At 35.7% G+C, this 109,331-nt stretch overlaps 1 protein-coding gene and 2 long non-coding RNA genes across 4 annotated transcripts; 2 read left to right on the forward strand and 1 right to left on the reverse strand.

The window, feature by feature from the left end:
- Nucleotides 1-7,214: 7,214 nt before the first annotated feature.
- LOC111049810 lies at nucleotides 7,215-88,393 on the reverse strand. Of its 2 annotated transcripts, XM_022335982.2 has the most exons (4): nucleotides 88,077-88,388; nucleotides 82,538-82,635; nucleotides 25,301-25,443; nucleotides 7,215-9,185 (listed from the first exon to the last, which is right to left on the reverse strand). In XM_022335982.2, exons 1-4 carry the CDS (start codon nucleotides 88,210-88,212, stop codon nucleotides 9,134-9,136), a joined length of 429 nt encoding a protein of 142 aa, XP_022191674.1. In that variant the 5' UTR covers nucleotides 88,213-88,388; the 3' UTR covers nucleotides 7,215-9,133. The 2 variants fall into 2 exon arrangements, with proteins under 2 accessions (XP_022191674.1, XP_039299058.1); XM_039443124.1 differs by lacking the exons at nucleotides 7,215-9,185; nucleotides 25,301-25,443 and adding an exon at nucleotides 75,913-77,168 and having other exon boundaries at nucleotides 88,077-88,393.
- Nucleotides 38,443-51,598, forward strand: LOC120354946. Its single transcript, XR_005573326.1, has 3 exons — nucleotides 38,443-42,218; nucleotides 48,998-49,000; nucleotides 51,588-51,598. It is a non-coding gene; the product is annotated as an uncharacterized LOC120354946 (long non-coding RNA).
- Nucleotides 88,394-93,919: 5,526 nt separating the features above from the next.
- Nucleotides 93,920-99,869, forward strand: LOC111049808. Its single transcript, XR_002606015.2, has 3 exons — nucleotides 93,920-94,273; nucleotides 94,974-95,048; nucleotides 97,834-99,869. It is a non-coding gene; the product is annotated as an uncharacterized LOC111049808 (long non-coding RNA).
- The last annotated feature ends 9,462 nt before the right edge of the window (nucleotides 99,870-109,331 follow it).

Raw genomic sequence — 109,331 nt, forward strand, 5'->3', positions numbered from 1 at the left:
TTGAAAAAGAATACGAGAAAATACAATTATTAATATTACTGATAAAATTAATTTGAATACTACACCTAACCTAAACCTATCAAGAATTGAATATCATAGAATTAACCTAGCATATCACTTAAAACTAGTTAAAAAAATATAAATTACATTGACATTGATACATTCAAGTATTAATATTACTGATAAAATTAATTTGATTACACAGGTTATAATAAATTCACTTTTTTGAATACAACACATAATCTAAACCTATCATTATTATAATACAGCAAGTTATATTCAGATATGGTGTATGTTAATTAGTGAAAAATTCAATATTCTAGCAGCATTAAACCAATATTATCTACATAGCACTACATTTTATCACACAGTAAACAACAGTCAATTAAACATTATTTTGTGTTTTATTATACATGACATTTCGTCACCTCAACTACCTAATTCAAAAATTGTTGTTTTTACTTTCCTTGCCCTATTACCATAGGCAAGGAAAGTATTGCTTTCAAAAAAAAAAATTAATTTACTTTCCTTGCCCTATTATACCATAGGTAAGGTTTACTTTCATTACCCTATTGCCATAGGTAAGGAAAGTATTGCTATCAAAAAAAATTAAGGTACCCTAATTTCAAGTTTTCTATACGTTTCAAGGTCCTCTGAGTCCAAAAACATGATTTTTGGGTGTTGGTCTGTGTGTGTGTATGTATGTATGTCTGTTAACACGATAACTCCATTCCTAATTAATCGATTGACTTGAAATTTCAAACATAAGATCCTTATACCATGAGGATCCGACCATAAGAAATACAATAAAATTCAATTCAAGATGGCGGATAATGACTAAGAAAACCACGTTTTTCACGGTTTTATCGAAAACGGCTCTAACGATTTCCTTCAAATTTATACCCTGGATAGCTATTTATAAGCCCTATCAACTTACATGAGTCTCATTTCTGGGAAAATTGCAGGAGCTCCGTAATATTCTTGAGAAAAATTGATTTTGTTAAATTAAATCACGATTTTCTCAAAAATGACGACCGATTTTTTTCAAATTCATAACCTGTATAGTTATTTATCAACTCTATAGACTGGCATGAGTCTCCTTCCTGGGAAACTAACAGGGGGTCCACCCCATCCTTCAGAAATGGACTTTGTAACCTCCTTCTCGTGCATGAGGTAGGTAGGTAGAGCAGTTTATTCAAAAGAGCACAAAGTCGAGATATTTCATGTTTAGAACAGCTGTTTTAACGACTTTAAAAAAATCATTGAATTTCACAATAATTTACACAAAGGAAAGTTTACTCTGAAAACAGTTCAATAGTATTGATTGTAGTGTTAAATATGTCATTGTAGCTGCCAATCGTCATTATATTTCCCTAAATTATTCTCATTTAAATAAGAGGCTTACAGTTCAATGTGCAAGGAAAGTTGTGTGAGTGTACCACACCAGATTCTTAAGTTATGTATACCGGAATACTTCCTCTTCATGGTGCAACAACTAGATATCTCATTTATTGAAGAGACTTGAAATGTCAAAAAATCCACTTTATTTTAATAAAAATTATCATTTCACAGGACCATGCATCGTTTATTTATATAACTCTATACATTTATCTCATTTATGCTTTGTTTGATTGACCGAACGTAGTGAGGTATATGTTTCAACTCGATTTACTTTTGTCTGTCTATATGTAACGCGATTACGGCCAAACGCGTTGATAGAATTTGATGAGATTTGGCAGGAATATTCCTTTTTCAACTGCACGTCGATGTACACACAAGGTTTTTTGAAGTTTTGCATTTTAAGGATGATATGAAAGGAAAAGGAATTCCTCTATACTCCGATATCACTATATATATATATATATATATAATATATATATATATATATATATATATATATATATATATATATATATATATATACAGGGTGATTCATAATTATGGTAAAATAATTTAATACGTGATATTAGAGGTAAAAATAAGAAAAAAGTTCTTATAAACATATATCCATAAACGCTTAATTAGCGAGCTATACAGAGTGAAAGATTTCGCCCGGAATTCAGTTCCTCTGGTGAAATACACCGATGCTGAATTGTTTGGGGACTAGTTTTTGGAAAACTTATGCTGGATTCATATGGAAAAATATCTGAAAAACTGAAAACTGAATAAAACTAGTCTGGAAGCTGTAGTGTGAGTAGTTTTTGAGAAAAAAGTTGAAATATGCAAAAAATTCAAGTAGAAAAACACAGACTTCTACGTTTGATGCCCAATAACTTTCTTTAATTACCAGTAAACAAATAATTTTTGACAATAAAAATTGTAGAGAATTTAATTCTGAAAAGAATTATGTAAGCTGTATAAACTAAATTTGAATAAAAGTTGGATGAAATGTATTCTTATGTAGTACATTACACCACAAAAATTTGCTGTTTTATGAGGAGAGAACTAATAACTGATAAGTTGTAGCTGATTGCAAATAAAATATTCGGTTTTTTATGAAAAGTTTTTTTTTATATGAAAGTAGCATATCTAAATGACATTAAACTTATACCAAAAGACTAGTAGATTATGCCATTAAGCCTGGGAGGAAGCTCGAACAGAAGTAGATGATCTTCTATGATTCCTGCCCACTGAAAACTGATGTTGTGGAAGATTGGAATTGATGCCATGAGGATTCTCAGCTGCCCAAATATGTTAGTTGTGGACGTTAACGATAGCTGTTCTTGTAAAGTGTGCCTCATCGGTAAATAAAACGGTTGTTAAAAAGTTTGGGTAAACAAGTTTCACTAAAAACCATCGGCAAATACCAGCACGGGGAATACAGTCTCGTGGCAATAGAGTATGAACTTTCTGGAGGTGGAGTGGATGTAATTGTTGCTCTTTTAGTATCCTCCAAATAATAGATTGATTGACATTAAACAACACTGACAATTTTCTTGTGTTCTTCTCGGGTTGTTCATAAATCTCATTAAGAATTTGTTCTTCTAACTCAACAGTCTTAGTAGATCGGGGTCTGCCTGCATGAATGTGCTCTTTGGATATCAAAGAATCTGTCTCAGACAGACGTTGATGAATAGTGGCAAAAAACCTTCAACTTGGACATACTCGGTTAGGAAAGTTCTCTTGATACAAACGTCTTGCTTCAGTACTATTACAGTAGTGTCCCATTCCATACATTAAATGCATGTCAGCTAATTCGGAGTATGAATAATGTCTAAAATTACCTGCCATTTTTTAAAAAGTTAACACTTAACACAAAAGCAAAGTGAAATGGTTATAAATAACTGGTTAATAGGTTAAACAAAAAACGTAGCGCGGCTACAGTAGGCCTAACTTACAGTTTGTTTTTTTGTTCAACAGTGAGCTAAAATATTTCTGAAAATAATTTTCAGCTGATAATTTTTTTTTTAAATATTTTTCCATTTAAAACAAAATAAATCAGCTGTTTTGGAACAGCTGTTCTTAAAATCAATGTTCTATTTGCAATCAGCTACAGCCTATGAGTTATTAGTTCTCTCCTCATAAAACAGCAAATTTTGTGGTGTAATGTACTACATAAGAATACATTTTATCCAACTTTTATTTAAATTTAGTTTACACAGCTTACATCATTTTTTTCAGAATTAAATTCTCTACAATTTTTATTGCGAAAAATTATTTGTTTACTGGTCATTAAAGAAAGTTATTAGGCATCAAACTCACACAAGTCTGTGTTTTTCTACTTAGATTTTTTTGCATATTTCAACTTTTTTCTCAAAAACTACTCACACTACAGATTCCAGACTAGTTTTATTCAATTTTTCAGATATTTTTCCATATGAATCCAGCATAAGTTTTTCAAAAACTAGTCCCCAAACAATTCAGCATTGGTGTATTTCACCAGAGGAACTGAATTCCGGGCGAAATCTTTCACCCTGTATAGCTCGCTAATGAAGCGTCTATGGATATATGTTTATAGGAACATTTTTTCTTATTTTTACCTCTAATATCACGTATTGAATTATTTTACCATAATTATGAATCACCCTATATATATATATATATATATATATATATATATATATATATATATATATATATATATATAATCTACTCTGAAGATAGGATTAATCAGCCTATAGATATTATTCATAATCAATCAGCCGACAAGTGGATTACACAGATGGCTGGAGTGACACATGAGAAATGTACCGTTTAACGGTGCATGCGCTTTGTATTCAATCATACTTCATAACCGCTCTTTCATGAGCTGTCATATATATACAGCGCGAATTCGAGCTTGTATAGGGCATTCCTATTGCTTTCTCTCTTGAATAAATGAGTCTTTCTCAATTTGAATAGGCTAATAATAATTATTGTACCTGATAAACTGAAAATTCAGTTAAAAAATAACTGAAAAAATAACTAAAAAAGTAACTGATAATTTTGAATAAAAGAAATTGGAGATTAAAGAAAATATTTATGGTGTTAAATATTGTCTACAACTAAGATAGTTGTTTATTTATAAGTTGATTAATTTTTATGATGATAAATATTGTCCATAGAAATAATTAAATGAAAATTAAAAATAAAAATTAAATAAATTAATTAAAAAGAATTGAATGAACTGAATTATAATATTTTTGACCAAAAAAATTATCAAATATTTGAGGAATATTTTCATCAGATGGAAAGATTATCAAGGAATGGATGAATACAAAAATTCAAAAGTGAACTGAGTTTGTTAACATTTCAAACAGGTGACATTAGATACTTGTGGATGAGAAAACTGCGTGAGGTCTACTGTTCACAGAACTACTAGTAAATAAATGAGTGATGATTTTGTAGATAATTTGTGAAGCATAATCTCATTGAGGGCTACAACTAGGTATATCATCTTATCTAGTTGTTACATATGTTAGTATAATTATTGCATGCTACTGCTAAAACTGTGCATCTCAAGTTTTAGTTCCAGATTCCTCCCTATCTAAGTCTGTCATAACTGTATAATTTGAGTTAGTTACTTGAAGTACTCATCATTTTGCGCGTGAATTCCTCCCTATTTAAGGCTGTCATAACTGCACAATTTGAGTTAGTTACTTTAAGTACTCATCATTTTGCGCGTAAACACATCAGTTCAACAAGAATGTTGATTTATCAATTTATATTAACTCTTTTGTTTAATGACTTATACACAAATTGAAAATCCTATTATATTTCGCTGGAAAAGCGAGAAATTTCTATATATATTTTTAAATCTGGTTATGTGGTTATTTTTATATCTGGTTAATATTTGGACTGAATATGGATCTCGAAAACGGCTCTAACGATTTTCACGAAATTTGGAACATAGTAGGTTTATGATATGAAAATTCGATTGCACTAGGTCTCATCCCTGGGAAAACTCGCTGAAGGACATGAAAAGGATAATTCATCCTTGGAAAAACAGATGATAATTTCATCGTCGATAACAGAAGATGCGTGTGCCTGTGTGGGAGATCACCTGTATAATCAATCAGCTTACCGTGTCTCACGAGAAATATGATCTAGAAATTTTAATAGACTTGATAAAAATAATCTGATTGGTAAATAAATTAGAGTATATCATAATTTTCAAAGTTAATTATTATATGTTAATTTTCAAAGTTAATCTAATATGGTAGATAAATTAGAGTATATCATAATTTTCAAAGTTAATCATTATTTTACAGTTTTAAGTGTTTAGTAAGTGTTATTTTATTATTCAATTTGGTTTGCAAACAATATAAATTAGAACTTTTCTGTTTTCAAAAATGTTTTGACTGAAAATTTGACCTGAATTCAAGTATGGAACATAACCTACTTTTTGGAATATTTATAGTGTATAAATCAAAATTTGGGGAAGAATCAGTTTTGGACTGTGCCTGTTAGTCCTTCCCGAATCATTTTAAAGAATTGAGTCCTGTTTATCAATAAATAAATAACCGAGCGAAGTTCAGTGCCCCGATATTATTTTATAATGCATAGCAGTAAACATTGCTCTCCAAAACAGCTTGAAGGTATAGGTTATCATTTTATCAGGTTGAAACTTCTTGGTCATTTTTATGATGTTCATAAACAATAATCTCCACCTAGGGAGTATAATGCCTTGTCATTGGTGGTGGAGCTTGCGTCTCCCAATGACCCAAAGAGATATGCCGGCCGTAGTATAACTACCGGTAGGGTCATCCTAGCCGGATAGGTCGATGAATAGGTGCCAGAGGAAAAAGTACAGCTACCAATACAGCTACCTAGGCCTATCAGGACTAGCAAGTCGGTAGGGGAGATAGAAATCGCTTTCAAAACTAATAACAAGCCTCGGAGCCGGACTGGATTAGCGGATAGGAATATTGGTAACGCCAAACAAAAGAATGGATTACGGAATACTTTGAACGACTTGAGAATAGGAACACTGAATATTCTTTCATTGAGAGGTAAACTGGAGGAGCTGAAAGATATGATGAAAGAGTGAAGGCTAGGCAGTGCTGGGATTGAGCGAGACAAAGGGCCATATGAATAAAGTTGAGCATTCGCTTATACTTCTAAAATATGGAGCATATGCTCCATTTTCTATGAATAAACGTGAGCAAAGCCTTTTGCTCATGCTCATCAAAAAAATAGTTTGAGCATTGTCTCAAAAGTAAAAGCTTTTGCTCAAAATAGTATGAATAAACTAGAGCATTTGCTCAACTTTTGAAGCAAATGCTTCAAAAAAGGTGAGTCTACTCTGGAGCAGCTTTTCACCTTTTGCTCATAGTAAAATGGCTCAACTAATTCGTGTAAGTAAGAGGAAACTATACCAGATACGATCACAACCAATAGTTGAAAACTATAAAACTCTTTTTAGATTCAACCATGATATATATCAACATTATTCCTATAAAATAATAAGTACAAAAGATACCTATCCGATATAAAGATAGCCATCACATAATAGGAAATAGGCATTCAAGAAAATGAGAATGTAGACGATTATAAGAAAGCTATTGAGATTATAAGATTATGCTGCAAATTATTATAGAGATGACATTTTTTCACTCAATTATTTAAAATTCATAACTCAACTAACCTAAAACTCAATTCAAGGATAGAGCAGAGCAGACGACGCAAACACAAGCGGTGTCTATACTTGCATATTTAGCGCTTACGTGAGCTATAAAAACAAAGTAAGGCCACAAAGACGAATCAGCTTACGAAAAATCTTTAAAATACGTGAGCGTTTGCTCCAGAGTTCAGGAGCATAAGGTAAGAGTATAAGGTGAAGCTTATTCATATAAAAATGTGCAAATGCTTATGCTTCTACCTAATGCTCATGAGAAAAACCTTATGCTCCATGCTCATGTGCATATGCTTTGGTTTTATTCGTGTGGCCCATTGTTCATACCGAGACCCGGCACTAGCTGGAACGGGACACGGATATATATCAGCAAAAAATATCAGCAATTTCACGACAAACTCAGATGTTCACCATCATAATACTAGACATAGAGACAATATAAGTGTTCTCTTTATGAGAAAAAACCTAGTTATATAGATGCCAAATTTTAAAATAGACTGCCAACTTATTTAAATTATAGGTCAGCTACATTTAAAACAGATCAATACCGGTTTTTTATTAGTAAGACTTACTATAGTATAGAAGAATTTCTCAATGACAATTAGCGTAATTTTATAAGTATGTATTTTATTCTCGTCTTTTTAGATCAATGATTAAATGTCAAGTTTTAAAAGTTGATTCTTATACAGTAGTATATTCTTAGATTGATATAATGTTATGACAGTGATGATTGTAATGACTACCAATTTGACGTTGTTCAACTGTATGGATGAATCTGTATTGTTGTTGAACTAATTAAATATTTTATTCTAAATATTCTATTATATTCTACTACCAAGAGTGTTTCTAGTTTTTCATTTCTCTCAGGGATATTGTATTGAATTAATAGTTGAGGTGAGAAATATTTTCAAGTTTGGTCTCATTCATCTATATATTTCCATTTTATCATTAATATTTTCAAATGCTTTTTTATAATCAAAATGTTTGGGTCATTTTTATAACAGTTTTACAACATGCAAGAACCAGCCTTCTCAGCAAAAACAAAACAAAACATTTTTAGCCCTCTCAAATGTATTATATGCATGAGAGTTGTTTTTAAGTAGTTCTACTCAAGCTTTCAAAGCACATTGCTCCTGCTGGTAAAAGGGGAAGTAGAGCAGTAACTGTGGCTTGCTCAATGAGCACAGGCAATTTTGCTATGAAGAAGCTTGACCATTTACGAATAAATGATGGCCAAGTTGGCTGTGTCCAATTTAGGCATATGAACAGCCAAACTTTTAAAAAATACTTGGAGGGTCTTGGACCCCATCAGCAGAGACTCCAATAACATAAACACAATAACGTATATTACATGTTTAGCTGAAAGCAATTAATTAAAAGATAAAAATATTGAAATACATCCTAACAGCAGCCACCGCACTCAGCCAATCAAGAAAGAAGGCTTTGCAATGTTTGGCATTTACCCATTTGCTTCCTTTCAGTGTCACAGATAAAAAATAAAATGATAACACTGATCGAAATTATAATGATCTTCATTTTATTATCTGGGAGGAACAGAAAGAGGTGATTAGCAAGCAAGCAAAGAAAATAATGAAGAAGGTGGAGAAAATGAAATAATAGGAGAAAAAGTGGAGAGAGCACAAAAATGTATTGATATAGCAAATTAAATGAATGGTGAAGATGAAACAGGCGAAGAAAGTGATAGAGCTAACAGCCTTCCTCCTGCTGTGATTACCCCTGCAGACATTCCAGTGTCGACAATTTTAGAGAAAAGGAAGCGGTCTATAAGAGGTTTGAAATCAACTATTCTAATGCCAGCGCCACACTCTTGCAGAGTGCGTACGAATGACGACGAGCGCGAAAGAGTAGATGGCTATCATTACATGCCACCGTTCACCTTCACTGGCTCAAAATTACCAAATTGCATGTAGCATACAATGTTTGATACAAAAATATAGTAACCTATTTCACTAATTAAAAATAACACGGAAAAGTTCTAATAAGTCGTTTTTTGGTGCACCGCACAATATTACCTATCAGTCGTTAGAATGTTTTCGCAGCTGTTGAACTTGTTTATAATCATTTGTTGAGACAGTCAAGGCACGTCAAACATTCACTATTCCCACAAAACCTGGAATGAAATAAAAATTTAGAGAATGCCAATCATATACTTATAAAGGATATGTTTCTATAAATCAATAACTTTTATTAATTTCACATATAAAAAACTAAACGTTTTTTAATCTTTTTCAACCACATTTATATGATACAGGTAAATCTGTTTTTTTATCGGCACTTTTTTCATTTACTGATTTAATATTTTGAGGTACAGGAAGAGAATCAACTGAATTCGAAATAATCATCTAACTTACTCACAAGTTCTTCTGTCTTCAAGATTTTAGGTAGATCATCTATCAGATTCTCACGAATTTCATTCGGTATTCTTCGTCTAATCTATCTTTTCTTTTCTTTATTCTAAAAATAAATAAACAATCAAATACATCCCAAAAAGCAAATACAATATTGTTTCCTAATTTCTAATATGTGTTCCCTATAAGCTACCCTGTGTGGGGACACTTGAATATATATAATAAAATATTAATATACAAATTAAAAGATTATATCATGAAAAACATAATAATTGAATATGATATTATAATGAAATGAATCAATAGTTAAAGCATATTCGACAAAGACTTGGATATTATCGAAAAACAAATGTAATGACACAATTTTGCTTTTAAAAAACGTTTGAAGTAAAATGAACCTTTTGCTAAATAAAGATGAAACGAAATTTGTACATTTCACCTTTAGAAATCTCAATAGAAAAAGTACAGTCAACCTAAATAACCTAGAGAACATACAATTTTTAGGTCTAGATCTAGATATAACAAACTCAATTGGGAAGAGCATGTATCAAGAGTATGTAAAAAAGTAAGTACAGGAATATTTGCACTAAGAAGGCTGGCACCCATTTGTAATTTATTAACTTTGAGATCCGTGTGACAAACATTCCAAACATGCCACTGTCCACTCTCATATTTCATATGTCATTGAGATTTATGGTGGGACTAGTGCATTTAACTTGTACAGGATATTAAAAAATCCAAAAAGAAGCAGTAAGAAAAATATTTAATTTAAATAGACAAGAGTCGTGCAGGACATTTTTTTAAAAGTTAGAATTAATGACGGTGTATGGACTTTATATTTACAAAACAATACTACACGTATAAAATAATGAAGACAAATCCCCAGGCAATCTAGTGTGCGTGTGCATGACTATAATACAAGAAATAGGAACAACTTTATTATCAAAGAACATAGTAGAGAGAAGTACAAATAGTCCAGTCAATATAGACATGAAATAGGGGGTGTGCTTGCAATTTATATTGTAGTTCTGATTTGTTAATATATTATTTGGGTACATAAGAGAAGTCCAGAACCAATTTCTTCATGCAAAATTTCATTGTGCTAGATACAGAGTGGCCGAAAAACCTTGTATTTTCGGCTCATTTTCCAGTTTTCAGCTATTTCTGCCAAATCTCGTGATCGGACAGAAAAATTTGCTCTTGCCTTTTTTCTAGAATATGGAATTCTGAATAATTCATTCGGAGCTCTCTATCTCTAATGAGTACTGAGTTATGATTTTTCAAAAATGAGTGAAATTTAAAGAAAAAATCAATTTTGATGAATTTTAGTTTTTGATCAACAATATCTTCCGATTGTTACCATTTAGATGTATAATTTAAAATCCCTCTGGGCGTATTTTTGTGCTCTACAATCCGAGATCAGGTAGAGCGCTCTATCTCATATAGATTTCCAGGTACACCTGACAACAATGTTCCTTGTATTGTGGAAAATACCTAATTTTCAGCTTCAACCATCATCACCAACTACATAGTCTTCACATTGATATTTTGCACAATGACATAAGTTCATGAGATTATGTTCTATGAGAATCACCTGTTAGATCCATTTCATTTCAGTATTTCCTAGTGGAGAGGCCCCCTTAAGGACACCTGACTTGATTTCTTTTTTATCAGATCAAATGCATTATTTGTTGTCCTATAACCAAAAATGAATTTATGTTTTGTAAAGGTTTTTCTTATAGCTTCATTAAATATTGTATTATATGGAACACAAATATATTATTTATTTCCTACTCCTATTCCTATCCTAGGTAGCATCTTAACCAATCATTAGCAATTCCTCTTACTCCTGATAAATCAAGTTTTTTTAGAAGCATGTTTTTATCAATCTGATCAACTACAATTAACTCTTTCAGGCTTTCGTAGTCATTCACTTGTAATCCTATCCATTCACTAAAAAAGTTGTTGAGTTCAAAAGAAAAATCTCTCCACGTAGAAGAACTCTCTTTTCTTTGAAAATTTTAGTCGGAATTGCTCCGGACTAAGCTTAAATCGTTTGAGCAATAAACATTTTATATGATCATAGTCGTTTGCAAGTGGATCAGGCTCTCTTGTAATGATATTCACTATTTCTAGTGGCAAGAGTGCCCATTAGGTACGTGACCCAGTCCTCTTTGGTTATATTGTGTCTATTAATTTTTCTATCAAGTATTTGATTTGTCTATCCATGTTAAATCGAGTCATAAGTTTCAAAAAATCATAATTTCTACTTACTATTGAAATGTCCGCATTATTCCTTCCTGCTTCCAACTCTAATTTTTAAAGTTGTAAAGCAAATATTCTCTCTTCTCGTTCCTTTTGCTCACGTTCTCGTCTCTCTTCTTGTTCCTTTTCCTTATGTTCTCGTTCTCGTTTCTCATTATTTTCTCTATCTGTCTTTATTATCTCCAACAGATTCTTGATAAACTCTTCGTTGTCGCCTTCTGATTCCGTAATCAATCTACTTATTTGTACTATTCTCGGATTCGACTTCTTCGACCTTGCTAAATATGACATTTTCCACACAAAACTTCAGATCTATCCGGCGATCTATCCCATTCAATTTAATACAATCCCGGACGAGCCTCCAAAATATAGGATATTTTCTATAAATCAATATCCTGTTATAAATCAATAACTTTTATTAATTTCACACATTCACATTTTACATTTTCTTGATCTATACATTGAGCTTTTCTCGTAAAAACTAACTTGTTTATTTCTTTTTATTTTATTAACCCCCTGTGGGCTGGGGGAGCTTTGAGTCGAACATCAGACTCAAGAATCTGTTGAAGTCAGAATTTGCCCACAGTATCCCTGCTTGTCGTAGGAGGCGACTAAAAGGGGTCCCCTTTCCAAAGCCCTTCATCCAAAACCCTTCTTCTCCTTCTTAGTATGCTTTGGATCTGTTAATTTCTAGAATGACACTTTTTCCATTGACTTAGCTGTGTGCCATTCTTTCTTTCTTACCTTTTCCATCTGTCGGCCTTCCTTGGCCATTCACTCTTCTCTCTTTCTTTCTTTCTTCCTTTCCCTCTTTCTTGTTTCAGGCCAACCCAAGGTGTTATGTGGACCGTGCTGATGGGTGGATGGTACCAGGCCTTCTATACATGGTGCCACTAACGGTGCCTGCAGGATACCAGGCGCCCTCCTGCAGTACATAGCCTTGCTCTGTCCGGGTTGACCGTACTTCCCTAGCTGCTCGTGGGAATCACATGGACAAAGAAGAAACTTCAAAACCAAAACCAAACCCCGAGGCAACTCTGGAAGTTGCTTCGACCTCAAACCTATCGGGATCTGCCCCATCAGGGCAGATTCCTCAATCCGAAATGGTTGCTTCAGGTACACAGGAGGTACTGTTGCACTCTTACATAGAGGCTAACCTTGAGAAGGCTTCTACTGATCATGATATGGATGAGGTAAGCTCTATCACACTATCCCAATTGGAGGAGGAGGATGAGCTCCTCAAAAGTCCAGAAAAACAAGAACCCTCACAAATGCTCGAGGATGCAATACAGCAACTGAGCGGTTTGCGGGTGAAGAGATCAAATCTAACCAATGCTCAAAGAAGGGCGGCCATTCAGGCTAAACTTCATGAGAGGGGCGAGGCTTTTGACCCTGCATAGTTTCGCAGGGCAAAAAAGAAAAAACCCAAGAGACCAGAGCGGGGAGAAACTCCAGGCAAAAATGTGGGGCATGAAGCTGGGTCGAGGGCAGCCAAGTGCCCTAGAGGTGAATTGGCGACCCCTCCCGCAGCGGAAGGACCTACAAAATAGGTCAGGAGTGGAACTCAAGCATGTCACGAGGACCAAACCCTGAATCTAGAGACTTCCAATGGAGGAGCCTCTTACAGGGACACATCTGCCACCAAAATGGCTATTGTCTTGGAAGGCTATCCTGAGTCTAAGCTTTCAGCAGAGCAAGGAGAAGTCATTCAAGAAACCATCATAGATGAGCTCCTGCCCCTTGAGGATGGATGCATTCCATCGTTTGCAGGCACCTACATGGAGAAGGGTGCCTTGATCATATCCTGCATCAACGATGCTACTAAGCATTGGCTGGAGGCACTCATCCCCAGACTCAAACCGTTTGGGGAAACGAAACTCATTGTCGGTCTGAGAAAAGAAATCTTGAGTTCAGTGAGGGTGTTCTTTAGAGCTTGCTTCTGAAGAAAACTCCAGAAAAGATCATCGAGATGCTCGACAAGCAAAACCCCACTCTGAAGGTGAAGGAGTGGAATGTCCTGCCAGCCAAGCTGGCTGAAACCGAAAGGACCCAAAAGGTTATGGATTTGTCTGTTTCCTGGATGAGGCCTGCTGTAGTGTTGTCAGGTCAGCCAACTCTAGAGCCAATCTAGGACTCTGGCAGGTTTCAATTATCTCAACACCAGTTAAGGATAATGCCCAGGGTCCTTCAAATCAATCTCCACTACAGTAAAGCAGCATCTGCTGCTTTCCGCCAGTTCTTCCTCAGAGAGGGATTCGACCTGGCACTGATCCAAGAACCATGGCTTCACCGAGGAAGAGTTGCAGGCCTGGGTGATACCAAGGGTAGGTTGATATACTGTACCTCTCTCAAGAATGTCAGAATCTGCATACTTTTGAGAAAGGGTATGGACTGCCTAACTCTTAATGAATTCTGTTCCAGAGATCTTACTGTGATCTCATTAACCTGGAGCTATGAGGGCAGGAAATGGAGCACAACTGCATGCTCAGCCTACTTGCCCTACGACTCTGGAGATCTTCCTCCATCAAGAGAGATTGAACTCCTGGTGGAGTCATCTTGTGCTGGCGGTCGACAACTCCTTGTAGGTTGTGACGCCAATGCTCACCACACAACTGGATGGGGAAGCTCAGACACAAACCCACGAGGTGAGGCTCTTCTTCAGTTTCTCATATCCAAGAATCTTTATGTCTGTAATGTTGGAAACCATCCAACATTCGTTACACAGAACCGGAGTGAGGTTATTGACATTAGATTCTGCTCAGAAGGACTCCTAAGGGTCATTGATAACTGGCATGTAAGTCATGAGGCCTCTCTGTCTGATCACAGGTATGTCTGACATGCAAAGTGAGGGCAGATCTTCCTGCAATCGGGATCCGAGGATAACAGATTGGTCACTCTATAAGTCTGACCTTCTGTCTCAACTTAGGTCACTGGGCAGGAGGGTTACCTGTGTCACAAAGTAAAATTGTGACGAAAAAATAAATATTAATATTATTAAAAGACGCTTGGGTATCAGCAAGCTAGCTGACCATGGAGATAAGGAGGGTACCGATGGCACACCATCTTCCGCGCATTGGGAGGATTCTTACTGCCTCTAGTGGTGGCGCATCTCCATCCCCTCCACTTTGGGAGTGTATTTAAACACCTGACGAGCCCCAGACCACAGCATTCCGCTCCCAACCTTCCTCTCCTGTACAGCGGCTCGTTGGCTGCCGTACATCCCTGACCTCCTGTCCTTGTACAGTGGCCCATTGGCTGCTGTATGTCCCTAACCTTCCATCATCCCAGGGCACAGCGGCCCATTGCCTGCCGTCCCTAACCTTCCATCCTCCCAGGGCACAGTGGCCCATTGGCTGCCGTCCCTAACATTCTATCCTCCCAGGGCACAGGGGCCCGTTGGCTGCCGTCCCTAACCTTCCATCCCCCTAGGGCACAGCGGCCCGTTGGCTGCTGTCCCTAACCTTCCATCCTCCCAGGGCACAGCGGCCCATTGGCTGCCGTCCCTATCCTCTCACCCTCCCAGGGCACAGTGGCCTGTTGGCTGCCGTCCCTAACCTTCCATCCTCCCAGGGGACAGTGGCCCGTTGGCTGCCGTCCCTATCCTTCCATCTCCCCAGGGCACAGTGGCCCATTGGCTGCCGTCCCTAACCTTCCATTCTCCCAGGGCACAGTGTCCCGTTGACTGCCGTCCCTATCCTCCCATCCTCCCAGGGCACAGCGGCCCATTGGCTGCCGTCCCTATCCTTCCATCTCCCCAGGGCACAGTGGCCCATTGGCTGCCATCCCTAACCTTCCATTCTCCCAGGGCACAGTGGCCCATTGGCTGCCGTCCCTAACCTTCCATTCTCCCAGGGCACAGTGGCCCGTTGACTGCCGTCCCTATCCTCCCATCCTCCCAGGGCACAGCGGCCCATTGGCTGCCGTCCCTATCCTTCTATCCTCTCCGGGCACAGCGGCCCGTTGGCTGCCATCCCTCCTGTCTATCCTTCCTCTTCCTACTATACTGCAACAGAACCGAGGCCGTAAGGCCAATACAAAATTACCTCGAAGTGGTGTCATCAGAGAAGAGAGCGACCTTCACGCCGTCAGAAGCACCAGGAGGTGCTGACCACGCCAGCTGAGGCCCAAAGAAGGAAGAAGAGGAACTTCGACTTGCCTCCTTTCCCCGCCCACATTACAACTGAGCTAAGTCATCCAGGAGCAACACCTGGGTATCAATCAAAGGGAAGCAAAGGGATGGTGAATTGTTTGACGAATTTCTCGAAGATGTACTGACACTCATGAGGCGTCGAGGAGGTTTCACAGATGAAAATAAATTACAGAGAGTGTATAAGAATCTCCTCCCACGGTAAAAATTGTATATTCGGCAATCGGATGTTCATAGCATTGACGAGTTAGAAAAATTCGCAAAAGAGTATGAACAAATCAAAGCAGAGGAGAAACAGAATAGACAGAACTCGAGAGTACACAAAACTGAGGACACAAAAACGATTACAGGACCCATGGTCGGGACAGTGATAGCCCCTAGAAGTAACAGACCCTCTCTTAGTGAGTCTGAACCCATGTGTTGGCAATACAAGAAACAGGGGCACTGGAGATCACACTGTCCCGAAATCCTGCCATGTAAAAGATGCGGGAAGAGAGCACTCAAATGTGTCTGTGATATGAAAAAGTAGAATAAAACTCTGAACAAGACAGCAGTGATGCATATGGCACAGAGGATTCCTGTAATTGGAAAGTCATCAAGGGACAACAGACTATTTATTACTGTGACAATCGGCGGTAAAAAGTGTCAGGCATTGCTGGATACCGGCACCAAAGCTAATTATATGAGTAATGAGGTGTATGAAGTCCTCCAGAAAATAGGGATGATACGGAATGAAACTAAAGGGCACTGCGCAATATTAGCTGATGGATGATCTACCCCATTAAATGGGAAGGTGATGACTAATGTAGCTATAGAACAAATCACAGTTCCACTAGCGGTGTTTATAATGGAAGGACTTGGACAAGAGTTGCTATTGGGCATGGAATTAATGTGTGAAACAGGGTGAATATTCACACATTCACGAGAGAGGTAGAGTGGGATCCTCCCCAACTGAATCCTTCAAGTCAGCCTATTAAGTCGCAATCGTTCTTATTGGGGAATAGGACAACAACAGTCCCAACAATATCAGCCATAGATTCCAAATCTCAGGACCAAAAAAGACGCAACAGAAGGATGTTCAAGCAGGTTGGTTTGAATGGAGTCAGAGTCAATGCCTGGATTGATACCAGGGTGGAATTGTCCTACATTCCAGGACAAGCATCTTGGGATGACATAGTTGATCCCTGTGATGAGATGAGAAACTCTGAACAACAGGCCGCGATTCATGCTCCAACCACCAGAGCAACTACTTCAAACTCCGAGAAAGTTGTGGAGGTTAGGATGGAACAGAAACCAGCTCATGACGAGTGAGAATCTAGCCTGGCAGTCAACACAAAGAGGATAAACTATGGTGGGATATCATTGTCTAAAGACAATTCCACAATCCTGCCTCGCCCAACAAACAGAAAGGTGGTAAGGAAAGATGCAATGCCACCATTGACTGACATGGATGTGGAAAAGTCAACACACCCTTTGACTGTCAAAGAGATAGACCCACAGTCACAGGCTCCCAGACCAGGCCCCTCTTGAAATGAGGATCCAGTGCTGTGTCACAGCAACACAACACCAGGAAAGCACAGACGAGCAGGTCGACCATGAATGAAAGTCTGGTTACCAGATGGACAGTGTAAATATGTACCTGTGGACCAGGTATAGATGACGCTCATAGTGAGTGGCATACACCTCTAAAGGTGATGCTTGGGAGGTGTACAACTCTTAAGGTGATGCCTAGATGGCTCACGCCTTTTGAAGTGGTGCCATAGAGGGCTCCGATCCCCCCCCCCCCCAAGTAGGAGTGGGGTGTCACAAAGTAAAATTGTGAAGAGAAAATAAATATTAATATTATTAAAAGACGCTCGGCTATCAGAAAGCTTGCTGACCGTGGAGATAAGGAGGGTACTGATGGCACACCATCTTCTGCGCATCGGGAGGATTCTTACTGCCTCTAGTGGTGGCGCATCTACATCCCATCCACTATGGGAGAGTATTTAAACGCTGGACGAGCCCCAGGGCACATCGGCCCGTTGGCTGCTGTCCCTAACCTTCCATTCTCCCAGGGCACAGCAGCCCATTGGCTGCCATCCCTATTCTCCCATCCTCCCAGGGCACAGCGGCCTGTTGGCTGCCGTCCCTATCCTTCTATCCTCTCCGGGCACAGCAGCCCATTGGCTGCCATCCCTCCTGTCTATCCTTCCTCTTCCTACTATACTGCAGCGGAACCGAGGCTGTAAGGCCAATACAAAATTACCTCGAAGTGGTGTCATCAGAGAAGAGAGTGACCTTCACGCCGTCAGAAGCACCAGGAGGTGCTGTCCATGCCAGCTGAGGCACAAAGAAGGAAGATGAGGAACTTCGACTTGCCTCCTTTCCCCGCCCACATTATGGCTGAGCTAAGTCATCCAGGAGCAACACCTGGGTATCAATCACCCACCTCTGAAGCTCAGGGGTGTTACTCAGGGTGTATGTGATACCTGCTTTGCAGACATCGATCAGATTGCTTCTGACCTTCAGAATGCAATCATGAGCTGCTTTCAGGACATTTGCATTGCGGTGGGGAAACAGTCACACCAATTCTAAGTGGTGGACTGCTGACCTTGACCGCAAAAGTGAGGCTATAAGGAAGCTTCATAACCATTGCAAACAGAGCCGTATTTGGAAGCCATACCACAGGGCACTCACAGAATACAGCCTTGCAAGAGGTAAACAGTCTAAGCGCAGGAGCGAGACTGCAGTGTGTTTTAGCTTCAAGCCCAATTGGCCTCTTGGGAACTCTTAGGTCGCCAGGGGGACAATATACCACTGGAATTTATGGAAGTCTCAAATTTCTTCTTGATACTAACTTTCCAGACTGTACCTTCAAGAGTGATTGATCAGGCATGTCTGGCAACAGCAAAATGAGCTCATGGCCGAGAGCTGATTGTGGAAGCTGGACTTTAGCCAGGCGAATTGTCACACTCTCCAAAGTTAAATGGGCCATATCCAAGTTTGGCCCCTTCTAATCTCCTGAGGTGTGATATGCCCCATACTAAAAAAAGGTGATAAAATGAATTGTAATAATTACAGAGGTATTATGCTACTCTGCACATCATACAAACTTTTTTCCACCCTGGTGTTGAGGCAACTAGGAGTGTATGCTGAAGAAATAATTGGCAATCATCAGTGCGGCTTCAGGCAAGGGAGAGGTACAACAGATCAGATATTTACAATGAAGCAGATTATGGAGAAGTGTTTTGAGTTAAACACAGATCTGCATATGCTGTTTGTGGACTTTCACCAAGCTTTTGATAGTGTTAAGAGAGGCAGCATGATGAGAATCCTTCTTGAGTTTGGAATCCCTAGAAAGTTGATCAATCTCATAAACTTGACAATGGATGGCACAACAACTCAAGTTAAAATCGGTACCAAGATGAGTCGGACGTTTAATGTTACAACCGGTGTTAGACAAGGAGACGCACTTTCAGCTACACTCTTCAATCTGGTGTTGGAAACAGTAATTCGGAAGCTGGGACTATGTGGACGATGTTGTGTTAGTTACAAGAAATAAAGAGAATCTGAAAGAACTTTTCTGTACAGTGAGGGATGAGGCTGGAAGTGTGGGTCTGAAAATAAACATTGAAAAAACAAAGTACATGAGAATGTCAGCAAATGAGCAGAGGAGACAGGTAAATAACTTGAAAATATCACATGGTTGTGAAATAGAAGGCGTTAGTAAGTTCAAATACCTTGGGGTAATGCTAACTGGTGATAATAGAACAAGTCATGAAATATATGACAGGATCATGATGGGCAACCGTGCATATTATGCAAACCAAAAAATTTTCAAGAGCAGACTCATTTCGCGTGAAACAAAAGAAAAAATGTACAGGACATTAATAAAGCCGGTTGTGACATACGGATCGGAGACATGGACAATTTTGAGCAAGGATGAGAGAGCACTGAGCTCATTTGAAAGAAAAATGTTCAGAAGGATTTGGGGACCAAAATGGGATGATGGAAATTGGAGAGCCAGGCATAATAGTGAGATTGATGAAGCCATTGGGCAAGAAAACATTGTATGGTCCATAAAGGCAAAGCATATAGAATGGCTGGGTCATGTGGCAAGGATGGGTGAAGAGAGAGTCCCATTGAAGATGATGGATGAGATGATGATGGGGAAGGAGAACAGGAAGACCAAGGAGGAGATGGCTGAATGACGTCCTGGACGATCTTCGGGTGCTAGGAGTGGCAGACTGGCGACGAAGAGCCCAGGAGAGAGAAGTTTGGAGGCATTATGTAGAGGAGGCCAAAGTCCACCCAGGACTGTAGAGCCACAAAAAGTAAAGTATAAAGTGAGTAAGTAATCTCCTGAGGGGGATGGCATAATACCAGCTATGCTGCAACAAGGACCAGAATCTCTACTAGTTCTCTTGTGTGAACTTTTTAGAGCAAGTCTGGCCTATGGGTACATCCCTCAAGCCTGGTGCCTCAGTAGAGTGGTCTTCATTCCAAAGAGAGGAAGAGCAGTCAACTGCAAAATCATTTCGTCCCATCAATCTCACATCGTTTTTCTTGAAGACACTGGAGAGACTGGTGGAAAGACATCTAAGGAAGGGAGTGCTTTCAGACACTCCTCTCCACAGGAATCTCCATGCTTATCAGCCTGGCAAGTCCTGTGAAACAGCCCTGTATCAGCTTGTGAGCAGGGTGGAGGACAGCCCTGTGTGCCTTCATGGACATTGAGGGCGCATTGGACAATGTCACTTACAAGGCCATGGTCCGAGCGGTCCAGGGGCATGGTCTTGAGCCTGCCATATGTAGTTGGGTTGAGGCCATGCTCTGCTCAAGGCGGATCATGGCTGATCTTCAAGGTGAGTCAATGGTGATTGCGCCTGCAAGGGGCTGTCAGCAGGGAGGTGTGCTTTCACCTCTTCTGTGGAACCTTGTGGTCAATGGTCTCCTTAATGAACTCACAAGTAAAGGTGTCTTTGTACAGGGCTATGCTGATGACATAGTCCTCATGGTACAGGGAAAGTTCACCAACATTGTTGCTGACGTCATGAACGTCAACCTCAAAACTGTCAATGACTGGTGTCTTGGAGAGGGACTAAGTATAAATCCCTCGAAGACTGCAATCATTCCATTTACAAGGAAAAAGAACCTGGAGTCTCCATCCAGGTTGAAACTTGGATTTACATGGCTTGAAGTATCAAGTACAGTCAAATACCCAGGGCTGACCATTGACTCTAAGCTGACTGGGAAAAATCATTAAAATAATACACTGCACAAAGCAAAATGGGTGCTTATGACGTCCAGGAGATTTGCAGGCTCCATGTGGGGGATAAAGCCTCACATAGCTCTGTGGCTGTACAAGGCAGTAATAAGGCCTCAGGTAACTTATGGATCACTAGTCTGGTGGACAAAGGTGAACCAGGTCACAGCCACAGCCAAACTCACAAGTCTACAAAGGATGCAAACACTTCTAGTCACTGCAGCTTTCACTGCAACTCTTGAAGTTGCTCTTGGCTTACTGCCATTGAACATTTTTATTATGGCAGAGGCACAGAAATCACCCTATCGACTAAAAGTTACAGGCCAATGGAGAGAAGGCCTGTCTGGAACAGGCCACTGCACAATTGCCAAAGCTGTTGCTTACAGCCCTGTGCTTGAGATGATGTCAGATGTCATGAGCACGGAGTTGGTTTTTACTAAACCTTTCTCTGTTGAATTCTGCTCTAGAGAGGAGTGGAAGTCTGAGGAAGGGCCCCATCCCAAAAGAGGCAGCCTCGTCTGGTACACAGACGGTTCTCTCATTGAAGGGAAATCTGGCTACGGGGTGTACAGTGATTCACCTAGAACACAAGTCTATGCAAGTCTGGGACAACACTGCACCATCTTTCTGGCAGAGATTTGAGGCATCATGGCTTGTGCCAACATAGGCAATGCCAGGCGCTACTGCAATAAGCATATAGTAATCCTGTCAGACTGTCAGGCAGCCCTCAAGGCTCTTGACTCCAATGAAATCAAGTCCAAATTGGTGTGGGAGTGCTCAGCACTCAACAAAACGCTCAGCAGGCTTGCAATGCTTAACTCTGTGCATCTTGGTTGGGTACCTGGCCATGTAGGCATAGGAGGTAATGAGCGTGCAGATGAGCTTGCTAAGTGGGGTTCTAGTATGCCATTCCTTGGCCCAGAGTCGGGCTGTGGCATAAATAAAACAACTGCCTTCCACACAATAAATAAATGGTCCAGGGACTTACACCACCAGCAATGACAGAGTCACCCTGGTCAAGCACTTGGCAAAAGACTGCTGGCAGACACAAGCCCTCACTTCACCAGGTGGCTGGTGAGTCTGGGTAGAGGTCAGGTCAAGCAGGTAATTGCTCTGATAACTGGACATGGCCACTTCAGGAAACATCTCCACACAATTGGACTCAGAAATGAAAGCCAGATGTGTAGGCTTTGTAATCAGTCTGAAGAGACTGCTAAGCATATCATACTGGATTGCAGAAGTCTTGGAGCTAGAAGAAGGGCTCTGTTTGGCTGTAAGCAACAAGGTGAGGAATGGGATGTTGGTATAGGGAAGAAACTCCTGAATCTTGTAAAGGACATGGGAGTTGGTTTGCCTAACTAACATACTTTTGGGACACACAATAAGCTTTGGTTGACGTGTGAGGTTCCTTTGGATCTTGAATCCATCACTTCAAAACATAAACATATTTTATTAACGATGTTGCTTTTTGAATTAATCTAATGATTACTTTCATATGATGATAACATCATACATCAAAATAGAATTACCATTGCTACAATCTCATATCCTACACTTATATGCTCTGACAAAATCTGAAACACGTATTTAGTCTAGACACATTCATTTTTAATAAATATACATACCTAATGCCAATACACTATACATTGTCAATACTATACAGAAAAACATGTTTCTATAAGAATTTTTAAAATACAGTACATAACAACGTTTTGACTGCCGATATAAAACTGAATTAAGATAATATTGAAACATGCATTAGCCTTGAGATAATCACTTTAAAAACTGTAGTGAAGACAAGTTATCAGGCTAGCATCAATCCATTTGGTTTCCAAGCTCGGGATTTAGTCAAGTTCTAGACTGGAGTAAGAAAATTGGCTTCCTGGCATAGTCGGGACTTTCTTTCCTTGCCCTATTACCAAAGGTAAGGAAAGTATTGCTTTCCGAAAAAACTTAAGGTACCCCAATTTCTATATTTCTATATGTTTCATGGTCCCCTGAGTCCAAAAAAGTGGTTTTTGGGTATTGGTCTGTATGTGTGTGTGTGTGTATGTGTGTGTGTGTGTGTGTGTGTGTGTGTGTGTGTGTGTGTGTGTGTGTGTGTGTGTGTGTGTGTGTGTGTGTGTGTGTGTGTGTGTGTGTGTGTGTGTGTGTGTGTGTGGTGTGTGTGTGTGTGTGTGTGTGTGTGTGTGTGTGTGTGTGTGTGTGTGTGTGTGTGTGTGTGTGTGTGTGTGTGTGTGTGTGTGTGTGTGTGTGTGTGTGTGTGTGTGTGTGTGAGTGTATGTGCATCTGTGTACACAATATCTCATCTCCCAATAAACGGAATGACTTGAAATTGGGAACTTGAGGTCCTTACTATAAGGATCCGACACAAAAATTTTCGATCAAATGCAATTCAAGATGGCAGCTAAAATGGTGAATATGTTGTCAAAAACAGGGTTCTTCGCGATTTTCTAGAAAACGGCTCCAACGATTTTGATCAAATTCATACCTAGAAAAGACATTGATAAGCTCTATCAACTGCCACAAGTCTCATATCTCTAAATATTTCAGGAGCACTGCACCATTTATGCAATGTTTGGTTTTAGATTTCCAATTATCAGGCTTCAGATACAATTTAAACAAAAAAATTCAAGTGGAAAAGATTGTGCATAAGAATCTCTACAATTAATGTTCAGTAACATTTCCACCTGAAAATAAGCTCGAAATAAGATTATTCAATTGCGAACTGTTGATTCTGTTAAATCATTCACTATGAAGAGATAGCAGACTTCGTGTGTCTGCAGCGCTATTGTCCTGTCACCAGCTGGCAGATCTTAGGAAAGTAGACTTGAGATGCGCGGGAACACTAGCTTCAGTTGATAAATTTTCATAACGGCAAGGAAAGTTGTGTGAGTGCACCACACCAGATTTTTATAATTGGAAACGTTTTTCCTTGACGAAATGAAACATTCCTAAATAATTCAAAATAGCTGAAACTGTACACTATTTTCTCTTTATTTTATTTTGTGTTCAATTCTCTAGTTTTTCAAAATTGACTTAAAATGTTCACTATGACTACGCCCTGTTTTGGAAATCCAATTTTCTGACTCCAGCTGTATATAGTCTACAACTTAGCTGAATCCCGAGCTCAGAAACCGGCCCTTAAAGAATGTTATTCAAACAAACTAATATTTATATCAGTTGCTAAGGCAACCACATCAGAGGTAATCATTACATAACATCCTTCTTCCTCAAAAATGGAAAAACACTACCTATGTTTATTTATTTCTTCTTCTCCTTACCTTTCTTATCACTTGCAATAATTATTGTTCTACCTTCTTTCTCCTTTTTCCTCTTCGTAGACTGTTCATCATCACTTTCTACTTCTTTTCTTTTCAAGGAACTTTTTTTACCATTACAATCTATGGGTTGCCTTGAACAATTTGTTGATGGCTGCTAATGCTCTGTGCCTGCCTTACCTTCTGAATAGCTTTTGTCCAGAGTAGACTTGTCATCCATTTGTAACCTCTCTGTCTCTCTGACAAACCACTATTTGACATTCCAATAACTATCATATCTCTTATCAACTCATCACAAAAATTTGCCAACTTGCCTTTCATCATAATCAGTAGATTCTTCTTATAATCAAGATTAAATGATGATAAAATATCCTCACCTTCATATCCTAGAACGTTAATCAACATATTGACCAAAATTTCTCCAGATTTTTATTTCAAACCTGAAGCATTTCTGAATCTTTCAAAACGTCCATTCCACTTCAGCCAGTCTGCGGGACTACTAAAATCGAAGCTGAGAGTCGGTATTGAGCTTCTGACGCACCCACTTGGAAATCCACGCCATCTGCTTTTACCTTTCCCTATTCTATTTTCTTTCTACCATAACTTATTATATTTTAGCACACCATGTAGTGAAGACAAGTTGACGAGCCAACATCAATCTATTAAATGAATTCATTCATTTGTAGATACAAATAAATGTTGCATATGCATTTTTATACAAACTAATATATGTTGCTAAGGCAACCACATCAGAGGTAACCATTACATTACAAAAACTATTCAATCTCTTTAAATCTCCACGTTACAATATTGATAAACATGATGTTAATTTTTGAGCTATATTACAGATTTATTCAAGACTGTTAATGACAAAATGAATGGGTTTGAGTGGAAACACCAATAGCTTGAAAAGCAGAAAATAATAGTCCTACTCACGTTGGTATACAGCAGCTGTTACAGTAGAAGTTACCACAGGCTTCACAACTGACTAGACACAATGAGCAGATCCTGTTTTCACAGTAATAGCATTTTTCGAGCGCGATTTTCGAACACCTCCTACATCCATTTCCATGACTAGGCTGAAAGTAAATACAATGAAAATAATTATTGTTCTTCAGAGGAAAATATGATACTTGCACGAGAAAAAATTACAACTTAATGTGAAACTGGATTAAATGCAACTGTAACCGCCAGAAGTAGGCGAATTCCCTACTGAAGGAGTCATGAGACTTGATCAACAACATTTTTCTTTCTATTCATTTTCTTATTTATTGAGACAATTATTCTACTTGAAATTTGTTCAACAAAATAAGCTGTGATATTTTATCATAAAAAAGTTTTAATAAAAAAGAACGGCCAATAAGATTTTGCTAAATGTAATAATAATAATGATAAATTTAACTATTTCAGTGTGAAAATCCTTACATTTATCTTGTGTAAATGATTAATTTGATTAGAGACTTCATTTTCTCTATTCTTCATCAATAATAAACTCCATGTGAGTTGTCTATGTCTATTAAAATAATAATATGTTTGAAATACAATCAGTGTTCATCATACAATACTTGTTTTAAAGTCTATTGCCCAATTTGCACTTAAACCTTATTCTAATTCTGAATAAATAAATACAGAACGCTTAAACACACATTTAAGTGGTCATTTCTTTGAAAATTTTCAGGGGGAGAGCACCCGTTTTCTGGTTCCTCTGTAGGCTTCAAGCTTTTTAAAATTTAATAATTTCATATGGACGCCCATATTTCAAGTGGAGTTCTGAAGTAATATACAGAGTGTCATGTATATGTTTACAGTGTCAATATACATAGTCATATGTATGGGAACCCTTCAATAAGTTGAAGACTGTTGTAGATATGAACTTTCAGGATAAGTTATTGGTTGGATACTCTACCAAACCACCCTCATCCCCTTAGCACATGAGTTAGGAATGGGGAATTTTGATATATTCACCTCCTAGTATTCACTATATCCTATATTCACTAGTCTTAACAAAGCTGCTAAGTCAAAAATTGTGTTCAAAACATCCCCTCCAAATTTCTTTGCCAATTGGTCTATTATTGCAAGACTGAAGATTACACACTCAATACTAAAGCTGCTCCAACAGTTGTAGGAAAATTCGTAAAAGTGTGAAATTATTTATTTATTTACAAACAAAAGCTCACAGAATAAACCCATGAAGAGCCTTATTGACATCAACTAGCTTAGATACATAATATTTGATGCAAAATAAGAATGAAAAAATAAAATAAAATAGTAAACACAATTTTGAATACTAATAAGATAAGAAGAGGCGAAATGAGGCCAGATGAAAAAAATAATGGACTAATGATAATAGAAAAATGAAAAAATGATAAACTAATGATAATAGAAAAATATGGTGTGGTACACTCACATACAGTTGCAACATATTTGTAACTACAATCAGACTACTGTATATGTATATATATATAATTGTTTTCAGAGTACTTTTTCCTTTGAGTAAATTGTAAAATTCGATGATTTTTTTTAAAAGTAGTCAAAACAGCTGTTCTACAGATGAAATATCTTGACTATGACTGTGTTGTTTTTATAAACTGCTCTACCTACCTACCTCATGCACGAGGAGGTTACAAAGTCCATTTCTCAAGGATGGGGTGGACCCCCCATTAGTTTCCCAGAAAAAAGAATCATGCCAGTTCATAGAGCTGATAAATAACTAAACAGGGTATGAATTTGAAAAAAAATAGTTTGAGCCGTTTTCGAGAAAATCGTGAAAAACATGGTTTTTTAGTAACTGTCATTTTTCTCAAGAATATTATGGGTCCGTATCACAGAGACAAGTAGTGTTTTTGAACGATATTAGTGTCACAGAGACAAGTTTCATAGGAACAAGTAGTTTTATAAATGGCAGTCTCACAGGAACAAGTTCCCACAGAGACAAGTTGAGTCTCACAGAGACAAGGTGAGTCTCACAGAGACAAGGTGAGTCTCACAGAGACAAGGTCTGTTTCACTGGAACAAGTAGTGTCAGTGGAACAAGAAGAGGGGTAGAGTCCCATTCGAACAAGTGTAGTGTCACAGAGACAAGGTCAGTCTCACAGGAACAAGGTTGGTGTGGTGTGTTGCCTACACATGAAGATGAAGGCATTCCATTTGCTCTAATAAATGGGATGTCATCTGTTTTTTAATATATATACATATATATTATGGTGACATGAATAGAATAGAATGACTGCCTTTATTTTTCTTAGAAAGCGAAGTTAGGGCGCAGTCGACCCTCTCTTACACTCAACTCTCTATCAAGTATTATAACAATACGAAAAAAATAAATACAAATAATATGATTAAAAACAAACAATAGTTGAGTTATCTACTTATTTAAAATAATAACAAATTTTAAATTATTGAAAAGAAAGAGAAAAAAATGACATTGAAAATAATACATAACAATGCTGAATGATAGTATTTTCTGATACTTCATCACTTTAGTAAAAAATAAGACACTACAGAATACAATACAGTAGGCCTACATAGCAACTGAAGTGTTTGCTATACATTTCATTTCCTACTTATTATCACTATGTAAATCTCGAAGTGGATAAGTAAATATTACATTATGATTTATTTAAAAAGTAAAATAGAATCTTCCTTCAATCAACAAACAATGTCACAAACAACGCTCCTTCAATCCACGTGACATACATATATAAATATATAATTTACATATGTTAATAATGTGGTGACATCATTTGAAGCCAGCTTTAAACGTTTCTCCTGTGGAGAAAAAATGATGAATTTAGTAGACTTTTTAGTGGATCCTAGACATTCAGATTCAAATCTATACATAACAATTGATTCCCCTTTTCATCCAGGATATTTGTGGTTTCTTAAAATTTCGATTTATTGACCGAGCGAAATGAGTTCTAAGATTCAAGTCGACGGCTTTGCATTTCTCTTTATGTTTATATGTTCCGCAATTACGGTGAAACGCAGCAATAGATTACCATGAAATTTGACAGGTATATTTCTTTTTAAATTGTGCCTCGACGTATATACAAGGTTTTTTGAAAATTTTGCATTTTAAGGTTAATACAATAGGTAAAGTCTCCTTCGAACGCCAATATTACAGTAAAAATCAGAATAGAATCATCCATAATAATTCAGCTGTTGAGTGGATTTTTAATTGCATGCAATAACGCATGCAATTAATATATCAATGTAACTTGGTAAAAAATCAGCTGTCGTGTTGACTATTCATCGCATGCAATTAATAATGGAAAGAAAACATAGTATTTTCTCTCGACCTTTATCTGCTTTCAACTCGGTCTGACCTGTTGAAGGAGATTAGATTTTGATGTTAGCATATTTTTGATACACTAACCCCAACAGCCATTAGCCGTTTTCACACTGACATCTTGCCGACACAACATACAAACAGGATTTACTCTTATGGACAGTATGAGACGAGGCTGTGTTTTATAACTGCACGAGGTCTACTGTTCATATAACTACTAGTCCAGGATTAAAATGTTGTTTTACCAAAATCATCAAATATTTAATAATTCAATACAATGATACATGTACAAATGTGAAGCTGACTTGCACCGAGGTAGAATCAATTTAATTTTAAATAATTTGAAATATATTTAAAGTTGATAGGCTTCATTAATTCATTGAACACCTATTTTATCATTATGTGTTACCAGAACCTATTAGAATTATGTAGATTGCCTTTAATGAATAAATTGAGTTCCATGTAAATGTATTATTTCCACCAAACTCCAAAATAACTATTTCAATGTGACTTTTAATTGTTCAGTCAATATAAAATAATTTTGATTCTGCAGTAACTTATACATAAGTGATATCAATGTAAGAAATAACAGATTATATACTTCTACATGAATGTAACAATATTGGAAAGATGTTATCCAACGGTATTTGAATACACCCCTGACTGTTACTGTATGGGAGTACCACCAGTAATTTATAAGTTTTCAATTCGTCAAAAGAGTGGTTATAGATAAAATAGTGTACTCAACGGTTATAATCTTCTCCTATCTATATTTTTCTCCTTATTATTGTTCATCTTCTTCCTGCCGCCAAAGTGCAGTACTTTATACCTGGCAATAGAATTTTTAGAAATAGAAGCATTTGGTTAACTTTGGTTTTACGCTTCAGTGAACATAGTCTATGAGCAGGGTAGTTCTACCTGGACACCACCGATGACAAATTGACCGGGCTTTCCAGAAGTACCTAACGGGAAACATTTGCTTTGTTTCATGGAAGCAAGGCATTGTAATACTGAATGAGTATTTATAGTTCTATAAAGCAAGGCCTTTTGGTTCTAATACCCGAGACGTCAGTCTGCAGATTGTTGTTATGGAATGCAGAAAACTTCTTTCACCAACCTTAGACAATAAATGCTGTTTCAAAAGATTGAAAATATAGCATGCCGCTTCCAAAATCTATGGATATGGTTTATGTACTATATATATATATATATATCTGTGAGTGTAGCGTAAGGGACCACTACCTCCGTAAACACGAGGTAGTACGATGTTTACGGAGGTAGTGAAGGGACACACTATTATTCCTCACCCACCATATAGCATATAATATATCGAACTCTGTCACTCCCACTCAACCACATCACTCTTACACATACCCTTTCCTTCGGGCTCACTCTCTCTCACTCTCTCTCTCTCTCTCTCTCTCTCTCTCTCTCTCTCTCTCTCTCACATGATAATGAATTAAAACGCAGATTTCTGTCTTTGACACTAATATCATGCTTTAGTTAGATCAATAATGTTTCAATTGCCATCTAAATCTAGGTGAACTATTTGTAACACATAAACTAATAATTAAAACCACCCTAAATAAACCTTGATTAGTCCCAACCGATATGGTTTACAGTAACTTTAAGGACATGACAATAAGACAATAATTGTGGGTTGGAAACGTAATTTTGAATATTTATTATAATAAAATATAATCCCATTTTTCTGGTGCTCCAAACTCGTTATTTAATAATAAACCTACAGTTTAAGAGCCATCACTGATAAATATGTCACTTAGTATAAATACAGAAGAACAAAAATCATAAACCTTATTCCGGGACACTTTCTCATTAATTCTTAATTCTCGTATAGCCTATGTGTGTGATAAACGAAATTTGAATTTGAAATCACAACAATTTTTGAAAAACATACAGTTTTGAATTACGTGCTTATTCTACGAAAATTGAAACCCCTTTCTTAGCTGGCGTCTAGGAATAAGAAATATATTGACCGATAAATACAAACAATTTGGATGTAGATTAGGCGAATTGGCCTTGTCTAAAGGATTCATCTTATAGTCTGTTATACAATAAATGAGCAATTCAATTCATAACATCTAGTAGTCAGTCATCTTATGAATAGTGTTATCATTCATCAAATCAGTCTTATCAAGTCATAATTATCATCACCCAGTACAATTGAATAAATTAAGTCATACATTGACATAAACTATTTATAAACTCACAGCACTGAATATCATATTTTCAACAATTTGAAAATTAATTTACGGAACAATAAGCATTTTCATTCAGAATTACATTTAGTGCGTTTTTTAATTTATTCAGAGGCAAGTTTCTTCTAATATAAGATAAAGGCAGATTATTGAACATGGAGTACACTAGATAGGAATAAATTTCAAGCTCTTACTCAATCTGACATTAGGAGTTACAATACTCTAGTAGTCCAGATAACAGTAGACCTCACTGAACATCCTTTGCAATGTGGTAACGAGAATATTCAGCCATCTACTAGAAATGCTATCTACTAGGAATAAAGTCATTGTAATAATATCAGCGCTTTTATAAAATGTTTGCCAATGGCCCCACTAAGAAATCTGATCAGGCTGGTTGGAGACTTCCAATCAACCATACATTACATTACATTACATTACATTACCAGGGCTACCAGACATTGTTTTGCAGTAGTACTATATCATAATGGAAAAAGTAGAACTTTGATATGAAAGTAATGAACTCACTCCGCTACAAATAAAATCTATTGGTGTGCTAATCTAAATGTTGCACTACTTCAATCCTGTAAAAATGAATACCGGTATAATACTTATTCTGAATTGATGGAATCCCAAGTCCCATTGCGCTTATGATAATTTTAAATGTAACTCAGTAAGTTCAGAAAGTTATTGCTCAGTTGAATCAGAGCTACGATTAAAAAGATGATTTGGGAATTATCAAGTGGCACTTTTTGTTTTTCACTGGGATTTTCATTTTGTAACATGTAGAGACGCTTGTAGAAAAACAATCTGTTAAATTTATTATGGGAAAGATTTTATGAGGAAAATGAAGTTTTTCATTGACATTATCATCCGTAACTCGGAACGCCATGATAAATCTTGGCATCTAAAGCTGCGTTTACACCAAAGTTATTAACGAAATGTTAATAACTTAATCCTCACAGATTATTATAGATTGAACGGCACATGAAAAACACATATGTTCATCATGTGTATGATAAGTTATGTTCAATCTAATAGAATCTATAGAATCTATTGGTGTTGACGCAGCTTTACTCTGTGACTGTCTGGAGTTAATATTATATCAATTTGAATTTACAATTCGAGACCGCAGCTCGGAAAAAGAAGAGATGATTAGCTCATAATATTGGGGACCGAGCTTCGCTCAGGAGTACAAAAGCATAAACAATTTATTACGAAAGAAGGAATTATAATGAAAAACCATTTTGGCCATGTGGTTTTTAAGAAGTGGTGATGAATAGGTCAGTGGTAGGCTATTTGGCTTTTATATATTCCATTTCATATTCATATTGATTATTCTTTCGGGTTGAAGGTTATATGTATACGTATTAGATATATTGGAATAGTTATCTTGGAGTTTGGTAGAAATATATTACATTTGCATAGAACTCAATTTATTTATTTAAGTTATCTTCTATCTGATTCTAATAGGTTACCAACCCATCCCTATCTTATATGATAAACCTTCAATCATAATCATATACCTGCATGATTAAAAAACAGCAGACATTCAATTTACTAGAACAAATAATGAAGTGCCTTCAAGTTCAGATGTAGGCAACACGCCTAACTTCTTCCTACATTCGCTACCTTGTCTCTATGACACTGACATTGCTTCTGTGAAACACCTTGTTCCAGTGGGAACTTGCTTCTGTGAGACTGCCATTTATAGCGCTACTACTTTGGACGGAGACCTTGTCTCTATGAAACTGCTTGTCTCTGTGGGAACTTGTTCCTGTGAGACTGCCATTTATAGAAATACTTGCTCCTGTGAAACTTGTCTCTGTGACACTAATATCGTTCAAAATCACTACTTGTCTCTGTGAGAACTTGTCTCTGTGAAACATCCCCAATATTATGGAGCTCCTGCAATTTTTCCAGAAATGAGACTCATGTCAGTTGATAGGGCTTATAAATAGCTATCCAAAGTATACATTTGAAAAAATCGTTAGAGCCGTTTTCCAGAGAACCGTGAAAAACATGGTTTTCTAGTCATTAGTAGATATAAATTGGGGAGTCTGGGACAACATGTGCCAGACTTTTCCATAGGTCAAAGGTCAACCTAACCTAACAAAATTCAACCTAACCTAACCAAAGGTCAAGCTCAAAACTCTGAAGGGGAGAAAATATAAAAAAATTAGAAAAAAATAAAAATACTTCCCACCCACTCTGGAGTGTGTATATAGTGTGCACAACAGTGGGGGGACCATCAGTGTTCAGTCAAGAGCCATACAAGACACATCATCTCCCCCTGTTCAGTTCTAGAACCCAGTGTTTCAGCACACTGCAGCACACTGTGAAGAAGTATCCTAGGACACACCGCCACCATTTCGATCTTCAATTGTATAAAAAAGGTTTAGTACATAAGTGTTTTTTTATTATATGTTTTGAAAAGAGATAAAGATTTGTCTTATTCTACTCATAAAAATGGATATGTATTGATTAATTCATTATGTTCAGTGTTGCTACCTCATAATGTATTGCATAGTAGATTTTGTAAATAATAGTCTTCATACCTGTTGAGCTCTATAAACGAAATGTCAGCAGATTCATATAATTTTAATGATTTCTAGTATGTCACCTCATAATGTAATGCATAATATATTTTGTGAATAAGTATGTTTCTGCCTGTGGAGCTCTATGGACAATAAGTCAACAGATTGATATGATTGTAGACAATAAACTGTGGTTACTAGTAACTTCTTCCGACCTAACCTAACCTCAAAATATTAATTTGAAACATTGTTCTTTCTGAACATACTATCATCCTATGATTGGTTTTCAGTAGCATATATAGTAGTAATTGTGTGCTGAACATCTAGATTGAGTGCAAGACATTCAAGATGGTTGTGTCACTCTAGATTATTGCTGCCTACATTGCATCCTATTATTAATCTGCTTGTATGTATGTTACAGATGAACAAAGCTACCAGATGCCAGCAGACCAGCAGCTCGTCAGAAGAGTTTTGAACGTTGGAGGAGGCCTTCAACAACAACCTTCGGACACTCTTCTACATCAACAACTCTTCACCCAGCCCAGCAAAGGACTTCCACTCTCTACTAAACAGCCTGCAGACAAAGATCATTGATGTGATAGGTCAGGAGTTCCAGACACATGGGCCAATCAAGGTCAACCTAGTGTTGGAAGCTACATATCAACACAGCCACCTTGATGAGAAGAATATTGAGCAGGAAGAATTCCAGAATGTAGCCTTCAAGACTCCAAACTATTCCATATTCAATGTCAATGATCTTGCTGGAATTATCAGGGAGGTGTGCAAGAAGCTGTTGGAAGAAGAGGCCAAGTTCGAGGCAACTCTAGTGGATGGAGCCTTCTCATCATTGACGGTCTCCTCATACACATAAGCAAGCACAAACCACTTCAAGGATCTTCCTACATTGAACTGCCAGCCAAAATTGTGACAAGAAAAGCCATCATCAACCCATGGAGTAGTGATCAACAATGCTTCAAGTGGGCTATCCTCACCAAACATGTGCAAGGAGCACATCCTGAATGGATCAATGATAGGTATCATCAGCTTGTTGAAAAAAATTATTTCAATGGAATATCTTTCCCCACCATTGCAAAAGAAATGAAGGAGAATCATTTTGATTTACTACTTCTCCATGACAATGATGGTAGTGAAGCCACCACCACCACTCAGGACATCAGTGAGGTCACCACCACCACTCAGGATATCAGTGAAGCTACCACCAGCACTCATGAAAAAGAAGTAGAAGAGGAAGATATCAATAGTCACTACTGTTTCATAAAAAACTTCGAAAGACTTGTGAGATCTCAGATCACAAAACATAAAAGTGGGATAATCATTTGTCATAGATGCTTTACACACTACACCATCTACAATTATGGTGAGCAGAGGATGAAAAATCATGAGGAGTACTGTGCCAACAACCACACTGCTAGAGTCATCATGCCTCAACTCAAGGAAGATGGAAGCATACCATCAATGAAATTAGAGAAACATTTGAATAAATTTAGACTACCATTGGTGGCCATTGGGATGCAGATTTTAAATGTCTACTGGAGAAGCCTGAGGAAGAGCAGCAATGGATTGGGAAGTCAAACAGAGTGATCCAGCATCACACAGCAATGAGCTACTGCCTCTACTTTGTCAAGGATAAGAGAACCTATTACCATCATGGCTGACAATCACCAACCTCATCCCTAAGGAGCCAATTGTCTACAGAGGACCTGATGCAGCCAAACACTTCATCAAAACTCTGACCATGCATGCGAAAGATCTTGATGAAGCAATCAATCATCATCAAATAAAATTGCTTCCACTTACTGGGAGGGAGAAAGCCAGACACAATGCTGCCACCAACTGTGAAGGCTTCGAGAAACCATTCAATGGTGACAAGGTGTATGACCATTGTCATATAACAGGAGTCTACTGGAACACTCTGTGCAACAAGTGCAACCTTCAAAGATGTCAAACAACATTCATTCCCATTTTTCTCCACAACTCTTCCAATTATGACACCCACTTGATTATACCACACCTTGGAACTGATTAAGAGCAGCTGTTTGTCATCCCAAACACTTCAGAAAAGTACATATCATTCACCAAACGAATTTCTCAGCCACTGCACCTATGATTCATCGATACCTTCAGATTCACACCAGACAGCCTGGACAACCTAGTCACCAACCTTGTCAAGTCTACTGAAGAAGTGTCAACAGTGCTACCACATACTGCTAGAGAATTTGGGGACAAACTGGAATTGGTTTCCAGAAAGGGTGTGTTCCCCTACGAATTTTGTGACTTGTGGGAGAAAAAGAAGGAGACCTCACTACCACCAAAGGAAATGTTTTTCAGCAAGCTAACTCACAGCCACATCAGTGATGAGGCATATGAACATGCTCAACAAGTGTGGGAGAAATTTGACTGCAAGACCTTGGGAGAGTACAGTGATCTATACCTCAAAACAGATGTTCTCCTTCTGGTCAATGTCTTTGAAAGCTTCAGAGATATGTGCTTGGAAAACTATAACTTGGATTGTGCTCACTACTTCACATCACCAGGCTTCTCCTTTGATGTGATGCTGAAGTATACAAAAGTTGAACTAGAACTCCTGACCAACTACGACATGTATATGTTCATTGAACAAGGCATCAGAGGTGGAATAACAGCATGCATTCATCGACATGCCATTTCCAACAACACCTACACAGGAGTGCCTGTCGACCCCGAGAAGCCTACATCATATCTCCTGTACACAGATGTGAATAGCCTGTATGGCTGGGCGATGTGTCAACCACTCCCATGCTGGAAATTCCAGTGGATGGAGAAAGATGAGTTAGAGGGGGTGAGCAGAGGTATTGATGGTGTTGGAGATGTTCAAAAGATTGGCTACATCTTGGAGGTGGATGTTGAGTTACACGACCCCCCCAACAATTTTCCATTCCTAGCTGAGAACAAAAAAACACCAAAATCAGGATCATTGAGATTGATGACAACTCTAAACAACCATGAATGATATGTATGTCATTACCACACCCTCAAGCAAGCAGTACAACATGGATTGAAAATCATTAAAGATCATCAAGGAGTAAGGTTTGAGCAGGAGGACTTCCTAGCACCCTACATCATGCTAAGCACCAGACTTTGACAACAGTCAAGGAACAAATTTGAAAAAAAATTCTTCAAACTGATGAACAATGCAGTTTTTAGCAAGACTATGGAGAGTGTTTGGAAGCGTATGAACATGGAGCTTGTCAAAAATGAGAAACGTCTAAGGATACTGATTGCCCGACCAACCTACAAGGACCGCATCATCTTTGGAGAGAACATTTGTGCTGTGACACTGCACAAGGAGAAAATTGAGCTGAACAAACCTATCTACATTGGTTTGACAGTGTTGGACATCAGCAAGACCCTCATGTATCAATTCCACTATGATGTGATGAAACCTACATGAAAAAAGAACCTGCAACTGCTTTACCAGGATACTGACAGCTTATTCTACATTGTGAAAACTGAGAACCTCTACAATGACATCATCAACAACCAGCAACTGAAAGATGCCTTTGATACATCTGAGAATCCAACTGACCACCCATGCGATTCAGACACAAACAAGATGATACTTGGAAAGTTCAAGGATGAATATGCTGGCAGAGCTCCTCATGAATATGTAAGTCTACGATCAAAGCTGTATGCCTGCAGATGCTTCACCAAAGATCCAAGTCAATTAAAGAGTGGTTTGATGAAGAAAGCTAAAGGAGTGAGGCAACCAATACTTAGACAAGAACTGTTGAAATCCCACCCATATGCTGAATGATACATCACCTTTCAGGACTACCTCGACTTGATATATGTCTCTATGAGAGCAAAGACATCTCTAGGAAGCAGGTGATGTTTGGTACCAGGAAGCATCAAATCATGACACTAGTTCAGAAGAAAAAAGCACTAAGCAATGCTGATGAAAAGAGACATATATTGGATGATGGAGTTTATACTTTAGCATTTGGACATCATTTTCTTTATTTTAAAAGGAGCAATGATGATGATGATGATGATGAAGAATAAGTTGATGAACCATCTGCAAAAAGGCTATACCAGAGTGATAATGAGTAACAGCCATCATTAGAGAACTGAAAATTGTATAGATAAAATGAGCTTATACAAAATGTACTTTAGGATACTGATAAAAAATAATACATGGCACTTTGAGCGCCATGTACAAAAATAGTAGAAGATATGGGTAGGCCACACAATTTTTTTCAAATAAAAGTTATACTTACAGTCCCTGAAGTGTGATAAAATATTCATTACCTATTCCACTTGATTTTCAATTCAAAATGGCGTGTGTATCAAATTGATACATGCGGCCTTGATATGTCAATTATGTGTGTATCAGAATGATACATGCAGCCTCACGATGAAAATTTTTGTATAATTCATTGGGAAAGTAATATTGAAAAAACTTATGCTATTTGCAAAATGGCTATTTTATTCACAAATAAGTCATTCAAATTGAAATGAAAATGAAAATAAATGAAAATGAAAAATCAAGTTATTTACAGAGATAGCCTACAAAAACATGATGAATAAGTTATTCACAGAAATAGCCTAGAAAAACATGATGTCTCAATTTTTTTCATCAAATTATTTCTTTGCATCACAGTTGTGAATATTGAAAAAACATTCAAGGCACATGTATTTGTATTTCTCACATTGAGGACAAGATGTCTTCACTTGTTTACTCTTTTTTAGAGCTTCTTGCCGGCTGAAACGTGTAGTGAGTGACTCGTAACAAGCATTACATCTCCCTCTCTTCCCCATATTCTCAACAAGTTTGTGGTTGTGCCTCCGACTGCCTTGAGGAACAGCGACTTGTAGAACAGGAACTTGGTGTTTTTCCAGGATGGCTCGCACAATAGACTGTCTGAAATCCGTAATCGACATCTTTGGTTGTCCAGACATAATATAAAGTCGATGACTGTTGACTACTGTTGTGTTAGTCAAAAGTTCAAATGCTACTTTTCTAAACCATTTCAGCCCTCTGCGCAAAGAGTTTGAATATGCAGATGTTTGGTCCGACAGATCAACAAAACCTTTCGCTGCATTATATTCAACAATAGTTCGAGGGCTAAAAGTCATAGTAGCGTATCTACAAAAACCCAACTTTTCAGGAGAGCAAAAAACAACTATGAGTCCACACTATTTCTGAGGTCTGTATTAATTTCAACAACCTATAATTCACATATCAATGTTGTATGAATCTTATGCTTCTACCAGTGCGTTCATTTCGATGAATTATTGAAAATTCAATTAAATAAAATTGAAAATGAAATACCTTGTTCTAGTTACGCTATTGTGACCGTAATCAATTTCCAAAAATGTATCATTTTCTGGAGATAAGCTATTCTGAGAGTGATCAGTTATGAATAGTAACAATTTATTAAATTGTTCCATGTATTTTATAGATGTTTATTGACATTCAATAACAAAATATGAGAGATATATGATAATATATAAAAAGTATAGAAAATCACAGGTGCCTAATAAGTAGGTACAGCATTATTGAAGGACTGGAAAATTAAGTACTGAAATGAAATTATAATGCTCTAAGAATGATTGAGAATAACAAAATATGAAACAATAACATTAAAACTAAATTCAAAAATTCCAGTCTCTTCATATAACACTTGAATCAAACTTGAAAATGTTACTATCTTCAATGACTACAGCCTATAGATATTTATCACCAAAACTCATCATTTCTCAATGTCATTTTCTTTAAAGGACTGGAAAAGTAAATACTAAAATACAATAAAAATACTCTGAGAATGACTGAAAATCACATAATATTATGAAACAATTACACTAAAATTACATTGGAATCTCTCTCAATGACTCTCTTCAAATTATTCACTCTCTTCAATGAATATAATAGGCTATTTATCAACAAAGCTCATCATTTTATGCAGGTGGAAATACAGGTGGTCCATAACAATGCTCTCATAGACCATGGCAATTACAGACTGTATTGTAATAGGTCTATAGTTTTTTACATCACCTCGATCTCCAGATTTGTATATAGGTACCAAGAAACTGTTTTTGAAATCTCTGGGGAAGACACCAAGCTCCAGCAAGGCAGAGCCAGTATGGCCAGGTGAATGGCCACAACAGAAAAACCTAATTACAGGAAGGGATATTCCATCAGGCCCAGTTCCTCTGCCAACATTCAGAGCTTCCAATCTGCGTTGAATATTGATTGGAGTAATGCAGCAGGATGGAACTAGCTGGTTTCAACCAAAATCAAATGTCGGGACATTAACCGTGTCCTGCACAAAAATAGATGAAAAATAATCAGCGATGAGTTTACACTACTTATCAACAGGAGTTGCAGCACTTCTTGTGCCCAGTCTCATAAAAGTAGGTCTGGCTGAGCCTTTTCTCGAACCATCCACATGAGTCCAGAAAGATTTAGAATATTTTGTCTAAACAAATTCCTCTAATCCAAGTAAATAGTTATTGTATAACACCTTCTTGTCAAAACACGACATTGAACCCTCAAATTGCAAAAAACTTCATAGAGCTGAATACTACCAATTGCCTTATACTTTCTATGAGCAGTTTTCTTGGCTACAATCAATCTTCTTAATTCAATGGAACCACTTAGGGAAACTAGAGACATGAACCTTTTTCATGAGTGTGAACCTCTTGATGGTCAAGCTCATATACCTACAGAAATTACTGAAATGTTCCTCAGCTCTAATGTTATCATCAAAATTTGCAACTGGGTAATTCATATTCTGAAACTCTAAAAATATGGAAGCTAAATCGCACTTGTGAAAATCAGGTATTTGTTTTACATAGCAGGGTTGTGTCCACCTCCTGTTCCAGGAGTATGTGATGAGTGCCTTTGAGGATGCCTGCCAGGTCGATTGTCTTTATTTAGACCTCTCAAAGGCCCTCGACAGAGTTAACCACTCTCTCCTGGTTGCCAAACTGGATGATTATGAGGTGCATGTGTCATGCTCAAGTGGTTAAACAGCCATCTGAGGGACAGAACTCTGATTGTCAGAACTCTGAGGGTCATATGTCATCTCCTTTCCTGGCTCCCTCTGGAGTCCCTTAGGGATCCCATTTGGGCCCCTCCTCTTCAATTTGTTTATGAACGACATTAAAAGCTTCATATCATCCATGTTTCTAATGTATGCTGATGATGTCAAGTTATTCGAAAGGGTATTGCAAGACTTAGGACATGAATCTCTGCAGAATTCTCTCAACAACCTTGATTTGTGGTGCCTTGATAATGGTATGGCTCTGAATGTATCCAAGTGTGTTGTAATGTCTTTCAAGCGTGGAACAAGTATACATGATTCTCAATACTCCTTGAGATGCATTCCTTTGAAAAGAGTATGCAGCTTCAAGGACCTTGGAGTGACTATGACTCAGTCTCTTAGCCCACTGGATCACATAAGTGTGATCACTGGAGAGGCTAGATCTCTCCTTGGCTTTATATTTAGGTCTACCAGGGATTTCAGTTCTCCGAGAGTGTCTTGGTTTTGTTTAGGGCTCTTGTTCTTCCAGTGTTGGAATATGGCTCTATTATTATGAATATTATCCGTGCACCATTCAATCTATACCAGATTAACCTGGTGCAAAGTGTGGAGAGACGTTTTGTGAGGATGCTGAGCTGCAGGATGGGTTTCAAGTACTTTGAAGTTCCTGTGGAGGAGATTAAGGGACAGACCATCTCCTCCCTTCGGTTCTGAGGTGGGAACACAACGACCTGGTCCTTCTTTTCAAGACTGTCAATGGATATTTGGACTGCCCTGAACTTCTGGCTAGTATTAACATCTGTGTTCCAAGAGGAATGTGTTCAAGGTTCTATTTTCCGCAGATGCTCTCACACAACCTATGCCTATGATAGTGGGCTTTCTAGAATACTTCGCTCTGGTTGTGAGGCTGCTGCAGCTGATGTTGATTTCTTTGGGGTGTCCTTGGGCTTTCTCAGGAGAACTATGAAGAGATACCTGCATGTGTGATTTTGGTGTTCCCTTCCTTGTTTATACCCCTTGTGGTAAACTTCCATGGGCCTTTTCACTTATATGTAATATTGTATGTTAACTATGATTCATTCTGTATTCTAATTTTTGTCTTTCAAACTATCCACAGATGTTTTTTTATTGTTGTATATTATTATTTATCTATATATTCTTCGCTTGTATCTCTTTTTCTATGTTATTTTCATGTGTAATTCGTGTTCTACCGTTGGAAGTTGAATGAATGAATAAATAAATAAATAAACTTTCTTCCAACTTACAATCATCAGCTTCCTTCAAGCATTTCTTTGCCAACTCACACGAAAAAAACTCCTCTGTTTTTCGTGATCATTGATCAGAATAAAACACAAACAGGAAAAAATACAGAAGCTAGTCTGATTATCTTGTTGAATCAAGACTTATGGGCTATGAAAGTTATGTTGGCATTGATTTTGTGAGCTTTTACACGCTCAAAGTTACAGTCACACTAGCGTAAGTTGACACATAAGCTATTATGTAGGTCACTAACTGAAGCGTAACTGAAGATAAGCTTTTGTGTCATTCAGTTTTGTTCAAGTCAAAGAAGCGTAACAGAACATAAGCTTTTGTGTCATTTATTTCATCACCCGATTGTAGATACGATATCCACTCATCTTTCCAATGGCTAATGCAATGAGATAAGCGTGTGTGTCACTAAATAGACCACGAAAAGTTATTTAGATAGGTCAGATAAGCTAAAAAACGGAATTTTGTAGATACGCTACTATGACTCTAAACCCTCGAGTTGAAGGCTTCATCGATGTCCTTCCACCAATTGATGTTACCTCAACCATTTCGGGTATGGCTTTGGTTGTCAAAAATAAAACATTTCTCTTATCAAACCATTTACCAACAATAATGTTTCCAGTTTGTAGTGACTTCATTTCTCCTCTCCTCAATTTGGCCTTGGTGATTGCAGGTGGGTTCCCCTTCCTATTAACCCTAAGAGTCCCCACTAAGTGGGTCTTCTTCTCCAAAAGTTGTTCTGCAAGTTGAATGCTGCTGTAAAAATTGTCTGTGTACAACGTTTGCCCTTCATTCAATAATGGCCTCATGAGCTCAAGTACCACTTTTGTGGTTTTTGTTAGTTCACCAGGTGGCTCATAGTCCTCTCTCGGCATAAACTTTGCTATACCAAGTGTAACCACTTGCCAAACAAAGTTTGTAGACCTTGACACCATATCTATGGCGTTTGTTTGGAATATATTGTCGGAATCGTAGACGACCCCTAAATGGTATCATAGATTCATCAATAGTAACTTTTTATCCTGGATCATACATGATCATGAACTTCTCATTCAGAACATTTAACAAATGTTGAATTTTATGGAGTCGACTTCCAGGTGGGCATTCTGAATTATCTGCGAAATGTATGAACTTCAATAGTAATTCAAATCTGTTTCTAGATATAAATTTACTGACATCATTCCTGTACAGAATATCTGTTGACCAGTAGAGTCTCAACGAAGGTTTTTTATCCAGCCCCATCCATATGATCAGAGCTAGAAATAATCGCATCTCTTCAGAAGTGGTATCATACCATGAATTCAATCTGCTATGGGGTCCTATCTCTTCCAATACTATTTTTCTGATTATAAAATCATTTGCATATAAATTTGTATTTGATACAATAATGCCCATAATTTTGTCATCTATGAACAACTTAAAAAAATCGATTGGCTTACAATTTGTATTTTGAAGCAAATTTTGGCATTCTAGAGAAATTGAATTTCTTTTCTCACAATCAAAATGTAAAATATTGTCTCCTCTTGCAGCATTGTTTACATTACTCACGAATCCTTTGAAGTCACTGCTGTTGGAGTCACTTAGATCAGGACTAATTGGCTGTACATCATCTTCAATCCCTTCTTCCTCCGATTTGTTAATCATATCTTCTGTAACAATAAAATGAAACAAACTATTATAGTCTATGAACAAATGAATATGCTTCATCAAGTTTCAAATCAACATTGACAACTGAAAAGCTTGAAAGCAATGAAACACAACCTAATCTCAGACTACCAATAGAGTAGAATAACTAGTAAGTTAGAATATTTTACTATGAACAGTAGTCTGAGACATAATGTATTTTATAACCTAAAAACCAACAAAAATAATGTAATATGAAATTTTTGTAAACAAAATAAAATTAATTATCAAAGACACAAGATTAGAAAACATAACTGTAGCTTGAAAGCAATGAACTCTGTCATTATAACCTTGAATTGAACATGTAGGATAGTGTCGAATTTTTGTAATGAGTTAGGATGAATGACACAAACTTACCTCCACTTAAGAGATCCGATTCATTTTCAAGAAGTCTCCTCAATTCTTCGTCAGTATAAAAATTTTGTGACATAATTATCCAGGTTAGTATAATAGTGAAAATGACCATTACAACACTCTGAATAACTTTGTAAACAAAAACACAAGCCTACAACAGCTGAGAGTTTGGTCCTGTAGAAGTAAGTTTGAAGATATGTCTGTGCTGTACCCTGGTGAGCAAAAATTCGAAGGCCAAGAATGCAGTTGTACACTAGGAGGCCAGTACTAGCCTTCTAGCCATAGTATTAGAGTGTATGTTGTGTATTGAAAGTATACACAAGCATCAAACAAGACTGGGTACTGTGTATCAAAGTTATACACATGGCCTATGTGACCCCACTCAATGTGTATAGGATTGATACACATGGCGCTTAACATGTTAATAATAGACATTGATGTCAATGCTATTGAACTCATGAGAGTCAATGCTACTACATACATAGATTTGTGCAATATGCATTCTGCAGAATGATTCTAGACTGTGTCAGCAGGAAACCTTGTCACATGGACTTCTGCCCTAAATGGCATGAACAGGAAAAAGCGGAGGGGAATACCAAAAAAGATGAGTCATCTATTGTGCGGGAGGAGGTATAAAAGGAAAAAAGGTGCTATCAATCATCATTCTACAATCATGCTGCCTACAAGCATCTACCAAGCAACACTCTACCTTGTGCTAGCACTAAGTGTCAGCCCATTGGATCCAAAGTACAGGATGCAGGAATTTCTCACATCAAGGGAACATGGACTGGAAACGTCAAACATCCGTCATATGCAACAGTGCCTGCTAACATGTGGGATTCCTGCTCTATGGGGTAATCAGTCAGCAATTGATCAAATGAACATCAATGTCAGAGGCTGGTACATGAATATGGCTGGGGAATGAGCTGTGGAGGGGGCTCTCTGCAAATGAGTCCACTGCGCATACAACCTGTGCGCCTGTCTCCACCCAACATTCACATTGCTAGACTTTCTGGAAGCAGTTGTCGCAAGGTCAGTAAAGGTCTGTGCACCATGCTGTGAAGTAGGAGCATTCATTGTTAATACTACTCCAGTGAGTACTGAAACTGCTACAACAACTCTTGCTGCTAGCACCACAACTACTCCAGCTAGTACTACAACTTCTGCTGGCACTACAACTGCCACTAGTACTAAAACCTCAGATAGTACTACTCCAACTAGTACTGTAACTGCTACTCCTGCCACTGTGCCAGACCCAGTACCAACATCAGCCTGCAGTGGAGCAAGCAGACATGTGTGAGTGCAGAGACTGCCTACTAGTAACCAGCCACCAATGGATCATACAACCATTTCTGAACTTTGGGGATAAGGACCTGCCTGAACCGTTTGGAATGGCTCAAAACTTCTTGGAGACATTTACACACATCTTCCACAATGCTGAAGTGTCAAGCTGCACCGGTCTATGTGAGGGAGCAGTCATCTTGAAATTCGTGTTCAGCAGAGGATTTTGTGAAATAAGTGATCGACTAGGAGATTTGTATCACTGGATAGTTGTCAATATATTGGACTAAAATTATCTTTATGTGCTTTATATTTTTATACGTACAGTGTAAATAAACATCAAGTAATACCACAATTGTTGTACATTTTATTCCATACAACCTTCAACTTCTAGGGTAATCACAAGGTGTGAGATGAAGCTAGCTTCATATTACATCCTATACTGTTAGTCATTTAAGATAGATTCAATACAATAGGAAGCATTCTACTCTGATAAACTTATCTTTATGCAGGAAGTTGGATAATCATGACTTTCAAGATGGTTGAGGTCAACAACTTGCTATCATCATGCTCTGTTCAACTTGATGCCTATATAAATGCTAATTAACAAATTCATATCTCCAGTATGGATAAGACAGTGATAGCACGAGAGCTGCACAGAAAAGCTCGTCAGAATTTCACGACAAGGAAAGTTACAGTCAAAGGTCTTGATGACCTCTATCAGGCTGACCTTGTTGAGATGATACCATATGCTCGACAGACCAAAGGTTACAAGTACATTATTACAATCATAAATTGTCTCAGTAAGCTTGCATTTGCTATACCAATTGGGAATAAGTCAGCCAATGACATTGTTGGGGCTATGCATCCTATATTTGAAAAATATCCAATGAAAAATCTACAGACCAATGATGATAAAGAGTAGTTCAATACAAAATTTCAACAACTTGTGAAACTTTAAAATGTGAATCATTACTCAACTAGATCAGATAAGAAGGCATCTATAGTGGAATGCTTCAACAGAACACTTAAACAGTTAATGTGGATCAAGTTCACTGAGCGAGGAACCTATTATTAGACAGACATTCTAACCTCACTTCTCAGAGAGTATAATAGCAAGATTCATCAAACAATATGGTATGTGACCAGTAGATGTGCAGAAGAAGCATGAGAAAGTGCTACTCGACCATCTCAGTAAACAGCATCAAGCCTATTGAGAAGAGTTGCAGAAGAAGAATGCAGAGTGTAGAGGTAGGTTCTATCCAGGTCCTCATCAGGATATTGTGCCTGGTGACAAGGTTAGAATAAGCAAGTATAAAAAGACTTTTGGCAAGGGATATCTAGCCAATTGGACAAATGAGCTGTTCACAGTAACACGTGTACATCCCACAGTACTTGTAACATATGAATTGGAAGACAATAGAGGTGAGCCTATTCAAGGAGGGTTTTACTCTGAAGAAATTGTAAAGACAACAGTGCCAAGTGTCTTTGAGATTGAAAAGGTTTTGAGGAAAAGATGGGACAGGCTGCTAGTGCATTGGAAAGTATACAGTTTGAGTCATGACTTGTGGATTGACAAAAGTGACTTGATCTAGGATGAGAGAGGTTGTACAATGACAAAACTTGTTCAATGTTATCAATTTTGATCGTGTGGTAAAAGGTTGTGGTCTGGAAATGGACAATAAGAAGAAGTGGCATGGTCCTTTGTTCCCCAACCATATAAGATGCATTATATGTGGACCTTCAGGGTGTGGTAAGACAAATCTGTTGTTCAACATGCTTTTTGATCCAAAAGGAATACATTTTTCAAATATACACCTTTTTTCAAAGACAACATTTCAGTCCAAGTACAAGTTACTTAAAACCATCATGCAAGGATTAGGCGATGAGATAGAATATGTAGAGTGTGATACAAGTGAGGAAATACCTGAACTGCCGGCAAATTCAATAATTATCTTTGATAACATAATTTGTGAGCAACAGGATGCCATCAGGAAATACTTTAGTGCAGGCAGACACAGTGATGTTGATGTTTTTTATCTGGCACAGACCTATAGCTGCATTCCAAAACAGATGATTTATGACAATGCAAATTTTCTTAATCATGTTTGAACAGGATGAGCTGAACTCATCTGTATAGAGACCATGTCGGAGCCAATATGATCTTTGATCAGTTCAAGGATATGTGTAACAAGGTTTGGTCGACAGCTGCACATGCATTCCTCATCATTGATCACTCATCAGGAAAGAATGCTGGGTGCTACAGAAAGGATATCAACACCTATTTAGATGAGGTGTAAGCCTAGTAGAGAATCAGTCATCTGTTATTGTGAGGCAAGCAGGATGGTTTGACCTTGTCAGAAGACATTGGAGGAGGTAGCTCCTACCATCAAGAAGGTTGCAAAGCTAAGATGTAACATCAAGAGAAAGCATAAGGAGCTCACACTTGGAAGAGAATTGACAGAGGAGCAACATGCAAAACATTTCAAACCACTAACTGAACCACTGGAAAAAATTATCGAGACTCTTCAGATTCCTGCAGCCCAGCAGCAACCACCTCCAGCTCAGCAACAGCCACTGGCTCAACCATTAGCAGAGCAACATCGACTTATACCACTCACACCACCAACAACTCCAATCCGATCCCCGATGAGGAGGAGGAGGAGGAGGAGGAGGAGGAGGAGGATATTGAGGAAGAGTTGAATAACAGCAGTCCTAAGGAAGTGTACAACATTTATACTCAAAGTGAATTGAGTGGAACCAAAGTGGGTCCATATGTTTATAGAGCGATGTTGAATGATAGAAGTGCAGATACAACATTTAGACCAAGAATAGATAGAAACAAGTACTATTTGGGTAGTAGGCATCTAACCTTTGGAAGTTATGGCTCAAAGATTGAGCTGACTGACCCTGCAGATGAAGAACATAAAATGATTTTTGATGCAATACCTGGACTATGTGAGCAGATTTTTGAAAATAAGCCTAACAATCAACTTGTGACATCACCTGATTCAAATGCATACAAACACATTCTGTATTTGACCAATTTGTATAGAAAACCCAGTTGGACGTATTATATTTTCCAATGATGCCAAATACAAGAAGACAATTCTCCCACTGATAAGGAATGATAAGCATAGTGGGAGAGGACTGGTGACACCATTTAATATGGTTGCAAACGATGCTACTAAAATCAAATAAATCTAATATAATGATCCTAATGAACTTGTAGACAGGTTGAGACTGTTGGACCAATCTAGAACAGTTGGCAACACTGGACATGAGAATGAAATCAATTCCATTCTCGAAGAGTTGGTGGAAGGTGGTTACATAGTTGGCAAGCCTGCACACTAATTGCAATATAAGAGGAAGGCTGTTACTGCAACTTGACATACAGTTAAGAGTGTTTCTACCACACACTGCCTTCCATATACAATGGCTCCTATGGGTTGAAGAATTATACTTTGGGTAATATCAACACTCACCACAGGCGAGTGATTAATGTGGCAAATCCTCAAAATGATAGTGACACCATAAATCTGATCACATGCAAAGATCTCATTTGGTCATGGCTGCCAAAGTTCAAAAGTCTTGATGATACCCAATCATTTACAAGTCTAAATAACTCTATACTGACAGATATGTGAGATCCAATTGAAGACTTGGATGGGGTGAACAAGCGATATTTGGATAATGGATTCCGAGAGCTTATCATTGAAGTTGTTGAGAAATATATCAATGCTATATTCAGTATACCTGATTTACAAAACATGTTGAAGAGAGCAGGAAGATGGGATCACACTGGATTAAAAACTGAGATGATCAGACTTTTAGGTCTCACTTCATCAGAGTCACCTGAAGGTATAAAACCAATTGACAACCCGTCTGAGCAGCATTAGATGGCGATCCGCAGAGAGAGAAGGAGGTATCAAGGAAGAGGAGTTTTGTCAGCTATCAAGAACGTGACTGGTGCGATAGTTAATAAGGCAATCGACATTCTACCAGTTGAACTGCATATCCCCGGCTCTCAGTACTGCGGGCCAGGAACAAAACTTGCAAAGCAATTAGCAAGAGGTGATCCAGGAATCAACAAACTCAATCAAGCCTGCAAGGAGCACAATATTGCCTATTCCAAGAGTGGTGATATGGCAAGCAAAGCAGTAGTTAACAAAATCTTGGCAGAGTGAGCTTGGAGTGTAGCAACATCTTCAGTCTCAGGATTGGTGGAGAGGGCAGCAGCACTAGCAGTCACCAACATCATGAAGGCCAAGGCAAAGTTTGGTGGAGGAGCAAGAAGTTGTAAGAAGAATTCCATGAAAGATTCGAAATGTCATCACACATTGTCCAAGAAAGGTAAAGGACTTTATCTGTGACGTCAGCAGACATCATCAAAGAAAGGTAAATGTCTTTATCTGAGACGTCAACAGAGGACGGGAAATGGAGCACGCCACTGTTGTCAATGCAGAAGACAATGATTGCTCTGCCTGACCGGGCACTCACTGACACAGACCTCTATAAGTATGTGGGTTGTCTAAAGCTGTAACGATTCCGAGGTGTGTTTATGTGGGATGCTCTACCTGCTGCAGGACCATTGATACAAGAATGCAGTATCATCAATCTTGACAGCAGTACTGGCGCTGGCACTCGTTGGGTGTGCTATGTGAAGAATGATGATGTCATCCACTACTTTGATGGTTTTGGCAACCTGGGACCGCTGCAGGAGTTTATCGACTACATGCATCGAGGGTCAGCACCAGCAGCAAGGATCAAATATAACTATGAATGGAAGCAGGAAGATCTCTACTCACACATTTGTGTTTGAAGCTTTTGATTAATGAAAATAAATGATTATAATCCATAAAAACATGTATTATTATTTCCCATTGTCTTCCCATCTATATAAAAATACTGAGTAAGAACATATTGCAAATCATTGTGCAATAGTACACTGAGCAGTCAAGATCATGATGCTCTGCTTTGGAGGTAATACATCTGTATTGAAAGGTGACTTTTACCCACCTCTTGATACAAGCACAGGTGAATGGGAAGTTGGTCTCATCAGCTTCACCAGTTGTAATTCAATACCAAATGTTGAGACAATACACAACAATACACTGCACTACTATGCGCCAAAACTGTCAAATTATATTGTGAAGAAATCAGCGACAACTAACCTGGTACTGACACATCAGGAGTTAACATGTTGACAATTCAAATATGACAAATCATTGGTATGGTTATGTATGTAATGTTGGAACCAGAGGTAATAGAAGGAAGATTGGAGTGGAAGAAGAAGAGAAGAAAAAAGAGGATATTGCATCCAAGGTGATGCCGGATACGAGTGCTGAATTTGGGTCAGATCTCCAGCATATATCATTACCAGAGGGTAGTTTTGAATTTAAAACTATTGCCCCTCTGCTTAGAGCAAGGTTACATAACCGAGGCATACAGTTCTCATTGGCTGTCAATCCATCGACCTTGAAATGTTCAGTTCTGAGCAATGCCAAGTTAGATTTCAGTCCAGTCAATTCAATAGGACGTTTGTTGGGATTTAGTGATAAACGAGTAGTAGAAGCCAACAAGGAGGCTAAAGGCGATTTTACAGTACACATCAATAGACCTGATGTACTGCATATAAAGTGTAACATGGTGGGTGGATCCTATTCGAATGGGGTCAAGGATCACGTGATCTACGTGTTTAACCCAGATGTTGATCCAGGGTATAAAATGATTGTAACCATGCAGAATGTAATCTATTCACCTGTGGATGTCAAGCAGATTGGTAACATTATGTTGGAGATTGTTGATGAGAACAGACATCAGATAAATAATAGAGGTGAGGAGATTGATATTACTCTGCATTTGAGACAGCGTAAGTGAGATGGTGCTATTATTATCAAAGTGGAATCAGGGATTGGATGTGGAGGCGGCAATGTCTCCCATGGAGGGCGGTCCAGAACCTAGAAAAATAGATAAAAGGAGTGCAAATGCTAAATGTGTCATTCAACATTCAACCTCTGTGAGGTTATCATTGAGGAGCATTAACTATCTAAAGGAAAGAGGCTGTCAAGTGAGACAACATTAGCAATGGGAGTTTTGGATGTGACAAGGAATGGACCTTCATTGGACACCAGTATCATTGGCTATGAGTACCACTCTCATGCCCCCTATACCGCAAGCTTCAATGCCAATGATACCAATCCAGCAGCAGGACATTTACACAGTGCCATCTGAGAGCTATCTACATCTGGAGTATACAGTGCTTGGAGCTGCTGTGGCTGGAACACTGTGTGTGTCTGGATTCTTTGCCAATCTGTTTTCAGAGATACATTATGAAATCAATGGTGTGGAGGTGGACAGCATACGTAATCCGGGTATCACCAGTCTGGTGAAGAATGCTATGAAATTTGAGCAAGATGAAGGCAACAAGATGGAAGTGGCTGGCTACAAGTTAGTTCAACCACTGGTTTTGCCAATTTTGCTATGAATGATACAAAAATGGATGTACCTCTACGATACCTGCTGGGCTTTGCTGAAGACTATAGACAGATTCTGTTGAATGTAAAACAAGAGCTGGTGTTGAAATGTAGCCCTAATTTCAATGACTGTGTGAGTGTTACCAGTGCTAATGTTACAATCACAAAGCTTTTGTGGAGAATGTCATATTTAGAAGTGGCTGATGATGTAAGAATGTGTCTGCTACAGATTGTGCAGAATGACACACCAATCAGTATGCCATTTCGACATTGGGAATTGTATGAGTACCCAACCTTGCCGCAAACTACAAAACATACATGGACTGTCAAGTCAAAAACTCAGTATGAGAAGCCATGCTACATTGTAGTTGGCCTGCAGACTGCAAGACAAGGTGTAGCAGCAGCTAACAGTTCAAAATTTGACAAGTGTAATATGAAGGATATTTGAGTGTTTTTAAACAACAAATACTACCCATATGAGAGCATTGATGGCAATGATAATCATGTCTACAACATGTATGCAGCTTCCAATGGAGTCTACAATCATAATAATGCTCACTCAAGTAAACCTATGCTTGAGACAGGAGCTATAAGCACTGATAATATAATGTTGTTTGCTTTCAGTTGCTCCCACCAAAATGAATCACTCAAAACTGAAAGTGTCAATGTGAGGATTGAGTCTGAAGCTACTGCCAACATTGCAGCAAATACACGAGCCTACTGCCCAATGATTCATGGAATGATTAAAGAGTACCAACCATTGACTGGTCTAGTTCAGTCAGCATAGAGAGAATATAAATTACTTATGATCTGGATTGTGCGGTTCATTCTCATGTGGAGCATTGAGTGATACAGTCATGTTCAAGTTGGCTATTGTTTTTCCCTACTAACGAAGATGGAGAAATAAGTGAAGGAGAGGATGTGGTAGACAAACCATTGATGAAGGATGTTTCTACAAGTACTACCAACCTACATACTGCTTCTGATGATGATAGTGAGGTATTTGAAGACTGTAGTGGGGATGACAACTGTAGCAATTCTGGAGACAACAACTTTGCAACATTTACACCGAGAAGAGCTACTTTACCTGATAAACTTCCAAGGATTTGAAGGACTGGGCCATGATTTCATTGTAAAGGAGATGGCAGTACTAGAACATGATAATAATCACCATGTAACAACTCATCACTACTTTTCAAGCCACCCTACACAGATATGCTGTTGAAAGCTAGTGCAATGCTTGACAACAATTGTCTACATCAAGCTAAACATGGACTAAGATGGTCGGTCAAAGGAGCCTGTCAACAACATCTTCCCTACACAGCTCTGAAACCAATTGTTTGTAATTTGATTGGATGATGGCTGGCTGACAGCAACTTGGGACAGTCAATCAAGATCTTTGTCTATGGATATGATACCTGGATACCAAGCCTGGAGGAAATGATGAGGACCAGCACTGGACATGGAAGGTACTGCCTGGAGCATTACCTACTCAGCTATGTGGAGTCTGTGCGGAAGAAGCTGACTGGATCAAGGAAGGAGCCTATGGATGCACCACTACTCTGCGCACTCAATATTGTGAACTCAACCCATGATTGGATTATGAAGACAATGCTTGAAGATAGATATTTTTGTTGTAATCTTTTCATGTCAATAATTCAAATTCAAATTCTTTATTCAAAAAAAAATAAATAACAATCAAATACATTCCCAAAAGCAAATACAATATTTTTTTCTAATTCCTAATGTGTTCCCTATAGGCTACCCTGTGTGGGGACACTTGAATATAATAATAAAATATTAATATACAAATTTAAATATTATAATGTGAAGAACATAATAATTGAATATGATATTATATTGAAATAATCAATATATCAATTATAATCATTCTTGCACACATTCACATGCGCCACACACACACACACACACACACACACACACACACACACACACACACACACACCACACACACACACACACACAAAACTTAAAATTATGTATGGAGTGGTTGCTGTTTTTTTTTCATATTTAGTTCAATTTAATTCATAGTTGATGTTACATTTTTTTCCAAAGTGCTGATGTAATTAGATCATAAATGAATACACATTTTTGAAGAAAGAGACAGTGATTGAAATTTAATACTGTCTTACTGTTTATGCATACCGGATGGGATTTGTGAGCTCAATGATCTTTAATTGTTGTAATGTTCATGTCATGTAATGTGTAAATTATACTCAATTTATACCTATATTAATTAAGTAAAAGAATCATTCATGTTGTCTACTTGTAATATGAATTTCTTGATTTCTTTTCTAAATAACTGATGTGATGTTATTTTCCTTGTTGTTACTGGAAGTGAATTGAATATTTTTATAGCTATGTATTTGAAGTGTCATCTGGAATGTTCTAATCTTGGTTTTGGGAGGTTAATGTCCTGTGAATTCCTGAGGTTTATTCTTTCATTCATCTGTTGGATATCAAAATTATTTTCAGCTAAATCCAGCATTGCTTGAATAGAGAAGAATGTCTCACTGGTAATATTGATAGTTCTCTGAAGACCATCATTGAACTATATTGTTTAGGTTTATTACAAATTATTTTTAATATATGTTTCTGACCAGTAATCACAGGTTTAATATGAACATTGTATGCACTCCCATAGCATATAAAACCATAATTTATTCTAGAACCAATAATTGCATGGTATAATTGTAACAATACTTCTTTTGGACATAACTGTCTGAGGTAACAGAACTTCCTCATGTATACTAATAACTCATTTTTTATCTTCTGTACATGATCTGACCAAGTGAGCCTACTATCCAATATGAGGCCCAGATACTTAACTGTACATGCTTGTTTTATTGTTTCACAGTTACACAATATATTATTCGCCTGTTGGCAAAATCTAATTTATGGAAGTAAATACTAGTCAACTCCTGATCTGTGTTTTGAAGATTAGATTGTATTATATTAGATTTGTCTGTGTTGATAGTTAATTTATTTTTGCAAAACTACCACCTAAGGTGCTTAAGATCCATTTCTAATTTATTTTTAAGTTCTTGATTTGTTTTGGTCGAATAAAATATAAATGTATCATCTGCAAATGATATAATCTTTCCCAGTAAGTCACCATCCATCAAATTGTTAATAAAGACCAGGAATTTTGTTTTTCAATTTTCTTATTATACTTGCTACTTCCTCGGGATTTGTAGGGTGAAGAAAAATTGATTTAGTTGGAGTTTGTATGGAAACCTTATTTTTGATATTCTAGCAGTCTCTTCCCTGGTTTGCAATGTGCATTGTTTTAATTTATCATTCATTTTATTCACAACATTTAGAAAATGAAAATTAAACAAATCGGAAATACTATTACTATCATGTATGCTATTTCCCTGCTCATCAACATTTAGTTTTAGTGGTTCTTTATTTTCTTTCAATCCTATTAACGCATCAATTGTTTTCCATGTCTTTGTAATGTTTCCCTGGCTTTCTCTAAACAGTTTTGAATAATAATATTTCTCTCAGTTTATTACGTAAGTTATTTTTGAATGTATTGTATATTTGTTTTAAGTCGTCATTATTAGGTTGTTTGATTACATTCTTGTATAACTCATTTCTTAAGTTTATTTGTTTGATCAGATAACTATTTATCCATGGCGACCTAAATTTCTGTGTCGAGTTATTTTTACATGAAGATTTTCTTGTGAATCTTTGATAGCACTTGTTAAAATGTCAATAATGCCATCTTGTTAAATGCCATCCCAATCAATCAATGATAAAATATTATATAACTTTCCATAATTGATTAGGTATACTTTATTATTATCTTTATCTGCTTCTTCGTTGGATCTCTTCAATCCTTCAACTTGAAGTATGATTGTACTGTGATCAGTTATATCTAAATGTAGTATTTCTGGAATTAGATTAATTTCATTCAGTTTTGTTCTATTTTTGCCAGATTTTAAGTAAATATTATCTATTAAAGAGTTAGAGAATCGGGACCTATGAGTGTAATCAGTATTGAGTGAGTCAAATCCAAAACTGTTCATTAGATATTTGTAATTGTCAATAATTCTGGTGTTCTGAAAAAGATCTATATTTATATCTCCCGTGAAAAAGAAAGGGACCTCATTGTTTTCGTTAATATTAAATATTTCTTCAAAGTACAAGGTTAATTCGTTAAGAAATATTTTGGGTGAGTTTGATTGCAACCTGTAAGCAGCCAACAACTGAAATTCAAAATTATCATTTGAACAAGATATATGTACACAGTCTGCTGAAATAAAATCTATTGTCTTTGTTTTGAACGTTATCTCACTGCTTATATAAACCAAAGTTCCTCCTGCTCTGTAGTTATGATTAAAATTACCATGTATGAATAGCCCTCTATATGATATAAGTCTATTTCATTCTCTAGTATCCATATTTCTGTCAAGACTATTATTAGCGGGTTGTTTTCTAATTTCCTCATTTGCACTAAGAGTAAATTGAAATTACTTCGCAGACTGCATTATATTTTTATGCATAATTAGTGTTTCTCTGTTACTTATCACTGATGACATTTTTATTACTGGCACTGTTATTTTCTGGGTTATCTGGCTGCTCTGATGCATTTCTCATGCTCAACTTTCTCACTTGTTCACTGTTCTTGAGTTCAATAACTGGTGTTCCATCTTCTTTCCTTGCTAGAATCTTCCCTTCCTTAATCCATAGGTATTTGATGTTGCCTCTTTTGAAAATCTCTCTCGCCATGGTGGAAATCCTTCTTTGCTTAGGTGCTAGATTTTCATTCACATAGACTGGATGGTTCGTTGTTCCTCCCATATGCTGTGTAGAAAACTTTCCTTTTATTCAATATTACTTGTTTGTCTGTTCTACGAACGAATTTAACAATGATTGGTGGAGGTAGGTTTTCATTTCATTGTTTTAGTCTGTGACAAATGTCACAGACATTTTTTTTCATAAAAGCTTCATCTTATTATAAATAAACATTTGATCTAATTTACTGTTTTATTATTCACTTTTACCCCCACCACCATCATTATAGGCTATATATTAGTGGAGACGTTTGTCTCTTGGACATTAGTCAATTGCTAACTGTTGACAATGTTGTACTTTGAAGGTTATGTTCTGTTTGGTGATAGCCAACAAGTACGTTTGGATACTATCCACAGCTGTTGTGAATTTGGATAAAGTCTATAATTGGCAAAATGAGGATATCAAGATTGAATTGATCTTTAACAATTATTCATCGCAAAAGTATTGGTGTGAATTTGAATGTGGTGGCAAGAGTCTAACTCTTATCAGCAACAACAGGAAGGTAACATTTGCAGGATTCTCGTACTGCAGAGATGACAGACGTGTGAAGAGATTTAGAGTTGCTGATGGATGTTCAGGAGACCCTGCTCTACTAATATCTATCTACAGTGCTGCTTTTCGGGATACTGTACAAACTGATGGAGTATGCAGCATTTCAGAACAAGAGGAAAGGTCGGCAGAGGTCTATCATGAAACCACCAAATATAGATAAGGATTTCCAATTACTAATAAATATATTCTATTTTATAATGGAAAATAAATGTATATGGGAAGAATAAAAATATTGTTTTCTCTTCTCTACCAACAAGTGATAAGTATAGTTGAGTGTACACTAAGTGTTCAGACTTCTACATACAAAAATACATCCTCTGGTTCTGTTGATACTGACCTTTAATACTTACCTTTACCGCTTTGGATTCGAACCTGGAACCTCTGACTTGGAAAGCTGACATGCTAACCACTACACCATAGAGGATTTATGTTTAAAGACTCAAATTATATAGAATGATATACTTCTTCTTACATTACTAATGATAAAGAGGAATTGAGAAGTTAGTCACAATGGGGTGACATCATCAAGGACCTGTTGAAACAGGAAAAGTTACCCCACCTCTTTCCTCTGTTTGGTATAAGAAGGCTTGTCAGCACTGATGAGTATTCAGTCTACTGCAATATGTTGTCAAACAGTGAGCTACGTCTGCAGGATGCAGTGATTGAGCTTGAGCTTGACTTTTTCAACAATTCAGGACATTTGGAATCATGTCCAGATCATGAGTCTTACATTTGTGCTTGCTCCAGACTTCGGGATAAGTGACAGGCAGTTGTCAATGCAGTAAGTGTGGACAGCATTCTCTATAGAAGAGGTGATATTCACAATCCATTGGAAAATACAGCTGTCAGCAATGGATGTGTGCATCAGTTCCTGACTGATGAAGAATATGAATCACCCACACTATGAAGAATATCAAGGATGGAATCAACAAATTTATAATGCAGCATTGCCCGCCTGGACTTCCAATCAAGTTTAGTATGCTGTTTGATGACACACAAGTGTTGTTGAAGACATTCTTCAAGCTGAGACACAGCATGGTCACCATTGTGGATCTCCAACAGCTGCCTGACTGGAAGAACAAGGATGTGAAAATTGTACTGAACTGTCTTGATACACAAGAATGCTGTTGGTGTGAATTCAAATGCGGTCTCCAAGAACTGACTCTGCTAGGATTGGGCAAGGAGAAGATTATTATTTGCAGGTGATGAGTCTCGTGGCAGGTTGGGTTGTGAAGCCAACCTAACTTGAGTGGACTTTATGATGTGAGAAACAGAATTTGATAAAAAGAACTAACACTTGTCTAGTTCTTGCACCACAGACCCAACAAAGTGCCAAATTGAAATTACAACTGTTATACAAATTGTAATTAACTCTGGAAGCTAGAATGTTTGAAAAGAATTGTAATTGAAAACCTGAAAAATGTAATAGTTCTAAGTTGATATCTGTGATAATGATTTTTCTAAATAAAAACAAAGTTGTACAGAAATAATGACTGATTTTATTTTGCCTTTTTGACATAGGCTTAGAATAATTCACAAACGACTAAATGTTTATTGATGATGGAGAAATAAAAAAGGCTGATGCAATAATACAAATACTTGCAGAAAAATTCAAAGATGTCAATAAGTCAATGGATATTACAAAACATTTGTGAAAATCTGAATATAAGAAATGTAAGAATACAAAAATGATTATGGATAAGTTTTCAATGTAAATTAATATATAATTTAAATATAGATGAATATAACTTGAATAATTTGGTTTCTACCAATAACTGGATTGAGAAATTTAATAGTCCTGAATTAACATATTTATGAAGTCAATAATTCAATAGGTAAGCAATTGTCTGTGAATTCACTTTCACTGATTCTTAAAATAATTGTTCCTGAAAAAATGAATGACAAAAAAGGATAGAAATATTACACAGTATTGTTGATTAGAATCAACCATGGATCATCAATAAATCCATAAAGTCCCAACAAATCATAACAATACTTCATATAACATGAGACTACACCAGAAGCAACTTGGCTAATGTGTAGAACAGAGCAAAGACAGCTATACTGTCTGATTTAAAATGATTGATAATTAAAGTGAAAACGTTGAAAATTCCTAGAATTATACATATACAGAATTACTAAATGTGACTTCAAATACTTGAAGTGGCAAAATTGTTGAACAACAGACTTCCAATGTTGTCGTAAAAGGAGAAAGAGACTCATAAAAAAGGGTAAGTAGAAGTTTCAATGTAGTAAATAAGTAGCAATTTAAAAACAGAATTAAAATATGAATATTAGAAATACCTCTGAAAAATGGACCAAAGAATAAATCTAAAAATATTGAAAGTGACAAAAACTCATCTGATAAACAATTGTTGCAAGTCAGGCTATCTAACTTGTTCCTGGGAGGGTGCGTGAGACACACACCAGTGACTTGGACCTGGCAGGGCACCTTGGATGCAATCAGTGAGAGAAGGGGAGACCAATGAGAAGGACACCAAAGACCGATGAAGCAGAACTCCGCGACCAATGAGATAAGCTCCATCAACTGAAGAGAAGAGCACCGAAGACTGATGAATGACCTCTGTGGGGTCCCATCTGACCGAATCCCAAAAGGTTGAGATTTTCGGCCAAATGGGATTACTATTAAAACTTTTTGATCATTTGGGATTCAACCATTTGGGAAAGTAAAAGTTTCAAATCTATCATTTGGGATTCTTCAATTTTTGATCTTTTGCAACAAAATAATAATTTCAACCAAATGGGAATCAGTGATTTGGCATGCCACTAAACTTTAACTTTCCCAAATGGTTGAATCCCAAATGATCGAAAAGTTTTAATAGTAATCCCATTTGGCCAAAAATCTCAACTGTCGCAAAAGGTCTAAGATTTGATTTTCTCATCTGACCGATTCTCTTACAGTCGAATCCCATTTGATAAAAAAATGTTGTAGTTTTTTGCAAATGATCAAATCTCATTGGCTAGATGGGATTCGACCAAATGGGAAAGTATACTTTTGACCTTTTGGGATTTGACTACTTGTGACAAACTACAAAACTCTCCTACCTAGTAGGATTTGACCATTTGCGACAAACTACAACATTTTTCTATCAAATGGGATTCAACATTTTGACCGAATCCCAAAAGGTCGAAGAGTATACATCCCCATATGGTCGAATCCCATCTAGCTGATAAGATTCGATCAATTGCGACGAACTACAACATTTTTCTATCAAATGGGATTCAACTGTTTGAGAATCGGTCAGATGGGAAAATCAAATCTTCGACCTTTTGCTACAGCTGAGATTTTCAGCCAAATGGGATTACTATTGGAACTTTTCAATCATTTGGGATTCAACCATTTGGGAAAGTACAAGTTTCAATTCTACCATTTGGGATTCTTCAATTTCCGATCTTTGGCGACAAAATAATAATTTCAACCAAATGGGAATTGGTCATTTGGCATGCCACCATGACGTGGACCGACACACAAAATTTGTAATTGTAAGTTGGAATGGCACGGTGCCAGAGTTCAGAACATATGCATAATGTGAGGTAGTGGTTGCAGTTAGCACAAACTAGAAATGTCCATCACAACGGTGAGAATAATTTGAATTGATTTGATACAGTTGAAAAACAATTTGAAACAGAAAGTTCTGAGCACATTTGATAAGCCAGATCACTGGATGCACAGAGAAATTGCACACAAGCAAGAATAGAGTTTATGAAACTTGAAGTTGGCAGCAAGGCTACTTTTCTGATTGGTTGAGAATTGAACTGGGTTAGTATACACCCACAAGATGTAGAATCTTGAAAATAGTAGAGCAGCAGATCTTCAATCCTGATGCTGAGTGCGGCAGACACAGTGTCCTGATGCAGAGAGATAGTATTGTGGCCTACAAGTCACTGTGACTTGTAATCGAACCAATCAGACAAAGTGCCAAGAGAGAAAAAATTGAACTTACATTAAAATACTCACGAATACAATTTTTTAGTGTTCATAATAATTTATGATGGCAGGAAACATTAGAATTTTGAAGATAGAGTTTGTGGAAAATTAGTTATGCATTTTTAAAGTTGAACACAAGGTGACATAGCACTAATAGCCTATGGAATGATGAATATATTTTGAACAGAAAAAATCCCACAGAGAAACTTATTTGCACAGAATGACAAGAAGAACTTGGAAAACTCTTTAAAACATTAAATTTGGGTGAAAAGATAAAATTGATACATATTTGAAGAAATGAAAAAAGAAGCCTTGACCAGGCAACTTGCATAGAAGAAAGGTACAGCAGAAGTGTCTTTCATTCAATCATACCCACCGATGACCGATGAGGTATTGAAAATAAAAATGACACAGAACCAATGCAAAATGGCTCGAATAATTGCAGAATATGATGGGAACTGCAATATAAATTACTAGAACAATGAAATTAATAAAATACATCAGAAAATCACATCTTAAAATATACAAAATTAGAAGTAGACAAAGTGTGTAAATGACAACTAGCACTAACAAACAACTAGCATCAGAGCGGACAACTTACGAATTAAAGGAGCTTGATACAAAGACCAAAGTCTGTATGACTGAGTTTTTACAGCAGGCTTTTTAATGGTTGAGGGCACTGATCGGGTTAAGAGATTCAGGATTGAGGATGGAGAGTCGGGTGATCCAGCTTTTAAAATAATCATTTACAAGACAGTTGCTTCTAGAATTATGTGCACACCTTACAAATTCTATGACAAAGATGATGATCTTTCTTGTGATGAACCTGATGGACCCTGCAAAGTTTGTGAGCATGAGGAGCCATCAGCTCAGAGGTATCATAGGACCGATGATTATACAAGAGTAGAGGAGCTGTTTCATTTGTATATATTCTTTTCAATAATTGAGATTTGTTAATAAATACTATATACTTGCACATTTTCGTTATTATTCAACAACTTACTTATCACTTGGCCATAAGTACATTATGATGTCATACAGACCAGTTGAAACATGAAAACTTTCCTGTTGAGTCATAGTTGATCTATTGAAAAAAGTTATTTCAACAAAAGATATCCATCATTGTGTAACGGTTTACAAACAATTACACCTACACTCTACCTACCTACATTTCCTTAACCTACCTATATACAATAGAGATTCGAACCCAGGACTCTAGAATGGAAAGCAGAAGCACTAACCACTACACCACAATGGATATCTATTTACTTGTTGTTTATTATGTATACTTTAACAACTATATAGAAGTTCATTGCAGCTTCTAGTGAGCTGTAAGTGAACACTGATTGAACACTGTCCGAACAGTGACTGATCACTGACTGAACAGTGACTGAACACTGACTGAACAGTGACTGAACACTGACTGAACACTGACTGAACAGTGACTGAACACTGACTGAACAGTGACTGAACACTGACTGAATACTATTGGATGCTGTTCTGTGAAATATAACTAAGAAAATATATCCCTTGTGATAAAATGATTTGTTCACAATCTAGGATTCATATCTGAGACTCTTGAAAGCTCCTTGTATATTGTATGGAAGGATCACTTCTTCTTACATTACTAAATGTGGGTAAAGAGGATTTGAGGAATGAAAATTAGTACAGTCGAACCTCTGTATAACGGACCTCCACTTAACAAAATCCACTACACAACAAATTTTTACCTGGTCCCATGACATTTTAGAGTTTTTGCTGCTTATTTACCTCTATTTAACGAGTTTCGGACCTCTCAACAACAGAGTTTTCTCTTTACTTCAACATACAAAGTGTAGTGTGTATAGGAAGTAGACAGTCATTTTCAAGGAATTCTTTAGTTTCAGCAGTACAGTCAATAGACTTAAAATAATGGCAATTCAGGTAGGAAGAAGATAGAGTGGTAGACAGTCAATAGAGGGTAAAACACAGTTGGAAATTTAATGCAAGCTACTGGAAATTGAATTCCAAGAGCTTGTCATTATTGTAGACCAGGCAGGTGAATGACTGGACTTTCCCATTCTTGCTTTTGTCACACACTTCAATTCTTTGAACTGACTATGATGATGATAATGACTGTGACGTACCTGAGGAGAAGAATCTGTCAGATCAAGAAGTTCTAGAGGCTCTCAAAATTATCAGGCAAGGATTGAAACTGAAAAATGGTGTACCAGACATGTCTGACTGTTTGAATAAATTTGAGTTATTTATTGAACATGATGTTTTATTCAAATGCGAAATTCAAACAATATTACTCACTTTTTCAAATATAAAACAAAAAATAGGGAATTTGAGTTATTATAGTATTTATAGTGAAGATATTGACAAAATAACCGTATTTTGCATTCCATCTGATAGTAGTGTAAAAAGTTGAAAAATATTGCTATAGAGTATGTACTTTGATTAAACTCTACTAATAGTACAAATCAAGCTCTCTGGAAATAAATTGGTGAGTTCACTTACTAATTACATTCTACAAATATTCAAAAAACATGTAGGATAGAGTGAATTCCAATCAACAAACTATTAAATATTATAACTGATTTATGTCATCTGTTTTGCATAACATCTGGTTTCTGGTATACTACATCTTCCCCCTTTCTTCTTAAGTTCAATCTGCATATCGCAGTTGATCTGCATGGCATCTTCTCATCATTTCCTCAACATTCACTAGGTATGAGTATGGTCCATTTACTTGAACGATTTTTCCTTTTTTGTAGCCTTTGCCTGATCTGTCTAGTACCCATACGCCATCGCCCTCTCCGAACACCTTTGTGTTGACTCTCGGCTTGCTGTTCCCTTGTCTAACTAACTCTTCGTCTACTCTGTCGTTAACATCTGGTAGTAATAGATCTATTTTGCAGCGTAACTCGCAACCGAACATCATAAAAGCAGGTGTTTTTTCCGTTGCTCTCTTTGGGGATGTTCTATGAGCGAATAAAAATTTATTTAGTTTTTCTTGTAAGGTGCCAGTACTTCCTTTTGAAATTCCCATACGTTCTTTGAACGTTCGTACGCTCCGCCAATCCATTGCTTTTTGGGTGATATGGGGTGATACGTGCATGTTTTATGTTCAGTTCTTTGCAGAAATTTTGGAATTCATACGAAGTCAGTTGAGGACAGTTGTCACTTACAATTATTCTTGGGTAGCCAAATTTAGAAAATAGATCTTGTAATATATTGATCGTGGATTTTGTTGTGGTTGTTGACATGGGTATTACTTCGAGCCATTTCGATCTAGCATCTACAACAACTAACCACATTTTCCCTAAAAATGTTCCTGCGAAATCTATGTGGATTCTAGACCACACTTCTGTTGGAAGAGTCCATGAGAAAAGTGGCATCTCAACATCTCTGTTTCTGTTTTCTTGACATGCGGTGCAGTGTTTTACATGTTCCTCTAAATCTTTGTCCAGTCCAGGCCACCATACTTGGAATCGTGTTTTTCCTTTCATTGCTACAATTCCTGGATGACCTTCATGAAGAATTTGTAGTACTTTTGTTCTTAATCTTGTGGGTATGACTAAACGACCCCACCAGAGGAGTATGCCATTTTCAAATGATAGTTCTTCTCGTTTATTGTAATATGGTAGTAGTTCTTTGTTTACATTTGTATCTGTTGTCCAACCACTTTGGAGATAGTTTGTAACTTTTGCAAGTGTTGTATCATGTTTTGTTGTTTCTTGTAAGCTGTTTGTTGATAATGGTATATCTTGAAATCGAAGGTGGAAAAGATGTGCTCTATTGTTTTCCCCTAACTTTTCGTTTTTTGACTTCAATACATTTTCCAAAGGAAACCTTGATAGCATATCCGCCGTTGCATTATCTGCACCGCTGTGATAATTTATTGAGTAGTCGTATGAGCTCAAAATTAAAGCCCATCTAGCAATATGGTTAGAAACAACTTTTGGAATAGAGTCATTTTCACCGAAAACTTTCACTAAAGCTTTATGATCAATACGAATCTCAAAGTGTCTGCCATAGAGAAACTGTTCAAAACGTGTTACTCCAAAAATTAAACCTAATGCTTCTTTTTCAATCACACTGTACCGTTTTTCAGCTTTGTCAAGTCGTCTTGATGTGAACAAAATTGGCCTTTCAGTACCATCAGTATATCTGTGAAAAAGAGCTGCACCTAATCCGACTTCACTTGCGTCTGTGGCAAGAATTAGAGGAAGTGATTCATCATAATGAGCTGAAGTATCTGATGTTGTTAATAAATGTCTCAATTTTGTAGCGATTTGTTCATGTTTTTTATCCCAGTGCCAATTTGCTCCTTTTTGAAGTAATTTGTGTAACGGAATGCACAGTGATTGTAAATGTGGAACAAATTTACTGTAGTAGTTGATTGATCCCAAGAAGGATCTTAGTTCTTTGACATTTTTCGGTGATGGCATATCTTCTACGGCTTTGATGTGTTCAGTTGTGGGGTGTATACCTGTTTGATCTATTCTGTGTCCCAAATAGTTTACTGATTCCTCAAACCATTTACATTTTGTGGTTTGTACTCGAAGTCCATTGTTTTCAAAACGTTTTAACACTTCCCTGACTCTGTTAATGTGTTCTTCTCTTGTGGGAGCTGTTATTATTACATCGTCTAAAAGACATGCAACGCCTTCCAAGCCAGCCAAGATTTGATCCATTTTACACTGAAAAGCTGCTGTTGCTATTTTTATCCCAAAAGGAAGGCGTGAATATCTGAAAAATCCTTTATGAGTAGAAATAGTGAGATACTTTTGTACAGAAGTATCAACTTCCATTTGTAGATATGCATCCTTCAAATCAATAATTGTGAATTCTTCCCCTCCTGTAAGTTTTGAAGTGATTTCTTCAAACCTAGGTAGGGGATAGTTGTCTGGACTTATAAACTTGTTTATGGTGGTTTTAAAATAAGCACATATCCGGACTGCTCCTGTAGGTTTCACCACAATAACTATTGGTGAGGACCATGTGATTGGTTCTTCACTTGTGTTTACAGGTGATAGTACATTACTGTCTACTAAACGTTGTAGTTCCATTTCTACTGCTTTTCTTAAGGAAAACGGAACTGGACGTGGTTTTGCAACTATTGGTATGGCATTTTTTGACATGTGGAAAAGTACCTTGCAGTTCTTTATTGTTCCCAGATTTGGATTGAAAACATCAGAAAAATCTGTGATTATTTTATTTACCAAAACTGAGTTCTTTTTTTGTGGAGAGCTTATCATTTTTTTACTGAGCATATTTCAGCACCGGGAGGTAAGGGTAGATTGAATTTGAGGACCCAATTAAGTCCAAACAAAGGTATGTCATCTTTCTTTATAACAATTACTGGTAATTTCCTGGAGTCACCAAAAGCATTGACATTTATATGTGTTTCTCCAAGTGTTTCAATGTCAATCCCTGTGTATGCCGTGAGGTTTCTTGTTGGTTTTAAAATGGGACTTCCAATTTTTTTCCATAATTTCTCGTTAATAACGCTGTAAGTGGCACCTGGATCATACAGCATTTTCACTGTGTTGTTGTTGAGTTTAACGTTCACCATTACTTTACAGCCTTTTTCCAGAGTTCTTATATGTTCAATATCGGAAAGTGACAGGTTGTCATCTTCTATTGATAAATTTTCGCGGACCTGATTTATCTGTTTGTCTTTTACAATTGTAGCGTTCCCTACTTTTAGACATGCATTTGTTATTTGCAGTGCACATGACACCATCAGAATGTCGCCGGTTTCCACAACAAAGACAATGTGTATTTTTGTTCAATTTTAGAGTCGATTTCTTTTCATATTTTTCGTTGTACTTTTGAGGGTTAGATTCCATTGCCTGATGTTTATCAGAAATTTTTACTCTATTCAAATTTGTAGAACTGTTTTTAATTTCTTGCTGTTGAAGGTTAACGGTTTCTAGCAATTTTGCTGATTCTACTATTTTTGTAAAAGTTGTTTGTGTTGATGCATGCATTCTCAATAACTCAAGTTGCCAACTATCGTTGTTGATGCCTAATATGAACTGATCTCTTAAACGTTCATCCAGGTTATCACCAAAATTACAATTTCCTGCGAGAAACCTTATATCTAGTTCAAATTGAGTTATGGTCTCACCTTCATTCTGGAATCGTCGAGAAAAACAAACTCTCTGGGATAGAGGTGCTTGTGGTTTCGTGTAGTATTTGTTTAAGACTTCTATCGCATCATTAAATCCAATATTGTTTATGGGAGTCGGATGCATAGAATCGAAAACTATCTTGAATGGTTGCGGTCCCAGATTCTCAAGTAGTAAGTCTCGTTTTTTTCCTTCGTTTTTGATGTTTCCATTTCGTAGGAAAATCTTGAACCTTTCGTGCCAATATATCCAATCTTCGGTTGTTCCATCGAATGGTTGACATTTGCTGTGATTTTTATTTACCAACTGCGCCATGTAGAATATTAGAAATAAATAAGTTTCAAAGATTAATACTCAACGTGTGTAATCTCTATTAAAACATGTAGGATAGAGTGAATTTCAATCAACAAACTATTAAATATTATAACTGATTTATGTCATCTGTTTTGCATAACATCTGGTTTCTGGTATACTACAACTATGATACAATATTATAAGATCCATAGGATCATGGCAGTTTTCTTGACAGAACCTGTCAATAATGAATCCCTCTCAGCAGCAAATTTTTTCTTGGGATAATCGACTTTGTTATACAGAGGTTCGACTGTAATTCATTGCTACTTCCATTGAACATATGCTATTTTATTGAGGATCAAAACAGCAGTGGGGTGATGATGGCTCTTGACTGAACACTGATGGTCCCCCCACTGTTGTGCACACTATATACACACTCCAGAGTGGGTGGGAAGTCTTCTGACTTATTTTTATTTATTTTTATTGAGTTTTATTAATTTTTTTTTAAATTTTTTTTATTATTATTTTTCCCCCTTTCAGAGTTTTGACCTTGACCTTGACCTTTGGTTAGGTTAGGTTAGGTTAGGTTGAATTCTGCTAGGTTAGGTTGATTTTTGACCTATGGAGAAGTCTGGCACATGTTGTCCCAGACTCCCCAATTAATATCTACTATCATTATCTGCCATTTTTCTCAAGAATATTACAGAGCTCCTGAAATTTTCCCTGAAATGAGACTCATGCCAGTTGATAGGGTTTATGAATCCATGGTATAAATTTGAAGAAAATCGTTGGACAAACACACACACACACACACACACACACACACACACACACACACACACACACACACACACACACACACACATACACATACACACACACACACACACACATACAAAATCATGTTTTTGGAGTCAGGGGGCCTTGAAATGTATAGAAAACTTGAAATTAGGGTACCTTATCTTTTTGTGGAAAGCAATTCTTTCCTTACCTATGGTAATAGGGCAAGGGAAGTGAAAATGAAGAAGAATGAGATTAAACTAATAATAAAAATAAAATAAAGTTAATAAAGAATACTGAATACTATTGGATGCTGTTCTGGGAAATATAACTCAGAAAATATATCCCTTGTGATACAATGATTTGATCACACTCTAGAATTCATATCTGAAAGCATACATGCTACCCAGAGGATAATTCATTACTGTTTGGATAATCCTTGGGTGACCTTGAGGTTATGTTTGGTCATCTTGGGTGACTTTGAGGTTAGGTTTGGTCGTCTTTTTTTTAGGTTAGGTTTGGTCTTGGGTGACCTTGAGGTTAGGTTTTGTTGTCTTGGGTGACCTTGAGGTTAGGTTTGGACCAGAGTCGCCATTTTTATACTACTGACGCTTTGTGTTCCAGAGTCGCCATTATTATACTACTGATGCTTAATAAAATTGGAAGTCTGGCACAACTTATGAAAAGGATTTTTCTGACTTGTTTTTGATATATTTATTTCCAATATATTTCTCAAACACCAGTCATGAATCACAATCAGATCCCGTTGCAAGAGAGAGCAATCCTCCAGACTGGAAATAGGTCTGAAAAGTTTTTCATCGTCTGCAAAAAGCAAAATACTAGATTCTTTAATATGGTCAGGCAGATCATTTATGAGTAGAAGGAACAGCAAGGGACCAAGGTTTGATCCCTGTGGAACTCCAGAAGAATTGGTAAAGTAAAGAGATCTATGATTATTAAAACCCACATAAGACATCCTATCAGTTAGATAACTCTAAAAAAATGTAATCAAACTATCATACAGACAAAACCTTTTCAATTTTTTCAACAAATTCCCAAAATCCACCTAATCAAAGGCTTTTTTGTAATCTAAATAGATAACATCCATATGACCATGCATGTCTAGCTGCGAAGAGACAGATTGGATGAATGCATCTCTGCTCTGATTCATCTGAAATTCGACCATTAGCACGTTTCATGCATAATCTTGTTTCACCTTGGAAAAAATGGTTGTGAAGTAGAGAACACTCTCTCACATTGAAATAGAATGTAGCTATCTATTTCTCATGCAATTTCTCCCAAGCAATTTGCATCATGAAATCGGTTAGAGATTGATGTGATTCTAACTTGATGGTTTTAGAACATTCCTGTAGATACTTAAACCCATTTTATCGGTAATTAAATCACCTACTTGATCTTCTGTCAAATTATGCTGTTTTGCCTCAATCCAATTCATATGAAAGCTAACTTTTGCATAGTTCTGAACTATTTGGTAGGCTATTCTATGTATAAATAAAGTGAGATAATCGGTGAATGCAGGTGAACATTATAATCTTGTGACTTTATCATTCTCAGTATTTTTAATTGAAGATGCTATTTCCTCACGAATTGATTTGACTGTAGCTTGTAATTCATCTTTCTTAATAAATGCTTGCATTTCACTACTCAGATCATTTTTCAATACATAAGTTTCGCTAAACGTAGATAGCAATGTATTTAAATCGTTTTTTGAAACAAATTGTTCAATCCCCTCCATAAGATTTGTCTTTATTGTATTAGTCATTGCCGATAATCGATCTTCAAACTCTTGTTTTGTTATAACAATGTTATTCAATGCCTGCACAGTTTTATCCAAATATTCCTTATCAACCGATAATGAATGAGTTTCATTTACTCTAGTAAAAAGTTTTGTGCTAAGCTGTTTCAATCTGGTATTTAGATAATTTCTATCTAATACTTGCAAATTTTTAATCTTGTCTGAGATAACTTTCAATTTCTCATCCAAATAATTCTTGTCAACTTTATTATCGTTGATCGTATTCAAGTGCGATCTGAATATCTCTGTTGTTGATTTGAGATCATGTAGAGAATTCTCTAAATTGATAGATTTCTCTTCAACTCCCCTAACGATATTGTCAGATAACTGTTGTAATGTACTGAAGATGTGTTCCTTTTCGATCTTGTTCAATCCAATATTCTTAACTATATTAGATAATTGTGAATCTAAATACGAACGCAGAGATTCACTAACACCCTGTTGATTAATTACCTGGATTATTCTCTCACTAAAACTGTCAAGATCTGGTTCATTCCATACAATCTCTTTCTTCGCAGTGACTCTCTTGCTTTTACCTCCGAATCTGTGCACGCTCATTCTGCAACTAAACAATAATTTTACCTTCACGTAATTCTTCTATAATTGATGCAATCTCAACATCATGACCCAAGTGTCCAGCAAGTTTTGATGATTTTAATAAATGAAGTCTCTGAACCAATTCATCATAGTTGTCATAATATTGGTAAATTCTATTGCTAGAAGTATTTTTTGCAAATTTCAATAACCCTGAACCTCTCTCACTCGCTTTTTCAACAGGAAACAGCATTTGAATTAAGCAAGACTTTACACCAGTGTTACGTTTCACATATCCTCGTCTATCTAAATGAACTTTTGTTATTGATAAAATCTTCTTGTATTTATTTAGATCTTTTTCATCAAAGAGATATGAATTTGGTCTTGGGGCAAATAACAGTTCTAATAGACCATGTGTAATTTTTTGTTATCAATATAAAAGAAGTAGTTATCAAAGCTAACAACCATCTCACCCATAAAATATAATTTTTGGTCAGAATCATAGGAAATTCCATAAGGAATCGAGTTATCCAATTTTTCACTATGAAATGTATACAAATATTGTGCAAGCACTTGATTCTTTATCTTCTTTATTTTGCTGCTTGTATCACTCTCAAGCCTAGTTGAATTAAATATACTTGAATCGTTCATGCTTAGATCTTTTTCAGCTGCTGATGGTGATGCAACTTCTATTGTTTCACTAATATCATCATGTTTTTCTCCTAGATCCATACTTTCTTCGTCTTCATCTTCTTCTTCTTCTTCTTGTTCCTCCTTTTTTGGTATAAAACTCTGATCGGATTGGTGAGAAGATCTAGTTTTCCCCATTTCAACTAGAGGTGTGATAATCAGTTTAAAAAGTTTTTCTCTGTAATCGTCAGATTGCTTTTCAAAATGTACAATGCTTCTATGTTTGTCTCTAATAACTTTCCTCAATTTCTTAATCTTATCGATTAGAGCAATGCTAGCATTTTGTCTTCTACGAGACATCCTCATTCTTTCACTGCTACTCACTCTCTACTGAATGTCAATAAAGTTATCCAGACCCTGCCTATATTTTCCACTATTAGCTACACATTCAGTCATAATAGTAAGAAAACTATGCTTCTTAGAATTCCACACATTTGAACACAATTTACTGAAATCTCTGAAGCAAATATCTTCACCCACATAGTCTCTATGTATTAATTTGAGTGATAATTGATCAATTTTGAATATAACAATCATATTTGCATTATCTCTGGTGAAATGTTTTTGTGTAGCACCATAACTTTGAATTAAACATGCTGTATCAATATTACAATGTCTACCCATAGTAAAATAATCCCTTATTTGAGGTGTGTGACTAAGTTGTAAATCGTCAAATATAACTAGAGAATATTGTGGTATATTGTTTGGATGTGGAATGCTATTGGGAATATCATTCACGTGAAATTCAATACCTTTCATTTTTGAAAAGACTTTTCTTAAAAACAAGTACTTATCTTGATATTGACTTTTAGTATTTAAATAAATATGTTTAAATCTCAATCCATTTTTGGAAAAAATCAAGTTGAACAATAAATTCGTTTTACTGCATGCAGATGGGCCCACAATGAGAATTCTAGCGTTATGTGGTATCAATGCCCCATTCTTACACCATACAGGCTTTTCCTCTTGTGCAATTAACTTATCGAAATTTACAATGACAAGTTTGTTCATGAGAAAGTGAGATATACAAACAGAGCAAACTGTTTCATGTGTCTGGTTCACTCGCTAATGAAGCGTTTTCTAGGTGACACACATAAATGTACTCACCCATTCAACATCTAGACACGTACCACATGCTACTCCTTCACACTTCTCTATGACAAAATGAGAAATGAAAGAGCGAACATTCAATTCAAGTTGTTTTTATTTAAAAAACACACACACAATGTAAAGAATATTACAATGATTATCCACAACAGATGTGGATAGATAATTATACAATGTACATTATTTACATCATATGATCTTACTCTAATTATTTACAACAAATGTGGATAGATAATTATACAATGTACATTATTTACATCATATGATCTTACTCTAATTATTTACAACAAATGTGAATCGATAAAATTATACCATGTACATTGTTTACAACATATGATCTTACTCTGATTATTTACAATCTTACTCTAATAAGTTCTCTTGATTTATGAATGATGGTTGTGGAAATCCAATACATTTCACAAGCAACTTATCCTTATCTCGCCTCAATATTTTTTCTATCAAATAAACATCTCTTTCAGATTCATTCAAATTTGTTTTTTTAATTTCTTCTTGATAAAACCTACCCTGTATTATCTCACCACTAAGATCTTCTAATGAGTAAGTGATAGGTCTTGTGGGATGTATGCTCACAATTCGGAAATATTCGGGTGACCAATTCATTAGATATTTTTTATCAAATATCTGTTTCTTTTTAGAAATTCTCACAATATCACCTAGCTTATATTTTGGTTTCAACACTTTTAATTTGAATTGTCTATTAAATGCAGAGTTTAGTGATTCTAAAATGCATTTACAATATTTTTTAGTTACATCTTTAGGTCGCATTCCAATGGAACTGTGTACTGTATTGTTATAATCATCTACAATATTTTGTAAGTTATAAACCCAGTTTTTACTCCCACGTTCAGTTAAAGATCGATATATTTTTGATTTTATTGTACGATTAAATCTCTCAGCGATACTAGCTTTCTTATCAGTAAAAACAGAATAATGCTTGATATTATACTTATCTAACAAATCTTTCACATACTTATTAAAATACTCCTTCCCTCCATCTGTCTGGAAAAAATGCATATATGTTTATTCTTACAAATAATGGGTTCGAGTGCATTATAAACACTTTGTGCAGTCTTATTCTTTGAAGGTATACAATGAGCGTACTTAGTAAAACAATTAATAACAACTAAAATATAATGATATCCTTTATTGAATATAGATAAGCTACCCATCTCAATCAGATCTGATTGATATAAATCGTTCTCATTCTTCAACTCATATCTACGTGTGGGGTAATTTACACATGCAGCAGAGTGAAGCTCTGCTGCTAATTTTGCTCTAATATTACTCCTTCTTCTTCTTCTTCTTCTTCTTTGTGTGAAGACACGCATGAAACAGAATTCAATGTGTTGGTCACTACCTCATTACACACACACTGATCTGTGCAATCAGTTTGCTATTTTGTAGTGACCGAATGGTAATGTATCGATTCCGTTCTCTGCAATAAAGCGCTTGTCATCGAATGGGCTTAAACAAACCTTTGTGCATTCATTTTGATGTATGTTATGATTGAAGGATCTCAACATATTACATTTTTCTATATGTTGGCATCATTCAATCAAACATTTCTTATACAAATCAAAACTAAGTTTTCTATTTTTTACATGTGTCTTCACACCTTTTGCTACACACTTATTTACAGTTTCCTCCTTCTCATTATTTACAAGATATGAATACAATTTCGCCCGTAATCCCAGGAAAGATTTTAAAGGAATTGAAGCTGCCTCATCCTTAAATTTCCCTACAACTTTATTCCTCTCATTGGAGAAGCATTTGTGCTCAGCTGGGTAATTTGAAGTGTCAAACAGTTCTAGATTTTCTCTTATCAATTGGTAGATGTCAGGTGTCTCCAACAATAAGAGGAAGCTATCTGTATCAGTCATACAAAGCTGGATGCATTGCCATGGTATGATTTTTGCAATTTACAGTAGAAAAAATCATACATGTGTAGTTTACTCAAATCCAGGATGCAGAAACCTGAATAGATTGGCCTATTCATTTCTAGTTCCAACTTTCATGAGAAAACTGCAATCACATCCGAACTTATTATCTGCCAGCATTTACATAGGGGATTTGAAATGTACTTATCTAGACGCTTGGCATCTGTGATAATTTGAACATTACAATGATGGCGACTATTCTGTAATGTCTTCCCATAAATTAGGTTGCTCATCTGTTTGAAGAATGAGACTTCAAATTTATTTTTCGCGGCTTGCCTATTACAGGTATTGAACTCAATGTAGTTCTTCAACCAAGGTGATTGGGAAAAGCTAATGACACAATGTACTTTTGTTAATTGCAATCCAAGTTGAAGGTACAGCTTCAAATTCATGTAATGAACAATGTACCTCTCTCGATCAAAAAGTGTGTTCATGAGTTTTTTAGTCAGAGTTTGACCGTTCTCATTGGTTTGGTACTCAGAGAACAATTTGCTAGGAGGAATTTGATGAAGTGGAGTGAGAGGGAAATTGGCATGCATATCATGTAACTCCTGGGGGTACTTGAGATCACATTCAATTACATAACCAGTTTCAGATTAACTCTTCAAATTTGTAAAGTCAAGAGCATGGATTTCTTCCTCTGAGAGGAACTTGAAATTTCCATAAGGTAAGAATTGATTCATAGAGTTGGCATACAAAGAATTACAATCTATATAAAGCAAATAGTTACTTGGTTTTGTGGGATCGTATGTGTCAGGGATGTGTTTGTTATTGGCTTCGCAATAACGCTTGCCAATAAACGAAACACCACCACCACGCATTCCTGATTCAAACATTAGATGTATATCAGGATTGCTAATCAATTGGAGTTCAACCCGGGTGAACTTTAACATACAATTCCAAGTGTAATGAGCAATCAAAAGAAAATGAGTCACATTGAGGCCATATGACCTAAAAAGTGTTGACCTCATTTCTTCAAAAACCTCAACTAATAGCATGATGTCTAGGCACAGATAGAAATCATGATACTCGCCGAGAGATTTCAACTTGAATGTTGAGAACACTCTTTGTGCATGCTCATATTCGTTGGGGGAGAGGGGTGTATCGTTAAGATCGTTATAAAAACATTCTACTGGAGGGAGAGAAGTCTCAGCAAATTTTTCAGGGCAAGATATGTACAAATAGGGATATACTCCTTTTTTTAACAAGAGTTGCCTATGTTCGAGATCGGGGTTATTAAATACTGAAAACAGACGTTTCAACTTCGATTCCATATCTGTACTATCTACCAAGTTGTGCACTAATACTTCTAAGAATTCATTCATAAATCTATATGAATCGAAAAACTTAATTTTTCCCACTGTCAATGTCAAAACTCTTTCTGATGTATTGGTGATACAGGAAATTTCTTTTTTACATTTTCAGAGAGCTTTTAGAATAAAATGACTGTCAAATCCGCTAAAATTATGGAAGTAACAGCTAATTGTATCGTCAGTTCGAGTATTTAAATTACATGACACATGAGCAGCACACAAAAACTTTCCATTTTCATGTGCATGAAGGCGTACCTTTGTGTCTGTTTCGGTAAAAACTTCATCACAAAGGCCGCACTTATCAGCATTTTGAAATTCGTGTTGCTGACACTCACTTAAATGCTCCATCGGAATTTCACATTTTATATCCGCACTCAATAAATCGCCCAGTTCGATTATTTCCTTGAGAAATTTCTCCATGATCTTTTCATTGATATTACTTGATCTATAGAGTACTGGGCCGTACACGATATCTCCATTCACATCAATTACAACGAAACAATACCCGCACGGAATATGACGCACCGTTTTCTTGGTGTAACTTCTGGTGATAGGTACCATCCTCACAATCAGATTTGTTACCATTCATATTCACAACAAATGTTTCCAAATCAGTGTAGATTGTATACTTTTTCTTCAAAGTCAAACCGAGTTTTTTAAATTTGATTGTCTCACCTTGTTTTGGGTACGAAGTTCTCTGAGACTGGAACTTTGAACAAAGCTCTAGATGTCTCATCAAATTTACTTTCCCATCACAATTTTTAGATTTGTTTGATGTAAATCTGTGAAAACAGAAATTACAAACATCTACTTGATGAGCATTTTTTGAAAGGTGAGAAAGAAGACGTGACAATCCATTTTTCCCGTTCGCGGTGTTAATTGAACAAAAATGTGTTTTTCCTGCATCACCTTTCAACATTAAAAGATTAATTTGGTATTTACACATACGGAATATGCTTGTTCAATAGGGGAAAAACTTTTTGTTGTCATACACAATAACATGAATTTCGATGTCTGTATTAAGAATTTCAAATTTCTTTATGTCGCGATCGGTGGTTGGGAAATTAACTCCACGAGTGTTCAGCCTGTGAGCAAATTTGCTCAAATATTTCACCGTTAATGTCAGCCTATTTGGTTTCTGGTGGAAATAGGCTAGAACACTCCACAGAAAACACTTTTTATCAGAAAGATTTTTGACATTGATAACACATTTCTTATTCTTAATGAGCTTGGGTGTTTGAATATAACTGCTTGTGTATATTGGATTATATCTAATCAAATTTACATCAAGCGAGTCAATCTTCTTCAACACCCACCCACTCCCAAATCGAACAAAGTTATCGAATGAACTTAAAATTTTCCTAACTGCTAACATAAAATGTTCATTCAATTCATCATAACTCTCCAAGATGTTCAAGCCTATGGCCGAGTAGCTATGTAGATTCACAATGGATGAAACAGCTTCGGATTCCTCTGATTCTAAAACTACCATCTTTTACAATAATACATTTAATACTAAGAACCATTTCACATTTCCTTCAAAACGTGCAGCGTGTTCTCTTATTATCTCAAAAACACGAGCTTTTGAGTTTTCAAGCACATTTTCAATGTCAGGTGCTACGTTTTCAAAGGAAATGCGATGGCAAATTGCACCTGAACTCATGCCTCTAACCCTGCGTTCTCTGGTGTGCTCCATCTCTGCTACTAGTGGGGTGCTGAAAACAAACAAAGAATATATTACTATAGCATAGAATTAGATATAAAAACAAGTAAACATTAATCTAAAAATCAGTTGTGATTTGACAAGCTGCAAGTACAGTGCAAAAATGTTATCTCAGGATCAGATTTTCATGTATGAACGATTGAGGTTAATAACATTTGATAATCATTGGAAATTAGAATCGAGTCTGTTGTCACCTCAAAATATGGCTAAACAGGGTTTTAAATTTGTGCGAACACCTGACGTTGTTCAATGTGTGTTTTGTACAGTATATTTAGAAAATTGGTTGTAAACAGATGATCCTAGTAAGGAACATGAGCGATGCAGTCCAAATTGTGGATGGCGCAAAGAAGATAATATTTCATGTGAAGAGGAGAATTTCGATAATAATATTCTACGACAATATGAAGAACAAGTTTTAGATATAGATAGATATGCTTTGATGTATGTATCATAATTTAAAAATAAAGAAAATTATTGTAACATTGAGTGTTGACATTGACCTCTCCCCCCCTTCTCCTCATTCCTCTCTCATTTTTCCTCTCCTGCTAAACGAGTGGAGGAGGAGGACAAAGGAGGAGGAGGAGGAGGAAGAGGAGGAGGACAAAGGAGGAGGAAGGAGGACACAGCAAATCAAAGGTTAGTTAGTTATTTGATTGGTGTGTGATCATGTGACAGGGGGAGATGGAGTGAGGGTCGTTGAAATAGCCTTCGTTGAAAGTATAGTAAGGTGATTTCTTACCTATATGAGAAGAAAACATGATCTATAGGGATACAGTGTGATCTTGACGTCGAGGATGACTTCTTCTACTATCAATCAAGATGTAGTACACCTAAACCACAGGAGGAGGAGGAGGAGAACGGAGGACAACGGAGGAGGAGAACGGAGGACAAAGGAGGACGATGGAGGAGGAGGAGGAGGAGGAGGAGAAAACAGAGCTTGTCATCAAACAGAAGGAAGAAACTCTCCTGTAAAAAATTAGCAACAGTCGACATGCATTGGTTCAAGGGAAATTCTAATCAAATTATTGTGAAAGAAATCGGAATCGTAGATCAGCTAAATAGCTTTGTTGTGTTGCATTTCAAGTCGCCATTTGCAAAGTCGGAATTGAATGCTAAATTGTGTAAGCAAGCAACATGGGCAGAGAACAATTATCACAAAATATGCTGGGAAGATTGTCATTTTATTTATACAGAGACAAATTATTGATATCTTATCTTGAAGGATATGATAAAATCTACACAAAAGGTACAGAGAAAGCTAAGTTTCTTAGAAGGTTACACAAAAACGTATGTTGTTTACCGGATGAAATTGAGAAACCAAATTTTAACTACTTCACAAGTTCATGGTGTTATAATGCATGTGAAATTCATCATCATAATCTGAGTGGGCAATGTGTGCTCTTCGCCGCTCTTCATTATCATTCATTGATAATGAAAAATATGAACTTGTCTCCAAGTTTCATGTGCAAAAACAATAGAATGCTTAGCATGAAAAAATGTAAATTCTATTCAAATACAGAAAATAAATACTTTGCAAGATATGGCTTTTTCTATAACGGACAAGAAATTAAATGTGTTTATTGTATGCAAGCATTGAGATATCATACTGCTTGTGTATGTTGCATTGGTGGGAAGGGACAGGAGCCATTTAATTTCTCTATATTAGTACCGACATATGTATAGTTTCTTCATTCGCTCATCATGGACCCGTGCAAGTGGATGCAAGCTGATAGTGAATTGGAAATGAGGTTAGAACAGTGTATTGATTGGTATGATGCTTGTGAAATTGCAATTAAACATTCAACTCATGAAAATCATCATTTGATGAAACAACTAAAAGACATTTTCTTAAACACAGTGAATTTGAACGATATAAATGATTATCTATGCTATTACAGACCCCATAAACTGTCTGTGAGTAAACTAATAAAAATTGAAGAGGAAGTGATGAACAATTGTAGTGAATTGTGTAAATAAATTTCTAGTGTATACTCGATTGTTTTCATTTCCATTGTACCTGCAATGTCTAGGTTTAATCGTTCAGTAACGCTTTGTTAGTTGAGCTGTAAAGATCTCACATGCGTTGAAGCTCAATTCTATTTATAGGAGTGTGTAGTATAGTGTGCAGATACAAGTTCATTCAAATAGTTTCTTATCACGTTTTACCTGTACATACACTCAACTGAAAAATATGGTTGATTGTTATAGCTTTTCAAAGTTCAAGAAACTATCTCATCTCTTGATGCCAATTTCATTCAATGAATTTGATCTAATTGCAAAGAATATTAAATTTTCAACGGGTGATGAGGTGAGCGATCTTGCATTAACAAAAACAGAAAATCTCCACTTTCCAATTTTATCTGAAATTTTTGAATTACTTGATATACTAGAAACCGGACATTTGCATTATGGTTGTTCAAATAATGATGAATCATTAGCTATTGTTAATAATTCTAATGATCTCTGGAAATGCTTATATGACATTGCCAATAAAAAATGTAAAGGATCATAGATCACTCTCTAGAGAGTTTAAAGATATATGTCTAATTCAAAACTTATGTGTGTATTTGGATATACTAGTTCATTCTATGCATTAGTTATGATTGAGGAAACATTAAAAATATAATGTTCATTGTGTGTACAACCCACAATTCTGCATGTGCTTGACAACGTTGTCAAGTACATGTTTCAGTTAAATCTGAGAGTAAGATATTCATTTCACTTAAATCTGGCAGAAGTTCATTTCACTAAAATCTGTCAGTAGATTGCCTCTCTCTCTCACACATATCTCTCTCTGCTATAAATCATCATTAAATAGACCATGACTAAATGTAATTGAGCTTGACTGAATGTAATTGGGCATGACTATCTATAAATGAAATAGAGCATAACATAAAGAAAGAGAGAGAGAGAGAGAGAGAGCATCATTGTTATCATCATCTTCTTCTTCTTCTTCTTCTTCTTCTTCCTCCTCTCCTTCTTCTTCTTCTTCTTCCACCTATCCTTCTTCTTCTTCTCCTTCTTCTAGAGAGAGAGAGAGAGAGGGAGAGGTTCTTCTCCTTCTAAGGAGCGGGGGAGGGGGCAGGGGAGGTGCGGAAGGAGCAGGGGAGGTGGGGGGTACATAGGATGGGTGGTGGGAAGGGGGAGGGGGGGAAAAGTCGTAAAAAAGTCTCGCAAATTCAGCAAATAGAAGCTACTAACAGGTGTCACCCTTGCAGCTTTCCATTTTTTAGGATATTTATTCGAACTCAAGGACAAATTGAAGATAAATTGTAAAGGTTGAATAAGAAAATCTCTACAACCCTTTATAATGTATGCTGGTCCACAAGATCTAGTTGTTTAAGTTTATTTATAGCTGAATTTACTCCATTTTCAGAAATATATGAAACTTGTAATATGTCAAGATGAGATGAGAAAATGCTGTCATATGATTCGTTATTGTTATTATGTTGTATGTTATTACGGTTGTTGCTATTATTGTAAACAGATGAAAAATAATCAGCAAAAGCCTGCAGTACTTCCCGATCGTTATACCTGCACCCATTCCACTCAAAACACTTTGAGTCTGATCTAGATTCTTTTTTACTAGCAACATAGTTCCAGAAGTGTTTAACATTTGAATTTATGTTATTTTGTAAAGATTCTATATAATTTTGTTGGGCTATGTTGATTTCACATTTTATTGAAGCTCTCAATTCCTTGAATTTGTTAAAATAATATCCCGAAAAAGATTTTTTCCGTGCACATTTATTTTTTAATTAAATCATCTGGATACCTAATGTTTCTAGTAAACCAAACCAGATACTTCGATTTAATAATATTTTTATTTTTGGGCACATGCAAAGCAAAAGCATTATTCAATAAATCGTAAAAATAGTCTACAGCGAGATCGACATCATTGAATTATTGATAAACTCTATGCCAATCTGAATCCCCAAGTGTGAGATATAATTCATAGAAGTTTGCTTTTTTTTAAATTATAATACTCAATACTCAAAGGAGGATGCAACAGGCTCTTTTTAATCAAAAAACTAATATCTAAGCTTGGGTGATGTGGATCTTCAGCAAGCAGAGGGCTTGTTTCATGCAAAACAATCAGAGGTAGATTACTCAAAACAGATCAAGAGTTTTAGCATTGGCATTTAAAACATTATTAAAGGATCTTAAGTTGAATAAACACATGCAATTCATAAGTCTGGCATATTTACTAGGACTACCAACAAAATTAAAACTCTTGAACCATTTATTTCATTCAGAAATTTCAAGTCACCCAATATTAATAAATCATGTGAAAAAATATTATTATCACTTTCAATAAAATCAAAGAAGTCACAGTAATCGAGAAGACTAGATTCAGGAGAGAAATAGACAACATTGATAAAGATTATGGTTATCTTGCATAGAAAACTTGACAAGTAAAGATTCATAGTGCGCTGTCGCCTGGGCATGAATGAGTCGGGAATGCCAACTGTTTTTCACTGCACAAAGTAGTTTTGCGATATCATTATCAGTTTTGATTCAATGAATGGCCAAGTTTTCATCTCTTCTTATCTTCATGTTACTCGGTCTGTCAACCCATAGAAACTTAAAGTTGATCTGATTTTTCACCCTTTTTGTTTTAGCAAATAAAATTCTTCTAGCCGGACATAGAGACTGGTTTATGTAGATGGGAGTATCCATTAGCATGCCTATATGTCTTGTAGACAGAGTCCTCTTCACCCGTCGCCTCTCCAACATCTTCTCCCTAATAGCTCGGCGAACAAAGCTTAAGATCATCCCAGGAGATGGCCTGATTTGATTATACATCAAATTGAAGAGAATTCAATGCCCTATAAGCTCATAATGAGCATGGATTTTCTCATCGATTTTTTTAAAAGTTATAAGAGCAAGAATATACAAAAATTGGAGGCAAACGTGTTTTTTTTTTTAATGTGACACCTTCAAGAGCGGATATCTCGAAAACTAGAGACATAAAAAAGTTGTGAGATGAATATTGTAGGAAATTATGTAAGCTTCAATTTGTTATATGACAATCAAGTCCTTAAGATACATACTTTTCGAGTTATATGCGAGAAACCAAAAAATGGTACCTTTGAACCACCCCCACCCTCTTAGCACAGGGGGTAGGGGTGGGGACTTTTGATATGTTCACCCCCTTCCTACCCCCTAAACAGAACTGCAGGGTCAAAAATTGTCTTCCCAACTTTTCCCTCTGTACCCTCTTTTGAGCAATCATTTCCTGGACTATTAGGGATAATCAGTTTATATTCATTGAATTATTTCCAATAGACTGTAAAAAATTCAAGTTTTTACAGTGATTTCCCTCTTGAATTGAAGTTGTACATGAAGATGAAAGCTTACCAGAGCTGACTTCTGAATGTCTTCTGAGTTTACATTTTTCTTTGAAGATTTCAAATCCGAGCAGTTGGCACCAGAAAATAGGAGGGCTTTCGTTTTCTCTGAAAAACAAAAAAACATTATCAATTTATCAATGATTCATGTAATGACCAAATATAAATTATGATGGAGTTATTTTTGGTCATTTTTAGAAAATTGAAAAACTTTCTCAAAAATTGATACTGTATTTGATATTTTCAAACAGATATTTCATAAATTTCAATTAACAATATCATGAAGAATTTCTCCTTAAAGCTTCATGATCTTATCTCTTACTGAATTTGAAATGATCTGTCCCAAAAAATGTCAACTTGATGCACTCATATCTCAAAAAGTAATATTCTTAAAAATGTTTTCCTGATAAAACTTTTCTATTTTGATAATTCGATAGATACAAATGAAAAAACTTTGTAAAATAGCACCATTAAAAAGTTTTTTTAGCTGGTTGCACAGCCTCAATGAGGTTTTGTAGTTGATGCAATTTTTTCTCATGTAGTCCACTTCAACATACTACCTCTATAGACAGTCCAGCCATTGTAGAGTTTTCCTTTTTCAGCATCTTCAGTTTCTGTTTGAGCAGGTCAAGGGTGACGAAGGCTTATATTGTATCAGACCTGTGACAGTTTTACCTTCCTCCCAGAACTTGCTATTACACAGTTCTGAGATTGCTGTTACTGTGCTAAAGCTATGTTGATGTACTGGAAGTATTTTGTTGTCTTCAAGGTGTTCAATTGGTTGGTCGTATACTGTTGCCCTTTCAATTAGTTTCTATGTTACTGACGAATTAGCTATTGACCTTTAGCTATTTCTGTCTGACTGTAGTTCTTTCTGTACTAACTTGTCTTGTTAAATGGTGAGCTTGTTAGTTTAGCACCTGTGCACCGTTAGTTTCACACATATGATTAGGAATGCATTATAATGCTGTCTCTGAGGGCAGTTGTGTGAAGGCTGCATTCAGGATGTTATTTACATGGTCTGTCTGTCTGTAGTTTTCTGCTCGTAAGCAGGTCCTTCTATATGGCAGCAGCCCTCCACTCTCTTCTATTCTCTGCCAGTCGCTTCATTGCATAGTAGCTCATCCCCTCCTTGATGTCGTCCAACATTTTGTATCTTCTTCTCCCTCTTCCTCTTCTTCCCTGAATGGTCCCCTCCATGGCTTCCACAAACAAGCATTGCCGTCTCATCCAATGTCCCAGCCATCTCCTCTTTCTTCCCTTTATCACATCCAGCAGACTCCACAATTTACATGGTAGGTGCCAACTATTATTTTATTTATGTTGAGTCTCATATTATCCTACTTTCCAAACTTGCTTCTGTTTCTTTCCTCATTTATTATCCTACTTTCCAAACTTGCTTCTGTTTCTTTCCTCATTTATTATCCTCCATAGTACCTAAGCTTATTGATTAGTTGGTGTCATTTTCTCGAGGCATTGCTTCATTGATATTAAGGCACATGATTCTTTCAAAGTTACTGATTCTTACAAAGTTCCTCTACTGAGACTTGTTTGGTTACCAGTTCCCAGTTTATATTAATTAATTTGTGTTTTAGGCTCGCTAAGTTCGGCTACTTTTGGAATAGTTTCTGGCAAATTTGAAAATAACTCTCTTGAAGTCAGCTTTCAGTAGAATTTGGCAGAGAATTGCACCATGATCAAAGTTATGGTTAGGTTAAACAATGACTTTAATGTTATCAGCTGGCAAGCTATGGCAATATCATGACTTGTTACAGAATTGGGCATTGTTTGTGTAGATTATAAGAGCATCCATGTTGGACTAGTGTGTTCTGTAGGTCTTTATAGCCTTGTGTGTTGGTTTTCAGGATGTCTCTGTTGATATCTCCCAATATTACAATCTGAAAATTCTTAGAGGAGTCTCGCTTCAGTAGAATTCATTTCTTTTCAAGATAGTAATTAAGTGTTTTAGGGTCTGGAGATCTGTAAGTGCCACCCAACCACTATCAGGTTTGTCTTTCTTAGTTGGATTATTACTAGTAGCCTACAGTCTCAAATGTTTGTTCAGTAGGTTGGAACGATTCATGTTTGATTTCTTCTATTTTGGAATTTGTGTTATTTTGTAGATAGCAATCCCTCCCCACTTGAAGTGTGAGCGACAGAAGTTTGCAGACCGGGTGTAGCCTGAAATGAGTGTACTCAAGAGCTCCTCACTGCTTAGGCCATGCTCTGAGGGAATTACTATGTCGGGGAGTATAGATGAAGTTCTATTTCTAGTATGTCAATTTTCAACTGCACAGGGTATTTTCCCTAATATATTTAAAGTCTCCAAGGTTGTTCCTGTTTATAAGAAAGGCTCTAGAGAGGAATCTTCCAGTTATAGACCCATCCAAATATTACCTGTCTTCTCCAGGGTTCTAGAGATTGTCATGTATGTACAGGAGTATGAATACTTAATAAATATTTATAATTGAGTCTTTTGAAAACAGGTGCATTGTTTAGGCTGCCTTCTGTGACCTGAGCAAGGCATTTGACTGCGTAAAACATGATATTTTACTTGAAAAATTAGCTTTTCATGGAGTCAGTGGAAAGAGTCTCCTTAGTCTTTTTAGATACTACCATAGTGATCGCCAGCAAGTTGTTTGTGTGAGAAGTAAGAGATAGGATCTTGCTAAAGTAAAGTACAGCGTCCCCAAGAATCAGTATTGGGACCACTCCACTTTGTATTGATGAGAAATGATCTTCCTCTCACAATTAACAGCAAGACTGCTGTATGCTGATGACACCACTTTTCTTAATTCTCATTTAGATGCACACACTTTAAAAAATATGACAGCTGATACCTTGGTGGAAGCTTCCAAGTGGTTCACAGCAAATTATTTCAAATTAAATTATGATAAAACTGAACTTATGACATTTAGTCTCTGGTATTACACACATAAGTTATCCTTAGTAAAAACTAAAAGGTTATTGTGCTTAGTGTTTGATCACAGGTTGACCTGGGAGCCCCACATAAATTTAGTTTCTGCTAGGTTCTATTTGTTATCTATTTGTTAATGCAGTTGAAGAATCTTGTACCAGAAAAATACCTTGGAAAATCATATTTTGCTTTTTTATCCAAAGCATAATTGCATATGGAATTTTAGAATATGGAAATACCTGCCACATCAATAAGGTCCTACTTTTGCAGAAAATGGCTATAAGAATATTGACAGGTGCAGGATATCTAAATCACTGTTGACCACTTTTCAAAAAATCCAATATTCATGCTTATGATACTAGGAAAAAAACCACATTGATATTCCATATCAACGTCTTGTCATAAGCATGAAACACTATAACTGCAACGGCTTGAGATGGTACAATAAGTTGCCATTGGATATTATATGTTGTGAAAACATTGTTATTTTTTTTAATTACTTTTTGTGTGGCTGGTTTTGATACCATTCTTGTTTGACCAAGTTTTTCGATTCTACTTGATGTAATTCTACTTTATGACTTTTACCTATAAATGTATTACTATGACTTTGTCAATCACCTATATTGGTCTATGACAATAAAACTTATAATTATTTATAGTCCTCTTTTGATGGTAAATCTTGAGATACATAATTCAGCAAAATTTTCTAATACAAAAGGTGAGTTTCATTACTCAAGTTTACTTTAATTAAAGTTCTGAATAAAAAAAATGTATATATTTAGAAAATTTAAAATTCGAAGTCAAGCCTACAAGAACAGAGACTTGAATCTTCTATACCAATGTAGACTCTCCTTTTGTAGATTCAATTTTTGTAGATGTTGAACATGTTTGACTTTTGGTTTCAACTTAAATCTTGAAGGTACAATCCAACCTACTAATGGTAAAATCATTAGATAAAAATTGGGTATTTATATGAAACGGGCACAGCAGGTATTTCAAAAGAAATAAACTTACTCACTCTATTCAAATATTAAAGTAATAAATTATTAAAGTTTGATTCTTCTAAACTATTAACATTTTTATTTTGGTTTAGTCACGAATCTAGTTTCATAAAAACATTTATAATCATTATTTATAAAAAATAATTATACTATAAGGCCTAGTAATAATTATATTATTACTAAGAATCATGGAGCAGTTTTTACCGAACGTGGCTTCAATGAATCTTTTTTTTGGATGTCTGTTGTAGCCAGGGATGGTGAAACATTTTTGAAGTTGATGGAAGAGTGGATCTTGCCTGGTTCAACGATAATTAGAGGGTGTATCAATCCCTCAATATAGACCTTTATAATCACCTCACAGTCAAACACTACTTCAATTTTGTTGATCCGAACAACCAGGCTCACACTAACACCGCTGAAAGGGCTTGGCGAGAGGTGCGAGGGACCATACCTAGCTTTGGTGTGAGAAAAGACCACTTCCCTGGCTACCTGTCTGAGTTCCAGTTTAAAGAAATGGTGAAGGTGCTATTGTGAATTTTGAAGATGCTGCCATTGTTATATCTTCTCTTATGGCGGCAGTGGAATTGTATGTCCCCACGCACTAGTAAGTCTGTAAAGGATTGATTAGGGTTGTACGAGCATGAAGATTTGGTTGGGATTGGTTTGGTGAGATTAGCTTCTCCTTTAGCATTTGAGGTTTGAGCGTTAAACAGTGAGCTGACACTATAGTATCAGAGATGTTTTGGGAAAAAAATATTGAAAATTTCAAAAAAAAAAATAGTGAAGAATAGGCCTACTGGTGCGTCCGTTCGGTATGGTATAACTTAATTACCAAAAATTGTTGTCAGTCAATGTAGAATGTATAAAAGTAAAAACAGCCAATTTTAACCTTCCGGTAATCGCGCCCTATTCAATCACACGAGCACTCGCGTGTTGTATTTTTTACAACATACAATTTTCCAAGTGTTATGTACTCTTTTTCCTGTTAAAACATATTAATTAATTGTATAATTACTTTTTCCATCTTCTTGGATTATTTTACGCGAATGAACATTTGGATGATTACCATTTCATAGCCCAATAAGGTATATCAAGCAAAGCCATCAATTCTGTGTTATTGGTTCGTTTACAGTCTTTTCCTAGCTTATGCAGAGTGCGACTTATGCACTGTCGCGACTAAATGACACCTAAAGACTGAACCATTGCTCGGTTGATACTGCAACTCAGTGGAGTGATGGGGGGAAAGTTTTGGAATGCATAGGTGACTCATTCACTGATACCACCCCATTCAATAGTTTTGTGCAGTAAAAAAAACTGACACTGTTGTACTTTTTACAACAGCGCGACTGCCGGAAGGTTAAAAGTATGAAAAATAGGAAGAACATTTTGCGATTAATTGGATTTTTCACGTTATTATTATATACTTTCGAGGTTATGAATACTTGAATTGAAGTTTTAAAAAACGCCCATTTTACTCAAACTTTAAAAAACTTGAATTCATTCACGCAAGCTCATTCAGTGAAAAATAATGCTGAACTTCAAATAGGTACCTAATAGGCTACCATGTTTTGAATTCAACAAAAATCTGATCATGAAATCATAATTTGGTTGAAAAATCACACATAACTTACCATAAATTCTCATCATATTGGCTTCCCTCAACACGCTTTTCTCATTTAGATCTTTATCACGTATTCTTACTTTAAACTGCCTGCCGTTTTCTCGTTCCAATTCAGAATATAATCTTTTACGTGTTACTATTGACATAATGTGAAAGAGATTGTTTCTGGTTTATAATTGTAGTCTTCTTAAGTAAGTAAGTAGTTGAAATAGAATTCACAATCACTGGAACTATGAATTTGAAATTTTAACAGACAATAATATTATAGTTTTCAACGTTTTAACCTGAAACATGACTGTGACCACAGAGAAGAAAGCAGAGGACACAGCAGCTTCTTTTTGTCACAGATACAGAGTAACGGCCAGCATTGGTCACAGTTATCACATAGTTATTCAAAAGTATTTTTTGAGTATCTATAGTGAGGTCCACATTATAATGGTAGTGTGTGATTTACAATGGTGTTGCTATCCTTGTGTACCTATCATACAACAAAGCAGATAGCGCTATCTCTTTCACCCATTGCAAGGTTGCCACATCGTTTATCAACAATGTAGAAATTCAACTAATTGACAAAATAGGGTTAAGGGTTAGGTTTTATTTAGGTTACATTTAATAATGTTTCATAAGGATAGGTTAGGTTTCTGCTTTGGAATTGCAATATGCTAGAAGGGACTAGGGTCCAGGTAGAGTTATGTTTTTTGTTGTTTCAAAGGTTTTATTTAGGTTACATTTAATAATGTTTCATAAGGATAGGTTGGGTTTTTGCTTTGGAATTGCAATATGCTAGAAGGGGCTAGGGTCCAGGTAGAGTAATGTTTTTTGTTGTTTCTAAGGTTTCATTAAGGTCATATTTAATAATGTTTCATAAGGATAGGTTAGGTTTTTGCTTTGGAATTGCAATATGCTAGGAGGGGCTAGGGTCCAGGTAGAGTAATGTTTTTTGTTGTTTCAAAGGTTAAAGGATAGGTTAGGGGGTTAGGAGTTTGCTCTGAAATCCAAAGTATTGAATGTGAAAGAGCTAGGGGTTGGGTTTTTTCAAGTTATATTTAATAATGTTTCATGAGGCAAGGTTAGGATTTTGCTTTAAAATTGCAATATGCTAGAAGGGGGTAGGGTCCAGGTAGAGTTATGTTTTTTGTTGTTTCAAAGGTGAAAGGATAGGTTAAGGGGTTAGGAGTTTGTTTTGAAATCCAAATTATTGAATGTGAAAGGGTTAGGGGTTGGGTTTTTTCAAGTTATATTAATAATGTTTCATGAGGCAAGGTTAGGATTTTGCTTTAAAATTGCAATATGCTAGAAGGGGGTAGGGTCCAGGTAGAGTTATGTTTTTTGTTGTTTCAAAGGTGAAAGGATAGGTTAAGGGGTTAGGAGTTTGTTTTGAAATCCAAATTATTGAATGTGAAAGGGTTAGGGGTTGGGTTTTTTCAAGTTATATTTAATAATGTTTCATGAGGCTAGGTTAGGTTTTTGCTTTAAAATTGCAATATACTAGAAAGGGCTAGGGTACAGGTAGAATTATAGTTTTTGATATTCAAAGGTGAAAAGATAGGTTAGGGGGTTGGATTTTTGCTTTGAAATTGCAATATGCTGGAAGGGATTATGGGTTTTTACTAAGATTTATGTTTATTAATGTTTTAAATATAAAAGGGGAGGTTGGGGGGTTAGGTTTTGGCTTTGAAATGACAATATGCTGACTTAGTTGTAGTGTTTTTTAACATTAGTTAAATAACAACCGTTATATTTTATTAATTATATTATTGAAAAGTACTCTTTCTTTTATTACATGAAATCATGATAATATGATGAATATTAAATCGAATTCAATGATAAATCATCATTGGATAATAATATCTGTTGGAATATAATAATTCATGTAAAACTATATTTTGTAGGTATTATTTCTAGTGTAATGTCAAAATTATTTATGTGTTTGAACAACTATGTTGGTAGCACTGTCATGGTGATTAAAAACGCAGTTGGTATGTAAAATCGTTTTCTTTGTGAGTTTCCCTCAACTCTTTATTATTTAAAAGTAAAACTAAAACTTTATCAGGTTATGGGCCCAGATAATGGCCAAAAACGTAAAAACAAGTAAAAAGTTTAATCTTGAAACAAGTAAAACATGAAAAGTGATTATTGGTTTTTCTCTTAAAATAATAGTAAAAGATAAACTCAAAATGGTGACGATGGACGGGGAGAACTATGTGCATAAGCTGAAGGATGCAGATTCATTCACTATGTGGGAATTTGAAATTAAAATATTACTTAAAGCTAAAGATCTGATGTATGTGGTAGATGGAAATGAAACTTCAGAACAACAGGGTGAAAGTGCTGATAAGATAAAGATTTTCAAAAACAAAGACGCAAAAGCTCAACATTACATCTTGATTATGCTGGACAATGATGTTAAAGTACATATTATGTTGTGTAATAGTGCCAAGGAAATGTATGACACATTTTAAAATTTATTTAAACGTGACACAACTCAACAAAAATGTGCTCTTCTTGTTATTTTGGAAGGGAATAAAAATAAGCAAGGTTTATATATGAAGTTCAATTAAAAGAAGAAATTAAAAATAATGTAACTATTGCAGAATATTCCAGTAAAATAGGTAATCATGACAAGGCTATAGTGAATCATATTTCTAAGAAGATTGACAAAGATTCTGAATCCAGTTTCTCAAATCATTCAGAAGCAATGAATTGGCATAGGAAATTAGGTCATATTGGTTTCAAGAATCTTGAAAAATTATCCAAAATTTCAGTAGGAATTCCATCAAATGTATTGGATATTTGTGAAGAGGAATTTTGTAATATTTGTCCAAAAGCCAAACAAGTAAGAAAACCTTTCAATTCCATAAGAAATAGAGCATCAAATTTTTTGCAAGTAATTCATTCAGATTTATGTGGTCCTATTGATCCACAAACTCATGATGGTAGAAATTATTTTTTGACATGTGCTGATGATTTCAGTCATTTTTGTAAAGTCTATTTGTTAAGATCTAAGAATGAAACTGCTACTTATTTGAAAGAATATGTATATGAAGCTGAAGCTCATTTCAATCTCAAAGTTGCTAAAATCAGGTGTGATAATGGTGGGGAATATGTATCTAATTGCTTGAAAAATTGGTGTAAATCACGGGGAATCGTGCTAGATTATACTATACCCTATTCACCCCAACTAAATGGAACTGCTGAACGAATGAACAGAACATTAATGGAAAAAGCAAGAGCATTAATTTTTTATTCAAATTTACCCAAAAGTATTTGGGGAGAGACTGTATTAACATCTGCCTATCTTATAAATCGTAGTCCAACTGTTAGTATTGATACAACACCTGCTGAAAAATGGTATGGTAGAGAACCGGATTTGAGTAAATTAAACATATTTGGTTCTAAAGTACATTCAAAAGTATTAGGTCCACTTAAAAAACTTGACAGCCGTAGCAAAGAGGCAATTTTTGTAGGATATGCCCCAAATGGTTATAGATTATGGGATCCAGTGAAAAAAAATATTTTCATCTCGAGAGATGTTTTGTTTAATGAAAAAGAAGAAATTTTCTATTCAAATTAAACTGTAAAAGACCAAAATGAAATGCTTGTAAAATGTAGACAAAATAGAAATTATTTAGAAAATCAGAGAGAACAAGAAAATGTACAAGAAGCAGAGATGATGAATGAAAGAAAACAAGAAGCAGAGATCAGGAATGAGATGAATGAAAGAAAACAAGAAGCAGAGATGATGAATGGAAGAGATAGTTATAGTTTGAGACCAAGAAATAATATAAGACTACCTGCTAGATACAATGATGGACAAGTAATGTTAACATTTATGGAATGCATGGAGAGTGAGGACAGAGAAAAATGGAAGGAAGCAATAAATAAAGAGAAAGAATCTTTGGAAAAGAATGATACTTGGAGTATTGTTGATGAAAAAGAAACTACAGGAAAGGAAATTTTAACAAGTAGGTGGGCATTCAAAGTAAAAGATAATGGGATATACAAGGCTAGGTTAGAAGTTAGAGGATGTCAACAGAAAGAAGGTTCAATCGATTTTAAAGATACTTTTAGTCCTGTTGTAGACAATGCATCATTAAGAATTTTGTTTTCAATTGCAGCGCAGGATAATTTGAAAATCCAAACATTTGATGTAAAAACTGCTTTTTTGTATGGGGAATTAGATGATGAAATTTTTATGAGAATTCCAGAAGGATTTGGTGATGAAGAAGGAAATGTATGTAGATTGAAGAAAGCCCTTTATGGATTAAAACAATCCCCTTCTCAATTGAATAAAAAACTAACTTCTTTTCTAAAGCAAGAAGGTTTACATCAACTAAAATCTGATCAATGCATTTTCAAAGACAGTTCAAATGAACTTTATTTAGCCATACATGTAGATGATGGAATTTTGATGAGCAAGGATGAAACTAAAATGAATAATCTATTGGAAAAATTAATGAAAAATTTTGAAATGACAGTAAATGAGAATCCAGCTAGTTATTCAGGTTTGGAAATAAGACAAAACAAAGAAGGCATTTTTGTAACACAGACAAGCTATTCTAAGAAAGTTCTTGAAAATTTTAGTATGACTGGCAGTAAATATCAAAATACACCCATAGTAAAAAATGACCAAATTGAAAAGCTTATAATAGATTTTCCCTATAGAGAGGCGGTAGGTAGTTTGCTATACTTAACTAACAAAACAAGACCTGACATGTCTTTTGCAGTCAACTATGAAAGCCGGTACTTAGATAACCCTAGTGCTAAAGATGTACATAATGTTAAGAGAACCCTAAGCTATCTAAATGGATCAAAAGATGTTGGTTTATTTTTTCCCAGTTGTAAGTCAAATGTATTAAAAGTTGAAGCATATTGTGATTCAGATTATGCTGGTGATCTAAATGATAGAAAAAGCACAAGTGGGTATGTTATATTGTTGGGAGGAGCACCAATTATTTGGAGCTCTAGAAAGCAACCAATTATTGCCTTATCCACAGCAGAAGCTGAGTATATTTCTGCTGCAGAGTGTTGTAAAGAATTAAAATATTTGAAGACTATTCTTTCAGAATTGACTAACAAAACTATAAATACAGTACTTAATGTGGACAATCAAAGTGCTATCAAGCTAATTAAATCAGGTCAAATGAACAGGAAAAGTAAACACATTGATGTCAGGTACCATTTTGTAAGCGAACAATTTCATAATGGCATGTTTGAAATAAAATATTGTTGTTCAGAAAAACAGCTAGCTGACATATTTACTAAACCATTATTGAGTAAGAAAATTTCGAAGTTTAAAGATACCTATGTTGGTGACTATGTAAAACAAGTAATACAAGTGATGACTTTCTAACAAGTAATTCTGATTAAAATCTTCATTATCATTTAAGAAATAACAATTTAGATGTAAACTGATTTTTTGTTAAAACATTTTGACATCAAGGAGGAGTGTTGGAATATAATAATTCATGTAAAACTATATTTTGTATTATTTCTATTGTAATGTCAAAATTTTTTATGTGTTTGAACAACTATGGTGGTAGCACTGTCATGGTGATTAAAAACGCAGTTGGTATGTAAAATCGTTTTCTTTGTGAGTTTCCCTCAACTCTTTATTTTTTGAAAGTAAAACTAAAACTTTATCAATATCAACATCAAAATGGAATGACGGCTCCAGTTATGGTGCTCGGTAACCATCATCACAAAGAACGTTACATTCAAAGAACTGACTAAATGGAACGGGAAATAACCGTTACCAACGCATGCGCGATACGGTGCTGTCTGAGTTCGAGAGTGGTTTGGAGGGGTCGCCTGAATTGGGAATATCTGGAACTCAAAATATCGAGTCGTCTTAACGATAGAAGTGGAATTTGAAATGTTTACCAAGATGGCGGCCGACCTTCACAGTGAACTTGGAATGCTGACAGCGCTCCAGTGGGCGTTTTGTGAACTACGAGAGTTACGAGACATGTTTCTATTCTTTGTAGGTTATGTTGTAATTTTAGCGGAAAATAATGGTTGTGTTTACTTATAATCAATAATAATTATTAGTTTGCAAGTTATATGAATATTTTAGCTACAAAAGCCAAAGTTTCAAAATAAAATTATTTTCCAAAATCGATTTGAGCTAGACTATATAGCTGTATGATAACATAAAATAATGACGAAGATTGATGTTATTCTTTACTGTACCGTACCAGGTTCCAGGTAAGACAAACAAATTTGATTGAAAATCAAACTTTTGAAAATAAACAGGTCCAATTTATTATTCAAAAAGTAATGTATTTTTTCCCTTTTTATTATGTTATGATATAGTTAGCTTTTCAGGATTATCAATAATCATTCATTCCCGTAACCAGTAGCCTAACTTTTTGTAAAACCAACAAACATTGATACTGGAAGATATGCCGTAGCCCTGTATATGGCATATTCTTATAATGCATTTGACATTAAAAATTTATTTAGTGTTAGAATTTTTACTAAATGGCGTCTGTAAAAATTATTGTTATCTATCTAGATCTGTATAAACTAACAAGCTTTTAATGCACTTCAATTGTGCATACTTGTCTACATATAGACACTCTTTAAAAATATTACTATATTATAATATAATATGTTTTTATTACCGTTATAATAACAGTGGAGAGAGAGATAGAAGAACACAGTTTCCGATTCTCTGTCTACTGTCTTCTATAAAGGATATCTGATGTAATATTAACTTTTCATTCTTGTTTGAAATAACTAATTATGTTTTATTCCTCAGGAAAAAATAATGATTGCAGGAGGTTTGTGGCATAAGGTTCTAATCCATCCTGAATGGAGCAAGTCCCTAGCTTAAACTCTTAACTTGTTTACAATTTTAGTTTTTTTTCTTCCCATTCATATCCAACATTTTCTTATTTTTTAGAAAACATGCAGTCTGTAATCTACCCCCATGTCAGTGTAGAGAGGCCTGTTCATGAAGACACAAAATCATTCGACGGTGAGTAAGGCGTTACTTGATCATTGGTCTTAGAGATGAACAATAATTATTATTCGGAAATATCTAGAATCCATTAAACGAGTCTCATCCTCAAACAAGAACATTCAAACTTGTTTCACTTGCCTGCCAATTTGAAACTGTCAGATTATATTACTCGTATGCCCAGTTTCTAGGCCATTTATTAAATCTAATGGACCATTGAATCTTGGACACCACTTATTAAATCTAACTCGACCATTAAACCTATAAATTGTTTTGTCAGTGATTATGTTTAAGAGGGTGTATGATTTTAAATTGAGTTGGTAATTGACTAAGAACTCAATTTCAAATCAAACATCTCTCAACTTATGATGCAAAATTCCCTGTAATTGAAGATCAGAAACATTTATTCCCAGGGAGTTGATTCCCAAAATTCATAAATGTCCGAGAGTTTATGACTATTTTGTATGATAACTAAGAAAACGCCTTTTTTAACTAAACTTATTGATAATCATATAAACAAGTTATATTGAAATGATTAGAATAAATAATTATTTATAATAATGAATAAATAAATAATTATTTATCACTTCTTGATGAGTGTGAGGAAGAATAAGCATTCAGTTTCTAATAATTTAAGGCTCCGCGCCACGCTTTTGGAAACTTATTATTGGTTCCATTTCGAAGGTATTTTGATTTGAATTCTATCATAGATCATATTATTTCCAAGGAAAAAATATTTTTATCATTTTTTTCGTTTTGATATTAGGCGCTTTAAAAGCGCATAACTTTCAAATATTGGGAAAGATCTATCCTCAAAGTTGAATTTATTTGCTATCATTTATGATGTAATGGATCTGCCCCAAGATTTGAACTTTTGGCGCTTTCAAAGCGCCCAATAAAAGTAAAAATGATAAAAGTTTTTTTCTTAAAATTAGTCAAATCTAAATAAATTGATAGTATACAATTCGTAATACTTTGATAATTTGCCAGTAAAAAGAATCAAAAAGCGTGGTGCACATCCTTGATTATTGTATACTGTACCACTATTATGATAATAATAATAATAATAATAATAATAATAATAAATAATAATAATAAACTTTCTGTCCATAAAGTGACCATGCAGGGCATGCTCACAAGAGACAAGTCAGGAGAAAACATAAAAGCCAAAAAAGGCAAAACCAGCAGCGGACATCACAGCGCCAAAAAAAGTCAAAAATATCTACTCACCAGTGCACTGTCACATTCAAAGAATTCTTTAAGTGAGTAGAAAGGATTCTCCTGCAGGAAGTGCTTCAACCTTCGCTTTAGGGCAGCCACAGGTAGACTCCTCACTGAAATGGGCAGCTTATTTATAATCTTTCCCGGCAGGTAGACCACACTGGACTGCGTCCTCCCCAACCTGCAGTATGGGAGATCCAGCCGTAATCTGTTACGAGTGCCGTACTCATGGGAGTCTCCCCTGACAGGCTGGACCTCCAGGTCACCAAATGCATTCACAGCAGATCTGAAAATATAAAGGCCATAAACAGTTAGAAGACCCTCTTGTATAAACAGTGATGCTACTTCCATTTTATGTCTAGTAAATTAAATCTGTTATATACTCATATTCCTATCAGTCAAGTAAGCTTAGTCAACAGAATATTGGGTTTATTTCGTCTTGAATTGCTCAAGAAGTTGAATTTTGGGTTTACTTCGTCTTGTATTGCTCAAGAAATTTAATAATGATAAATCATCTATTATTTTGCAAAGAAGCTCACAATAATTTAAACCCAAAAATAAAATAATAAAGAACATACTAGAATGTTCGCTTCTTCAAAATTTCATTAGTATGTGAATATTTCATTTTTTGTGATAATAATGTGTAATATTCTTTCTACGAAGGCTTGGTTTTGAAGCATCTAAATTTGAAAATATTTTAGGGCTGAAAATTTTGTGAAGTGAAGAACTACAAGACTTGACATATTTCGGACTATGTGTAACTTTATCTAAATTTGGGAGAGGAACAGCACAGGGTTACCTTATTTTTCCTCTCCCTATCATTTTCATGATATACTTATTATGATAAAGAATAAAGAAGGGGACGCTTTGCTTTAATTGAATCAGTAAAATCGATAGTATATTTAATTAATACTATCTAACTAACCCAACTAAATTCATCGATATAGGTGATCACTGGTTCACTCAACGTAAAGTCTAGCCAAATTATATAAAAAATTGATGTAATTTGTGAGCTATTTACACTGCTTTTTCGAATGGATGATTTATTGATTATGATTGTCAAATGTGATTGAAATTGATAAATAATATAAACTATTTTAATGCAATTTATTCCCATGGTTTCTTGGGCAGAGAAATATTACTCAATCATAAGTTTCTTCCCAATGGGAATATTCCCGAGTTACATTACTACCCACAAAAATCAGCACTGACTACCCTGGAAATCTCCCCGTCTACTCACTACACCATGTTCCTACCTCACTTTGTTCAAGCAAATCAGTCTTAGCGCAAAACGCCTATAATATAGTCCAATACAAACAGAAGAGATGTAGCACCAAGTCCATTCTGTTTCCATTGGACCATATTTCTATATTTCTAGAGGTGTGAGAATCCTCTACGCCACTTTGGTGTGAATTGGGTCTTATGCTTAGTGAACTGTAAGTAGAAGTATATTACAACATATTTATTCTACCACTCCTACCTATCGCTACAACTTGAACATTCAAAATGTTATTTTCAAATTTCATCAACTTATTTTTTATCATTCGATCAATCAATAATTCGTTTGTTTTTTCTCTTTCAGACACCAAAACATATTACACAGTGTAGATGGACGGATAGAAAGCGTGAACATCAAAAGCCATCGTGTGTTACTCAGTTTCCATTCTGCATCTAACAATAGGAACCAAGCATCCAAAATCATAACTTTATTATTATATAGTCCAGACAATGAATGCTCAAAAGAGGGTATAGAGAGAAAAGTTTGGAAGACTATATTTGACCCCGCAATTTTGTTTTGGGTATTAAGGAGGTAAAAATATCCCCTCCCTTCCCCTTGTGATAAGGGGGTGGGGTGGTTCAAAGGTACCAGTTTTTGGTTTCTCGCATATAACTCGAAAACTATGTATCTTACGGACATAACTGTTACATACAAAAGTATTATATAATTCGTTTTCAGGATGGACACGTTAAGCCGTCGGTCCCGGCTGCCTAAAAAGCAGTCGTTAGGTCATGTCAGAGGCCCTGAAATTGATCAGCGACCTGAAAACTCTGACACCAGACCTGAGCCAGCCAGGTCACTCGAATATTATTATTATTATATAATTTTTATAATTTCCTACAATATTCATCTCACAACTTTTCTAGTTTTCGAGATATCCGCTCTTAAATGTGTGACATTTTTGAAAAAAACACGTTCGCCTCCAATTTTTTTCTATTTCTACTCTTATAACTTTTTAAAAATTGATGGGAAAAATCAATGCAGATTATGAGCTCATAGAGCCTCTTTCAGGAATTATAACTCTCCAACAATGCATCGTAAAAATCAATGCTTATCGTAGGTTTGTAGAGCATTAAATTCTCTTTGAAATGGTGCATTATTTCACTATTCAAAGTTTCTGTTTCATTGTTATAGCAACTTTAATGTAGGGGATGGAATTTCCAATGCTGCAACAATTATTCATTTGGCAATTAAATTTGAAGCGGGTGTCTGTGACACAATTTTTGACGTAGCAGCTTAATTTTGACTAGTTAGAAGATTAACATAGCAAAAGTGCACATCTTTATCCCCTCTGTTGAAGGTTTGGAACCGCTGAGTTGACACTAGTTGCAATATTGAAAATGTTGCTACATTGCACTATCATTTTTGATCATTTGTTACATCACACAACTATTATATGAATACTTTGTATTGTTGTAACCAAATTGAATCAATTGACAATTCCTTTTTTACTGCTTATTCAAATTTACTATTTTGTTATTTTTGATTTTCATTAAACGTCTTTTTTCCTACTTAGTGCAGTCATCATAACTTTTAAGGCCATTTGTAAAGTGCCACTTATATCAATAAATGCAATCATTTGTTATTGTTACATTGTCTTACAATTTCTTGGCGTCTACCTTGCTACCAGGTATTTAGTAGTTTTACTCATAAGTTTTATGTGAGTTTGGGTAAAGGTATTGATGAACAACATCAGCCTTCTATTAATTATATTTATTATTTAACATACATTTCATTCAACTTAGTATACAGTCCACTTGAAGTCCCTCATACCAAACACATCAGATACATAGTTTTCGAGTTATATGTGAGAAACCAAAAAATTTTATCTTTAAAACACCCCCACCCCCTTAGCACAAGGGGTGGGGGGAGACTTTTGATATGTTTACCCCCTTACCACCCAAAACAGAACTGCGGGGCCAAAAATTGTCTTCCAAACTTTTCCCCTCTATAACCTTTCCTTGACTGCACTGTATATCATCCAGTTAATTTTGATATCACATTAATTAAAAAGCTTCCCTCATAGTATAATTTTTCAATATTTTACCAATTTTATAATACACAAGAAATCAATATATTACCGAGGTTGTCAAAGATCTGAATTTTCAATGTGTTTTGATGTAAATTATTGCAAAAAACTAATATCATGGTTAGCTATGCATAAAGAGGCATGATAGCATGATGGTCATTCTTTACTGAATCGAAATAAGCTGTTATAACTTTTTCTACTATTAATTTGGTTTTCAATAAACTAGTTATGATCAGATGCCTCATTACTAAATGCAAAATTCATGTCGGTTATGTAGCTTTTCTGCAATAAACTAGAATTACTCAATAATTAAGTTGTTTAATTTGCTGTTAAAGTTAGGCCACATTCACACCAGAGTTGTCAACTAAGTTCTCAACAAATTGAGGCAGTTTCTGGAAATCTTTGTTTTAAACAAAAAGTTTCGTTTCCCAACCAATATGAGAAACACTGAAAAAGTTGTGAACAAAGTCTTCTACCTCTACAAGTCCACGCAAACTATACAATCGCTATTAGACCAATTCTTTGGCAACAAGTTCTCTACTCTGTTGCTCTACAAAAGAACAGTAACTTTATAAAGAAAACTATTTGTGGACAAATTCTTTTGTTGACAACTTTGGTGTAAATGCAGCAGCTTCAGCATTTATCCTTATCCATAAAATTATATTGTTGTACTTGAGTATACTCTTAATTTTTAACTACCCTATGTCGCACCTGGCTATTCCATTGGCTGCGAGCGAAATAGTAACAACTATCAACAGTATATAGCTGGCTAGTAGAATTCCACTAGCTTCAAAAGTTTGAACATGTCAACAATTCATTCGGGCTACTGAGACAAATGCGCAGGTACCAAAAAATAAATTTGTAATGGAATCAGAAAAAGGTAGGTACGGTAATGGAAAATTAAGTGTCACTGTTTTGATAGAAGCTATACAAGCATTGTTTTAATTGTCAGTTGTGACACAAGGCTTGCTATAATAATTCTAATCTGAAACAAATAATAGCTATAATACTTTGAAATCATTTCAAATAACAGTATTTTCCACAGAATAGGCAATGTCTTTATTTTTAGTCACTTTGGGTATGCCTAGGCCTGTATTTCTAATTTTATTTTTTGCAAAATCTCAAATTTATTTTTTATTCATTCATATACAATATATAATCTTCAATTCCATCATGATACATTACATTAATTCTAATAAGTTAGCATATCATTATTATATTAAATTGATGGTTAGCTGTCACAGGCGAATAGAAAGGCTATTATATCTATGAGCTCAGTCAGCATATAGCCACCTCTAATACATGTATTAGAGGTGGCTATGACCACTACCTCCGTTAACGGAGGTAGTGCTATGACTCAGTACGGTAACCAATAACAAATAGTCTATTGATGAATGAAGATTTTACAAAATAAGAATAGGCTACTTATGAAAGTTAATGGTAGGCCTACTATTACTTGATTTCTATATTCAGGCAATTATTATGAAAATTCATTATTCGAATCATCATTAAACTATTTTTCTTGACGAATAAAATATGATTGATTATTTTAAACAAGTCACCAGGATCTTGGATTCAAATATGAATTACAATACAATACTGTATATTAGGTATTTTCAATAAGAAATTTAGATCTCTCAACATTCATGGGAAGTTGAAGGACAGTGATGGTTTTTCTTCTTGAAGTATACCATTGGACATTCAATAAATAAATATATCCATCAACAAGCTCTCAGACAAAACAACGTTTTTTTGTTGAACTTGAGTAGAGTTTCTAATTTAAGCTTCACAAATTGTATTCAGTCTATTTCAAGGAAGTTCTCATTCTTCTACGTTAGGGCCAGATCATATTCAATTTATTACAAGAACAATATTAAGCATTTCTTTTACCAATCGAAGAGCTTCCTGCTTTGCCGACTCTAAAAACGCTCAACTGGCCCTTGCATTGTTGATAAATAACCGGCAACATTAAACTTGTTCATACAGCCAAGCCATCTACTCTATATAGTAGATCTACAGTACTCGTATGCTACTAATTTATAAGCCTACGGTACGAATTACTAACAAGATTATCAGATATATTTACTAAAGTAAAATCCTCTATTCTTCATGTTTTCAATAAATATTGCTTATATTCTTTGTTGACCGCCAACACAAATCTCATTACGGGTACTGTAGTCTTTGATAATTCGATCAAGAATTCCTCAAGTAGCCTGGACACATTTATGATGTTGGTTATTCTACTAAGATTCAGAGCTGAAATAAGCAAATATCCCCTTTCTATATTATTTTCAATATTATTATAGATGGTAGCCTACCTACCTATATCATTTAATTTTCTTTAGTTCATGGTTAGAATACAGTAGGTATTTGAATTTGCCGGTTGATAACTTGAATTTGAATATGCCGGTTAAGCCAACTTGATAATAGTGTTTCAAAAATGTCAAAATAAAGAAGAATAAAGTTAATCTAGCAATGAATCTTTTTTTTTAATCTGAATAGACTTATCAATGATTGATTTGAACAATTTTTCATTATAAAATATAAATTTATTTCATTTGAAATTACAAAACAAATCAAGCTGGCCATGTTGTCAGCATTCCAAGTTCAGCTTATCCTGGTAAACATTCCAAATTCACTTCTATGGTTAGGTAAATTGCAAAATATCTTGCAGCTGGCCGGAATTGGAAATATATGGAACTCCGAATATGTTGACAGGCGGAACTCCGAATATCGTGCAGGCCGGCGGAACTCAAAATATTTTGTCAGCTGGTGGAATTGAAAGTATGTGGAATTGGAAATATATCAAACTCACAGTATCAATCGTTATTAGCGAGACTGTGTAAATGTGTGATGAAACAAATTTATCGCAAAACAAATATGAAGGGTTCTATAGTGAGGTCTACGTTATAATGACTATTAGATCAACTTTGGTTTTGCTATCCTTGTCTATCATTCGACAAAGCCGGTGGTATTATCCTTTTCTAGGTCAACAACAATGCCAATTATGTTTATGACAGTGTAGAAATATAATTAATTAATGCAGAGAATCGGCATCGCTATTCTTCTATCTTTATCCACTGCCATTATAACGTGGACCTCACTATATATAGTTAACCTAGAATAAATTCATCAACAGTCGTCAGTCTTGTTTGAAACAGATAACAGAGTTTTGAAAACTTGCATAATAATTATGTACATGACTATTATTTTATAAACCACTATAATTTTAATTCGTGTTTTTACTGTTGGTTATGGTATTAATTATTATAAAATGAAGTAGCAATAATGTAGCATACCTAATAAAAAAATCTTTATTATAACAAGAAAGAAACTGACTTATATGTTGGTAAGTATTTCATTATTTAGGATTTGAATTTTCCTATTGAAATATTATGTTGCTATTTATCCATGATAACAATTAATGTTTATTTTTCAAGGTTGTTGGTCATTAACTTAGTTACATAGGTAGCCTACAGTATTTCCTAATACATTTAGAGTTAAACAATAAGCAAGTTTCACTGTGAATCAATGAGATTGGTTGATCAACATTGTTTCATTGTTTATCACTTTATTTTATAATCATGGGTATCACATAAAGTAATACAATAAGAAAGACAACTTTATATTTTCAATGTTTTTAATTAAAAACATCAAACTTAAAACTAGAGTAGCATACCATATTTTATTGATTTAACTTATTTTGGCTATTTAGTTTTATTCTGATGATAATTCACTTAGCCTATATTTATTTAATTTATGCTAGGCCTAATTGGAAACTATTTTTCACATAACAATAGCAATTGCTTTCCTGCGTATCATCATTAATTACTACTGCCTATATCGTACCTATATTTTGAGTTTTCTGTGGAGAACGGATGGCTCAAGTTAATAAAGCTAATGAAATATCAAAAACCTACCAAGTAAGTTCTCTTTAATATCAAACTATTAAAACTAGATGTAAGTTACTTAAGTTTTGTGAAATGGTTTATTTACTTCTTTATGATTTAACTTCTTCAGCCCTTGTCAGTAATGCCAGGTCTTCGGGAACATTAAAAACTAGAAACTTTATAAAAGCTATAAAATATAAGTTGATGTGTTCCAATAATCTAATGAAATTAATTAACATTTGCAATAAGTAAACGTAGGTAGGCTACTGAGGCACCCATACTTGATTTGCTATGTTTTCATATAGAAAATAAAGTTTTCCTGTACGGTAGCTGTTTTCCTATTATCACAGATAGCTTAGCCCCTTATCCTGTCTCGCTTTCTGTGTTTTATTGGGTGCACTACAAGCTTTTTTGTGAATCTATAGCAATGATTATTTTATTTGATATTTTTCCTATTAACTTATCATTAAGTTAATACAATAATAAAAAAGAACTCTACATAACCTCATTTATTATAACTCTACTTATATTGTATCATTTTTCATCACCTAGGCTTAAGATACTTCTAGAAAGTCGCCTTTGTAAAATACCGGACCGGGGTGACTTTGACCCACGTCGCGGAAAAAGATTCAAATCATTTATCTCTGATATCTGTTATCCAAAATCGATGTTTAACATTTATATCCGTAGCCTTGATCATTATCTAGGTTTTACAATCAATATCTTCTCGAATCTCGATATATTACTTGAATTATCGACATAAAATCTAGCTTCTTGCTTCTTCTTGTGATTTTGTTGTCTGAAAACTTCGTAGCCATTTAGAAAACTCATTTCTAAAAGACTTATTTTAATTGTTATACATAGTGATCATTTAGAAAGTCATTTTAGGTTAAAATTATGGTGACTTTGTCCCAGTATAAAAATTGTGGTTTCCATTTACCATTTTTTGGTTTCTCGCATAAAACTCAAAAATATGTATCTTAAGGACTTACCTTAATTATCATATAACAAATTAAAGCTTACATGATCTCCTACAATATTCATTCTACAACTTTTTTTTATCTCCTCTAGTTTTCGAGATATCCGCTCTTGAAGGTGTGACATTAAAAAAAAACATTTGCCACCAATTTTTTTCTATTTCTGCTTTCATAACTTTTTAAAAATCGATGGGAAAAATCCATGTTGATTATGAGCTTATAGAGCATTAAATTCTCCTCAATTTGATGTATAATTTCACACTTTTACAAATCTCTCAACACCTTTTGCAGCAGCTTTAGTGTTGAGTGTGAAATATCCATTTTTGCAACAATAGACCAATTGACAAAGGAATTTGGAGGGAATGTTTTAAACAACATTTTTGACTTATCAGTTAGGAGGAGAACATATCAAAAGTCCCCATTTTATGATGCATTATTGGAAAGTTATCAGCCCTGAAAGAGCAGAACATTGGATAAAAACCTGTTACTTTAACAATTACACACCTTCAAGAGCAAATATCTGGGGAACTGTTGGGAATATCACAAAATTTTACTAAACAAAAAGTGTAGAGAATGTATCAAGCTTCATTTTTGAAGTTAGTTATGTCGGCTGAATGCATTGTTTTCAAGATATGAGCGTGGAAGCAAAACGCTGAAAAATGCAACTTTTAAACCTTTTTTAGGTGGTTTGGTTTGAATCATCATGACTGGCTTTCTGATGAACCTATGCGACGCCATTAAGGAATGGCTTACTACTGTATGGTCGACTGGATCTGTACTTCTTGTATTTACTGATCTGGAGACGTGAAAATATGGTTCATCTGTAGACCACTGAATAGTATCGTGTTGCACAGAGGTTAAGAGTGCGTTGCAAGCATCTGTATGCTTTAACCAGTCGTCTGAAACAACCATAATCTTTTAGGGGTGTAAATGGAGATCGAAGTGTAAAATTCGCCTTGCTTTTCTGGACGATATTCCAAGTGGAGCTGGATGTTTCCGCACAGAGCGCGATAGGGATTGTTCAATGGACGCCCTCACTGCCGCGATATTTTCAGGTACCCCACCTTTTTTAGGTTGCCCAGCTTGTTTTCTAGGAAGTGCAGATCCTTTCGACCATACAGTAGTAAGCCATTTCCTAATGGTTCTAGCATCAGGAACCAAAGACCTTAAAGAGATAAGGTCTGCATCTTTAAGGTCTTTGTCAGGAACTGTCATGAAGATTCAAACCAAACCGCCTACAAAAAGCATCTGCGTCGCTACCACATTGTCATTGTTTTTAAAGAACGTTCCAACAATAAAGCCTCCATGCTCACCTTACCACTGCATGATGAACATGAATACTTAAAATGACATAGTTTCCGCCATATAACACCACCACTCTTATTCCACTATTCACCTGCGCACTCTTCACTGATTTGAAAGTAGGGAGTCCATTCTGACCAAACTTTTAGGCTTATCAAAACAGGGAATATGTCGGCCATGATAGCTAAGACAACTAAGGCTGCACTCTTTATTCAGCTAGTGCTCTATACGATACGTGCAAAATGGATGCAACCCTTAGAAATAAAAATCAATATAAATTTCATGTGGATTGAGAGTAGATTAATCTCTAGTATGATGCATTCAATCTTTTTAATTATTATTTCTTCTACTTAACTCGTTCTTCTACTAATACGTTTTTCTTTTTAAAAATAAAAATGCCATTTATGTCTGCCTGTCACCACATAGAAAGCTTTCCGAAAGATACAATTCCTTGGTAAGTAGTTCCTCACTTTACTTGATTATTGGTTTATATAGTGTCCCAAAAAGGATGTTAGGTTTTAGAATTACTGTGAAGGTAGTGATTTCAATGTTTTAATGTTTCTACACATCCAAGTCTCTATTGTTCAATTAGATTGTCCTATTGTCCAAATTAGTCTCACGTTTATTGTCCAATTGAGGATACATCATAATTAAGAGATATATTAGGGTGAAGAGTTCTGACTGAGGCCTATAGCTGAATTATGCCACCTGATTGAACGTCTGGCACTTTGAAGCACTGATATGTTAAAAGTCTGAAGTCACTATGTTAAACGTACATACTGCATCAGAATAAGTGCTTGACTTTCAATTCAGTGGTTTTATTCAGCTTAAGACCTTGGTTACAGCTTTTTTCAATAAAACCTCTCAAATTACCTACTTAAATAAGATGTTCTCTTGAATTGGATAATTTGACATACTCGGAAATGTAAAAATATCAATGTTGTTACAATTGAACTGTTTAAATTAATTTGCATTTTATATTATTTGTAAAAATATATTGGAATTTACAGTTTCAAGAAGTTTTATCGATCATCTGCATTTCTTCACGTGAATAACAAACGAAGACACGCTACACTACTGCAAATAAGTATTTTACAGATATCAAAGAGACCGGTGAAAAGAATGAAGTTTTTGATCCTTGAGGTGTCCTTATGCGTGTCTCTCCTCTAGGAAATACTGGAATGAAGTGCATCTAACGGGTGATTATCATAGAACATAGTCTCATGAACTTATATCAATGTGATGACAATTTAGTCGGTGTGCTACATACTATTAACTCGCCTCCTACAGGAGAAAATGCATAATTTACTTTTCCAAATAAAGCATAATTACAATACTAAATTACACTATAATCTGATTTCTGATTTTGTCCATTATTTTGATTCCAGGTGAACCTATTGTACTGCATCATAAAAGCGGAAGAAGGAGGTGAAATCAACTTGCCGACTGTTTAGCTGTGGTAAAAGCTATCAAATCCATGAATCCAGGAACCTATTCAATTCTCAAGAACATTTCTGTCATAATGTGGTCGGACCCGTTCACCAAGGAAGTTCGCAGTAATCAAAGCATTCATTTTACTCCTATTATCAAGTAATTGAAAAGCTTTGAGGATCGAAATAATTTCTTGAAATATGTTAACTATTTCATGATTCAATGTGATTTCTTGACTATTGACATTTTAAATTATGGGACATCATGCAATTTTAGGCATTTGCCTGATGCAAATGGTTGAGCATTGCCCATATATTGTGATGAAGAAAAATTTGTTTCAAATCACTTCAATGAATATTAAGATTCAAGCATTCTGATTATACAGATTCAAGCATGGGAAGCGGTAATTTTTGTCTCAAGTTACATATTATACATAATTTAAGATTTTTTATTTTTTCCTGTTTCATTATTATGTAAGTTCTGCTGAAATTAACACGTGAGGTTTATTGGCTAAAATTACTTCCCACTATTTTACATTAATTTCTTCCAATTTATCGAATTTCAAAGTTTTTTAGCTTCCTCAACAACCTGTCAACTCAAATTTTACTTGAATTTTTATTGCAATCTCTAGGCTTTTAAATTTCTAATAATGTATACAAATAGGTTTGAATGATAAATCATTCTATTCAAAAATTACATATCACTATACTGAGATTTGCTTTGCTTTTACTTGCTTTGCTTTTTCAAACTGGTTGTACTGACATCAGGACAGAAAATTTGTGCATCGCACATTAGCGAAAACTTTTGCATTATAGATAATAGAATAGAATAAATAGAAAGAATGCTTTATTATTCAAGATTACACAATACAATATATATATATATATGAAAACTCATACAATTTACAGCTTGATTGAACAATCGCTAGCCGGAAAAATTCAATAATATTTTTTTTCAGTCAAACACAAATCTTACAAATGCGTAGAACAAATTATTATCTAAAAATCCATTTTTATTAATTCTGAACAAAAGCTCATATATATTAATCAAATAAAATTACCAACACAATGTTCTCCCATGAAAATCATACCTAATGCGATAGTAACAACTCAGATTAAGGAATACAAATAAAAGGAACTTAAACAAATTACAAACATCTTATCTCAAATAAATTAATCATTTCCATCAAATAAGGTATTTTGTCCTGCCTTACCAGTTTGAACCATGAGCCTAAAAATAACCTAGTAACTTACATTGTAATATGCCTGTAATCCCATACCTGAGCTCCGTGACACAGTACAGCCCTTTCGCAAGCTTTAAACCATTTACATTTAGCTGGAAAGTCTACCTTAGCATTATTAAAAATGTCTCTCCATGCGAAGTTCAACCCCAGATTCGCCTTCTCAGATTTATCCTTCACTTGAGCTTCAAAATTCAGTTTTGATGTCAGCACTACTAATACCCAATGAAAATAATATTGTTACTTATACTATTTCATAAAAATAGCTCATTCAGCAATAAATACAAACTTATTTTATTACATGATTTCTTAATGTTTTGCAGGACAAATTCTGACATTTTACAACATTCTACAGTCACATAGAAGACTGGCTTATGATGGCGAAAGACTTTTGAAGGCGGTTACCTTGATTGGGATCATATCTATTAAACCTTCGAATCCTGCACTCAAAAGTAAATGTGATACCATTCAAATGGAATAAGATTGATTTGAATTGGAATTTGTTATTCCTGTATCATAGTGCATTTTTCTACTAGTTACCCTACGTATTGTACATTATTGTAATAAAGCACTAGCTGTTCCATAGTAGAAGTCTTTGAAATAAAAGGTTTCTTTTTCAAGTTAGTGTCACATTTTATATTTTTTATCCATTGTATACGGTATATCCATTTAGTTTTAGAACATTGTATTAACACTACTATTGTTTCAAAAAGAGTCTGAATGTAATTTGGAATATGATTCTATCGTATGATTCTTCAACGAATCCATCATAACTTACAAAAACTACAGCATTTGTTCTATTTACTTGTCAATAATCGTAGTTGCAGAAGCATTTGTATTTCCAAAACCAAATTTGGTATTTAATTATGAAGTATGAGTAAAGACATATTCGCCTACAAGACATATTATTCGTTGAGCATTGTTCTGATGCT

This window comes from Nilaparvata lugens, chromosome X (genome assembly GCF_014356525.2).
Source record: "Nilaparvata lugens isolate BPH chromosome X, ASM1435652v1, whole genome shotgun sequence".
Lineage (NCBI taxonomy): Eukaryota > Metazoa > Arthropoda > Insecta > Hemiptera > Delphacidae > Nilaparvata > Nilaparvata lugens.

What these genes read in the sequence shown, in the direction of transcription:
- LOC111049810 (XM_022335982.2), bottom strand. Translation starts at nt 88,212, where the DNA reads ATGTCAATAGTAACACGTAAAAGATTATATTCTGAATTGGAACGAGAA. An exon ending in CAATATGATGAGAATTTATG is followed by an intron (nt 82,636 to 88,076) that starts GTAAGTTATGTG and finishes TTTGTTTTTCAG; the next exon opens with AGAAAACGAAAGCCCTCCTA. An exon ending in AACAGCTGCTGTATACCAAC is followed by an intron (nt 9,186 to 25,300) that starts GTGAGTAGGACT and finishes ATTTCATTCCAG; the next exon opens with GTTTTGTGGGAATAGTGAAT.